Below are 128,066 nucleotides of genomic sequence, written 5' to 3' on the forward strand. Positions count from 1 at the left end.
AGTAGACACCAGGAAACTGTATAGGGGATAGAGGACCACTAAACATCAGGGAATTGTATAGATGAGGGAGGAGGGCCACTAGACAACAGGGAACAGTATAGGGAATGGAGGGGGGCTATTAGACACCAGGGAACTTTCTAAGGAAAAGACATTGAAGTCACTAGACATTGAGGTCGGCCTGCGACTTGGTCCCAGAGCTCAATTTCGGCCCACTTTATATCGGAGTTTGACACCTCTGCTCTAGCATGTGCCTACTGCGCCTATCTCTGAACCCGGCCATGGTGCTAGAAGATTGAAAAGTATAAATCCACTCCTAGCTGTACTTAAATGCATATGTAAAGCATTTGCCTCATGCACAGGCAATACAGGCAGCCCTTAAAAGGACCACTATTGCAAAAAGATTTAAAATTTAAAACACATGTAAATACATCCATATTAAGGTGGCCACACACGATACAATAAAATGATCCGATTTTATGTTAATTTCATAAATATAATCAGATCTCCCGAAAAAATCTAAAGCTTGTTTTTCATTCGACTAAAAAATCCGATCGGATTTCCCGTTTTGTTTTTTTTCGATTTTTATCGAAGCCGGAATGCTGGAAATTTTTCTTCAATTTTTCTACAGATTGTATGGTGTGAGTTAGATTGTCAATGTATTAATATACACACCCTAGCAATTTTCTCAGAGTTTCCAATCATTTTTATCATAATTGGGGGGAATTTGAACATAGGTGTGTGGTACATTGGTCATATTTTTGAAATGTTACAATCAGTCAGAAAAATTGTGTGCAATTCTTGATTTGAACAGATATTTAAAAAATTGTATGGTGTGTGGCCACCTTAAGATGCGCGTTTCTCCTGGAGAAAAATGCAGTATAAATTACTTTTTTCATATGTTGCTGTCGCTTACAGCAAGTACTAAAAATCTGACAGATCTGACAAGTTTTGGACTAGTCCATCTCCTCATGGGGTTCTCAATATTTCCATTATTTTTTACAAAAGCACTCCCTATAAAGGATATATACAGAGATGCCGGCTTGCATCCCTACTTATTTGCACAATATTTTGTCAGTTGGATTGAACCAGAGCAAGAAAATACTGACGCAATTCGATGCATGGCGGACATGTGAAAGGACCTTTAGAATCCCCTATGAGGAAATGCACTAGTCTAAAATCTGTCATATTTTAATTATTTACTGTAAGGGACAGCAACATAGTAAAAACAAATATAGTGCTAAAACAAATACCGTATACTTTTTTTTAAAATTTTACACATTTTTGTGATAGAGGACCTTTAATTCCTGGCACCTGGGGTCCCTAAGCTGCATGTTATTTCATAGATATATAAAATCTATATAATAGATATGATAATAATATAGCTATTTACAGTTAGATTATACATTTAAATGAACTTTTGGTTTTACACATAGCGCCCAACTGTCAATTTTTTGGAGGGACAATCCCTCTTTGGAAACCACATCCAGAAGCTCCCTCCCTTTCTCTTACTAATTTGTCCTTACAGGATGACTGATATAAAGATCTATTTGAATATATGTATTTTCTACTACAAAAATGTAACTCTAAACTTTATTTCCATTCTTTACATTGATAATCAATGCAGGTGGAGGAGCACTCTCAAAATAAGGAGACATTTTTGTGTGCCTCAGCCTTAGATCCCAGTATCCTCAGGATCCATATATCATTCAACAAGAAAGGCTGGCACCACAACAAAAATATTGAAAGTAAAAATAGCTCTTTATTAATCAATCATTAAAATGACAGCATTGTCAATAAAAAATATTTTAGGCTCTGGCGGCGACAGCCCACTGTTTCAAGCTGCCCTAGCTCTTTTTCAAGCCACTCAGCCCACAGATTTATATAATATCATATCAAGGATTAACCAATCAGATTCAAATATATCTGCACCAATCAACACCCAGAAAAACATGAGAGGACCTGATGGGGAACTGTAAGAAAAAACATGTGACATACCTGTGTAGCCATGAATCCGAAACGGCCTGCAGCAGCATGGTATGGCGTGTACTTCCGTATGGCGAGGAAATTAAACGTTCTAAATATCATCGTGATCAGTCTGATTGCACAACAGGTTATGTCTATGCATGGAAAAGAACCTATAATGTACCCAAGGGCAGGAAGATTCCCAAGCCGGGACGTCCAAAGCGAAGGGAACATAGACCTGTTACCACTGAGCCATTAACATCCTCCAGTGATTTTTTACCATCCTCCCGGGACACCTCCCCGAATGGTCAAGGAGGTGACGAAGGAGGGGGGGGGGGGGGTAGAAGGTATAAACAAAGCAGGCAGCAAAGGCCAGATGACACTCAGACAAAGAAAAGACCAGAGATTCAATCGTTAGTGGTAAATATTTCTAGCCAACCACTTACTGCAATTGAAGAACGTGTACTTAATTACGGACTTTCATTTTGCCCAACTAACAAGCCTGATTTTTTCATTTTGGATCAAGAACTTTTTCGTTTTTTCGTAATATTAAATTAAAGCATTTCTTTGGAACTAAACAACAGTTTGTCGTGGACACTGGAGAAAGGAGTGACAGCTTATCTCTTAAGGACACTGGACTAAGGAATAGGAGTCGTTTTTCACCTCCCAGCCATCCCATAATAGATGTGTCTATGGAAAAAGTTAAAGAGGACATTAGCGAGATAGAAACAAGGGTTGGTAGTTTTAAGACCAAGTTCAATCTAACGAGGGAGGAGCATTCTGCATTAGTAGGTCTGGGACAGCGGACTGAAATTACGATCCGCCCTGCGGACAAGGGGGGAGCAGTTGTAGTGTTAGATACCGTTTATTATGAGCAGGAGATATTGGAACAGTTAGCCCAACAGGAAGTTTATTCCAAAGTGGAAGGTGATCCCACTTAGATGGTTCAAGCTTGTATAAAAACTATTTTGGATGATGCTAACGTTGGACGTTGAAAGCCTCTACACCTCCATCCCTCATGATGGGGGTGTGGAGGCTGTAGAATGGTATTTGATGCAATTTGCAGACATGTCAGAACCTCAGAGACAGTTTGTGATTAGATTATTGAATGTCATCTTGAGACGCAATTATTTCTCTTTCCAGGATTCGTTTTATGTTCAGCAGCGTGGGACAGCGATAGGGTCGAATGTGGCCCAGTCCTATGCGGGGCTATTTATGGGTCAGTAAGAAGATAGTTTTGTGTATACTCACCCGCTCTTCCACCAGCACGCAATGTGCTGATGGAGATATATTTACGACATTTTTTGTCTGTGGGCGGGGCCACATTCGACCCTAATTGAGTTTATTTCTTTTCTCCATTTGACATGTCCGGTTATTAAGTTTACAATACATGCTGATGTTCAGGAGGCGGTTTTCTTGGACACCCGCATTGTTAGAAACCAGGGTCAACTATTTACCACTTTCTATGTGAAACCCACTGACAGAAATTCATTATTACATTATTCAAGTTTTCACCCTCCCTGTGTTAAAAATGCCATTGCAACCGGCCAACTTAAACGCGTTGACAGAATTGTTTCTGACAGCGCGGATGCAGAAATTCAAAGTGATATGCTAAAACAAACATTTTTGAATAGGGTTATCCTGAAAGGACTTTTTTTCCTAGTCAACATAAAACACGACGTGAAGGTAACCGATTCCGTATGCCGTTTGTTTCCACTTATAATAGCTGCAGTGAACTGGTTGGACGGGCTATCCGCAATCATTGGCATCTGCTACAGGATGCTACAGGATGCCTTCCCTACTATACCTGAATTTAGGTATCCACCTATGTCTTTTAAAAAAGCCCCCACGATTAGGGACAAGGGCCTCGATTCATCATTCTCTTTGAGATAACTTTTTCCAGTTTGTTAAATTACCGAATTCGAAGTTTAGCGATTTCTAGTTGTATTCATCAAGGTTTTTCCTCATTCGGTGTGAATTCGATAACAATTCGGTAACCATTAGGTAACGTGTCGATATTTCCATTTTACATCGGTAATTTAACACAAGGCCATAAGATTCCCATGGAATTGTGGGTAAAAGGCAGTCCTTTGAACACTACGTAGCAACATTCTGAATAGGGCTTAACACCTGGACCAGGATTCTGTAAGTGGCTTGGGACAATCCCACAATTTGATTGGAGCCTTTTCTAAAAAAAAATATAGTGCAGCTAGCAAATTAGTTAACCCTGGCACTGCTTGTGTTCTCTTACAAGATGATTCAAGAGAAATGCAGATGTCCTGTTATAGCAAATAAATCTATTCTCTTGCAAATTGATATGGTTGTAGACCTTATTCTTGCCCTTCTGCGCCTCTCAATCACTCTCAGCTGCTACATAACCACTTCAAATGGCTCCATCTTCTCTGTCAGCAATGATCTGACAGGAATAACGACAGAGCAGTGAAGGAGATAACTAATCCTAAATTTAACGATAAACCACACCCACTTTCATTTTCATGAATTGCACTTTCTTCCGTTTTAACGCATCACTAACGAATTATTACCGAATTATTACCGAATGCTCGCTAACAGCTGTAGATAAATTTGATGAATCCTGAAATCAACTTAACGAATTCGGTATTTTACCAAACTGTCGTTAACCAATTCGATAAGTCTTGATGAATCGAGGCCACTGTCTATAATCTATATAAATTATGTTGGGCGATAGTAAAGTGAGTAGAGACTGCTTGGGTCATGTCCTTATTACGTATTGCAGTCTTATGCCCAGACATCCTAATTTTAAGGGCTTTTGGCCTCGATTCATCAACACTTAGCAAATTTGTTAACAACAGTTTGGTAAAATACCGAATTTGTTAACTTCATTTCAGGATTCATCAAAGTTATCTACAGCTGTTAGCGAACATTCGTTAACGATTCGGTAACGATTCGCTAAAACGGAAGAAAGTGCAATTCATGAAAAAGAAAGTGGGCGTGGTTTAGCGTTACATTTAGGATTAGTTATCTCCTTCACTGCTCTGTCGTTATTCCTGTCAGATCATTGCTGACAGAGAAGATGGAGCCATTTGAAGTGGTTATGTATCAGCTGAGAGTGATTCAAAGGCGCAGAAGGGCAAGAATAAGGTCTGCAACCATATAAATTTGTAAGAGAATAGATTTATTTGCTATAACAGGACATCTGCATTTCTCTTGAATCATCTTGTAAGAGAACACAGGCAGTGCCAGGGTTAACTAATTTTGCTAGCTGCACTATAATTTTTTAGAAAAGGCTCCTATCAAATTGTGGGATTGTCCCAACCACTTCCAGAATCCTGGTCCAGGTGTTAAGCCCTATTCAGAATGTTGCTACGTAGTGCTCAAAGGACTGCCTTTTACCCACAATTCCATGGGAATCTTATGGCCATGTGTTAAATTACCGCTGTAAAGTGGAAATATCGACACGTTACCGAATGGTTACCGAATTGTTATCGAATTCACACCGAATGCCGAAAAACCTTGATGAATACAACTAGAAATCGCTAAACTTCGAATTCGGTAATTTAACAAACTGGAAAAAGTTATCTCAAAGACAATGATGAATCGAGGCCAGGGCCTCGATTCATCAACGCTTAGCAAATTTGTTAACAACAGTTTGGTAAAATACCGAATTTGTTAACTTCATTTCAGGATTCATCAAAGTTATCTACAGCTGTTAGCGAACATTCGGTAACGATTCGGTAACGATTCGCTAAAACGGAATAAAGTGCAATTCATGAAAAAGAAAGTGGGCGTGGTTTAGCGTTACATTTAGGATTAGTTATCTCCTTCACTGCTCTGTCGTTATTCCTGTCAGATCATTGCTGACAGAGAAGATGGAGCCATTTGAAGTGGTTATGTATCAGCTGAGAGTGATTCAAAGGCGCAGAAGGGCAAGAATAAGGTCTGCAACCATATAAATTTGTAAGAGAGTAGATTTATTTGCTATAACACGACATCTGCATTTCTCTTGAATCATCTTGTAAGAGAACACAGGCAGTGTCAGGGTTAACTAATTTGCTAGCTGCACTATAATTTTTTAGAAAAGGCTCCTATCAAATTGTGGGATTGTCCCAACCACTTTCAGAATCCTGGTCCAGGTGTAAAGCCCTATTCAGAATGTTGCTACGTAGTGCTCAAAGGACTGCCTTTTACCCACAATTCCATGGGAATCTTATGGCCTTGTGTTAAAGTACCACTGTAAAATGGAAATATCGACACGTTACGGAATGGTTACCGAATTGTTATCGAATTGTTATCGAATTCACACCGAATGAGGAAAAACCTTGATGAATACAACTAGAAATCGCTAAACTTCGAATTCGGTAATTTAACAAACTGGAAAAAGTTATCTCAAAGAGAATGATGAATCGAGGCCATGGTAGGCCTATTTATTCCTTTTTAATGTATTTTGCAGGTGGTTGATCTTTTAATACTCATATGTAAGCCACCTGTCTTTTCTGATCGACTATGAAAAATAGTATTTGCTTATGAGTGTTGCTATGGCGTTAGGGGTGGAGCCTTCTTTATGTGGCCACACAATGGCTTTATTTTGTTATATGTTACGGCGGTGAGCACGGCCCCTGATAGGCGCATGTGGTTTCTTTTGATGTCCGCGTCATGCGGAAGTATACGCTATAGCGTTACCATGACGCAGGGGACGGAGCTTTAATGCGTATAGCCGCGTCATACTTAGCGACCTTGTGGTCGGATAGGTATACAAGGCACTTTTGATTGGAGGGCGGCTTTCGCCGCTTCCGATTGGCCCACATGATCGCTGACGTCAGCCCTTCACTAGCGTGATACGGAAGTACACGCCATACCATGCCGCTGCGGGCGGTTTCGGATTCATGGCTACACAGGTATGTCACGTGGTTTTTCTTACAGTTCCCCATCAGGTTCTCTCATGTTTTTCTGGGTGCTGATTGGTGCAGATATATTTGAATCTCATTGGTTAATCCTTGATATGATACTATATAAATCTGTGATGAGCATTTGATATGTGATGGGCTGAGTGGCTTGAAAAAGAGCTAGAGCAGCTTGAAACAGCGGGCTGTCGCCGCCAGAGCCTAAAATATTTTTTATTGACAATGCTGTCATTGTAATGATGGATTAATAAAGAGCTATTTTTACTTTCCATATTTTTGTTGTGGTGCCAGCCTTTCTTGTTGAACATTCTTTACATTGATAAATGTTTTTATTTTCAGATGTAAATATGCCTGCACCCTTATAGATACAGTAGGGTATTTTACCATGTTAGCCATCAGTAAAAGAAGAAGTTTTAAATCAGGATGATACCATTTATTGGCTACCGTATATACTCGCATATAAGCCGACCCGCATATAAGCCGACCCCCCAACTTTTACCTGAAAAAACAGGGGAAAATGATTGACCCCCATATAAGCCGGGGGTAGGAAATGCTGGCCGCCTTATTCCCCTAGTGTGTCCCAGTATAGCTAGTAAAGTGCCCAGTATGGGTAGGTAGTGCCCCAGTATAGCTAGTGTAGTGCCCAGTATAGCTAGTATAGTGCTCAGTTTAGCTAGTATAGTGCTCAGTTTAGCTAGTATAGTGCTCAGTATAGCTAGTATAGTGCCCCAGTTTAGCTAGTATAGTGCTCAGTATAGCTAGTATAGTGCTCAGTATAGCTAGTATAGTGCCCCAGTTTAGCTAGTATAGTGCTCAGTATAGCTAGTATAGTGCTCAGTATAGCTAGTATAGTGCCCCAGTTTAGCTAGTATAGTGCTCAGTATAGCTAGTATAGTGCCCCAGTTTAGCTAGTATAGTGCTCACTATAGCTAGTATAGTGCCCCAGTTTAGCTAGTATAGTGCTCAGTATAGCTAGTATAGTGCTCAGTATAGCTAGTATAGTGCTCAATATAGCTAGTATAGTGCCCCAGTTTAGCTAGTATAGTGCTCAGTATAGCTAGTATAGTGCCCCAGTTTAGCTAGTATAGTGCTCAGTATAGCTAGTAAAGTGCTCAGTATAGCTAGTATAGTGCTCAGTATAGCTAGTATAGTGCCCAGTATAGCTAGTATAGTGCCCCAGTTTAGCTAGTATAGTGCTCAGTGCTCACCAGCCTGCAAACTAACAGGATGTAAGCCCGACGAAGGCTGCAAGGCCGAAAGCTTGCTAATTCTTATTCTTTTTAGTTAGCCAATAAATGGTATCATCCTGATTTAAAACTTCTTCCCTTATAGATACGCCACTGTTTGTGATAGGCATGACAAAGGTTGGGGTGGGGACATGTTTAGAGGTGTGGCAGGGGTGTGGCACAACTATCATTAAATTTACAAAATTGAAAAATATCAAATACATATAAAACATAGCTTCTCCCTGAGTAAAATTCACTATAAATTATTTTTTCCCTGTGTCACTGTCACTTATTACACTAACTAGTTAAAATCGGACAAATTTTTAAACCCGCAGCGATCCCCTACCTTTCATGTCCCCACCTCTCCCTCTAGATTGTAAGCCTTTGGGCAGGGTCCTCCTCCTTGTGTGTCCTACCTGTTCATGCACCTACATTACTGTGCACTCCTCCTATGGATCTGAGTGAACCTAACTTGCCTAATCCCCATGCTCCCATCCAGTGACTAAACATTACCTTGTACTCATACTGTGCTGCGTGATCTGGTTTGCTTGTATTCCTGTATTGTCTTATCGCTCTATGTCACCCCTAAATATCGTCTGTAATCTTAACTAATGTACAGCGCTACATAATATGTTGGCGCTTTATAAATACAATAAATAATTAAATCTGTCAGGTTTTGGACTAATCCATATTTTCATGGGGGATTCTCAAGTATTACTGACTTAACAAAAGCAATACTAAATAGCAGTTGCTTAGTCGAACTGCTAACATACAGTAGTGTACAAACAAGTAGGGAGGCCGACCAGCATTTTTCTAAAGATCATTTCCAGGGAGTGCTTTTTGAAAGACTAAAGTAATACTTGAGTATCCCCATGAGGAGATAGACCAGTCTAAAACCTGTCCTATCTGTCAGCTTTTCACTAGCTACTGTAATAAGTGACAGGGACATAGAAAATAACTAATTTATAGTGCATTTTATTCTGGGAGAAATCTACATTTTATTTGTATCTAGTTTAAATGTTATCATTTTTTACAATAGCGATCCTTTACAATTGTCCCTCTTTTTATCTCAAAATGTTGGGAGGTATGTTTACACGAAAGCGTCTCCGGGGTTTTGAAAGGTGACATTTAAACTCTGCAAGATTGTCTGTGTAAAAGATACTGTGTACAATTTTCTTGCTGAAAATTAAATGACACACTACTCCTAAAGGACATAAGATCATACCTACCAACTTCTTGATATAAGAAAGAGGGACATTTTAAGACACGCCCCTGCCACACCTCTATATCCATGCCCCCACCAAGCCCCTTACCAGGCATATCACAAAGTATTCAGAATCATGTATGTAGTTTTATCATTCAAACCATGCTGCTCCTTTCTATAATCATTCGTTTTTCTTTATTTTAACATTTGAAAGTAAAAATAACAAAATACAGTATATCAATTTGATTGATGGGAATAAAGTTTAGAGTCAAACACATTTTTCAGTAGAAAAATATATATATTGATACAGATCTGTACATCAGTCTTGAAAGAGGGACACATGAGGGAGAAAGTGGGACAAAGAGGGAAAGTTGGGAGCTATGTAAGATATATGTGAAATTTTAACATATGCAATAATAACTAAGGGACAGTATCCCCACTTCCAGAGACTCTCTGCCCACATCCCGGATTTCACTTCCACAGATGAGGAGAGGAAACTCTACATCCTACTGGGGGAAGAGGCAAACAAGCATGCAAATAGCAGCAAGATATGTCACGGTCGGCCACCAACTGAGAGGAACATAATACCCCATGGACTGTATACCCCTTGTACCATTCCCCACCCCTATGTCACCTTTACCTACCCACCTATATTCCAACAACCACCCCCTCCCATGCTAACACTAATGTTTTGCTTTGCTTTGCTAATGCTAAATGTATTTGGTCCAGTCAATAAAGCTTTTTTGGATTTGGAATCTATCTGACATTGGCCTCAATTCTAGTAGCTATGTGAGGTAAATATTTTTTTTGTGGGTAAAATACCTCATGTGGTATTTTCCTCTTTTTTAGCAATTCTGAAAGATTTTTCTCCATTTCTGAACATGAGGTAAAACATGAGGTAAATGCATAAAGTGTGGTAAAACATGAAGTATTTCAGCGGTAAGCATGCAGTAAATAAATAATAGTAGTCTTTAATTGTCTTCCATAAGTTAGGATAGTCTTTGGAAGAGGGTTTTTTTTCTTTGAGGGGGGAAGGTGTATTTGATTATGTAGCAACCTATGGAAAGTATATTTATAGGCATCCCTTATAAAAAAAAAATCCAGTAAATATTTGGAGTTTTATTTCTACTATTCTTTTCTATTACACAGCCTGAATAGGAACGACACTAAAACAGCAATAGGAACGACACTAAAAACTGCAAACTGCATACACATTGACTTTACCTCCAGGTACAGGCAGGTCTTAGGCTCCCTGCACACTGCAAATCCGTTTTGCGATTCCGTTTCCGATTCCGATTTGCAATACCAATTTTCCCTGAATGCAATCAACAGAAAAACGGAGAAAAAAACACGGCATGCAGTAACGAGTAAAAATCGGAATCGGATGTAAAAACCAATTAAAAATCGGAATCGCATGCAGTGTGCAGGGAGCCTTAAGGTGGCTATACATGGTAACATTTTTCATTTTTTTTCAATTAGATAATGTAGTTCAATTATGCCCTGCAGTGCATAGCAAAATCGCAAACTCTATCGCCGGGAAAAAAAAAGGATTTTGCTGAATCGCAATCACTAGATTGCAAGTGGAAAACGGCCCTAAGGCTTCGTTCAGACTATACGCGCTGCCGTGTGCATTTTGGCAGCGCGTATAGTGTGCGACACGCAAGAACGGTAGAAGGGCATAGACAGCCCTTCTACCGTTCCCATCATATGCGCTGCGTGGCAGCGCGATTGCGCTATCGCGTGCTGCACGCATTTTTGGGAATCGCAGCGCAGATCCCATTCATTGTAATGAATGGGATCTGCAGCGCAGCGCATAGGAGCGCAGATGGCGTGCGATTGGACGCGTTGCGTTCCGATCGCACAGTCATCTGCGCTAAATGATGTGAACGAGGCCTAAAACTGATTTGTAACATGCCCCCTAATTTCCATGAGAATAGCTGTTTTCAGTAAATTTAATGCAAATTACTTTATAATTTACCTCATGAGGTAAAACATAACTAAAATATACCAGAATTGCTTAATGGCCAATTTTGTATGGAATTGCTCTCCAAGGAGAATCAGAAGTTTGCGGATTATCGAAGCATTTGTTTGTATTGGATTGCCATCCATGTGAAGCAGCATGCCTGCGTGCAGGCCCCCCATCACTGCAGTGGAAGCTGGGCCTTATCTCCTGTAAATCACAAAGTGTCAGTGTGTTTCCAGTCTCAGGCACAGACAGGCAGCAGATTACAGTGCATGGAGGCAGGCCCAGCCTTTGCTGGCAGCTCACACAGCCTGTGTGTGTGTGACGTACTACTGAATGGGGTGGGACACACTGAGGATGTGGACTGGAGGCTTTTAAGCAACAAGACTGCCAGGAGAAGCTGGGAATGTGAGCTGGGTGCTGGATTACTGCAGGGAGAAACAGCCTGGGAAACAGGAGGGACAAGCTGTCTATAGAGGAGGCACAGACGCCTCCAGATCTCTATTCTCTATACTGGATCTGGCTGCGGATCAGTCCCTGCATACTGAGGCACACAATATGGGGAGTACAGACCTGGATGCTGCCTGGGAATATGTGAAAATGCACAGAAAACGCTGCCCTGTGCTGCCTGTGGACAGGTAATCACTGCCTATATGCTGATTACATCGTAACGCAGCTGCCTAGGTACCAGCTGTCCCCCACTTTCAAGGGACAGTACCAGATTTTTATGTTTTGAGGTTTGTTCCTGATTTTCTTCACTGATGTACTTGCACCATTAAGCCACTTTTGTTCTCAGAGTTGAAGTGCCCCTTAGATGTGTCACAGGCAATGACAAGTAGCGAGGGATAACACACCCACCCTACTGTAACTTTTCTTCTCGACTAGGCGAGGGTTCGGACGTGCTGAAGGGGACGATTAATCCCTTTGGAGAGAAATGAGGCAAGAGCGATCACTTGATTGGTGGCGGAGATATCTCAATCGATTGGAACATTTCAACAAACCCTTCTGACGCTGGAAGGTGATCGCTTTAGCTTGTCATCGAAACAGAGCCAGCCTTAATCGTAAGATCGCTCGATCCAAATAATTCGAGCGGATTCGGGAGACCGTGCGCCTACAAGTAGAGCGCAAAGAGTCGCAGATGTTTCGAAAGGTTTAAGCCACTCTCCTGTCATTCTAATTCATTAGAGATAAGTTGGTGTGAAGGGTCAGGAACCTTTCAGGAGTTTGTTCAGCGAGCCAGCCAGGGGTAAAGGGATCTGGCAAGCCTAGCTTGGCATTTTCATTTAAAGACTGACTGAAAATGACAAGTACTTTCTTAGTCCGGCTTGGTGACCTCGGCACGGTGGAATGTCGTGTTCCTCCGTTGTTCGTTGTGATGCACGGCAGCCAAGTGTCATAGCAAATTACATTCGCCGTGCTGGAAAATAGGGAAGCCATGCACAGAAAAAAAGGCAGCAGGGCTGTGTGCTACGGAAAACCTAACCATGCATTAATGCACGACGTGCTGCTTTCATGCATGGCATTATGCTCAATAACCCCTCATCTGCCAGGCACTGCTTCCTACCCCAGCTCCTCTTCAACTGCTTATAGGCTGAAAAGAGAAAGAGGTGTCCATCAGGTCCAACCACTCGAGCCTCTCTGGACCTTAATCCAGAGGAAGGAGATGGCTACCAGGGAGTAATTTTCTCCCTGACTGAGAGTAAGCTTTCTCCAGCTCCATTTATGGAGAGGACCTGCCTTCCTACGGCAATCTGTGCATTGTGTCTAGCAAGGCACGGATGGCGTTGTATAGTCGGAGATTGTCATGATGTTGTTGATTCAGAGGTGGGTTGGATAGGGGGCACAGTTAAACCAATATATGTTCTATGGCTCTGCTGTCACTTGGAGGTTGTGTTTGGAGTTCAGTCAAGAGGGGGTATCCTGTGGCTGACACACTAGAGTTTCAGGAGTCTGCCAGTTTCTTGTCCGTACACTTCTATATGCTGCGTGCGCGCCAGGCACCTGTCATAAGCTGGCTCCAAGCGGTCAGGTGTCCACCATAACTATAACACCCTTTCATGATGCTAGTAGTGGCCATGTGCTTGGTACTGGCACGGTGGTGTTTCTCAGCTTGCATGTCATTTTATTGCAAGCTTCTCCAAAATATAGACTAATTGTTCCTCATGGAAAATCTGACACACTGCCCATGACGGTTAGTTTGGATCAGGCTTCGGAATAGTTAAGATAGGGCTCTAAACTTCATTTGTAAGCATGCTGTAAAATAGCTTTGATGGGCTCTAAACTTTAATGAAATCAACTTCTTAAAAGCAAGAACTTCAAACTGTTGCTTCTACAGATTCTACAGATTTAGCATTGAGATTGGCTATCCAACGACAAATATGGCACGCCATAGGATGTTTGTTTGCTAACTTAACACCTTATTATGGAATGACTCCAGTGGTGTCACAAGGGCGTAGCGATAGTCATAGGAGCCGCTATGGGGACCTGGAGCAGAGGGGGTCCAGCAGGTACTTGATGTATTCACCATTAACTTTCTTGCGTTCCTCCACCCTACGAATGTGTCTAAGTGCCCATGGACTACATGCAGTGTAGATCGCATGAGACTTCAAATTGCCCAGTTACTCATATAGATAGGGTAGGGCATGTGGCATTGCTCAAGAATGCCTAGAATTTGCTATGGGGCCCCATAATCTTTAGCTACTGACTCATGGCTCAAAGTCTTCCTACTTCATTTTCTGAGATGTTATTATTATTTAGTATTTATATATTGGCAACATCTTCCGCAGCGCTGTACAGAGTATATATTGTCTTGTCACTATCTGTCCCTCAGAGGGGCTCACAATCTAATCCCTACCACAGTCATATGGCTATGTCTGTATCGTGTAGTGTATGTATCGTAGTCTAGGGCCAATTTAGGGGGAAGCCAATTAACTTATCTATATGTTTTTGGGATGTGGGAGGAAATCAGAGGGCCTGGAGTAAACCCACACAGACACAGGGAGAACATACAGACTCTCTGCAGATGTTGACCTGGCTGGGATTTGAACCGGGGACCAGCTGGGATTCGATCCAGCGTTGCAAGGCGAGAGCGCTAACCACTACTCCACCGTGCTGCCCAAATAGATCTATCTGTAAACCAAACTCCCTTGTCTCCAAGACTACCCCTAATTTAGTTATTCCCTCACAAGTGACAGTTAGGTAGTGTGGGGACACTAAATTAATCACTCAAGACTCTCTAATGAGTCTGAGTCATTCCTGAAACTAAGCACTCCCAAGCCAAAGTCTTCCTGTTCCACTTTCTGTGTTATTACTGTATAGCAGGGTTGAGAAACCACATTTTACCTCCTCCTGCGGAGAATTCTTATTCAATCTCATATTACCTAGATTAACCCTCTCTGTGTTATTGAATTGCTAATAACTGGTACGAAGTGTGCACTCGCTAGCATAAGTCAGAATTCAGTGAGTCATCACTGGATCTCGGTCTATGGTAACCCAAAGTCTTCCTGTTCCAGTTTTCAAGTTATTAGAGATGACTTTATTGAATTCTATGTTCCCTGTGTCAAACTGCTAATGACAGCTGTGTAGTGTGATGTCACTAACTTATCTTAAGTTATGAGTCCTTACTGAGTCTCAGTACTCAGTGGTGGCTGGATAGTGTACTGGTTAAGGGCTCTGCCTTTGACATGGGAAACCAGAGTTTGAATGCTGGCTAGGGTTAGTACCTATTCAGTAAGAAGTCCTTGGGCACAACTCCGTTACACTGCAGGGAGGCCTCTTGAGCGCCCCCTTAGTGGCTGCAGCTCTTCAGTGCTTTGAGTCCAACAGGAGAAAAGCTCTATACAAATGTTGTTATTATTATTATTATTCTCAAAAACCAAAGTTTTCCTTCTCCAGACTCCAAGTTCATTTTGACGCTGATTATTATTATAGCGCACTGGTATCCAAAGCAGTCTACAGGATACAAAGTCATTGTGCAAATCTATTAGCTGATCAAATAAATCGCATGCTTCTCCATGAGTTCTCCAAGAAATGATCATCACTGATTCTCTCAGAGGAGTTTACAGTCTAATCCTTGCCATATGTCTTGTGTCCCTGCCATAGTCTTAAGCTTAATACTGCCCTAACGACGCAGGAACATTGATCCCAGCAACATCCCCCGACAGCGAAGGGTCCCGGATCCATTTTGCGGGAACACGCAACGGCGAACAGGCGCGAACGAGGATTCAAGCGGTCGCGGTACTTTGTTCAGGAGTCGTTAGGGATCTCAAAGATCTGATCCGCTAAACATCAGTCTCACAATCGAGCGCCCGTAATCCTCTCACGGTACCTGCATTCCAGCGCTGGCTCTCCCAGCAGTTGGCCAATTGGCCAAATACTGCTTTCTACCGCCGAAGAAGGCTTCGGAAGTCTTCGGGATTCTGAGTGCTCCCAAAGACGGGCGGCTCCGTACTGCGCCTGCGCTAGCATGCTCTCTCGCAGTATGGAGCTGCCCCTCTTTGGGAGCGCTCGGGAGACCTTGAGAGAAGCGGGAAGACTCTATAGGACCCAGAGCCTTCTTTCTCCTTGGGTAAGTATCTAGTTGATTTTTTTTTCAATTCCCATTAGCTTTAAGTCCAACTTTAACCACTTTCGGACCAGCGGTCTCCGGGCACCTAAGGACCAGAGACCGCTGGTCCAATCCCGAAGGATTCCCGACGAATCGCCGCAACCGCCCTCATGGCCGCTCGCCGGGACCCCCAGGATACAGACTCTTCCGTCTCTATGACGGAAGAGTCATGTGAGCGGGTCAGGAGCCGCTCTCATTGGCTCCTGACCCTGTTTTCCCATGTAAGCCAATTGGAGCGGCTCCCATGAAAGACAGGGCCAGGAGCCAATGAAAAAGGCTCCTGCCCAGCTCACAGTGCTCTGCCGTCATAGAGGCGGCAGAGCATGCGAATTTCGGCGGGTTGAACGCGACGGGAATGGTGGGGGCGTGCGGTCAATGGGACGTAGAAGATACGTCCGGTCAGGACCGCAGCGCCCCCTGCCCGCCGTAGATTTGTACTGCGTCGGGCCGGAATCGGTTAAAGAGCCAGTTAACTTGTCTGTATGTTTTTGAGGTGTTGGAGGAAAGCAAAGCATACAAACCCCCTGCAGATATTGCACATGTTTTCATCAGGCTTGGTAGTGTTCCTGTGGAATTCCATTTCCTAGAGTCCCCCTTAGGGCCTGTTTCCACTATAGCGGTGCTGAATCGCCGGAAAATCACCGCGGACGAAATCGCATGCGGGTGCAATTTCACATGCGTTTTTTACCGCGATTTCGCATGCGATTTTAACCATGTCACTGCCTGTGTGAATTAACATTGGTTCCTATGCAAAATCGCATGCGGAATTGCGGGGAAAAACACATGCCAAAAACGCACGTGATTTCCCTATTAAATACATTGCGTGCAATTCGCATGCATTCCACATGCAAGCGAATTCTGAGAGCTCCGCCGTGCAGAAAATTCCTGCACAGAAAAACGCTCAGGAAAACTGACAATTGGATACAGTTCCATCCACCTCTATTGGCTATGCAAATCTGCATGCAGACAACGCATGCGGATTCGCGATAGTGGAAACGGGCCCTTAAGTGTCTCACGTCTAATGACGGTTGTGCAGCATTTGGATGTTTTTTCTTGTGTCTCACTGTAGGTATTTCTCTGGTGTTACATAGTTACATAGTTACATAGTTACTTTGGTTGAAAAAAGACATACGTCCATCGAGTTCAACCAGTACAAAGTACAACTCCACCCTGCTCCCTCACATATCCCTGTTGATCCAGAGGAAGGCGAAAAAACCCTTACAAGGTAAAAATTCCTTCCCGACTCCAGATGGCAATCAGATAAAATCCCTGGATCAACATCATTGGCATTACCTAGTAATTGTAGCCATGGATGTCATTCAACGCAAGGATGACATCCATGGCTACAATTACTAGGTATCTCAGGATAGCTGGATTTACTGCTTTGTTGGCTTCCACATTCTTGTTTAATAAGGCAAAGCGCAACAACAACCCGCAGCAACCAATCAGCTGTCACGCGTTACAGATGTATAGTTACAGGGAATTCTGGTTGCCGTGAGTTACCTTCCTGTACACCATCAAACCTCGTGACGTAAACATGTAAATGTTGGCGTGATGTCAGCGTGGACTAGCAGTGTATGTGTCTTGCCGATCTTTAAGTAATTATTTATATCTCTATTTTGGGATGATTGTAACCCACACCCTTTAATCAAAGGTGTCCTGCCCAAATGTTCTCCATGCAATGATTAATGTGCTAGCTGCAAGAGACACTCTGATGCATGGAGGCTGAAATGTACTGAGGAGTCATGTGATGTTTATCCTATGTGTTCATTAAAGGAATATTTAAGTCTGGAAAAAAAAATGATTTTAACCTACCTGGGACTTCTTGCAGCCCCCTGGAGTCCTCCTGTGCCCACGATGTCGGTCCTAGTCTCTCCGGCCAGCAGCTTCGACTCCCGCTGCTGGGAACCCTCTTTGCATGCACAGTAGCAATTTTCACGTACTGTGCATGCGCAGAATGCTCCCATCAGCGGGAGCGCATGGCTCAAGGCCGCGCAGTATGGGGGGGGGGGGGGGGGGGGGTCAAGACGATGTCGTGGGTACAGGAAGGCTGCAAGAACCCCCAGGTACGTTAAAATCATTTTTTTTCTTAGACTTTAATATTCCCTTAAGTGGCTATAGTGAAATCTCCCCTCTGCTAAAAAAGGGTCTGGAACTGGGTGGAATAAATTGATTCATAAGGATAAACCCAGCTCAGTCTGAGGGAAGATAGGCAACTGATTTGCATGTGCGTTTTTGTGTCACTGATTTGTCATTCTATGTCCTGTGCCACTCCTTCTCACCCACTGTAGACCTACAGTATATGCATACATTCCACTGTAACCATGGCTTGTATGGGCAGAAAATATGTAACCACAGACATCTGTGCGACAGACAGATAGGCAGCTGATCCTGTCTTTGTAGGTTCATCAAAGTATTAGATCCTTCCCTGGCTATCATAGTAGCTTTCCCTACTTCAGGCAGATAGGAGACCAGAAGAGGTAGGAAAGACAGCGTTTTTTGCTTTAGTGTCTGCTAGTTCCTGGTCAGTGACGTGCTTAGTAGTAAAGCCATAGGCTAAATATGACATGTACATAAATAACACCTTTACTACTATCGTCTTACTGCATCAATATATCTACTACCAGCCCCTGCATGCTGGGAATGTTAGTACTGCCAGCTGCTGCATGCTGGGAGTGTTAGTACTGCCAGCCCCTGCATGCTGGGAATGTTAGTACTGCCAGCTGCTGCATGCTATGATTGTTAGTACTGCCAGCTACTGCATGCTGAGACTGTTAGTATTACCAGCTACTGCATGCTGCTGGTACTGTTAGTACTGCCAGCTGCTGCATGCTGGGACTATTAGTATTACCAAGCATAGCATTCTTGGACTGTCAGTACTGCCAGCTGTTGCATGAAAGGACTGTCAACACCACCAGCTGATGCATGCTGGGACTGTTAGTACTGCCAGCTTCTGCATGCTGAGACTGTTAGTACTGCCAGCTGCTGCATACTGGGACTGTTAGTACTGCCAGCTACTGCATGCAGGCACTGTTAGTATTACCAGCTACTGCATGCTGGTACTGTTAGTACTACCAGCTGCTGCATGCTGGCACTATTAGTACTGCCAGCTACTGCATGCTGGGACTATTAGTACTACCAAGCATAGCATTCTTGGACTGTCAGCACTGCCAGCTGTTGCGTGAAAGGACTGTCAACACCACCAGCTGATGCATGCTAGGACTGTCAGTACTGCCATCTGTTGTGTGCGGGGAATGTCAATACTGCCAGCTGTTGTGTGTGGGGACTGTCAGAACTGCCAGCTGTTGTGTGCGGGGACTGTCAGTACGGCCAGCTGTGGTGTGCGGGGACTGTCAGTACTGCCAGCTGTTGCGTGCAGGGACTGTCAGTACTGCCAGCTGTTGTGTGCGGGGACTGTCAGTACTGCCAGCTGTTGCGTGCGGGGACTGTCAGTACTGCCAGCTGTTGCGTGCAGGGACTGTCAGTACTGCCAGCTGTTGCGTGCAGGGACTGTCAGTACCGCCAGCTGTTGCGTGCAGGGGCTGTCAGTACCGCCAGCTGTTGCGTGCGGGGACTGTCAGTACCGCCAGCTGTTGCGTGCGGGGACTGTCAGTACCGCCAGCTGTTGCGTGCGGGGACTGTCAGTACTGCCAGCTGTTGTGTGCAGGGACTGTCAGTACCGCCAGCTGTTGCGTGCAGGGACTGTCAATACCGCCAACTGTTGCGTGCAGAGACTGTCAGTACCGCCAGCTGTTGCGTGCAGGGACTGTCAGTACTGACAGCTGTTGTGTGCAGGGTCTGTCAGCACTGACAGCTGTTGCGTGCAGGGACTGTCAGTACTGACAGCTGTTGTGTGCAGGGTCTGTCAGCACTGACATCTGTTGCGTGCAGGGTTTGTTAGTACTGCCAGCTGTTGTATGAAGGGACTGTCAGTTCTACTAGCTATGACATTCTTGGACTTTCAGCTCTGCTAGCTGTTGCGTTCTGGGACTCTCAGTACTGCCAGCTGTTGCGTGCAGGGATTTTCAACACCGCCTGCTGCTGCATGCTGAGACTGCTAGTACTGCCAGCTGTTGTATGCATGGACTCCCAGAACCACCGTTGTATGCTGGGACTGTCAATATCGCAAGCTATAATATTCAGGGACTGGTAGTACTGCCAGTGTTTGAATGTCCAGACTGTCAGTACTGCCAGCTATGATACAGTATTCTTGGACTGTTAATTCAGCCAGATGCTGCATGCTGGGACTGTTAGTACTGAAAGCTGCTACGTGCTGGGACTGTTAGTACTGCTAGCTATTAGTTGGTGGGACTGTTAGTATTGCCAGCTACTGCATGCTGGGACTGCTAGTACTGCCATAAGCTACATGCTGGGACTGTTAGTACTGCTGGCTTATCCATTCTGAGACTGTTAGTACTGCCAGCGTTTGCATTCTGGGACTATTAGTAATACCAGCTGATGTATGCTGGAACTGTCAGATTATTTTGGGACAGTCAGTCCTGCCTGCTGCTGCATGCTGGGACTTGTTAGTACTGCCGGCTATTGGATGCTTGGACTTTTAGTACCAGGCACCTGTGGAGTCGATACAAAAATCATCCGACTACTCAGTTTATGAAACCTCCGACTCCAGGTACCCCACATTTTTTCAATTTTGACCCCACAGCCCTGGTTAGTACCACCAGCTGCTGCATTCTGGGACTTTTATTACTGCCAGCTTGTGAATGCTAAGTACTGCCAGCTGCTGCATGCTGCGACTGTTAGTACTGCCAGCTGCTGCATGCTGGGACTTTTAGTACTGCCAGCTGCTGCATGCTGGGACTGTTAGTACTGCCAGCTGCTGCATACTGGGACGTTTATTACTGCCAGCTTGTGGATGCTGGGACTGTTAGTACTTCCAGCTTGTGGGTGCTGGGACTGTTAGTACTGCCTGCTATTGCATGCTGGGACTTAGTACTGCCTGCTATTGCATGCTGGGACTGTTAGTACTGCCAGCTGCTGCATGCTGGGACTGTTAGTACTGCCAGCTGCTGCATGTTGGGACTGTTAGTACTGCCAGCTGCTGCATGCTGAGACTGTTAGTACTGCCAGCTGCTGCATGCTGGGACTGTTAGTACTGTCAGCTGCTGCATGCCGCGACTGTTAGTTCTGCCAGCTGCTGCATGCCGCGACTGTTAGTACTGCCAGCTGCTGCATGCCGCGACTGTTAGTACTGCTAGCTGCTGCATGCCGCGACTGTTAGTACTGCTAGCTGCTGCATGCTGGGACTGTTAGTTCTGCCAGCTGCTGCATGCCGCGACTGTTAGTACTGCTAGCTGCTGCATGCTGGGACTGTTAGTTCTGCCAGCTGCTGCATGCCGCGACTGTTAGTACTGCTAGCTGCTGCATGCTGGGACTGTTAGTACTGCCAGCTGCTGCATGCTAGGACTGTTAGTTCTGCCAGCTGCTGCATGCCGTGACTGTTAGTTCTGCCAGCTGCTGCATGCCGCGACTGTTAGTACTGCCAGCTGCTGCATGCCGCGACTGTTAGTACTGCTAGCTGCTGCATGCTGGGACTGTTAGTTCTGCCAGCTGCTGCATGCCGCGACTGTTAGTACTGCTAGCTGCTGCATGCTGGGACTGTTAGTTCTGCCAGCTGCTGCATGCCGCGACTGTTAGTTCTGCCAGCTGCTGCATGCCGCGACTGTTAGTTCTGCCAGCTGCTGCATGCCGTGACTGTTAGTTCTGCCAGCTGCTGCATGCTGGGACTGTTAGTACTGCCAGCTGCTGCATGTTGGGACTGTTAGTACTGCTAGCTGCTGCATGCTGGGACTGTTAGTTCTGCCAGCTGCTGCATGCCGCGACTGTTAGTACTGCTAGCTGCTGCATGCCGCGACTGTTAGTTCTGCCAGCTGCTGCATGCCGTGACTGTTAGTTCTGCCAGCTGCTGCATGCTGGGACTGTTAGTTCTGCCAGCTGCTGCATGCCGCGACTGTTAGTACTGCTAGCTGCTGCATGCTAGGACTGTTAGTACTGCCAGCTGCTGCATGCTGGGACTGTTAGTACTGCCAGCTGCTGCATGCTGGGACTGTTAGTACTGCCAGCTGCTGCATGCTGGGACTGTTAGTACTGCCAGCTAATGCATGCTGGGACTGTTAGTACTGCCAGCTGCTGCATGCCACAACTGTTAGTACTGCCAGCTGCTGCATGCTGGGACTGTTAGTACTGCCAGCTGCTGCATGCTGGGACTGTTAGTGCTGCCAGCTGCTGCATGCCGCGACTGTTAGTACTGCTAGCTGCTGCATGCCGCGACTGTTAGTTCTGCCAGCTGCTGCATGCCGCGACTGTTAGTACTGCCAGCTGCTGCATACTGGGACTGTTAGTACTGCCAGCTGCTGCATGCCGCGACTGTTAGTTCTGCCAGCTGCTGCATGCTAGGACTGTTAGTACTGCCAGCTGCTGCATGCTGGGACTGTTAGTACTGCCAGCTGCTGCATGCTGGGACTGTTAGTACTGCCAGCTGCTGCATGCTGGGACTGTTAGTGCTGCCAGCTAATGCATGCTGGGACTGTTAGTACTGCCAGCTGCTGCATGCTATGATTGTTAGTACTGCCAGCTGCTGCATGCTGGGACTGTTAGTACTGCCAGCTGCTGCATGCCACAACTGTTAGTACTGCCTGCTACTGCATGCCGGGACTGTTAGTACTGCCAGCTGCTGCATGCTGGGACTGTTAGTACTGCCAGCTGCTGCATGCTGGGACTGTTAGTGCTGCCATCTGTTGTGTGCGGGGAATGTCAATACTGCCAGCTGTTGTGTGTGGGGACTGTCAGAACTGCCAGCTGTTGTGTGCGGGGACTGTCAGTACGGCCAGCTGTGGTGTGCGGGGACTGTCAGTACTGCCAGCTGTTGCGTGCAGGGACTGTCAGTACTGCCAGCTGTTGTGTGCGGGGACTGTCAGTACTGCCAGCTGTTGCGTGAAAGGACTGTCAACACCACCAGCTGATGCATGCTAGGACTGTCAGTACTGCCATCTGTTGTGTGCGGGGAATGTCAATACTGCCAGCTGTTGTGTGTGGGGACTGTCAGAACTGCCAGCTGTTGTGTGCGGGGACTGTCAGTACGGCCAGCTGTGGTGTGCGGGGACTGTCAGTACTGCCAGCTGTTGCGTGCAGGGACTGTCAGTACTGCCAGCTGTTGTGTGCGGGGACTGTCAGTACTGCCAGCTGTTGCGTGCGGGGACTGTCAGTACTGCCAGCTGTTGCGTGCAGGGACTGTCAGTACTGCCAGCTGTTGCGTGCAGGGACTGTCAGTACCGCCAGCTGTTGCGTGCAGGGGCTGTCAGTACCGCCAGCTGTTGCGTGCGGGGACTGTCAGTACCGCCAGCTGTTGCGTGCGGGGACTGTCAGTACCGCCAGCTGTTGCGTGCGGGGACTGTCAGTACTGCCAGCTGTTGTGTGCAGGGACTGTCAGTACCGCCAGCTGTTGCGTGCAGGGACTGTCAATACCGCCAACTGTTGCGTGCAGAGACTGTCAGTACCGCCAGCTGTTGCGTGCAGGGACTGTCAGTACTGACAGCTGTTGTGTGCAGGGTCTGTCAGCACTGACAGCTGTTGCGTGCAGGGACTGTCAGTACTGACAGCTGTTGTGTGCAGGGTCTGTCAGCACTGACATCTGTTGCGTGCAGGGTTTGTTAGTACTGCCAGCTGTTGTATGAAGGGACTGTCAGTTCTACTAGCTATGACATTCTTGGACTTTCAGCTCTGCTAGCTGTTGCGTTCTGGGACTCTCAGTACTGCCAGCTGTTGCGTGCAGGGATTTTCAACACCGCCTGCTGCTGCATGCTGAGACTGCTAGTACTGCCAGCTGTTGTATGCATGGACTCCCAGAACCACCGTTGTATGCTGGGACTGTCAATATCGCAAGCTATAATATTCAGGGACTGGTAGTACTGCCAGTGTTTGAATGTCCAGACTGTCAGTACTGCCAGCTATGATACAGTATTCTTGGACTGTTAATTCAGCCAGATGCTGCATGCTGGGACTGTTAGTACTGAAAGCTGCTACGTGCTGGGACTGTTAGTACTGCTAGCTATTAGTTGGTGGGACTGTTAGTATTGCCAGCTACTGCATGCTGGGACTGCTAGTACTGCCATAAGCTACATGCTGGGACTGTTAGTACTGCTGGCTTATCCATTCTGAGACTGTTAGTACTGCCAGCGTTTGCATTCTGGGACTATTAGTAATACCAGCTGATGTATGCTGGAACTGTCAGATTATTTTGGGACAGTCAGTCCTGCCTGCTGCTGCATGCTGGGACTTGTTAGTACTGCCGGCTATTGGATGCTTGGACTTTTAGTACCAGGCACCTGTGGAGTCGATACAAAAATCATCCGACTACTCAGTTTATGAAACCTCCGACTCCAGGTACCCCACATTTTTTCAATTTTGACCCCACAGCCCTGGTTAGTACCACCAGCTGCTGCATTCTGGGACTTTTATTACTGCCAGCTTGTGAATGCTAAGTACTGCCAGCTGCTGCATGCTGCGACTGTTAGTACTGCCAGCTGCTGCATGCTGGGACTTTTAGTACTGCCAGCTGCTGCATGCTGGGACTGTTAGTACTGCCAGCTGCTGCATACTGGGACGTTTATTACTGCCAGCTTGTGGATGCTGGGACTGTTAGTACTTCCAGCTTGTGGGTGCTGGGACTGTTAGTACTGCCTGCTATTGCATGCTGGGACTTAGTACTGCCTGCTATTGCATGCTGGGACTGTTAGTACTGCCAGCTGCTGCATGCTGGGACTGTTAGTACTGCCAGCTGCTGCATGTTGGGACTGTTAGTACTGCCAGCTGCTGCATGCTGAGACTGTTAGTACTGCCAGCTGCTGCATGCTGGGACTGTTAGTACTGTCAGCTGCTGCATGCCGCGACTGTTAGTTCTGCCAGCTGCTGCATGCCGCGACTGTTAGTACTGCCAGCTGCTGCATGCCGCGACTGTTAGTACTGCTAGCTGCTGCATGCCGCGACTGTTAGTACTGCTAGCTGCTGCATGCTGGGACTGTTAGTTCTGCCAGCTGCTGCATGCCGCGACTGTTAGTACTGCTAGCTGCTGCATGCTGGGACTGTTAGTTCTGCCAGCTGCTGCATGCCGCGACTGTTAGTACTGCTAGCTGCTGCATGCTGGGACTGTTAGTACTGCCAGCTGCTGCATGCTAGGACTGTTAGTTCTGCCAGCTGCTGCATGCCGTGACTGTTAGTTCTGCCAGCTGCTGCATGCCGCGACTGTTAGTACTGCCAGCTGCTGCATGCCGCGACTGTTAGTACTGCTAGCTGCTGCATGCTGGGACTGTTAGTTCTGCCAGCTGCTGCATGCCGCGACTGTTAGTACTGCTAGCTGCTGCATGCTGGGACTGTTAGTTCTGCCAGCTGCTGCATGCCGCGACTGTTAGTTCTGCCAGCTGCTGCATGCCGCGACTGTTAGTTCTGCCAGCTGCTGCATGCCGTGACTGTTAGTTCTGCCAGCTGCTGCATGCTGGGACTGTTAGTACTGCCAGCTGCTGCATGTTGGGACTGTTAGTACTGCTAGCTGCTGCATGCTGGGACTGTTAGTTCTGCCAGCTGCTGCATGCCGCGACTGTTAGTACTGCTAGCTGCTGCATGCCGCGACTGTTAGTTCTGCCAGCTGCTGCATGCCGTGACTGTTAGTTCTGCCAGCTGCTGCATGCTGGGACTGTTAGTTCTGCCAGCTGCTGCATGCCGCGACTGTTAGTACTGCTAGCTGCTGCATGCTAGGACTGTTAGTACTGCCAGCTGCTGCATGCTGGGACTGTTAGTACTGCCAGCTGCTGCATGCTGGGACTGTTAGTACTGCCAGCTGCTGCATGCTGGGACTGTTAGTACTGCCAGCTAATGCATGCTGGGACTGTTAGTACTGCCAGCTGCTGCATGCCACAACTGTTAGTACTGCCAGCTGCTGCATGCTGGGACTGTTAGTACTGCCAGCTGCTGCATGCTGGGACTGTTAGTGCTGCCAGCTGCTGCATGCCGCGACTGTTAGTACTGCTAGCTGCTGCATGCCGCGACTGTTAGTTCTGCCAGCTGCTGCATGCCGCGACTGTTAGTACTGCCAGCTGCTGCATACTGGGACTGTTAGTACTGCCAGCTGCTGCATGCCGCGACTGTTAGTTCTGCCAGCTGCTGCATGCTAGGACTGTTAGTACTGCCAGCTGCTGCATGCTGGGACTGTTAGTACTGCCAGCTGCTGCATGCTGGGACTGTTAGTACTGCCAGCTGCTGCATGCTGGGACTGTTAGTGCTGCCAGCTAATGCATGCTGGGACTGTTAGTACTGCCAGCTGCTGCATGCTATGATTGTTAGTACTGCCAGCTGCTGCATGCTGGGACTGTTAGTACTGCCAGCTGCTGCATGCCACAACTGTTAGTACTGCCTGCTACTGCATGCCGGGACTGTTAGTACTGCCAGCTGCTGCATGCTGGGACTGTTAGTACTGCCAGCTGCTGCATGCTGGGACTGTTAGTGCTGCCAGCTGCTGCATGCCGCGACTGTTAGTACTGCCAGCTGCTGCATGCCGCGACTGTTAGTACTGCCAGCTGCTGCATGCCGGGACTGTTAGTACTGCCAGCTGCTGTACGCTGGGACTGATTTTATTAGCTCAATGGCGCTACTGCATACTCTGACTTTTACTACGATCAGCTATTGTATGCTGGGACTTTTAGTCTGGCCCCCGCTGAGCGTCACATAATGTGCACATATGGACATACAGCATTTATAAGCTGCTCTTCGGGTCATTATTGCTCAGTTCAGCCTGACTTTACATCATTTAATTGCAAGCAGCTGGAAGTGAGCAGAGCACAAGTTTTCTGTCAGAGGATGCCATTTATCACAGCACCTAGGAAGAGCATAGAGAGAGTTAACAGGTCCTGCTGCTGCCAAGTCTGTCACGGCAATGCCACTTGCGCCACCCAGAGGCTTTCCTAGTCTGTGTCACCCAGGTTTGATCCTACAAGTGTCAGAGTGAAGGCAGCTCTCTCCCTTCTCTCAACTGTGGCTTGTGGTTTTAGTCCAGTCAGGTGACCAGCAGGCAGCCCTCAGGATAGAAGGGGGTGAGACCTCTTTGTGGTGCCCCATTTGTTGAGGGGCTTTCGCCTCCTTCCCAGACAGGCTGCTTCATGTGTTTCCACCCCCCATCCATCATAACGCTATGAGCGCTCTACTGTATACCATAGATGTAACATGTCAGAGGCTGGAGATAGTTTTGTCAGTGTGCCAAGTGTCTTAAACAAACCCTCCTTTATTTATACATCGCTGGGCTCTGGCTCGACGCCCTACGAAAAAAAAATGAACTTAACGTGAGCTGAAAGTCGCGCTATTATTCAACGGCGGCCTTGTCATCTGAAAAAGGCAGGATTCCGACTTTGAAATTAGGAGCTGTCAAAATAACTGATCGTAACAAAATAATATTTACTTCACTTCCTGGTTACCAGAAGTGAGCTAACAGAGAGGCAAGGAGCTGATACCCTCACAAGCATACATCAAATAGGGGCGCCAGGAAAAAAGGGCGCGGGGTATAGCAGAGATTTTATAAGATTGTTTGTAACAATGTCTAATAAAATCACAAGATATCGTCTATAATGATGAAAGCAAAAATATATGTAGAATCATAATAAGCATAGTAAAACATTGGTAAATATTACCGATATTTTAACCATACTCTTCCACAGAACCTTACCTCTACTGATGTCTAACCCTAAGACACTCCTGGTGGTGCCTAACCCTAAGCCCCCCCCCCCCCCGTGATGCCTAACCTTGAGACCCCTCCCCTGGTGGTGCCTAACCCTAAACCCCCCTTCTTTACGCCTAATCCCAAAACACCTTTTATCCGCTGCTAATAACGTTAATACAAAAAGCTATAATTTATGAAATTATAACTCTTAAAACGAATTTTTAAAATTATATAAAAAGATAAAACAATAATTTACAAATGATCAAAACGAAAAATTTAGGTTGGACGGGCCGGCGTTCAAATTTCTTCTGTGGCGCCCAAATTTCCTTATTCCCCCTCAAAGACTGTGTTTCTCATTCTGAAGCATATAGGCCGGCAACAATCTGGTTCAGAGCCAGATCCATCTTTTAGGCCTTGTTCACATTGCGTTCGGCTCGCATGTCCGTCCGCAGTGGGTGGTTTTTTCTGTGTTCTTTAAAAACGTTTTCTGGCGATTTTCTGTGCGTTCGCTCGTTTTTGTGCGTGTTTTTGTAAGCGCTTTTGCAGGGCGCTTCCGTTTTTTTTTATTTGGAAACAATCCGGAGAAAATAAATACAATGTAATTTTAAAAAAAAACGTTCACGCAATCGCTTGCCAAACCGATTTTGGGATCGTTTTGCGTTTTTCCCATACCTTCCATTGAGGCAAAACGCCTCAAAAATGGCTCAAGCACCGCTTTTCAAAGCGGATCGCAAACGAACCGCTCTGATATGAACTCTCTCATAGAGAATCATTGCACAAGCGCTTTCAACATTTTACAAAAACCGGTATAATGTGAACAGGGCCTTAGGGCCCATTTACACTTAGTCAGTTGGTGTGCGTTAGTGTGAGTTAGTACGCATTTTTTCCATAGCAGTGCATTGTGAAAAAGATTTCAGTTAAAACACATTAAGTGTGAAAGGTGCCATAGGTAAACATGGGCATTACTTTGAAAATCAGTTTTCTTTCGTTATAACTGAGAGCAACTGATTAAGTGTAAACAGGGCCTTACTGTGGGTGCTTCTCTGAATGGGGGGGGCGGGGAGTTTACAGAACAGCAACTCCAAAACAACCTTGGCTCCAAAGTCGCAGTCACAAAGATTAGGCGGTCATGGAATCTCGGCCCTGATCATTCCGGCACCAAGAGGTTTTGGCACACGCTTTCCTGGCACTGCAGCATTTCAGCACTGCACTTTATCACAGTTATTTTGATTTTGGGGTGGGGGGGATAGGATTAGATGCCCCAACAGTAATTCCTTCCTAAGGCCTAACCCTAATGTTCCTCTAAAGTTAATTTCTTTTTGATGCTTAATTTTGATGCTTAATTCTGGGCAGCACGGTGGCGTAGTGGTTAGCTCTCTCGCCTTGCAGCGCTGGGTCCCTGTTCGAATCCCAGCCAGGGCACTATCTGCAAAGAGTTTGTATGTTCTCTCCGTGTCTGCGTGGGTTTCCTCCGGGCACTCCGGTTTCCTCCCACATAAAAAAAAAACAACATACAGATAAGTTAATTGGCTCCCCTTAAATTGGCCCTAGACTACAGTACTTACACTACATAATATAGACATATGGCAATGGTAGGGATTAGATTGTGAGCTCCTTTGAGGGACAGTGACAAGACAATATACACTGTACAGCGCTGCGTAATATGTCAGCGCTATATAAATGCTAAATAATAATAATAATAATTCTAACCGTCACCCAACATACAGCAAAGACCCCGGTTTCCAGAACTCAGACAACTGGAAGTCTCATCTAACCGGCATGCCTGAGGGGATAACTGAGACTGTGCTTGCGGGAAGGGGGGTGGTTTGCAGTGATTAATATACTCACCAAGTGCCCAGCGCTGTCTTCTAGCATTCTTGTCACTCCTACTGGCTTTCCGGTGTCCGTGCATGACTTTCGGCGTTTCACATGCCCCGACATGAGTCAGGAGACTTACCAGGAACCGTGCACGAAGGACCTCAGAAAGCCACTACGAGAGCGTTAGAAGACGGCGCTGGACACTTGCTAGACACTCGGTGAGTATTTTATTTAGCACAGGGATTAGGGTTAAAGGGGCACTACAGCGAAAAACTGTAAAATTGAAAATAGGTGCAAACATATATACAAATAAGAAGTACATTTTTTCCAGAGTAAAATGAGCCATAAATTACTTTTCTCCTATGTTGCTGTCACTTACAGTAGGTAGTAGAAATCTGACAGAAGTGACAGGTTTTGAACTAGTCCATCTCTTCATAGGGGATTCTCAGCAAGGCTTTTATTCTTTGTAAAGTTATTCCCTGAAAAGGATTTAAACAATGATGCTGGCCAGCTTCCCTGCTCGCTACACAGTTTTTTAGCAGTTGGACAGAGTAACTGCCATTCACTAAGGGCTTTTGAAAACAAATATATCCCTGAAAATCCCCTATAAAGAGATGGACTAGTCCAAAACCTGTCACTTCTGTCAGATTTCTACTACCTACTGTAAGTGACAGCAACATAGGAGAAAAGTAATTTATGGCTCATTTTACTCTGGAAAAAAACGTACATTTTATTTGTATATGTTTGCACACATTTTAAATTTTACAGTTTTTCGATATAGTGCCCCTTTAAGTCTTTTCTTACACATAACTCCTAACTTCCTAATTTGTTATATAAACATTTCCTCCAGACCTGTCCTGTAACATTCCTCACATAGGGCTTGATTGATTCACAAAGCAGTGATAAATTATCACGCTGTGAAAAGTGCTTTGCTCGAAATCTAGTGTGAAACGGGTTATCGCACGCAAAAGATTGTTTGCGCAATAACGCAAATGTTTCACGCGTTAATGTTCTGCGTTCACGTGACACATTTGCGTTATCATGCGAATGCAGAATGTTAACGTGCGGAGAATTTGCGTTATCACACAAACGCGAATTTTTGCAAGCGTAAACCGGTTTTCTGCAAAGCTTTTTTTCACAGCCGTGATATGTGAATGAAGTCCATAGTGTGCAACACCATCCTCTAACCCTAACCTATACCCTCCTTTCATCATCTTCTTTGGGCTGGGTGCACACATAGCAGAAACGCTGCGTTTTATGCAGCAAGGTTACGCAGAAGAAGCTGCATTTCACTGCGTTTGTACAGTATGCGTTCCGCAAACGCTTGTGGTGTTGCATAATATGCAGGCTGGCTGCCAAAACACATAATGAAAGTCTATGGTAACACCTATGCATTGCGTTTTACATGCGTTTTTTAATTAAAAAGTAAAGATATCTGATGTGTTTCCGCTTCCTGTTGTCCTCCTTGTGATTTGCATAAATGTAATAATAAAAAAACACATACAAAACGCATATGCGTTTTACATTAGCGAACCGCAAACAAATTAAAACGTACGCAGAATGCATAAAAAACGCACCTGCGTAAAAAACCGCAAACGCAAAACGCTGTAAAAACGCAATAGCAAATCGCAAATGCACCATCCTAAAACGCTACTTTTTCACGCTATGTCATATGGGAATCCAGCCTCAGGTGTTTACATTTGGCTACCCACAGCCAACACCTGTTGCCCAAAGAAGAGCCTAGTGGCTAGCCCAGGCATGGGCAAACATGGCCCTCAGCTGTTACGGAACTACAATTCCCACAATGCATTTGCCTTTATGAGTCATGACTGTGGCTATGAGACTCCTGCAATGCATTGTGGGACTTGTAGTTCCGTAACAGCTGGAGGGCCAAGTTTGCCCATGCCTGGCCTAGCCACTAAATTCCATAAGGCGACAAGCAGTACCCTATTTACAGCAAACCTGAAGCGAAAATAAATGTATGAGATAATTAATTGTATGTGTAGTACAGCTAAGAAATAGAACATGGATAGGAATTTACCGCCACCCCAGATCATGCTGCAATAACCTTCCTGTCTAAAGTCAATCAGATGTGAATCGGTCAGTGGAAAGATAGCTTGATCACTTCACACCGGCTAAAATATGTAGTTGTTTCCCCATAGTTCCCGATCCTGAGGATTTGCTGGGAATAAGGAAGACAATGAATTTCTAGGACGACGGTCCCATGACACACGTGGTTCATGGTTGCTCTGCATTGCTTCTGGTGGGCGCTACATGTGATCCCTATCAGCTATTTTTTGATCCTTCTTTTTGGGCAGCTTGATCATTTCCCCAGAGCTGATCTTATGATTGATGTGTTGAGCAAATAGTAATGTTAATACAGTATTCTTTGTTTTTTTTTCTGGCACTTTTTCTACCCGTATTGAGTGAATGATCATATTTTCAATCAGATATTTCAGACTGCGTTGTATGAAAACAGAGAATCTGTTGGACCCAATTGGTTCAGAATGACTACATTATTGTTTTCCTTTTAAGGACAACTGAAGTGAGAGGCATATGGAGGCTGCCATATTTATGTCCTTTTAAATAATACCAGTTGCCTGGCAGTCCTGCTGGTCTATATGGCAGTGGTGTCTGCATCACACCAGAAACAAGCATGCAGCTAATCTTGTGAGATCTGACAATAATGTCAGAAACACCTGGGGCTTGATTTACAAAACGGTGCTAACTTTAGCACTGGCCCTTAGCACGTCTAAACTCAGTTGAAATGTGAGAAGTAGTGATCGTGCGCAAAGTACCGAGCGCAAAGTTTTGCGCGCGCACTGCACAGAGCGCAGGGCGCTCCGCGCGAAGTGCCCACTAAAGCCTATGGGACTTACCGCGCGCATAGGACTTTGCGCGCGCACAACTTTGCGCGCGATACTTAGCGCACGATCTGATTGAGAAAACCGGTGCTAACCTACTTAGCACCCTGGTTAGCACGTCTAAAGATTTTAGACGTGCTAAGTAGGTTAGCACCTCTTAGTAAATCAAGCCCCTGATGTGCTGCATGCTTGTTCAAAGTCTATGGCTAAAAGTATTAGAGCTCTTTCGCATCTGAGCTGATTCTGGGCGTTTTGACGCAATGGCGAAAGAGTGTGTTTTCCAAGGTAAAGTCCATAGACTTTCGTTTTACCTTTCACATCTAACGCTTCTTTTTTGTGCAATGCGGTTCGACGCTCCCGGGAGTTTTTAATCGTGCAACGCTTGCGTTATGCATTGCAATGAATGTCCATGTAAAACCCAAGCTACACGAAGAGCATGCATCTTTACAATGTTTCAACGCACGCAGTTACAGTTGTAGATAAAAAATAAATAAAACCACCTGCGTTTTCCTATGTGCTGAGACCGATTGATAAATACATTGAAAATGCATACTCATTGCGGTAAGATGCAACGCACTACAATGTATATAAAAGAGTGCATGAGAACGTATACATCAAAATCAATTAGCAGGACAGCCTGGCAACTGGTATTGCTTAAAGGACAACTGAAGAGAGAAGTATATGGAGGCTGCCATGTTTATTTCCTTTTAAGCAATACCAGTTGCCTGGCAGCCTTGCTGACCCTCTGCCTCTAATACTTTTAGCCCTAGACCCTGAACAAGCATGCAGCAGATCAGGTGTTTCTGACATTATTGTCAGATCTGAGAAGATTAGCTGCATGCTTGTTGCTGGTGTGATGCAGACACTACTGTGGCCAAACAGACCAGCAGGGCTGCCAGGCAACTGGTATTGTTTAAAAGGAAATGAACATGGCAGCCTCCATAGTCTTCCCACTTCAGTTGTCCTTATATTTCCATATCCCTCTTGGTACAGTTGTCTTTTAAAGAATTGGTTTATTGCCGTGGCAGATTTTTTTTCATAGATTTGTAACTGGTTAAGATACAATCGCAAGTTGAATTCTTAAATCAATTAAATATATTTTTTTCTTTTAATTTGAATGATCTAGTCAAAAACACGATCATTCACTAAAAATTGAACTGCTTATGGATATCTTTAGCCTAATCCAAACCATTTACATGATCCCTAAGTGCTGGTTCACCCTAGTGGGGCATTTGGGGCACTTGCTAATTCTGGCTGGTTAGAGCTGCAGATAAATACTGAACTTTTACTTGATTTACCGAATGCTTTAATCTTTGTGAATTGCAATTTCATGACATTCCTTGAGGTATTTAGCACACAAGTCGGTCATTTACCTCACTAGTGCAGTAATAGGTTTTTGTTTTTTTTTCAACAGAGAATTTTTTATTAAATTTTACCAAAAACAGTACAGAAAGACAGAAGTAAAAATAAAATAAACAAAGGAAAGAGTAATTCCAGCAAAACAATGCGACTGTGTAGATCCAGAACATAAAATGAAATCTCATTACATTAGAACAAAGGTGTTGATAATCTTGCTATCCAGCATACCCATCTTATATATGTAACAGTGAGATATTCATACAGAACACCCATCACGTTACAAGTTTATTATTCTCCATATCTTTAAACCCATTGTAGGTCTTGGACTGCGACATTGATATCGAGGTTGGGAATTGTGGTTTCTGAGGCATTAACTCATCTATACCAAATTTTATCAAATTTTTTAAATTGTTTTCGTGATTGGTATGTGATTTTGTATAGTAGAAGAGCTAGGTTTACTAGCTTTATCCATTCCCTTGTGGATGGAGCTCGAGGCAGCTTCCATTTTAAGGTTATGGCTTTTCTGGCATAGTGTAGTAGGATTCTAATCAGAATTGATTGATTTTTGCTACAGGGTATTTCTCCTATAATTTCCAATAAGCATAATTGTAAATCCAGAACTACCAGTAATTGTAAGGTGTCTCGTAAAAAATGTATCACAGATTTCCAATAATTGTTCACTAAGGGGCAACTCCACACACAGTGAAGAAAATCTGCATGGGGAGCTTTACATTTAAAACAGGAGTCATTATAAGATGGGCTTATTTTAGCTAACTTTAAAGGTGTGAAATATATTTGATGAAACCATTTAATGTTTATGAGCTTGTCCTGAGAGGCAATAATATCTTTATTAAAGGACTCAGCGTGTTCTGTCCATTTTTCTTGCGTTAAATTTGGGTCAAGTGTTAGCCAGCGTTCTCTGGAAGACTGAGTTTTCCCCGTATTACCATGGGTGCTTAGAAAGTTATACATAGTGGATATTTGTTTTGTGTGGTCCTTCCTGAGTAGCATTTTCTCAAGTCCTACAGGGTCTAGGGAAACCTCCGTTAGTCCAATTTGAGCCCGAATTGCATGGCGCAGTTGGAAAAAACGGAAAAGAGCGTGCTTGGGCAAACCAAATTCCAAACGAAGTGTAGCAAATTCTTTAAAAGACCCATTATCATATCATTGAGATACGTATTTGATATTATGCGTGTGCCAAAAAGTGATGTCAGGTATTGATTGGAGTTCAGGTAAGTTGGGGTTTCCCCATAGGGGAGAGTTATGGGATACTTGGCTTAACGGCTCACCGAGATACCTCCGAGCTCTTTTATAAGTTTTAATGGTGTTGTGTATGAGGGTTGTTCCCTCACATCCACCAGACACCGTATATCTGTAGACCGCCCCACATAGGGATTCGTATGAGCCTGCGATGTCTGCCTCTGTTGCTAGGCTGGAATTGGATCTATCATCACTAAGCCAACTTTGAATGGGGATTAATTGAGCTGCCATGTGGTATAGAAAGAAATTGGGCAGAGCCATACCACCAAAACTAGTTGGGAGTTGAAGGGTGGCTAATGAGATGCGTGGTTTAGAGCCTGACCAAATGAAGGAGAGTATCATGGAGTTTATACATTTAAAAAAGGATTGTTGAATCCATACTGGGGACATTTGCATAATATATAAAAGCTTGGGAGCAATAACCATTTTGATGACACATACTCTGCCACATAAATTTAGGGGTAGGGAAGACCACTTTCGTAGCCTCGCCTCCACTTGCATCAATGTGGGAACAAGATTTACCTGAAGAAAGGATGTTACATGACGTGTTTCCTATATACCTAAATATTTAAATTCCTCTACAATCTGTAGTTGTGAAGATTTGGAATTTTTTTTGGGGTCAAATATGTCCAGAGGGAATAGGGATGATTTGGACCAATTAATGGAAAGCCCTGAGATCTTGTAGAAAGCCTCATATATGTTTAGAGTTGCATCCAAAGAGGGACCTGGATCTGCCAAGTATACCAACGTGTCGTAGTGCAGTAATAGGTTTAGTGAATTGGCATTTAGCAAGGTGGTTGGTAAAATCAGGGGGGGGGGGGGGGTTTGCAGTTTTCTGCATTACCGAATGCGTTAATGTTTAGGGAATTGAGGCCATTGTGTTTCCAGTGATCATTTTAGATGATAGTCATGTAGGGCCTGTAGAAGGCTTTCAGATCACTGGAGAATGCCTGTGTGTTTCTGCTCACAAAGCCAAGCTAAGCAAGTTGAAATGAAGTTTGTCATTAACAATAGTAATGTGTAGCGCTGTACTGAAGGGATTACTTGTTCCTGAACAAAGGTGGAGTTTCTGATGAACTGATTTGTGTCTGCCAGTTCCTGTACCCACCTGACCCTTCACTTAGCCTATGGGGACAGCATACGGCAATAAACACGTTTCCCCAGTAAGACCGGAAACAAATCATGTGACAATCATTTGTGTCTGGAAACCATTGTCTCCGCAATGCTACGCTGCCCTTGTGTCATCACAAGAAATGCTCAGATTGTTTTAAGAAGTTGCCGTTGACTTTCCTGTCTGTTCTTCGCCTCTGTATATTCTACAGTATGTCTGTACCAATTTTGCAGTGTCAAGATACTTACCTATGGGAAAGTGCACACAATACAGTGAACTTCAATAATCTGTTTTAAAGGACAACTGAAGCGAGAGGGATATGGAGGCTGTCATATTTATTTCCATTCAAGCAATACCAGTTGCCTGGCTCTCCTGCTGATCCTCTGCCTCTAATACTTTTAGCCATAGACCCTGAACAAGCATGCAGCAGATCAGGTGTTCCTGACATTATTGTCAGATCTGCCAAGACTACGGTGGCTGTATGCTTATTTTTGGTGTTATTCAGACACTACTGTAGTGAAATAGATCATCAGGGCTGCCGGGAAACTGGTATTGCGTAAAAGGAAATAAATATGGCAGCCTCCATATACATCTCACTTCAGTTCCCCTTTAAGGACTTAAAGGGAATCTGAAGTGAAAATCAATGTATGAAATAATGCATTGTATGTGTAGTGCAGCTAAGAAATTGAATATTAATAGCAAAGACACTAATCTCATGTTGTTTCCAGTACAGGAAGAGTTAAAGTAAACCTGAACTGAAAATAAAAAGTCAAAACAAACATACACAGGTCATACTTGCCTCCCATGTAGTCTGCTCATCAATCTCTTTCTCCTCTCCCGCGTCCTGTTTGTCCACTGTGATCAAAGGAATTCTCTGTCCTTTATTTTGAAAATAGCTCTTACCCCATTACAGCTTCCTGGTCAGCACACTGTTAAACTGTTACATCGCCCACTTGAGCCATAGGGAAACATGGACATTAACTGGCACATCAGTTGTAACTCACAGCAGCTGATATATGACTGACAGCAACTGGTATATTTCAGTTCTGACAAAATCTTGTCAGAAGTGGAAGGAATAGTTGTAAGAAGAAAATGGTGAGCTTCTGAGAGGAACTGATGACGAGGGAAGTATGTAATATTTATTTGCAGTTACATCATGTGTTTAGTTTAAATAGTTTTACCCAGTTCAGGTTCCCTTTAAAGGGGCACTACAATGAAAAACTGTAACATTTAAAATATGTGCAAACATATACAAATAAGAAGTACCGTACATTTATTCCAGAGTAAAATGAGCCATAAATTACTTTTTTCCTATGTTGCTGTCACTGACAGTAGGTTGTAAAAATCTGACCGAAGTGACAGGTTTTGGACTAGTCCATCTCTTTATAGGGGATTCTCAGGGATATATTTATTTTTAAAACTTAGTGAATGGCAGTTGCTCTGTCCAACTGCCAAAAAACTGTGTAGCGAGCAGGGAAGCTGTCCAGCATCTTTGTATCAATCCCTTTCAGGGATTATCTTTATGAAGAATAAAAGCCTTGCTGAGAATCCCCTATTAAGAGATGGATTAGTCCAAAACCTGTCACTTATGTCAGATTTCTACTACCTACTGTGAGTGACAGCAACATAGGAGAGAAGTAATCTATGGCTCATTTTACTCTGGAAAAACGTACTTCTTAATTGTATATGTTTGCACATATTTAAAATTTTACAGTTTTTCGCTGTAGTGCCCCTTTAAGAAACGTCAGTTGTTATCTATGCAAAAGAGCTTCTCTGAGCTCTCTCACCCAACTTGGGTCAGAAAAGGTCCTATTTCCTGAAGCACTTATACATCAAAGAAACAGTCAGAGACAGATTTAGATAAGGTTTTACTGCAGGGGGAGTTCAAAGGGTCATTAGCTCTGCTCTGCTCTGTTTCATAGCTTAAAATAGAGAGCGTGCTTTGTAATTACAAATATTAGAGAATGATGCAATGTTGTAAAAAAAAGGTGCATAACTGAAAATAGAAATATAACTCTTTTCTTTGCTACTATGGTTCTATTAATTATCTGTACTACACACACAATTCATTATATCATAAGGTGTTTTTTATTTTTATTTTTGTTTTTGTTTTTTTGCTTCAGTGTCATTTTAACCTTTTTGGGACCGGCCACCTGCCCCCCCCCCCCTTAAGGACCAAGGCATTTTGCGCGGGAGGGGGGTGCGCGCGTTTGGGGGGGGTCAGGCGGCCGGATCCCGTGTGTGGCTGGCTGGATTGGTGTCCCCCCATGGTGGCCTGTGCCCCCCCCCTTCTGCCAGCAGCCTTCACTTACCTTCCAGGCTCCAGCAATGAGCCGCACGGGACCCTCTTCTCCAGCCGGCATCTCCGTTCTGTCTGACGTTCAGTTCCGGGTCGCGGCTTGATGACGTCATCAAGCCGGGACCCGGCGCTGATGTCAGATGGAGCGGAGATGCCGGCCAGAGCGGAGGGGAGCGCCGATCGTCGCGGGAACGGCAGGGAGGTGAGTGGATCCTCTTCTTTTCCCCCCTGCCGCCGCAGCTGTTAAACTGATCACTACGATCCGACGGCGATCGTAGTGATCACGTGATCAGCAGCCATACGCGATGGCTGCTGATCACTCGGGGGAGATGTCTGCTGTCATATGACAGCTTAATCTCCGCCTCCGGGTGCGCACGATCGCGTCGGGAGCGGAAATTGCGGGCCGGCGTAGATTCTACGCCGTATCAGGCTAGAACAGCCACAAGTGCGGCGTAGAATCTACTGCACGCGGTCCCGAAAAGGTTAAAGTAAAGCCAAAGAGGCAGAAAAAAAACGTTATTCCCATCCAATATATGTCTTACTTTAAAATGTTATTATGAAATTAAACTAATGATGATGATAGAAATGACCAGTGGGGTTTGAATGATAATACTGCATCTTTTTCTTCTGAATTCTTTGTGATATGTGTGGCTAGGGGTGTGCCTGGGCATGATTAGAGGTGTGGTAGGGGTGTGCCTGGGCATGATTAGAGGTGTGGTAGGGGTGTGTCTAAAGTTGGCCCTCTTTCTTAACTTAAAAAGTTGGAAGGTATGACATTGGGGGTGTAGGATGTGGTTGGGGTGGTAAGGAAGAGGTTTGAATTGGTTCAGCAGGTAAATGCATATTCAAAAAATTGGGTAGGGATGATCAATGACATGGAAATAATTTCTCCTTGCATTCAAATTGAATGTAAATTATGTGCAGCTTGCAACTGGACCAATCAGAATAACTTCCTGTCCGTTTTTATTAGTCTAAGTTCAAGCTGCATATCGTTTTCATGAAATTTGAATGCAAGGAGACATTATTTGCAGCTCATTCATCCATACTTGAGACTTCAAGTTTACTTCAGAATTGAAGGAAACCTGAGACCAAACAGGTCTCAGGTTTTATACTTACCTGGGGCTTCATCCAGGCCCCTTGAGGTCGCTCAGTCCCTTGCCGTCTCCCTGGGCCTCTCCTGTCTCCCTCTGGGCGGCCTGGTACTGTGGCTGAGTCGCACATGCACGGCCCGGCCGCCGTGCTTCCCGTTTACACACTGTCTGCCGGGAGCCTGCACATGTATGACGAGCCGCGACTTGGCCAGAATACCGGACCATCCAGCGGGAGACAGGAGCAGCAGCTGGAAACGGCGAGGGACTGAGCGGCCTCGAGGGCTCGAGGAAGCCCCAGATACGTATAAATCCAGAGACCTTTTTGGACTCAGGTACACTTAAAAATAAAAATATTTGAATAAGCATTCTGAGAATAAGAATTGTCATGTGACCACTTCCTGTGCTGCTACTGATGGCTGTTGAGAGGCGTGGTGTTGCAGCCATGTGACCTAGCACACTATTAGCTCCTGCACAGCTGGCAGAGGAAGGCGTGTCCCAGACCGCTGCGCCTGTGCACTGTTCCACTGAGGTCTGGGACTGGGAGTAAGCAGGCAAAAACTTTCCCATAACCCCCAGCTAAAGTGGCATTTTCTTAAAAGTAGGTTACTGATGGCCACTTCCATTTTCTTTTTTTAAAAATAAGCAAATCTCATCAATATAATGGCAATGTTTGCTATCAAGATTCTGGAGTGTTGCCAGAATAGCCGAGGCACATCACAATTGGATCTAAAGGGGAGTGCTCCACTACTCTACTAGCTATAATGGCAATGTTTGCATATTTTATACCTTTAACCATTTGGCCTATTAGGAAGATAGTATTTCTGATAACCTACCAAAGTTATGTTTTAATAAAAACATGTTTCAATCCTTGTTGGTCAGAGAAGGATTAACTTGAAATAGGGTCCTAGGCAAGATGCCAAATTTGTGTCCCACTGTTGGTCATCTGGCTTCTTTGGTAAGGTAAAATGAGGAAGGTTAGTCAGTAAAGGTGCCGGCCAGGCCCCTAGTCCCCCATTAGGCCCCAGGTACCTGCCTATTTGCCTTGTGAATGATCTGGCTCTGTTGTTGGTTCAAGTGAATGTAGTGGAGCCTCTAAACCTGACAGCACTGGGTTAAATTAGGAAATAATGAATAATCCTATGCTGAAAATTATACACGCTTGCGAAACAACGGATATACACAGAACTGCGAATGGGTGACTAACATTACAAACTTTTACTGCTCTGCCTGTTTAGCATTTAAGTAAAATTATGGCCACAAAAATATAAACTCCATAAAAAATACTATTGCTTTTCAAATGTGTTTAACATCTGCACTATAAAAAGAGCAGTCCGTCTCACAGGATTGCTGCAATTTTGCATAACTGGTCATATTCTGGAACTGCTTGTTAGCGGTTTCCCTGTCTGTCAGGAGACTGCTGTTATTGCCACAGCTGATAAGAGCCTCAAGCAGGTCCCAGACACGCCCCTTGTAGGCTTTTGAAGCTGAGCAGAGTGAGATGATGTCACCAAATTACCCCTCCCTCTCACCTGCTTCACTGAAGGCTGACTTTGTAGCAGGCAACAGCAACACTCATTGATTTACCTATTCAACCAATTCCCGACAGAATTTATCACATTGATCAAATCTGCCAGAAATCTGTTGCACATGCCAGATCAATCTTAATTTGGATTGATTTTTACCAAAAAACTGGATTGGATGGAAAATCTCAGTCGATTGGGGGTGGAGTAGCAGCAGCAGTAAATCAATGGCTTATAGTGTTGCATTGCATTGAACAGTACAATGCTGCTGTTTGATTTTCAATAGATTTCATGCTGATTGAAAATCCATGTGCTGTGTGTGTGGTAGAATCAATCACATTCCGATCAGAAATGGATCGATAGTTTTGCTACATTGGATGGCAACATGTTTGTATAGCCACTTTAAAGAGGTACTGTAGTGAAAATAACAATAATATTGCTTATTGTTTACAATATTCACAAAGAAACGAGTTTAGCTCCCCTGAAAAAAAAAATCCAGTTCCTGTGGAATCCACATTTGCATATTCGTTCAATTCTTTGATAATCCTTAGCAATCAGGTAACCATTAGCTCAGCTTTTTACTCTTAAAAGACCACTCCAGCGAAAAAAGTAAGCAGCAAAAATCTGAATAAAACTCAAAATAGTAAGATATCAGCCAGCCTCCCTACTCACTTGCACACTATTTTGAAAGGTATAGACTAACCAGCAAGCTCATGGTAAACCGGAACTCATTGGAGTGTGTGAGGCGCTACAATGGTCCTAAAAGCCCCCTTACTAAAATGCTATGAAAAACAAATGTTTGCTTTCTTAGAACAGAAAGAATTTGCAATAATTCAGGTTGAAGTGAGCTAGAGCTTTTAGGACCATTGTAGCCTCTCACACACTCCAATGAGTTCTGGTTCACCATGAGCTTGCTGGTTAGTCTGTACCGCTCGGTGTTACAAGCCCTACTGCATAGAGCCAAATTAATCCATGCCATGCACTGATGAGGATCAAACAATCCGAAACAGTCTGTATGCATGTTGGATTATTATGACTCTGTACAAATTAACAAGCTGACACATCATTGCATTCCAGCGGTTCTGGAGGTGTGTTTAGCTTCTAAGGGCAACAATGGACTATTTTGAAAGATAGACTTAGCAACTGCCGTTCAGGAAATACTTTTGACACCAAAGAAAACCCTGAGAAGCCCCATGAGGAGATGGACTAGTCCAAAACCTGTCGGTTCTGTCAGATTTTAATTGCTTACTTTTTTAAGTAAGTAAGGAGTGATCCTTTAAGGTGGCTATACAGCGATTATGGGCAGATTCGACCAAGAGATGGATCTCTCTCTGATTGAATCTGATCTGAGAGTGATCTGTGGGCTACCCATACACCGCAAGCCAATTCCCAATCAATTTCAGCATTAAATCTTGTGGGAATCAGCCTAGTGATAGTGCATCCACCGCCTTGTTGCCCGGCACTGTCCCCTCAGTGTAAAATGTGCACCCCCGCCCAGTGCCCTATGCATGGATACTTTACTGGTGTCCACCTCTGGCTCCATCTTCACAATCTACTTCACATATATGCCTCTAACCATAACATGGGCGCGTAAGTGACGTCACATGCGTGCTCACGTTATGGCGGCAACCACGTCGGGCACGTGTATGCGGAGACAGAGTCAGCGACAGACACCGACAGGTAAAGTATTCATGCACTAATTCGCAGATTCATTATTTACTCAACAACAGGTCTGTTTGTATATGTAGAAGGAACTGAGTATTTATTTGTGTTGGGAGGAAGAAGTTATCTGGCAAGCACTAAAACATGTTTGTCTGGCCTGGCCAATTTATGGTCCAAGATTCACTGATGAGCAGATCTCTTGTTTCCTGTGCCATGGAACGCCCATGATCATAAGAGTGTATTTCACGATAATGTGTCCATTCTGGTTTTGTTGTGATGTGAGTGTGGTGGACATGATGGCAAAACGCTCTGTGGTTGGTCAATTGGGCAAAACTTCTCACATCAAAGTTGGGGAAAACTTCTAACATCAAAGGAAAAGCTTGATTTTTTTTCGATAAGGGTTAAAGTGAACGATGACAGTTGACCTTCGAACGTACAAATCAAGTCTTGGCTAAGCAAGTCTTGGCTATCTCCCAGGCTCGTTTACCTGGTCGTTGCAGGTTAAGGAGAAGTCACGGGGTGTTACCCACGGATTAGTCATAAGAACATTTCTGCACTAGAACATTGTGTACAGCTTTCTTTAAAGATAGTTATTAACCATGATTAATTAAAGCTGCAAATATGCTGTCTCATTCATTTAACCAAAACAATGAGACTGGTTTCATACACTGCTCAAGTGTTTCTATATCAAATCAAAGATAGCTTTATTGGCATGACCAAGATTCATACAGGCATTGCCAAAGCAAGGGGGAAAGGGGTGCATGGAAGGGGGTGGAGTAGGGGGACAATGGCTAAGCACTCTGTGGACATTTTTAGACAGTTCCGTTATTTTCCTCTCAGTCTGTGGTATGCTGTGACAGTGCGCAGCGATTGTCACTGTGGATTCCTCTTCTCCCAGTAGGATATATGTTTTTCTCTCATCTTCTAATGTGAGAAAGTCTGGGAATAGTTCCATCAATTTCTTAAAGTAAGTGTCCCTGGTTGCAGTATATTTTGGGTAGTGCAGCAGGAAGTGGTTTTTCATCCTCAATGGTCTTCTGCTCACAGTGTTGGCATAGTCTCTCCTCCCTGGGTTTGTACGTCTTTCTGTGTCTCCCAGACTCTGTTTCGAGGTTGTGAGCACTCAGTCTGTAGATGCTCAGGATTTTTCTCTCTTGAGAGTTTTGGAGCTTTTCCAGGTATGGGGCCATTTTATATTCTCTCTGTAGAGACTGGCCCATGTAGATTCGTTGCAGGATCCATTGCATTGGAGTCTAGGCATGCTATGCTAAAAGGCAATCCATAGTCTAGAAAAATGCCTGTAGTTGGGTTGTTCTGCTGCGGAATGCAATGGACAAAATCTTAACAGAGAAATATGATCTGGTCCACAAAATTGAAGTCCTTCCTCCAGCTTGGTGGTATAGCCCATTTGGTGACAAGGATGGGGTTGCCAGCGTTTTGGGAATGACTGATAGGTCATGTGACCCACATTGGCTCATATGCACGCCTCAGGAGCTGTACAGAGTGGATGCAATGGAGGACTTGCACCCAGAGTTCTAGCGGGTGGTGTTTTTTTCTTCTGCCTATGCATGGGCTCTGCGGGGGGGATTAGTGTTATGTTGAGGTTTCCAGTTGCTTGGACTCTTAGCAACTGGAAATTACACATATCAGGCAATCCCTGCCTTTGCCGGCTAACCGAGACCCTAATGCATTAACCTAAGCAGTGGGAAGCCTCAGGAATGTCTGGATGCTTCGCAGATCCTCCTCCAAGCCCACTGTAATTCCTGGCCAGGACCCTCATCCTCTTGTGGCTGCTCTCTCCGCTGTGTACGTGGGCAGCATGGTGATTAGAATGATGGTGTTGTGGTTAGCACTCTCACCTTGCAGCTCTGGGTCATAGGTTCGAATTCCAGCCAAGGCACTATCTCCACAAAGTTTGTATATTCTCCCCATGGGTTGCCTCTGGACACTCCTGTTTCCTCCCACATCCCAAAAACATAGATATAAGTTAGTTGGCTTCCCCCAAAATTGGCCCTGGATTATAATACATACACTACACTATAACATAGACATATGACTATGGCAGGGATTAGACCTGACCTGACAGAGAGCCATTGAAATAAACTTTTATTTGCTTGCTGGTCTGGTAGCAATGCCATTGTGATATATTTTCTTTCTCGTACACTGATGGTTAAAGGACACCTGTGGTGACATGTGACATGATGAGATAGACATGTATTTACAGTGCCAAGCACACAAATAACTAGGCTGTGTTCTTTTTTTTATATCTCTGCCTGAAAGAGTTAAACATCAGGTATGCAAGTGACAGTTTCTGTGCAGTGGAAGCTCATGTAACCCTCACTGATAAGGAATGACAGCCATAAAACCCTCTCCCAGAAGAAAAAATATGGCTTCTGAGAGCAGGAAAGAGAAGAAACTGTAAAAAGCATAAAAAGCAGATTATATTAAATAAAACTGGGATATCTAAAAAAGGAGAAGGAGGATAGATTCAATTGTTTATGTTTATTTTCACCTCGGTATCCTTTAACTATAACCTATATTTATATAGGTCAGTAACCAATTTAATCAATTGTAATTTTTAATTAACTTTGAATCATTACTTAATTATGAATTAATGAATTAGTCAGTTTCAAATTAAAGAAAACGTGATCTCATATTTCCTTCTCTTGATGTCATCTGCCATATCGAACATTTTTTAAATGTCATATCACAAATGCATGATGACATGTGACCTAGTTGGTCTGCAGAGTGGGTTGTCTTGCTTAGATATGTGAGGGTGCAGGCTAGTTTGCACCTTACATTCTGGTTGAATTTGAATGTGCGGATGTCTTTTTTTTTTTCAACCCAACTACCTATGTAACCAACCCTAAACACAAGGTTTTCCTACCCAACCCACCCATTGGAAGCCACGCCCACTTGTTCACTGCACATCGTCCCTTCTCCCCTCTCCATAGTATCAGACGCATAATTGTCCTCTAGCATACAATGAAAAGTATTTATTCCACATATAGTTATTGAAGAAATTCACTGCTCTGTGTTTCTGTGTTTGATTACCCAGAACAAAGTGTCTTATTAGTTCTTATCAGCGGCTGTGAATAGGCTGCAGGAGCACTGCCACGGTTCTCTACCCTTACAGTAAAAGCTGAGGCTGAAAGTAAGCCCGAGGTGACCATAACTTAATGAGATAAACAATTATGTGTATCCTCATACTCCTAAAAATTACTTTTTTTTTAGATATCTCAGGGTTTTATTTTATAGTTATAGTATATATATATATATATATATATATATATATATATATATATATATATATATATATATGCAAAGTTAAATGTTTCACTGTCTCTAATCAGTGACAGCCTATTAAGTGTCCCAGAGTTAGATAAAGGTCAATAGTTCATGTATCTTATCTCTCCCTGCCCCCCAAACTTGTATTCTGCCAGGAAAACTTTCATTGCTGTAATTTGCTTATCAGCGATGTTTACTATATTACCAACAAGGTACCGACAGGACAGAAGCTGTCACTTGCATGCCTAGAAATTCATTATTTCAGGCAGCAAAATAAAACAAGTAAAACAGCCTGGTTATTAATATGTTTTGTACTGTACAGTCATACACATGTTTATCTCATGTCAAACACACCTTATCCCTATTTAGTGCTCCCCGCAAAGTCAAGCCAAGTTCTAAACTTCAGTGTTTTTTTTCCATAAGTAGCAAAGAAGAAATGTTTTTTGTCCATAAAGCTTATCATGCTCTGGCTAATCTTTTAGAGCAGAGAGGAAATTTTGAGTTCAGCTCCACTTCAAGAATCAGCATCAAAGATGCAAACATAAAGAGGAAGTCTAGTGAGAATAACATAATGCATAAAATAGCTTATTGTTTACAATATTAATTTATAGATTATTAAATGCATCCTGTTCCTTACTGAGAGTTCTGTGCAGAGAGGGAGATATTGTTTGCTTGGCAGTTGGTTACAGCTGTTATTTCACACAATGCAAGGAGGTTCACAGACAAACTGTCAGGACCATGGTCATGACATCACACTGTGGGAGGGGTTTCACCACAATATCAGCCATACAGAGCTCCCTGATGATCTATTCAAGAAAAGGGAAAGATTTCTTGGGGGAAAGGAGGTATTGGCTAGTGATTAAGATTAAGTTCAACCCCTAGGTTAAAGTTCCTCTATAAGATGCGTGCATACGACCAATTACTGTTGTCTCCAGGGATTGTGACTGAGCTATGGAGGGGAAGGGATAATGGCTGGTAGAGGGAGGGGTAAGGAGGAGAACAATGCACTCAGCCGAGGCAATCTGGCACTACTCCAGTTCCTTCAGCCGCCCATAAAAGCAGCTGTACACACACTAGACTGGCGTGCGCACGCACCTTAAAGCTTGTTATATAATCCTGAGATGAGGGCACAGAAATAGCTTTTATTTAATGATTTTACGCAATTCTGTGTAATCAAAGTATAAACCTTACAAAGACTGCGGTTCTTACATCTGCGAATTAGAAGCTCTCCAAGTTATACTGTTGCTGTTGGTTTTGGAGTCTGTTTGTTTTTCTTTAGTAACAACATAAAGCACACCGCAGAAAGGATAGCACAGTGAGAAAATATTGACATTAAAGAACTCAGCAAGGCAGAATGAGAGGAGGCAGTGCAAGACTATTCCCAGCTGGCAACATACTAGTCAATGGGGTGCTGTTGCAGTAATTGTGGGGATCGGGGCTAGCAGCACTGCATGGCTATAATGGAATGCATGTATCTCAGGTGAGACTCTGGATATGAGCAGACAGAACAGAAGCACAACACAGCTGGGGGGTGAACTAGATCCTCCTCACTGCAGTCCATACTAGATGAGAAACTGCAGGAGCAGATAGGAGCACAGCATGGCAGGGAAATCCTATAGAATCTGTGGAGGAAGTTAATGTTACAGAAAGTTAAAGTTAATGTTAAAGAGAATCTGTATTGTTAAAATCCTACAAAAGTAAACATACCAGTGCGTTAGGGGACATCTCCTATTAACCTCTGTCACAATTTCGCCGCTCCTCGCCGCATTAAAAGTGGTTAAAACCAGTTTTTAAAAGTTTGTTTATAAACAAACAAAATGGCCACCAAAACAGGAAGTCGGTTGATGTACAGTATGTCCACACATAGAAAATACATCCACACACAAGCAGGCTGTATACAGCCATCCTTTTGAATCTCAAGAGATCATTTGTGTGTTTCTTTCCCCCTGCAGCTATCTTCCACTGAAGTGTCAGGCTGTTTCTTCCTGCAGAGTGCAGACAGCTCTGCCTGTATGTAATTCCTCAGTATGTGAAAGCCCAGCCAGCTCAGAGGAGGATTTATCCAGCTTGTAAAAGATAAGAGAGAAGCTGCCCTACTCTAAATAACACACAGGCAGTGTGCAGAGAGGGCCTGGAGGAGGGAGATGCATCACAGAACCACAACACTGAAGAACTTGGCAGCCTTCCAGACACAGGCTGACAAGTCTGACAAGAGAGAGATACGTTGATTTATTACAGAGATGGTGATAGTAGAACGTGCTGTAGTAAGCCAGAACACATTAGAATAGCTTTTGGAAGTTGTAGGATGATAAAAAACAGGATGCAATTTTTGTTACGGGGTCTCTTTAAAGAACAGGTTTGAAACTTTTAGTGATACCTGCAATTATGTCGTCTCTCTCTTTTATCCTATCCCCAACCATTAAAAGGACATACTGTAAAATAACTAGGTTTTGAGGTGGGCTCCATTTATGGGAACAATCTTACTTGTTATAATTTTGAATGTATATACAGCCAATCTTCTGTGGTGCTGTATAATGGAATACATGGTATATGTGGTTACAAAAACTTATAAATACAAAAATATATATCCTACACAGTTGAACAGGTCAGCTAATTAATTGTACATAGAGGTGGGAAATATTTACCCATCGTACATAGTATCAATAAAAATACACTAGGAAACAGATTCTTGCCCTTTCTTTCTTAATTTTTAAAGGGAACCAAGCACCACTTTGTTTTCCTGGTTTCTAATAGCTATAGGAGTTGCCATGTTTTCTCCTCCCCTTCTAGCTGCTGGTTATTTATCCAGGGGAAGCTGTGAAGATTGTACCTGTGACTTCTCTAAACTCTTTGAAGCACATTTTCCTATCTCTCCACCCCCCTGCTGATGAAAGCTTTTATTTGTTCTCTGCTAATGTATGCATTAAAATAATTACGAGTGCTTATCTGCCTGAAATGTCTGCAGTTGGGCTGGCAGTGGAAGTCCGGAGATAAACGCCTCTGCTAAACTTTCAAATGTAAAAAGAAGATGTTTTTGCCTATTAATGAGCTACATTGTTGGCAATCATATTTATTGTGCTATTGAGATGGCCTGGAGGCTAAAAAATGGTGCTTGGTTCACTTTAAGGGGTTAGAGGTTAGAATCATTAAGTAAAGGGGAGATGTGAATGAGGTGGTAGTGTTGCATTCCATGACCGATTACAGTACTGTAGTTAAGATTATTTAGAAGAGATTAGTTTATAGGTTGCCCTTAAAGAAGATAAGGGTGGGTGAGTGCTGAACAGATTGTGGGAGGGAGTTCCAGAGGCAAGTGAAAATTTTAAGAAAATCCTGTATGTAAGAATGAGAAGCAGTTATGAGAGAGGATGAATGGATAACACTTTTAGCACAGCCAAGGTTGTGTGTAGGGTGGTGTCTGGAAACATTTGCAGTTATATAAGGTATGCCTTTTATGTTCTTACTATAACTTTTCCAAGTTTTAAATGGCCATTGAAAACATTGGTGCTGTGTAATATATAAAGGGTGCTCATCACTTTTATAATGTCAAATTAATAAAAGGGCAATCACATTTATTGTGGTGATCGGTGTACCGATATCCATACTGTAATTATCGTAAGTCAAGCGTGCTATTCAGCAACCGCTGCTATTAAGTGTCCCAGCAGGGTAAGTAGCAGTTATGCCACCCATTGACTTGCACTACTTCTTTAAGTGGTGATCACAGCAAGAATCTATAAAGCATATATTAGTCTGATCACCCCTATTAATGGATATGCCAATCGCAGTTCATGATGCTATGGGCAGTACGGTGGCGTAGTGGTTAGCTCTCTCGCCTTGCAGCGCTGGGTCCCTGGTTCGAATCCCAGCCAGGGCACTATCTGCAAAGAGTTTGTATGTTCTCTCCGTGTCTGCGTGGGTTTCCTCCGGGCACTCCGGTTTCCTCCCACATTCCAAAAACATACGGATAAGTTAATTGGCTCCCCCTAAAATTGGCCCTAGACTACAGTACTTACACTAAATAATATAGACATATGGCAATGGTAGGGATTAGATTGTGAGCTCCTTTGAGGGACAGTTAGTGACAAGATATATATATATATATATATATATACTGTACAGCGCTGCGTAATATGTCGGCGCTATATAAATACTAAATAATAATGATCAGACCTCTGGCGAAACCGGTCGGGCGATTATAGGTGACCTTTTCAGCTGACTGGCACTTATATAATTGCAGCAATCCACAAAGCTTCATTATTACGAAGAAGTAACGTCGATTTCGGGCAGTCAGCATGCCCCCACTGTTTACAGATGAGCCCCATTGTGTTACTATCCCATTACTTAGTGCTTATGCTCATTTAGGGCACACCTGGGCACATTCTATGCTCTTTCCTGTAAGGGGGTCTCTATGCAATTTGTAGCAGTTGTGGCTTTTTCCCTGGTGAATGTCAGTCCTTGCAGAAGAATCATAATTGCCTGGTAATTCTGTAGGACACAGTGGGTATAATTACCCCGCACTCCGGAAGGGAGGGGAAACATTCTGTTTTTTTTACTGGCTTTAAGATAAAAGGGAAAGTAATGATAATAGATAACCCTGAGAATCACATAGTAAAAGTGGCAAATTACCACTATACAAGACTCAATCATCAATGTTTTAGATGGTTTCTAAGAATTTATGCACATCTTCTACTGCAGCCACCCACACAACTTTAAGGAGGAACTCCAGAGAAAATGATGTAATAAAAGTGCTTAATTTTTACAATAATTATGTATAAATGATTTAGTCAGTGTTTGCTCATTGTAAAATCTTTCCTCTCCCTGATTTACATTCAGACATTTATCACATGGTGACATTTTTACTGCTGGCAGGTGATGTCACTGGAAGGAGAGGTTGCTTGCTTTTTGGGGAATTGGAAACAGCTGTTATTTCCCACAATGCAACAAGGCTCCCACAGTGTGATGTCAGGACCTCAGAGCTGTGAGACGCTGACATCACACTGTGGGAGGGGTTCACCACAATATCAGCCATACAGCGCCCCCTGATGATCCGTTTGAGAAAAGGAATAGATTTCTCATGGCAAAGGGGGTATTAGTTACCAATTGGATTGAAGTTCAATTCTTGGTTATGGTTTCTCTTTAAGTCTAACAGCTACTGGCTTCCGCTTCCACTTTCGCTGGTAATGGGCAATTTTGTTGTTGTGATTACTTAGTGATGGGATGTTTTCACAACATGAATAAAACTGCCCACCTTCCGTTCTATGGCAGGGTGAGATCCTGGCTTGCTGAGGATGATGTTTATTTTAAATATGTTGGAAACAGAGCAGAGAAGACTGACCCACAGCACAGGCCTCCGATGAAGCAGTTTTAAACTGTGAAAAGCACATCAGGCTTTCATCTATTTGAATTTAGTGGTGTTCTTTTGACAGCTTATTTGACTGTATATATATATATATATATATGTGTGTGTGTGTGTGTGTCTGTGTTTATACAGTGTATGTGAAGAGCATTGTCTTTTAGTGATACAGTTAAAACTTAAGGTGTCCATACTCCTAGCAATATATGGGAAGATCGACCAAGAGACCGATCTCTCTGACCAAATCTGATTAGCTACCCACACCCCGTAGGCCAATTCCCAATCGATTTTAGTATGAAATCTCTTGAATCAGCTTTATAACGTTTTCCTTCCAATGTCGCAGCAGCTGTAAAGGTGAGAGATTTCGTTGCGAATTGCACGCAGGTACTAACTTGCACTCAATCAACCATGCTGGCCCGAGATTTTCCAGATTTAGTTTTTTGTTTGAACGATACATTCTACTGATTTCAGTCATATTGTCGATTGGGCATGCTTGTTGCAACACTGATTATCATCTGATTCGATACGTGGAAAGAATCGGATGGTCGATCAGGCCGCAAAACCAATAGATGTATGGCCACCTTTACAGCAGGACTAGAGTTAAAATACTACGGGCTTCATTCACTAAAGCGTGCGGTGAAAAGCCCCTTAGCATGTGCAAAGTGCCTTTGCATGCGCTAATAAAAGTTTGCGTGTGCAAAGTTTTGCAGTGCGCGCGAGAAACATCACACCGTCCGCTTGCAAAATAGTCTGATAAGCGTACTTTGCACGCAGACGGTGCGACGTTTCGCACGTACCATGTGACGTTTTGCGTGCACCAAATAGCGCGCGATCAGTAACAGCTTTGTCCGTGCAAACTACTTAGCACCCTAGTTTGCACATGCAAAGCTTTATTGAATCAAGCCCTACATCTTTTCCAATAGGTCAGCCACACCATAATGCATTGCCTAGCACACACCATGCAATATCTCGTCAGATAGACCAGACCAATCAATTATTTCCGACAGGTCTGATATGATTTCCGATCATTTTTCTGATCTTTTTTACGATATCTTTTATACAAAATTGATCAGAAAAACAATCGGAAATCAGATGGGACCTGTCGGAAATAATCGTATCGATCCGTCTATCTGACAAGAGATTGCAGGCATTAAGCACCATACACACGCTCAACAAAAGTCTTTTAAATGCACAATTATCAAACAACTTTTGTTGTTGAAACAACCAAAAAAAGTTGTTTGCGATTGTTCAAACAACTGATAACACACAGCTCAAATCAATCCAACTGTTGGGCTGCGTCTTATCAGTGAACAATAACAAACAACTTTTTTTGGTTGTTTTAACTTGTTTCAACAACAAAAGTTGTTTGATAATTGTGCATTTAAAAGACTTTTGTTGAGCATGTGTATTAAGGCCCATACACACGTCGGATTTTTGCGAACGACCCGTCGTTTGAACGTTCCGTCGTTCAGTCGTTCGCACGTCAAATCCGACGTGTGTACAGACTATCGTTCGGGTGATAAGAGTGGTTTCCAGTCTTATCACGCGAACGATAGTCCGTACACACGTCTGATTCCGCGTGCGAACGACTGAACGACGGGACGTTCAAACGACCCGTCGTTCAGAAAAATCTGACGTGTGTATGGGGCTTTAGCCTTTAGAACTTCTGTAAACAAACAATTAGGTGCTAGAGACTTGCTGAAAAGATTAATAGACTTTGTTTGACTTTCCTCAGGAGCTTATCAGTTACATGTCTGCACTGCCACAGTTTCCTTGTTTGTCATTTCATAACTAATTGTAATTGATAAGGATGAACTAACCTAGCAGAAAGGGTTTTTTTCAGGATTCAGTCTGACTGTAAGTAGATTTTCCTCAGTGTAATGCAAGGTACACACGATACACACAATTTTCTGACAGATTTACTGTCAGATCGACTATTTCCAACTTCTCCAATCTGATTTCCAATCGATTTTCCATAGAAGTGAATGGAAAATTGATCGTAATTCAGATCGGACATGTTGGAAAAAGTCGATCTGACAGTAAATCTGTCAGAAAATTACATCATGCGTACCTAGCATAAGGGTTTTCAGATTGAATTTGCTACAATACATCCATTCCAATTGCAGTTCCCAGATTTTCTGTTTTCCATGCTGGGGGGACTTGTGATTTTTTACATAGATGACATTATTTTGAGACAAAACCAAGTGGGATAACTGCATAGGCAATACAGAGCAGAGAAAGTAGGTTTTGTTTGTTTGTTTGTTTGTTTTTGATGCTATGACAGACTGTAACTCTGCTATAAGTTTTATATCTCCTATAAACCCCATTTGTGGAAATCTATTGGACATAATGAATTTAAAAAAGACTGGTTTCTCCTAGCAGCTGCAAGTGATAAATATAAAATGTTATTGCAGAATACCATGAAATGTCATGGGGTTGAAAGTGAAATAGGTATTATACTTGAAGTTTGTACTTTTTAAGTATTCGTCTTTTAAAGGTTATCACTCAGCTCCAAATGCTTTAACAACCTGCAGACATCCTCAGTAGCTAGAGACCTGATTTGTGCTCTCCGAATGAGTAAGAGGATTGCAATGTGCCAGTGGCAAACTTCCATCTCATAATGCCCATTATATCTTCTGACCTGAAGTCAGCTGGCCAGTAGGGATGGAGCTTGCCACGGCCACATCAATGGCCCACCGACATTAGGCCAGAGGTCACACTAAGCATTATGAGATGAGAAGTTTGCCACGATAAACCCATGCCGTTCCGAATTCTAACCCTGTTCGCCATCCAAGGCCGGTTTAAGCAGCACGGGGGCTACTGGGCCAAGGTAACCAGGGGTCCCCAACCCTCCCCCCCCCCCCCCCCCCTCCAGAAAGTCAGGCCCTGAGGGCCCAGAGCCTGCTACTGCCCCTTCCCCAGTGGTCTCCCCACAATTGCATGGCGAGGCGCTTGCATGAAATGTGGTTGCGTTGTAGTAATTCACCTGTCCCGCAGCTACTCCGTCCGTGCTCTGTCTTCAGCTACGCCGTCTGCCTCTTCTCCATCCAGCGCAAGTTAGGTGTAAATAACCTGCGCCATTATCATGGAGATGAGGCAGGCAGCAGAGATGAAGACAAAGCATGGGCAGAGTGGCGTGCCGGGACAGGTGAGTTATTACAATGCAGCCACGCATCATGCAGGGGCCCCGGGGACTCAGGACCAATTGTGGGGAGACCACCTGGGGATGGCCGGCAGCGCAGGGGACCCGGCCGGCAGCAGTCAGGACCCCTGGGGTAATTGCCCCTTTGCCTTAATGGCAGTACCGTCCCTGTCGCCATCCTCGCAGTATGTACAGCTGAACAGAATGAACTGCGTTCCTAAAGCAATGTGGAATTTCTCTGCCCGTGATTCGCAAGGCCAGACTTGTTTCTGCCGTTCTGCCAATGCTTTTGTCCCCATGTAACCTTTTTTGGCTTGAAAACGATGGGTTATTCCAAACTGGACTTTTGCCACGACGGTTTGTGTTTTTTAATGATAATTTTTTTATTTTGGCGATAAGGAAAGGGTTGTACTCCAGTTCCTGATCCCCTGTAATCTTTGGCTGACCTTGCTTGTTGCATTTACTACTAAAACTTTACTTTTAATAAACAAATGAATAAACCAGCTCCTAAGAAAGGGCTAAAGCTGTACAATACTGGTGACTATTGACTACGTGACAAAGGGGAAGCAGTAGAATTGTCAGATGAAAGGCCTAGCAGCTCTCACTCTATTGCTCATATGCATATGATTATCAGCTGCATCCAAACCACGCCCCTCTGTACAGGGGCGTAACTCCATCATGGTGCCCCAACAAAATTTTGATGGGGGCCTTTAATGTTCACAACCCTTCCCTTGCCTCCCCCCTGGTGACCCTCACAGTCTGGGGTCCCATCTTACCAAGGGTTATAAAACAAGTGTGGCCATCAGGATCTTCACACCCGTAACCAGTGTAGACACAAAAACACCTGATCTGAAGTTTAGATAAAGGGAAGGTTCGTAGTTGAGGCCTCCCCACACCTCTGGGCCTCCCTCCAGTCACAGGTGCTGCTCCACCCTAATTACACCCCTGCCTCTTTACCCCCCATCAGCTGTATTACCACCCAAAACCCAACGTGATTTCTGGCCGCATTGTTTTCCCATTTGCGATTCTGAATTTTTTGTTTTTAGATTATGAATCTTCTTTTGTTTGTTTGTGGTTTTTGTGAATTTGTTTGTGTGTTTGTGAATTTTTTTTTTGAATTTGTTTGTTTGTTTGTGAATTTTTGCACTGCAATGTTTCTGTGCATGCCAATAAACTTCATTTGCATGAAATTGTATGTAATTAAATTCATATTTGCATGCAAATTTTCGCATTTTTAGATTGAGAAAATTCACATTTCCCATTGACTTTCCGTTGTAAAAAAAACCTTACATGACTGCTGATTTTTTTCTGCAGAAAATTGGCATACAAAAATTCACAATAAAACGTACAACAAATGCGATCCCATTGACTTGCATTAGAATGCGGCAAAGGCGAATTGGCACACAAATTGGGTTATGTGTGAAAGGGGCCTCAGCTTAGGACAGTGATGGCTAACCTTGGCACTCCAGCTGTGGTGGAACTACAAGTCCCATGAGGCATTGCAATACTCTGACAGCTCTAAGCATAACTCGGGGAGGCAGAGGCATGATGGAATTTGTAGTTTTGTCACAGCTGGAGTGCCCAGGTTAGCCATCACTGGCTTAGGACATCCAGCACAGCTCCACACCTCTCTCTTTCCTCCTTGCCCCACTGATCCCATAGTCTGTATCAGTAACAGAAGCACAGTCTGCTGTGCCTGTATACAGGGCCAGTTTAAGTCAGTAGCCCTGGTAAAATTAACCTAAGGGTCCCCCCTGACAGACCCACCCCCTTCAGGGGCCTTTAGTTGCTGCTCAATTCACCCCCAGGGCCCTGAGCCAGCTGCGTTGTCACCCCCCTAACAGTCATTCAGTGATAGTAAAGGCAGTGTATGCTGATGTCAGTCATATAGTGATAGTAATACTATCACTTAGTAAAAGCAGAGTGTGCTGATGTCAATCATATAGTGATAGTAAAAGCAGAGTGTGCTGATGTCAATCATATAGTGATAGTAAAAGCAGAGTGTGCTGATGTCAGTCATATAGTGATAGTAATACTATCACTTTAGTAAAAGCAGAGTGTGCTGATGTCAATCATATAGTGATAGTAAAAGCAGAGTGTGCTGATGTCAGTCATATAGTGATAGTAATACTATCACTTTAGTAAAAGCAGAGTGTGCTGATGTCAATCATATAGTGATAGTTAAAGCAGTGTGTGCTGATGTCAGTCATATAGTGATAGTAATACTATCACTTTAGTAAAAGCAGAGTGTGCTGATGTCAATCATATAGTAATAGTTAAAGCAGAGTGTGCCGAGTCTTCCACACTCACACATAGGCCATTCTAGCATGTGTTTCAGCTTATGAAACCTTATACCTTCTGTGGATGAATATCAGCTGTGATCCCTTCCACTCATTTGCATAGCTAAGCTTTATGTATAGAAAGCCTATCTGGGAGTCTCTCAAGCTGTACCATAGCTCAACAGTGCCCTCTGGTGTCCATTCTGTGAAGCACAAAAGTCTCTGATTTTGCAACCTTATGCAACAATTACTGGTTGTAAAATATTCAAATACGCTTTATTGTTTGCTTTACTGCTTGTTCAAATGGATGTGCCCATTACATTTTTAATTTTTTTGATCCCATTATTTAAATGGGCGGTATTATAAATATTTAACGGGTGTATATGAAAGTTTAATTACATTTCCAAGATGAATATGGAGAAGCTTGAAGAACTAATTATTAGACTCGAGCAGTGATCGGAATTAGGAAGAGATTTGCTCTGAAACTCATCCAGGCACGGAGAAACTTCTCAAATATTCAGAGCTCTCGATGACAGTGTTAGTTAACATTTATAGGGCTTGATTCACAAAACGGCGCTAACTGTTAGCACAGCTGTTAGCACGGCTTTGCGCGCGTTTTCACGTGATAACCGTTATCAAGCGCAAAAATCTGCGCCCGTGCGGTAACGCAAATTTTTCGCGCGTCAACGCTCGTGTTTGCGCAATAGAACACTAACATGTTAGTGCTAAGTTGCATTACCGCGCCAACGTGAATTTTTGTGCACGATAACCGTTTTTTCAGTGCGAAACATGTTTTTTCACATAAAAACCGGTTATCACGTGCAAAAATTTGCGTTCGTGCATTAACTTTCATGATAATGCAAATTTATCAAGCAAGCGTTATAGCGCGAAAAATTAGCATTAACGTGCGAACGCGAATGTTTGCGCGCGACAACCGTTATCATGCGAAATTTCACGCAAGCACTTTTCACAGCATGCTAACAGTTAGCACCGTTTTGTGTCAAGCCCATAGTGTGTTCTCTCTTTCTCTCTCTCTTCCTCTATGTATGTATGTATATGTATATGTGTATATATATATATATATATATATATATATATATATATATATATATATATATATATATATATATATATATATATATATATAAAAGCATACAATTTTTTTAGGTAAACAAATAATAACTAGACCCCCATGAAGTGGGGGGGGGGGTAGACCAAGCCATATGGGAGGGTCAGTTGTAAAGGATATTATTATTATTGATTTATATAATCCCTCTGTCCCTACATCCTCCTATGTCCGTACCAGCTGCGGGGGGGCATCGGGTAGTGGTCGTAGATGGGTGTCTACACATCACGCAGCTGTAGACCATTGCCTAGCGCCCTTTATTTAATGGGTGGGCTTCATCACTAGTTGATTTATAAAGCACCAACATATTCTGTGGCACTGTACAAAGTAAGAAACAAACATAGGGGACATAATATTACAGACAGAAATGTAACATGATAAATACAATTCCAAGACACAAATGGGTGAGAAAGCCCGGCTCTTGCGAGCTTACAATCAAAAGGATAAAGCATAGGGGTACGCTGTGTATGTGTAAGGGATGTGGAGGGAGGGGTGTAAATGCCATGAGGATTTATGTAAGACAGGGGTCACCAAACTTTTTCGGTCAAGGGCCGAGGTCAACATACTTCAGACTGCTGGGGGGCCGGAACATACATAAAATGATGTAGAAAAACATTACATTGAGTCTAGGTATTGATTCCCCCCAATCATGCCTGGAGGAGAACTCCCATCAGCCGCCATTCAGTCATGCGGCGCCCGAAGAACGTCTTTGTGCACCAGACAGTGAACCATATCCAGGTGACAGGCTGTCTTCCAGCTGGACAGCAGTGTCACCTGATGCAGAATTAGATTGGAAGCCAGCGAATGACTGCTCAATGGCTTCTACAGTATGTGGATGGGTGGGGCCAGCACTGCTATTCTATATGCAGGTCGCCAATATTTAAAGGTACAGTGAGCTGCATCTATAAGTTATACATTTTGTGTTTGGGGGGCCAGTGAAAAAGCCTCGGCGGGCCACATTCAGCCCAGGGGCTGTAGTTTGAGGACCACTGGTGTTAGGGATGTAATTATTGTTGTTTTTAACTTACGTGGGGTGAGGGGGATGAAAGTGTATTAGGGGGGAACATTAGTGTGGAGTAACATTTCAGCTGTGTAAGGGGAGGAGTGTGTAGTTTAGTGGCCACTCCCACAGGGTGGGCACCACTGGATGTGAGCAGGGCCGGATTTGTACTTTTTACCGCCCAAGGCCAACTATACGTATGTTTGTTATCTCTATGTGCCCGAGAATTCGTCTTACTTTCCATCATTGGAAGTCACAGGCAATAACCATTTCAGTAATACGCGTATAGATTATAAGTTATGTTTTCCTTAAGAACTTTTATGTTTGCCATCTCGAGTCGTTAATGATGGACCCATTGAGTCACCATGAGAGTTAGGCTGAAGTATACCTGCAGGATAGAGCTTACAGGTCTTGCAGGGACGACACAAGTACAGGACAGAGAGTTCAAAGGTTAAAGCTGTCCTTGTAGATAAGGATGGCTGCATAGAACAGCTTTACTGCCCCTCACTGAGCCACCCCCAAACTTCTGGTGCCCTAGGCCATGGCCTATGTGGCCTTGCCAGAAATCCGGCCCTGGATGTGAGCACCCAAAGGAAGAGGATATGAAATCCCATGAAGTCAACCTTCAAGCCTGTATTCTTGGATTCAATACTTTCTGCTTGATCAGATTTAATATCAGGCCATGGCCATAGCAGCTGGTAAGGAGCCCAATACTAAGGGAGGTCCAGTGCTTTGTTCCTGCTCAATACACTGATTACATATTATGTGCTGTTGTAATAATGGATTTATATACGGCCCTAGGCAAGGTAGTTGCTTTAGCTCCCCATTGTGGTCCTTTTGGTAGTAATCTAAGGTGGGAGAGAGGTCAGAGAAGGTTGCTCTGTGCCCCTTGACACCCACTAGACCTCAGGCACCTGCCTATGTTGCCTTGTGGATGATCCTGTCACAGTGATGGTTTTTAGACCCGAGTAATGGGCGGCACTGTGGACTTCTTAAAGGACCTCTGAGCTGACATGTGAAATGATGAGATAGACATGTGTATGTACAGTTGTGCTCTTTTTCTTTCTCTGCCTGAAAGAGTTAAACATCAGGAAATGCAAGTTTCTGTGCAGTCAGGACCTGGCTGACTATAGCGTAACCTTCACTGATAAGGAAAATGGCTTCTGAGAGCAGAAAAGAGATAAAAAGGGTCAACAGTAAGGTCTGACTGTGTCATTCAGCAGAGACAATGAAACAGTAAAAAGTTAAAAAGTGGAATTAAATATAAAATAAAACTGTGGGATGTCTAAAAAAAAGTCATTTTTAGGAGGATAGATTTGACAATTGTTTATCTCATAAGTTTATTTTCACCTCAGGTGTGTCCTTTAAGGCTGCTTTTACATTTGTGCGGTCATCCTTTGGCATGGCACCCTGCCATGGGATCACCACACTGCACAAATCAGTATTTTAAAAGATCCCTGCGGCTGAGTGCGCCGTCAGAGTCATATACATAGCCCCGCCCCTGTTCAGTGATGTACTTCCTGCTGGACAGGAATTATGTTACTTGGATTCCCGTCAGTCCACGCTCTGTCGTTTACACTTGAATGCATTGCCAAAGACTTGCATTACTGCATAATCCGTGTGGTAGGCAAGGATCATGCTGTAACGCACTGTTGACTTTGTGACAGGACTGCGGCGATTGGAATACTTCTGTTGCACCGCATCGCCACACATGAAAGTCTCCATAGACTTTTATTGACTTGACTCTTGTGGTAAAAAAGCTTACTGCAACACCTTAGCTTAAAAGGGCCCTGAGAAACTTTCAATCCTGTTGTGGGGAGTGGAGGTCTCCATCTTTCTGTCCTGACAAAACATTCAAGAAAAAAATAGTTTGTGAAAATGTTGCTAATGCAACATTTTCTTGTGAGAATCCGTTTTGCCTCTGAACCTCTGAACTGAAGTTACTTTGAAACAGAGCTTTAGGAATAAAGTTGTTGTCAACAGCTATTTACAAAGGTCTACTTTAGCTGACTGTGTTAAATAATGCTGAAAAACAGCCTCATAGCAGCAATGTAACCATGGCAAGGACTTTCCTGGAATCCCTGACCCAGATTTGCAGAATGAAGCAGAAATATGAGGGTCCTTGGCTCTCCTCCCTCCCCCTTCATGCCAAAAGAGACCCCCCCTTTGCTCTGAAGGTCCTTCTGCTTGTCAGTTTGTATTACTCTCCAAGTTCAGCCAAAGGCAGTTCTCTAGTGTGCAAAAAAGTCTGATGCCTCTGTACAGAACTCCGCCCAGAGATTGAGTTCTGCCCCCTGCAAGCAACAGTAATTGTGTGAGTGAGTGCATGCACCTTCAGGGAAGGAAGCCACTAGAGGGATTTTTTGAGCATTTAGGGAGCGTGAGAAATCGCTAATCCCTAAATGCTCCGCCAATGTAAATGGATGCTGCAAATTCCACAGAAGCGATTGCGATTAGCAAAATCGCAAACGCAGGACATGCAGCATTTTGTTAGCGTTTGCGCTTCAATGTAAAGTATATAATCGCTGGAGTAATCGCTCATCAAAACTTACACGGAGCGATTTTGCTAACGTTTTAAAGTTAAAAATGTACATTGTAACAAAATTAAAAATAATTGAAAGGACCAATCAGACTTTAAAACGCTAATCGCTACACAACCGTTGGCTAATTGATTACACTTTCTAAAATCGCTCCCTAAAACGCTCATGAACTCGCTTACAAACTGCTCATACAAAACGCTAGCGATTGCGATTAGCGATATCGATTTGTAGTGGGTTCCAGGCCTAAACGCTGGATAGCTCTTGTGTAAAAAAGAGGTGGCTCTAAGTTGTCAATAGCTACTCACCTATGTATGCACACACAGCTCTTATATTATTATTTACTTCTAAGTAGTCTTTTGTTTTTTGTTTGTGTGAGTGTTGGGGGGGGGGGGGGTATGAAGTCTCTGTTATACACGTTATTCATTAAAGAGGAACTGCAGTGAACAAAATGAATAAAATTGCTTATTGTTTTACAATATTCATTTATAGATTATTTAGTCAGTGCTTACCCATTGTAAAATCTTACGTCTCCCTGATTTACATTCTGAAATGTATCACTGGTGGTGGCGGCATCTTTAGTTCTGGCAGGTGATCTGTATGGAATGTTCGTTACTGAGAGTTCTATGCACAGAGGGATATACTGGTCGCTTGGCAGTTGGAAAAAGTCTTTAGGACCATGGTCATTACATCACACTGTGGGAGGGGTGTCACCACAATATCAGCCATACAGAGTCCCCCTGATGATCTGTTTGAGGAAAGGTAAAGATTTCTCCTGGGAAAGGGGGTATTCGCTATTGATTGGGATGAAGTAAAATTTTTGGTTTAGGCTACTTTCACAGTGGGACGTTGCGTTTTGATGCGACGTTAAAGTCGCAACGCAAACTAACAATGCAACGTCCCAAAAATGTTACAACGCAACTTTATGCCCTGTTATCGTTGCATACAGTAGGCCTACAGGCAATGAAAAGTGTGCTTCCAGGTCATTACTGAGCATGTGCAAACAGTCTACCGCAGTTAATAACGTGTATAACGCACAGCATGCAGCACTTTGTAATAATGCTACACGTTACACACTAACGCAACGTGTGCACTGTGAATGTTGCACAGACTTAGTATTGCTTTGCGTTAGTCCACGTTAAAACATTTTCTAACGTTGCACTGCGAAAGAGGCCTTAAGTTCCTCTTTAAGGGCTGTTTTCCACTACCAGTGATTCGGGGTGCGCAATTTTTACACAATTTGGCTATTTTTTTTCCATTGGAAATTATGAATCCACCACAGTCGCACCATTCACCGAACAGTTTGGATATAAATTCAGTATTGGAAATGGAATAAACGCAATCTAATTGCAGTATGATTGCGATCACGTTTCTTAGTGGAGAACAGTCCTTACAGTGAGAGACTGGCAGGACTGGAGAAGGAAGACTTGTATACTCAGTAATCACAGCCCGTGGTTTGCAGTTTGTTTTTCTTCTATGAATTGCTGGCGTATTTAGCATGCTTTTATGGGCGGGTGGAAAGCAAACAGCATGTCTGTATAAACACAGCCGGAGTGTGCGAATCCCTGCTACCTGCGCTGTATACCCCAGTCCGGCCTCCACTGACAGCAACCTGCTCCCTCGCCTCATTCATCAACTTATAGACCTACAGAAAGTCTGCACTGAGTTTGTTATTAACCACTTCTAGACCACGGTAATTGAAATCTACACCATGTTTGGGACCTGTTACCCCTGCCAGGGCGTAGATTCCAATTACCGCGCTGCATTCTCCCACCACTACCGCCGATCTCACTGCTCTCCCATCTCGCGTGAGCCAGTCAAGAGCCTATTTTATTGGCTCCTGACCCTGTGATTGGCTCTTAGTGATCACAGGGTCAGGAGCCAATGAAATTGGCTCCTGATCGGCTCACGGAGCTCTGGTGCCATACTGACAGCAGAACAAGTGGGCTGCAACGACAGGAGAGTGGCACGAACGACAAGGTCTGTGCTGTATGACATTGGTGAGCACCGTTTTTTTTGCCGGAAAGTCTCTGGTCCTTCAGGGGTCAGAGACTTCAGGTACTTAAGTGGTTGGACTTCACATTACAGACAAATAAACAATATTAGGTATTAGGCATGTCCCGACAGTAGTGTTGCTCTTTTGGAGTTGAGGTCAGCGACTCAGCATAGCTTATGCGAGACAAGATGCCGACACTTGTAATTATTACACAACGCCATACAGAGTATATATTGTCTTGTCACTAACTGTCCCTCAGAGGGGCTCAAAATCTAATCCCTGCCATAGTCCTATGTCTATGTATGTATCATGTAGTGTATGTATTGTAGTCAAGGGCCAATTTTAGGGGAAGCCAATTAACTTATCTGTATGTTTTTGGGAAACCCACACAGACATGGGGAGAACATATAAACTGCTTGCAGATGTTGACCTGGCTTGGATTTGAACCGGGGACCCAGCGCTGCAAGGCGAGAGAGCTAACCACTATGCCACCGTGGTGCCCAATGCAGGGGAACACATCCCAATGCACGGGAACACATCCTAATGCACGGGAACACATCCCAATGCACGAGAACACATCCCAATGCACGGGAACACATCCCAATGCACGGGAACACATCCCAATGCACGGGAACACATCCAAATGCACGGGAACACATCCCAATGCACGGGAACACATCCCAATGCACGGGAACACATCCCAATGCACGGGAACACATCCCAATGCACAGAAACACATCCCAATGCACGGGAACACATCCCAATGCACAGAAACACATCCCAATGCACGGGAACACATCCCAATGCACGGGAACACATCCCAATGCTCGGGAACACATCCCAATGCACGGGACCACATCCCAATGCACGGGAACACATCCCAATGCACGGGAACACATCCCAATGCTCGGGAACACATCCCAATGCACGGGACCACATCCCAATGCACGGGAACACATCCCAATGCACGGGAACACATCCCAATGCACGGGAACACATCCCAATGCACGGGAACACATCCCAATGCACGAGAACACATCCCAATGCACGAGAACACATCCCAATGCACGGGAACACATCCCAATGCACGGGAACACATCCCAATGCACAAAAACACATCCCAATGCACGGGAACACATCCCAATGCACGGGAACACATCCCAATGCTCGGGAACACATCCCAATGCACGGGACCACATCCCAATGCACGGAACACATCCCAATGCACGGGAACACATCCCAATGCTCGGGAACACATCCCAATGCACGGGACCACATCCCAATGCACGGGAACACATCCCAATGCTCGGGAACACATCCCAATGCTCGGGAACACATCCCAATGCACGGGACCACATCCCAATGCACGGGACCACATCCCAATGCACGGGACCACATCCCAATGCACGGGAACACATCCCAATGCACGGGAACACATCCCAATGCACGGGAACACATCCCAATGCACAGAAACACATCCCAATGCACAGAAACACATCCCAATGCACGGAACACATCCCAATGCACGAAACACATCCCAATGCACAGAAACACATCCCAATGCACGGTAACACATCCCAATGCACGGGAACACATCCCAATGCACGGGAACACATCCCAATGCACAGAAACACATCCCAATGCACGGGACCACATCCCAATGCACGGAACACATCCCAATGCACGGGAACACATCCCAATGCTCGGGAACACATCCCAATGCACGGGAACACATCCCAATGCACGGGAACACATCCCAATGCTCGGGAACACATCCCAATGCACAGAAACACATCCCAATGCACGGGAACACATCCCAATGCACGGGACCACATCCCAATGCACGGGAACACATCCCAATGCACGGAACACATCCCAATGCACGGGAACACATCCCAATGCTCGGGAACACATCCCAATGCACGGGACCACATCCCAATGCACGGGAACACATCCCAATGCACAGAAACACATCCCAATGCACGGGAACACATCCCAATGCACGGGAACACATCCCAATGCACGGGAACACATCCAAATGCCTCTAGCTGTGCTATGCATGCCTATAGGGATTTGCATGCGTGATGTGATCTTATGCTGCCATCTTTTTTTTTTTTGCCCTCATGCCAATTCAGAGGCAGCCTATTGATTTGATTTCAATAGGCTGCGTTTCCCCATTCAAATACACTTGTGGGGAAATGGATGGGAATCGCAGTCCCCTAAAACGCAACGTCTTGGTGGGAAAGCCTTAATCATTACCTCTATTCAAAGCACATTTAAAGGACAACTGAAGTGAGAGGGATATGGAGGCTGCCATATTTATTTCCTTATAAGCAATACCAGTTGCCTGGCTGACCTGCTGATCCTCTGCCTCTAATACTTTTAGCAATAGATCCTGAACAAGCATTCAGCAGATCAGGGGTTTCTGACATTATTGTCAGATCTGACAAGATTAGCTGCATGCTTGTTTCTGGTGTTATTCAGACACGACTGCAGCCAAATACATAAGCAGGGCTGCCAGGCAACTGGTATGGCTTAAAAGGAAACTAATATTACTGCCTCAATAGCTGAGACAGCAGTTGAGGGAGTTAAGTATGCATGTTTGTAGTGATCCACAGAGACATCAGGGGAAATGTCTTTATTTCAGATTGTCGTTAGATGATGAAATTAAACAATCATTTCATATGAGGAAAATGTAAAGCATGTATGTAGCTATGCGTCTCCTGCCTGAGCGTATGTACGCTATACCATGTAATGGAATGTTTTCAGGCCCGGCGTGGAATTTTCCCCGCATCTGGTTTGACTATAGGAGACAGCTGTGAACATTCCAAGGATTAAAGAGCCTGGGGGGGAGGGGGAGGGGGAGGGTAGGGGGTCCCTCCGCTCGCAATCTGCATATTTCACCTACATTTTCACTGAGACTCTACAGTAATAAGTACATTCCAACGCTGTGTTTACCCATCTCTCCATCTTGTGGAATTCAAGGATCTGACTTTAAAGGACGGCACTTCAGAATCCGCAGTGTGGCTGAGGCTTCTGATATACGCCGCTAGTACGGCAGTGCTGTATTTCACAGGCTGTTATCAACCCATCACTGTCATCCCAAATTCACCAAACATCATGTTTATGCCACATGTAACGATGACAGAGGATGAGCATCGCATTCATCTATTCCCCAGCGGTCGGTTGGCTTATCACATTATTCATAACTAGCTGATGACCCGGCGTTGCCCGGGTATGTATTTGGCTGGTGTTGGCTCCGCCCATTTTTTCTAACCCTAACACACAATTACTCGATGACCTACTTTGTGAGCTTTGCGGTCTTTGGCATCAATAACTTGCATTGAAATGAAACAATTCTGAACCCCGGTCACCCAATGACCAACTGTACCAGGTTTGAGGCTTGTGCCATTAAACAGCGCAAGAATGGCAGCAATTAAATATTCCCCCTTGAAAATAAATAGGTGAATTTTGATTGGCTTTTGTAGGCTCCACCCACTTTTCTGAATATAAGGGCCCATTTCCACTAGTGCCGTGCGCCGCTGCGAGAAGCGCGGCGGCAGTTCCTGGTCTGCGGGAACGCTGACGAATCCCATAAGCCGTGCCTATGCTGGGGGCACCTATACCTGGCTGCTAATACTGGGGGCACCTATTTCTGGCTACTTAGCTATACTGAGGGTGTTTTTGGGGGGGCTCACTGCAGCTATAAGGTGCGGTGCAAATTCTCGGGTACTGGGCTATCATTCCAATTCGGGGAAGGGGGGAGGCGCATCCTTACAAGTTTGCCTCAGGCAGCAGAAAGTGTGAAGCTGGCCCTGTGTAGGTAGTTATAGGTTGTAACTCATTTGGCCTTTTCAGGGGCGTATCTGGGTAATATAGAGCCTATGGCAAACACTGACATTGCGCCCCCACCCCTGGTTGGAGCCCCTTTTCCCTCCAAAAGCTGCATCCTCTCTTGTGTCCATGTGTTATGGTTGCCTTTGTTTTTTGGCTCGGATATTGCTGAAGTTACTTTTTTAGTAATATCTTGTATTTCCTCTCTGTCCTCTTTACACTAAGCCAAGTGAGCCCTACATACACAAATTAAGTAGCCATGTTCTCCAGATAACAGAATTGATCTTAGTTCTGAGTGACAGGGAGACATGGGGCGTAGCACAGCGGCAGGCATGAGGTGCAGCACAGGGGCAGGCATGAGGCACAGCACAGGGGCAGACATGGCAACCATGGTGCTGTGGCGCCCATGGCATGAGCCATGCCTGCACCCCTCTAGATACGCCTCTGGGCCTTTTCATTGGTTTCCTTCATATCTTTTATTGGCATGAAATGTTTATAGATAAACGTGCATCTGATTCTAATCTTCTATTACATATTTGTCTTGCAGAGAATCCATGACTGTCCATTACTGAGCACGCCTGGAGCCTGCCAATCAGGATGCCCCCAGCACTGGCCCCCGGCTTGCCTCTACCCCTGGCGCTGCTGATTGTGATCAGCATCATACCTCTGCATGGTAAGCACTGCTATACAATTATATCAATACAGGCGGTCCCCTACTTACAAACAGGTTCCGTATCAGGAGATTGTTTGTAAGTTGAGTTAATGCGTATCTTAACACAAAACTTCCTCTTTGCTCTGAAAGATAAGCACCAGCATACTAACGCTTAAAAAAGTCTTTGTTACAGCTGATAACAAATCCTGCAATAAATCTGCCGTGTGTCTAGTTCCTGCTTTCATGGAAGCAGACATATTGTTAACATCCTGTGTTTACCAATTAGCTGCTCTGCTGTGGCAGTTAGCTGACACAGCTGAGATCAAATTACAACTTGTGATCAGTCACAGATGAGGGTGATTTAGACAGAGTAAACTCTCTACATACGCACATGGTGCATTTCTCTATGCTTTCCTTCCGTCCTGTGCAAGAATTCAGGTCCACTTTAAATATGGTGAAACTTAGAGAAGTGATTTACTTTTCAGACAACTCTGGATCTGGACATATAGTATAAACAACGTATTTTGGTTGTTTTCAGGTGTTTTAAACTACTTACAACAGTTTATACACCACTTGTAACATTTAGCAACAAAAATATGTAATAAAATAACAGTATTGTATATTTTATACATGAAGACAGCTTTGTTTGTATCTTTGAAACATTGTAATTCATTTTGGGGCTTATTGGACCATGCCTTGTAAAAGTGGCCATACACTGGTCGATTTGCCATCAGATCGACCAACAGATAGATCCCTGTCTGATGGAATCTGATCAGAGAGGGATCGTATGGCTGCCTTTACTGCAAACAGATTGTGAATCGATTTCAGCATGAAACCGTTCACCATCTGTGGAGCTGAAGCTGCTGCCGTCCTCCCCCCCCCCTCCCCCGCATACATTACCTGATCCGGTTGGCGCAAGGCCTATTTTCAAAGGGGAATATTTAATTGCTGTCTTCTTCTCCGCTCTGGGCTCTAGGGCTGCAGCTTCACTGTACTTCCTGTCCGGGGAAGTTTAAACAGTAGAGGGCGCTCTACTGTTTGAACCTCCTGTCCGGACAGGAAGAAGTTAAGCCTGCCGAGGCCCAGCGGCGAAGGAACAGCGGGGATACGCGCCCGCCAGATCAGGTAATGTATTGCCGCTAGCGTCGGTCGTCGGACATTCGAATGCTGCTATCGACGCACTCACGACCCGCCGGCGATCGAGCGAAATCTTCCACATGGACGGATCGACGGGAACGATCGATTTCAGACGGAGCGTTTGCGCAACGATTTCACAGCAGATGTGATAACAGTGATCGAATCTGCTGTATATCAGCGGGAAAATCGTTAGGTGTATGGGCCCCTTAAGGGTTTTTGCCTTCCTCTGGATCAGCAGGGATATGTGAGGGAGCGGGCTGGTGTTGGTGTTGTACTTTGTTTTCCGGTTGAACTGGATGGACGTATGTCTTCTTTCAACCCAAATAACTATGTAACTATGTAGGGGACTGCCTGTAATTACTTATATATGTAATTTATAAAGAAGTATTTACTGTATGCATAATATATATATATATATATATATATATATATATATATATATATATTCTGTAAAGCTCTGCGGAAGATGTCAGTACTATATAAATACTAAATAATAATAAGTTTGCCAGGTGAGACCAATTAAAGGGAAAACAAATCTAGAGAAGCAGGAGTGACCAGTGTCGGACTGGGAGCTGGAAAAGCTGAGGAAATCCCCCTGCTGGCCAAGCAGCAGTAATCAGGTGCTGCTACTCACAGTGAAGACTTGCTGCAGGTTTCTGTTGGGAGAGATAACACAGGGTTACTGCTGCTTGGCCAGCAGGTGGATTTCCTGAGCTTTTCCACCTCCCAGTCCGACACTGGGAGTGACATTTTTACTGTAGTTCAGCTTTAAAGTGTACCTGAGATGGCAGAAATGAAAGAAACATACATACCTGGGGCTTTCTCCAGCCCCCTTCAGGCTAATTGGACCCTCACCATCTTCCCACGCTGCCTGTAGCCTCCACAATCTGTCCCGGTAATCCGGGCAGTCGGCGCGTGTGCGACAGGGAAACCGTAGCCGGACTGCACACGCGCCGACTGGCCGGGACAGATTGTGGAGGCTACAGGCAGCGTGGGAAGATGGTGAGGGTCCAATTAGCCTGAAGGGGGCTGGAGGAAGCCCCAGGTATGTATGTTTTTTTGGTACTTATCCGTTAGCCGCGTGCATCCGGCAGGTGGTGCTAATTACTATTCCCCCTCCAGGCCGACATGGATAGTAGGTAAAGATGTAACTCTGGTGGAGTTTTGTCGCCACCTAGAGGATGCGCCCAGCTAACGGATAAGTACCGTTTTTTTTTTTATTTCTGCCATCTTAGGTTTCCATATGTGAGCAGATCTATTAAGTCTGTGGAATAATCTTACAGCTGCTCTAGAAGAATCTTACCTCCATGTATGTCAGGGAGATATGAACGAAGAGAACATGAATAGGTCAGAGGAGGAGCGCAGAGACACAGCAGCGAGGTGTATTTGTGTATGAGGAGGATAGAAATATACCCATAAGTAGGACATTGGTTATGAAGTGATCTGAAGGGACAAAATAGGAGCTGTAAATACAACTGATCTAAATAAAGATAGCAGCGCAAAGATCTCCTTCCCCAAGGGATAATGTAAATTATAAGGTATATTATGTAAGATGGCGAAATCTGTTATGCAATTCTCTTCATATCAGAATGCTCTGAAGTTATATAAGAATGCTCGGAAGCAAGATTACATAAAGGCTGCAGATTATGGAGGATGCATACCTCCCAACTTTTTGAGATGAGAAAGAGGGACACTTAAGCTACACCCCTGATTACGCCCCCGTCACACCCCTAGTCACTCATACCATAGAGATTTCATAAGAAAAATATGTTGTTTTATAATTCATACCACACTGGTCCTTTCTATCCTGGTGCATTTTCCTTCACATTAACATTTTAAAATTAGTAATCTATCAATTTAAAGGGTGGGGATAAAGTTTAGAGTCAATCAAACACATTTTTAGTGGACAAATATATATTTACATAGAAAGAGGCACAAAGATCTGAAAGACAGGGACAGATCAAGACCAAGTTGCGCCTGGGGCAAGGTCAGGTTTTGGCGCATAAAGGTCAGGTTTTGGCGCCTAAACTGCCATTAATTTTGCAGCCTTTTTAAGAATTCAACAAACTGCGTGAAAGAGGGACAAATGAGGAGGAAAGAGGGACAGCGGCACAGGGCTCCCAAAGAGGGACTGTCCCTCCGGAAGTGGGACAGTTGGGAGCTATGAGGATGCTATACATAACATGGAGATACTATACACAGTATAAGCAAAGGACCTGCCCATCTCATGGCCTGCCATATGCCTGACTGGCTGAAGACAATGGGCCTGACCCAATTCACTTTTCTCCTAAGTTTTCTCCCAGGAGATCATTTTTTTTTACTTCTGCTTAAAGAAAATCTGTAACACAAATCCCCCCCCCCCCCCATGGGTAGATACTCACCTGGGGAGGGGGAAGCCTCCGGTTCCTAATAAGGTCTCTGCCGCCCTCTTCAGCCTCCGGGATCCAGCGCTGGCAGCCCCCAAGCGACGGCGAGGTAAATATTTACCATACTGCACAACCTCAATAGCAGCTTTCCAGTTGGGCTCAGGTGGAAATAGCCGAGCCTTATTGGGTCTGCTCTACTGTGTAGATGCAGGCGACTCGCTCCTCCGCAGTAGAGGGGACCCGATCAGGCTCGGCTATCCAATCGGAAAGCCGCTTCTGCTCCTGCTCAGGATTGCAGTAGGTAACTATTGCAGGCGCTACTGTGCCCCAACATCCTTGTCGCTCCCCAGAGACAAGAGGACTCCCGCGCTGGAATATTGCAGCTCTGCAATATAACTGGAGATCGGCAGCGTGGCTTCGGGGGGCATAAAGGGGACAAGCTAAGGATTTGCTTCATTATCGCACTTGGGACCTGTGTGGCAGAGCCACGGGCCCCAGACTTAGTTCCCTTTTACACTCAATCAGTGTAAAAAATGATGGTACTTTTCCATTAGCCGGGCGCATCCACTAGGTGGCGATAAAACTCCACCAGAATCACACCTTTCCCTACTATCCATGGCGGCCTGGAGGGGGAATAGTAATTAACGCCACCTAGTGGATGCGCCCGGCTAACGGAAAAGTACCAAAATGATTTTCAAAGTAATGTCCATGTTTTCATATGGCACAGTTCACACTTAACGTGTTTTAGCTGAAATCTTTTTCACAATGCACTGCTATGGAAAAAGCGCGTACCAACACGTACTAATGCGTACCAACTGATGATTACGTGCAAACGGGGCCTTAGCGCGAGCACCATATGACCGTGCTGACTGCCATTCTGCAAATATTTACAGCTGATCCTGAAGTTAAATACGGTAGGCTGCTTTGGGCAAGAGATGTGCTTTATGCAAGGCAACGTTGTAGGTGATTTTTTTTCATTGAATTGCGGTTGCAGGTTTACTATCGCCTAGTAAAATCTTCCCTTTGGCTCACAGCTCAGTCCCCACCAGGAAAACCAAAAGTGTCCAGCTGCCGCTCGTATGAGAAGGAAACGGTCACCTGCTGGTGGGAGCCGGGATCTGATGGAGGACTTCCCACTAACTACAGCCTCCACTACTGGACAGAAAAGTAAAACCAGTGACCACACCTTCTTCCTTGTATTTGTACTGAAGTGAAAATAACACTATAAACAAATATATTTGTACATATATATATATATATATATATATATATATATATATATATATTTGCAATATTCATTTATAAATGAAATTAGTCAGTGTTTGCCCATTGTAAAATCTTTCCTCTCCCTGATTTACTTTCTGACATTTATCATTAGTGGTGACAACTTTAGTCCTGCCAGGTGATCTGTACGGAATTTTTGTTACTGAGAGTTCTATACACAGAGGTAGATACTGCTTGCTTGGCAGTTGGAAGAAGCCGTTATTCCGCACAATGCAATGAAGTTCACAAACTGCCAGGACCATGACAACACACTGTGGGAGGGATTTTACCACAACATCAGCCAAGCAGACCCCCCTGATCATCTATTTGAGAAAAGGAAAACATTTCTTGTTGGAAAGGGGGTATCAGCTACTGATTGGGAGGAAATTCAATCCTTGTGTTAAAGTTCCCTTTTAAATATTTGTTTTCCCTGCAGAGAATGCTGCATAAATCCCACTCAACAGCTCTGCTGCTAGGAGAGTGCAGCGTCAGGTCTGCAAATTGCTTTACAGCTTCCTTGCATAACTAATAAGGTGCCCATCAAACTTACAATCGTGATTGTACAATTTTGTCCAGTTTTCCAAATCTAGAGAAATGTAAACTGACTTTGAACGGATACTTTAGGTAGTCCCTCGTACTACATAGATGTGGTAAGATTGGGTGACATTGGACAGTCAAGATTGGCTTCAATTCACTAAGCAGTTTAGACTAGTCTACTGATGGTTTTCAGTCTACTGATGGTTTGGTGCAATGTTTTAGGGCCCGTTTCCACTATCGTGAATCCGCATGCGTTGCCCGCATGCGGATTCGCACAGCCAATACTAGTGGATGGGCCTGTTTCCACTTGTCAGTTTTGCTGTGCGTTTTTCTGTGCAGAATTTTTCTGCATGGCACAGCCCTCAGAATTCGCTTACGTGTGGAATGCAGGCGAATCGCACACAATGTATTTAATAGGGAAATCGCATGCGTTTTCCCCATGCGTTTTTTGCCGCGAATTCGCATAGGTACCAATGTAAATTCACACAGGCAGTGACATGGTTAAAATCGCATATACCCTCACGTGAATTTGTGGCAAAAAACGCATGCGGAATCGCACCCGCATGCGATTTCACCTGCAGTGATTCGCCGGCGATCCGGCAACGCAATAGTGGAAACGGGCCCTCAGACTTGGTCTAAAACATTCGGTAATTATGTCAGAAAGCGGGGGAAATGATCAAAAGATGCAATTCACAAAGGCAAACAAGGAGTAATCACGCCCACTGTTTCTGACAGAGATTAGACCAGCTGATTTCTGTGAGTCATAGCTACTCGTTAGTGAATTGCATCTTTTGATCATTTCCCCTACTTTTCCGACCTCATTATTGAATGTTTTAGACCAGGTCTAAAAACAGGTCTAAGGCCTGGAACCCACTACAAAACGCTATCGCTAATCGCAATCGCTAGCGTTTTGTATGAGCAGTTTGTAAGCAATTTCCTGAGCGTTTTAGGGAGCGATTTTAAAAAGTGTATCAATTTGTCAGCGGTTGTGTAGCGATTAGCGTTTTAAAGTCTGATTGGCCCTTTCAATTAATTTTAATTTTGAAACAGTGTGCAGTTACTTACAGTGTACAGTAACTTCAAAACGCTAGCAAAATCGCTCTGTGCAGGTTTTGATGAGCGATTACGCCAGCGATTATATACTTTACATTGAAGCCCAAATGCTAAAAAAATGCTGCATGTCCTGCATTTGTGATTTTGCTAATCACAATTGCTTTTGTGGAATTTGCACCATCCACTTACGTGGAGAGCATTTAGGGAAATCGCTAGTGATTTATCACGCTCCCTAAACGCTCAAAAAATCGCTCCAGTGGGTTCCAGCCCTAAAACATTTGGTAATTATTAGTGAATTCCCTTTTGATGCAACTGATTTACACCAAACCAACAGTAAGCTAATAACCATCAGTAGACTAGTCTAAACTGCTAAGTGAATTGAGGCCATTACGTTATTTTCACTACAGTTCCTGTTTAAGGGATTTTTTTACTTTTATAAATTGAAAGGAGGGGGTTAAAGCGGAACCGTAAATAGAAAATAAACACATTGTTTCACTTACCTTGGGCTTCCCCAAGCCCCCAGCAGCTGTCCTGTCCCGCGCCGGTCCTGCCCTAGCCTCCGTTCTACCGCCGCCGATCCATCCCGTACCTCGACTTGTAAGTCGAGGCCAGTGCAGCCCTGGAAAGCGTATCCTTTCTTCGCGTTCCCCTCTGCAATAGCGGGGAACGCGAAGAAAGGATACGCGTGGCCAGAGCCGCGCAGGCGCAGTGGCCCGGCAGCGAAACAGAAAGTAGCTGGGGTGGGAGAACGGAGGCTCGTCCAGAAGCGGCGCGGGACAGGACGGCTGCTGGGGGCTTGTGGAAGCCCCAGGTAAGTGAAACAATGTGTTTATTTTCTATCTACAGTTCCGCTTTAAAGTTTGTTTTTAATATTTAACTCCTTTAACATTTTCTATCAGCTGATTGCTAATGTATTTGTTTAAAACTGACTCAATATTTGTGTTTCAGAAACAAATCAGAACAAGAGTGCCCAGACTATCGCAGTTCAGGGGCCAATTCCTGCTTCTTTGATAAGTCACATTCCTCCCTGTGGATGTTCTACTTTGTCTATGTGAAAGCAGCGAATGTTCTGGGATCCAGTGTGTCCGACGTGTATAACTTTGAGCTGGATAAGATCGGTAAGAGGGCACTAAACTTTCAAACCAATCGATGTTCTTATTGTTCTACACTACACAGCACACTGTCATCTTCATCCTATCCGATGGATATTTCATATCATTCTGTCAGGACTAGTTTTGAGCCGAAATTTTCGTAATTTCGTGCTTCCTTAATTATGGATGCGAATTTTGCAACTACGACACAAATTTGTGATTGCCATACAAACCGTAAATCAGAATTCCGTAAGCGAAATTTCGGTTTCATAATTTCTCGTTTCGGCGCAAATTCGCGTTTAACATGAATTTCGTAAGTTACAGTATTTTAATTATGAAATGGATGTCATTTTGTTTCTAATAGTAACTATGCACATTTAGGTAATGACTAAACTCAGGAAAGTCACTCATTGATTGCAATTACTGATAATGCAAAGGTCACTTAATAATAATGTCGCTTTGACAAGTGCTCTTTGTCAAGGTGCACTTAGCGCTCATGCATGCTGAGACACTTGGTTTTTGGCCTTGCAATATCTGATAATGCAAAGGTCCCTGCAAGTGCTGTCACTTTAAATGTATCAGGAGGCTCTGGACTGGAACACAATTTTGAGAATGGACGAATTTCCGAAATTCTGATTTGTTTGTTACATAGTTACATAGTTATTTTGGTTGAAAAAAGACATACGTCCATCGAGTTCAACCAGTACAAAGTACAACACCAGCCTGCTCCCTCACATATCCCTGTTGATCCAGAGGAAGGCGAAAAAACCCTTACAAGGCATGGTCCAATTAGCCCCTAAAGGGAAAAATTCCTTCCCGACTCCAGATGGCAATCAGATAAAATCCCTGGATCAACATCATTAGGCATTACCTAGTAATTGTAGCCATGGATGTCTTTCAACGCAAGGAAAGCATCTAAGCCCCCTTTAAATGCAGGTATAGAGTTTGCCATAACGACTTCCTGTGGCAATGCATTCCACATCTTAATCACTCTTACTGTAAAGAACCCTTTCCTAAATAAATGGCTAAAACGTTTTTCCTCCATGCGCAGATCATGTCCTCTAGTCCTTTGAGAAGGCCTAGGGACAAAAAGCTCATCCGCCAAGGTATTATATTGCCCTCTGATGTATTTATACATGTTAATTAGATCCCCTCTAAGGCGTCTTTTCTCTAGACTAAATAAACCCAGTTTATCTAACCTTTCTTGATAAGTGAGACCTTCCATCCCACGCATCAATTTTGTTGCTCGTCTCTGCACCTGCTCTAAAACTGCAATATCTTTTTTGTAATGTGGTGCCCAGAACTGAATTCCATATTCCAGATGTGGCCTTACTAGAGAGTTAAACAGGGGCAATATTATGCTAGCATCTCGAGTTTTTATTTCCCTTTTAATGCATCCCAAAATTTTGTTAGCTTTAGCTGCAGCTGCTTGGCATTGAGTACGATTATTTAACTTGTTGTCAATGAGTACTCCTAAGTCCTTCTCCAAGTTGATGTCCCCAACTGTATCCCATTTATTTTGTATGGTGCTAGACCATTCGTACGTCCAAAATGCATGACCTTACATTTGTCAACATTGAATTTCATCTGCCATGTATGTGCCCATATAGCCATCCTATCCAGATCCTGTTGCAATATGACACTATCTTCCTGAGAGTTAATGATTCTGCACAATTTTGTATCATCTGCAAAAATAGCAACATTGCTCACTACTGCATCTACTAGGTCATTAATAAATAAATTGAAGAGCACTGGACCCAGAACAGACCCCTGTAGGACCCCACTGCTAACAGTCTCCCATTTTGAGTATGATCCATTGACCACAACTCTTTGTTTTCTGTCCATTAGCCAGTTCCCTATCCATGAACACAGACTCTTCCCCAGTCCTTGCATTCTCAACTTTTGCACCAGACTTTTGTGGGGAACAGTGTCGAAGGCCTTTGCAAAGTCCAAGTATATCACATCTACAGCATTCCCAATATCCATATTAGCATTCACTACCTCATAAAAGCTGAGCATGTTAGTCAAACAGGACCTGTCTTTAGTAAACCCATGTTGATGCTGAGAAATAAGATTATTTTCTACTATGAAGTCATGTATAGTATCTCTTAGTAACCCCTCAAATAGTTTGCATACAACTGATGTTAAACTTACAGGTCTATAATTTCCTGGATCAGATTTTTTGCCCTTCTTAAATAATGGGAAAACGTGGGCTGTACGCCAATCCACTGGGACTCTGCCAGTTGCAAGAGAGTCACAAAAGATAAGATAAAGGGGTTTATCTATAACTGAACTTAATTCCCTTAGGACCCGAGGATGCATGCCATCCGGGCCAGGTGCCTTGTCTATTTTTAATTTATTTAGTCTTGCCTTCACTTCTTCCTGCGTTAAGTATTTAATATTACAGTTAGAAGATTGAGACTCTTCCGCCTCTGTAGTTTGCAACAGTGCTGTTTCTTTTGTGAAGACAGAAGCAAAGAAAGCATTTAATAACTCTGCCTTACCTTGGTCATCCACCATTGAGTTCCCATCCTCATCCTTTAGGAGTCCTATACAGTCAACCTTTCTTTTTTTAGAGTTAATGTACTTGTAAAACTTTTTTGGGTTAGATTTGATATCCTTAGCGATTTGTTTTTCAGCTTCAATCTTTGCCTGCCTAATTTCTTTTTTACAATTTTTTTTTGTGTTACATAAATGATTGTATTTCCGAAAAATGATCGTAATTACAAAATTCCCTATAAATACATAATTTCACGAAATTCACGAAATTACAATTACAACCGTATTAGAAATTTTGCAAATTACACAAAATTTCGCATAATCGTAATTAGGTCATTACACTCATCACTAGTAAGGTCGGAACTTCTGCCACATAGTTTCCTCTTCCTGCAGGTGTAATTAGCTGTTGAATATGACTCCACTTAACCCCAACATTTTTATTCTTGTGTTGCGAATGAAAACCGAAAAAAAAAATGACCGAAAGCAAAAAAATGATGAATCTATCATGAATTGTATATGTATTCATCATTTTACCTTTTTCAGTGGGGGCTGGGGGGGGGGGGGGGCAGGGGGAACCTCAAGGCAGTGGGAACCTCAGTGCTGTAGTAAGCAGAGGGTGAGATAGTTACAATCCTGTTAGGTCCCTTCAAGCGCTCTCCACCTACATACTTTAACATTGTAATGATTGTGGAATTATTTCCGTGGTCAGCGCACAGGATGCGCGCTGATAATGCGGAAATCCTCCACAAGCGTGTAATTTGTCAGAACACAGCTTGGGTGCTGTGCACCTGTAGAGGGCAATTCCCACCGGCAGATGGAGCTGTGGAGTGCAGATGAACATGGCCACAGATGCCAGATGGGAATTGTACGAGTTGAAGCAATGCAGGGCAAGATAGCCCTTAAAGAGAGAGAGAGCACAGAGACAGAATGTATGTGTGTCCACCAATCTAGTCGCCACCCGGCAACGGTGAACACACAACAACGGAAACCAAGTGGGAACGCAATCGCAAGAGTTGCGATTGCCAACAGCGACACAAGACTGAAAGAGCACAGATATAGAATGTATGTGTGTCTACCAATTTAGTCGCCACCCAGCGACGGTGAACACACAACAACGGAAACGAAGTGGGAACGCAATCGCAAGTGTAGCGATTGCCAATAGTGACACAAGACTGAATCAGACAGCGCACAAATGCAACAAGAAAGACATAGCACAAAACAACGATCAGAACAACAAGGAAAATAACAAACGCTAGCTAAACACCGCACTCATTCGCAACAGCAAACGCGTTTAAGACACGATCACCGCGCCTTAGGCGCCCAGTGATAAGCGTGCCACCCTAACTAACCAATGAAACACAAACATGAAAAGAGAACGAGAATGCTTGCTAAGCGGTACCTCAGCGAGACTTCAGCAAGCGTTCGTAACAGTCAAGACAAAGAGAAGGAGTAGCCAGCAGCATCCGCAGCTCTGGCCTACACTCCCAGACAAAGCACAGAAGGAACCACCGCTGCTAACGCTAGAGCGGATGCGATCCAGACAGACAGACAGATGGAGCAGCCAGTAGCAACCGCAGCTCTGGCCTACACTCCCAGACAGACAGAATGATTTCCTGTCGACTACCGCTAGTGACAAGACAATCGCAACAGAGAGACAGTAGAAGGCAAAACAGATAATACAATCTGACTGCACTAGAAGGGATGACTAGTGCAGTCCCAAGGAATTACTCTAAAATAATCTTAGCAAAGAATAGCAAGGCTGATACTCCAGGAGAGTTTAGCAGGAACAAACCATCATGACCAGCAAGGAATTCTGGGAGCACAAGGTATTTATACTGCAAGCCATCAAAGGAGGCAGCTAGGCAATTTGCATGACTAGTGTATGCAAATTCCTGACCAGCAGAACAACTCTGAAACTTGCAAAGGGAAGAGAGGTCTCTTTTCCAGAGACCTGTAGCACTCAGACCTAAAGAATGGTCAAACAGCTGAGCAGATCATTACAAACATCCAAAAATATAAGTTGTTTTTTTTTTGTACAAAACATACACGAATTGCACATCACACATGAAAAAAATCTGCTGTCCAAATTCAAAACGAACGCAGAAAAATCACAATTGCAGATTCGCAAATGATTGCAGATGGAATGTGATGCCATTGAAATGCACTATTTGTGCAGCGATCGCGTTTTTGAAAAATCGCAAATCGGACTTGATTTTTAAGTGAGTGTGCACAGTGATACGGTTCTGTATCTTCCATCATCATCTAAACTAAAGGCCTGTACCCACCACACAATTTTCCCAACGATTTTTCTAACAACAGGCGATTTTTTTTTTGAGTGACACGCGATCATTTCTGCGATCTTGTAACGTAGGTACAGGCACACGATCACGCGAACAACGTTTAGCGATAATGACCGTCACAGAGGAACGGATCTTTAGGATCCATGATGACTTTGTGCAACGTACCGTGATCGCTTGACCTCACATTCGCGCCCGTCATGTGAAGTAGTGTGATGTCGCGTATACCCGCCGGCAGGAAGATGGATCCTGAAATGTTCCTCATCAGAGGGGATGTCGCTGGATCCATCTTCCTCTGTCGGGGGGTGGTATTTTAGCTTAATTGATCCAGTTTAGCAGTGATCAGCTGGAGAGGGTTCTCCCCAGCCGGCCCCAGGCGCTCATGGGAAGGATTTGTATTCTTCTAGGATGTAAAGCTGGGGTTTCCAGATCACTTTCAGGGCTAAATGCCACCTCCTGAAACCCCAGGCTCAGCGTATGGGTAAAGTATCCATCCTGCAGCCGCCAGCATCTCACATCTATACGCCGTGCAAACAGGCTTAGCTGTGCAATCCTATAGCCTGTGTGTATTTATAGCCCCCGCTCTATAAATACAAGCACATTATTTGCTGCTGTCAGAGCTCTATAGTGGCTTACATATGCTTTGTAAGAGGATAAAATATCCTCGCTTAAGCCGATAAAAATTGCAGCATGTGCACGCATATATCTGGGTAGCTGAATGTCGGGGGAGGGGGGGGGGAGAGAGCTGCTTATAGCTGTGACTAGTATTTATATCTGATTGGCCTAGAGACCAGAATTCAGGAACCCTTAAAGTGAACCCAAGGTGAGAGTGATATGGAGGCTGCATATGTATTTCCTTGTAAACAATACTGGTTGCCTGGCAGTCATGTTGATCTTCTGGCATAAGCAGTGTCTGAGTCAAAACCCTGGAACAAGCATATGGCTAATCCAATAAAAGCCTGAGTCAGAGTACCTGATCTGCTGCATGCTTGTTCAGGGTTTATGGCTACAAGTATTAGAGACACAGGAGGACTACCAGGCAAATGGTATTGTTTAACCTCCTTAGCGGTAACCCCGTGCTGGACACGGGGTAACCCGCGCAGGAGGATTGCTCAGGCCCCGCTGGGCCGATCTGCATAATTTTTTTTAATATACACGCAGCTAGCACTTTGCTAGCTGCGTGTTACTTACGATCGCCGCCGCATCAGAGGGTGCCCCCCCGAGACCCGTGCGCTGCCTGGCCAATCAGTGCCAGGCAGCGCTGAGGGGTGGATCGGGACTCCCTCTGACATCACGACGTCGATGACGTCATCGCGCGCGTCATCATGGCGACGGAGGAAGCCCTCATGGAAATTCCGTTCAGAAAGGGAATTCCGGATGGGCATACGCGCCGGCGGCGATCGGCGCGTACGGGGGGACGCCGCAGGGAGGGGGGGAAGCATGTAGCTAGCGCTTGGCTAGCTACGTGTTAAAAAAAAAAAAAAAAGTTGAAAAAACCCGCCGCGGGAATCATACCGCCAGGGAGGTTAAAAAGAAATAAATATGGCGGCCTCCATATAGCTCTCACTTCGGGTTCCCTTTAAGCAATACCAGTGCCTGGCTATCCTGTTAATCCTCTGCCTCTAATACTTTTAGCCATAGCCCCTGAACAAGCATGCAGTAGATCAGGCAGCTCTGATCCCCATACTAGTTTTGGGTCTTGGCAGGGCCGGATTTGTACTCTTCACCGCCGGCCACAGTCAGTAGCCACCCCCCTTCAGTATAGGTAGCCAGATGACTCTTCCCCCTCCCTCCACTGTAGGTAGCCTGTTGACCCTTCCCTCTAGTATAGGTAGCCAGATAACCCTTCCCCCACGCCTTCAGTTTAGATTGATGACCCCACCTTCCCTCCAGTATAGGTAGCCTGATGACCCCTCCCCCTTCCCTCTAGTATAAGAAGACAGATGACCCTCTCCCCTTCCACATAGATAACATAATTACCCCCTCCCCCCAGTACAGGTAGCCAGGTAACACCCCCTCAGTATAGCCTGCCCCCCCCCCCACCTGCCCTTGATCCTGTGGTGCCCTAGGCCATGGCCTGTGGGGCCTTGGCTTAAATCCGGGCCTGAGTCTTGGACTTACAGCAATGGGGGGGGGGGGGGAGAGGTTTGGTAGGACAGCCGGGCAATTGGCATTGTTTGAAAAAAAAAGCATGGTAGCCTCCATACCACTCTTACTACAAGTTCCTTAAATTAAAGGTATAGGGCAAAAGGTGAAGGGAAGCTGTGTATGAGATGGTTAAATGGTGGTCAGTTAGGTGCATACTGTCATTTTTATTTGTGATTAATAAAACAAATAAAAAAACACACAAAGAAATCAGATTGAGATGTATGCAGTGGAAAACACTGAATGATCCTCTTCATGTATTCCCTGCAGTGCGGACCTATCCACCCAGAAACCTGACCCTCATCTATGAGGCCAACGAGACCAGCTTGTCCTATTTGCTGGTGACATGGATGCCTCCGGAGAAGGCCGATGTGAAGATGGGCTGGGTGACGCTGCAGTACGAGGTCCGGCTGAAGGAGGAGAAGAACGACAAATGGCAGGTGAGGGAAAGCAGGTCACTGATCAGTGTCTGTGGATGTATACACAGCCTGGCAAGTAAGTAGGATGCTACAGCGGACCTGAACTCCGAACTTCCTCTCTGCTCTAAAAGATAAGCAACAGTTTAATAACCTTTCACGAAAAACATTTATTTGTTACAGCTGTTATGAATCCTGCAATAAATCTGCAGTGTTTCTACTTCCTGCTTTCATGGCAGCAAACATAGGGTTAACATCTTGTGTTTACAAATCAGTTGCTCTGCTGAGGCAGCCAGCGATACAACTGAGAGATCAAATCACCACTTGTGATTGTTCACTAATAAGGGGGAAATAGACAGGATAACACCTCTATATACATACAGAGTGCATTGTAATGCTGTAAGTATAAGCACCCCCCTAAGCATTCCACTATTGCAGCACTTTGCCAATCGCTGGCACCGTACAGTTATACAGGAGAAGTGGGATAGTGGCTGCTTTTTGTATGTGCTTACAATGCCTGAAAAAGGCCTTCTCTGATCAACTATGCAAACTGCATTTCTGTGGATTTAGTGTTAGCGCTCAGTATTGATATTTTATGAGGATGATGCTTAGGTCTGGATTTACATCACAGGAGCCTATAGGCACAGATGTCCTGGCATCCTAGACCTCGCCCTCCATGAACCTACAAACCTCCGCCGAATCGCACCGCAAGTTTGCTGGCTGTCCCTTCTCCCTTACTTCCCTTGCCCGTCATAGCTACTGTATAGGTGCCCCTTAGTATTAGGTACCCTCAATCAAAGTAGCTAGTTGTGCCCCTGACTGAAGGGAGATCTGGTCAGCGGAATGCCAAGAGCCGGATGAGTAACCTCTCATTTACGCTCTGCTCGGACCCTGCATAGGGAAGTAAGGTGGGAGGCACTATGGGAGTGAGCCGCCTTTCCAATATTAGACGCCTGTAGACACGTGCCTGCTGTGCCTTATGGTAAATCCATCACTAATGATGCTAATCTTCATGCATTTCCTTTTCAGGAGCATAAAGTTGACAAACACACCGAGCTGAAGTTTTTTAGCTTGACTCCTGGAGAGGACTATGTGGTGCAGGTCCGATGTAAAGCTGATGGTGGGCTCTGGAGTGAATGGAGCGAGGAGAGCTATATTCAGATCCCCACAGGTAAGGATGTATGACACAATACTCAGCTCAGAGCATTACACCAACTTCCCTGTTGATGATATACCCAGCTTAGCTGGCCTGGCACTTTCACATCAGCACACCAACATTAAATGCAGTGATACAACTGGGAAATGCTGACAGTTTTTTTTTCTTTCCTTTTTGAAATTCAAAGAGAATTTTTCATCACTGCGCAATTGTTATTATCCTAATCCCTACTCTTAATTTGTTAAAAAAGGTGTACTGTTACTAGGGCTGAAGTAGCTTTCTTATTTAGCCTTTAAGTACCTCATGAAAAAGGGGCACGCATTAATATATACCGATATTTTTCCTTTTTCAAGTGTAAATAGTGTAAATTATCATAATAAAATATCAGTATATATTAATGCTAATTTACTACAACTTAACCTAACCCTACCCCCCCCCTTCTTGACGCCTAACCCCAATACCCCCTTCCTGAAGCCTTACCCTAATACCATCCTTCTTGATGCCTAACCCTAAAACCCCCCTTCTTGACACCAAAACCCTAAAACTCCCCTTCTTGACGCGACGCCTAACCCTAATACCCCCTTTCCTGATGCCTAACCCTTAAACCCCCCTTCTTGACACATAACCCTTAAACCCCCCATAAAAATCCCCTTTCTGACGCCTAACCCTACAACTCCCCCTTCTTGACACCTAACCCTTAAACCCCCCCTTTTCAATGCCTAACCCTAAAACCCCCCTTCTTGATGCCTAACCCTAAAACCCCCCTTCTTGATGCCTAACCCTAAAACCCCCCTTCTTGACACCTAACCTTAAAACCCCCCTTCTTGATGCCTATCCCTAAAACCCCCTTTCTAACCCTATATTCAAAAAAGGATAAATTTCAAAACGATAACTTTCAAAATGAATACTTTTTAAATAGTAACATTAAAAATGTCAAAAACAATAACATCCTAATTTTAAAAACAATAAATAATTTAAAAAACTATAACGTACTTTTCAAAGCATTTTCTGCTTTTGGCGCCTCATAGCCGATATTTGCATTAGCGCCTATAGGACACCCAAATGTTCCATTAGCCAAGCGCGCCCAAATTTCATGCTCTGCTCCAGACGCCTTACTGAAAGAATGCATTGCACAGAAATCTTGGTTTTAGGGTTGCTGGCATTGCCTCAGACAAGAGTAAGAAGCGATATCACAATTTCTTATTGTCCTCTCTAGTACGCATTCTTTAGAAATGATGAAGCCTCTTTATTTAGCTGTAACTTATGACCATGGGTTCTGACCTGGTGCCAATATGTTCTGTTTATTTGAGGTCCGAGGAGAAGAGATCTCACATTGTGGATTTCAATTGCTGTCTTGTCCGTCAGCATCTGCCTGACGATGATTTGGATGATGGCACTAAAAGGCTGCAGGTAAGTCCATTCCCTGGATCAGTGTTGGGGTTCTATGAAAAATGGGTAGCAGGATATTGAAAGCTTTGTACCATTAAGACTAGACTAGTCAGCTAGGTTCCTGAAGCTTAACCTAGACAAAACTGAGCTCCTGATCTTTCCACCCCATGCTGCTGCACCCCTCCCAGATTTCCACCTCACAATCGACAACACAACCATTCACCCTACCTCCCAGGCCTGCTGTCTGGGTATCACCTTGGACTCTGACCTCTCCTTCATCCCCCACATCCAAAACCTCACCAAAGCCTGAAATTTTCACCTCCGTAATATCTCCAAGATTCACCCCTTCTTAACCCCGGACACAACCAAACTGCTCATCCATGCCCTCATCATCTCCCGCCTTGATTACTGTAGCTCCCTCCTTTCTGGCCTCCCCTTGAAACACACTGCCCCCCTTGAATCAGTGATGAACGCGGCTGCAAGACTCATCCATTCTTCACACCGCTCAGCATCCACATCTCCCCTCTGTAAATCCCTGCACTGGCTCCCTATCCGTTCCAGGATAAGTTTCAAGATTCTATGCCTGGCGTATAAATCTGTGCACAAAACCTGCCCTACCTACATCTTGGAGCTTGTTCACAGGTATACACCAGGTCGCCTCCTCAGATCCTCCAATGACCTTCGCCTCACCACCCCACGCATTTCACACTCCCATGCCCGCCTGCAGGATTTCTCAAGAGCTGCCCCCACCCTCTGGAACGCCCTTCCTCCGCCCACCAGACTTTGATCCTCCTTCAACACACTCAAGCAAGCCCTCAAAACCCACCTCTTTATGATGGCCTACCCACCCCCTACCACACAGTAACTCTCTACTGAATATTTATTTCACAGCCCCACCTAGTGTTTCCACCCCATCCTTTAGATTGTAAGCCTCTGGCAGGGTCCTCCCTTCCCTAGTGTAATCTACATGATCGTGTGCTCCTGTCCTATGACAGCCTATACTTGTATTACTGGGCCTACCTAACCAGCCCATTTTGCATGATCATGTCTTTTGTACAATATGCATGTATAACTTTGCTCTATATTGTATAACCTTGTTATGTCTGTCATCCAGCACTGCGTAATATGTTGGCGCTTTATAAATACAATAAATAATAATAATTTCACATATTGAGCTGCTGCTGGACAGGAAGTGCATAAATGTTTCATCACTCTGTAGTTAAAATCTGATGGAGCTGGCAGGTTTTGGACTAGTCTATATCTTCATGGGGAATTCTCTGGGTTTTCTTTATTTTTAAAAGCATTTCCTGAACGGCAGTTGCTAAGTCTAACTGCCAAAATAATGTGCAAGTGAGTAGGGAGGCTGTTTTTTACCATTTTGGCAGTTAAACTGCCATTTAGGAAATGCTTTTGAGAACAAAGAAAATCCAGAGAATCCCCCATGAGGGGATCGACTCGTCTAAAGCTGGCCACTAACGGTCCAATTTCTAGCGAAAAATCGTTCAAGCGATCAGAAATTCTGATCGGATTGGTTGTAAATAATCTCCATTGGTGGACACAATCGATTATGAACGAGTGAAAAAAATGTCGCCCGAATGAATTTTCGTCGAACGAAAATTTGGATTTTCTTGGTGGTCGTGATAGATAGGAAGCAAAGATTGGTTAGTTGATGGTGTAGTGAACGATTTTTCGTCCGATCAGAATTTCTGATCTCTCGAATGATTTTTCGCTAGAAATTGGACAGTTAGTGGCCACCTTAAAACCTGTCCGTTCCGTCAGATTCTAACTGCTTACTTTTTTTGCTGCAGTGGTCCTTTAAAAAATAGTGCTATTTAGGTATGAGAGATTAGATCAGGCAACAAAAAGTTGATTTATGTTATCTGTGCATACTGTGCTTTGAGTTGGCCAGGCTGATTTCATAAACTTATACAATTTATATATTTTTTTGTTTCTGCTATATTTTCTCCAGCTGGATGTCCTGTATATGTCCTCCTGTTCCTGGTCCAAAAATTATGGGATTTGATACTCAACTACTCAAGGTAACTTGTTTTTTTTTTAATCTTTCCTTATTTAGGACTAAAAGATTGTATTGTTAAGTTGTTGTAGAAGTATTCTTTTATTTTATAGAAAAAAAAGATATTGAGTACAAAAGAAATAGTACTTCAGCTTGCTGTGATGTTGTTCTTGCTCTATTCCTGCTCATCTATTTTGTGTTCTTGCAACTGTCTGGCCTTTGCTTCCTTCTGATCCTCACTAACATCTGGCAGTTACTTTCTTCTCAACTCTGCTCAGTTTTCGCTATCACTGTAAAACATCCCCTTCTTCATTATCTCAATTAGTTCCTTCATCCTTGCTTCCTTCTAGCCATCATTTCCCTCCACTATCTTCTGATCATCATTTCCCTACATGCCTAGCCCTCTTCTGGCCATCATTTCCCTCCACTATCTTCTGATCATCATTTCCCTTTATGCCTAGCCCTCTTCTGGCCATCGTTTCCATCTGGGGCCAGCTGTCTTCTGGCCATCATTTCCCTCTAGGCCCAGCCCTCTCCCGATCATCACTTCATTAGAACCTTTGTTTCTGAAATGTACTCTCTGGTAGCTATCACTTTTTAAAGCTGTAATTCTCTGATGGTTCTTTCTTTTTATATGACTCCTTGTCCCCTATTAATGTTTTAACCAGGACTCTGTTGTCATTAGGTCATTGCTCTTATCCAGTGCCTCTTCTCTTCTGACATTTGAGTTTTTCTATTACTTACTGATCTATGATCATCATTTTTGTCCGAAACTTCTCTCTTCATCCAATTGCTGTGTTCCTGGTCCCTGCTTTCTTTGTTTCGACCCTGCTTTCTTCTGAAACTTGCCCTCATCTGCTCACATCCTACTGGCCACAGCTCTATCTAAGCTTATCTATTTCTTATCCTGCTTGCACTTTTTTGCCCACAACTTGCTCTTTCCTGACCTCAAGTTTCTTGTGGACCTCACTTATTCCTGGCCAAAGCTGTCTTCTGGCTCCTGCACTTTTCTGGCTATCAAGCTTATTTTGCTTTGGCATTGGCTTTCACTGCTTCTCAGAATTACTCTACTCTGAACTTGGTATTGAGAATATGTAAGAAGTGACTCTGACCATTCATTTGTGACATAGTAGACCAGGAAACTTACCAATTTCAGATTGTTTGTCATTGTATTTTATTATCTATATATTTTTTCTATTGTTTTTTTGTATATCGATACAACTGAGTCTAACAAACAAAAAAGAAACCTAGTTTGGTTATAAAAAAATATTCAAAAGGGTTCTCCATACCAGTTTAAAATGACTCTACTATCTACTATACTGCAGTACTATATTTTATATATATCAGAACTAATTGCTTCTAGAGTAGAGCAGGGGACTGTGTAAGGTCTTGGTTTGTCCCCACACCTCTGAGATTCAGTTCCTCGAGCCCCATTTAATAAATGAGTACAGAGGGCAGTGACATATACTGTACAAGGTGCTATAAATTCAAATTTGAATGGTTACTATGGTTAACGGTATCAATAATAATCCCAACATTTGTATAGCGCTTTTCTCCTGTTGGACTCAAAGCGCTCAAGTGCTTCAGTCACTAAGGGTGTGCTCAAGAGGCCTCCCTGCAGTGTTAGGAATTCTTGCCCAAGGACTTCTTACTGAATAGGTACTGACCCTAGCCAGGATTCGTACCCTGGTCTGCCATGTAAAAAGCAGAGCCCTTAACCAGTACACTATCCAGCCACTGCATAGCCTCCTAGTTCTTCATAATTTCCTGAAAAGGCATCTTCTTGAGGTTTCTATCTAAGGACCCTACAAGTATTTCCCTGGTCACCCAGTATAGGCGTCAGGCCTATGTGACGCAACTTTAAGGGGCATTCCAGAACTCTGTTTACACACTCTACAGAGGAACCACATCATCCATTCTACAATATACATATTGTTGAAGCACAAGTGTTACGCATTCCTCTGCCTCAGTACTAGAATGTGGGTTTAACAATGGGGTCTTCTATTGGGCATTTCTATAGCATGCTCATGCATTCAGTTTCATTTACTGAAGTTGTAGCAAATCACAAATTGCCACACGCAGCACCAGGGAACCATTATCAGTGGCCCCTATTTCTGATTGGCTTATTTACTAGTTCTAATGCTTTAACAATGATACATTCCAAAAAAACTGCAAAAATGACTAGCGCAATCTGTGTTTTTTCAGTCTTCATCTGTTAGGGCCCAATCACTCTGGAAATCGCAAAAACGCTAGCAATTAGCGCTAGCGATTTGTCGCTGTGAGTCTTTTTGCGTTAAACGCATATTTTTCACTGTATATTTTCACAATTAGCGGGGGTTTTTACATTGCAAGCAGTATCGCTCAAAAATCGTAAAGAAGTGATGCATACACCGCATTTGCATTCATCGCATATTGACGGTGATCACTACTATATAGTTTACATTACACTGGAGCTTTAAAAATCGCTAGTGATCGCCGGTGATTATTAGCAGTAAATGCCCTCTAATCGCCCTAATGTGAATGGGCCCTAGTTCACTTATACATAAAGAGGACCTGTAATGTCTTATCATTGAACATAAAACAATATTCAGGATACCCGTTTTATGTTATTGTTACAATATATATTTACGGTAGATTAAAGTTGCCTGAGGCAGCTGATAATGACTGCCTCTGCAAGTAATCTGACATGTGTACAGCAGCCCCTGACCACTGCAGGCCAGTGATCCCCCAGCCGGGTCAGTTCGGTTGCCTGAGGCAGCTGATAATGACTGCCTCTGCAAGTAATCTGACATGTACAGCAGCCCCTGACCACTGCAGGCCAGTGATCCCTCAGCCGGGTCAGTTCGGTTGCCTGAGGCAGCTGATAATGACTGCCTCTGCAAGTAATCTGACATGTGTACAGCAGCCCCTGACCCCTGCAGGCCAGTGATCCCCCAGCCGGGTCAGTTCGGTTGCCTGAGGCAGCTGATAATGACTGCCTCTGCAAGTAATCTGACATGTGTACAGCAGCCCCTGACCCCTGCAGGCCAGTGATCCCCCAGCCGGGTCAGTTCGGTTGCCTGAGGCAGCTGATAATGACTGCCTCTGCAAGTAATCTGACATGTGTACAGCAGCCCCTGACCACTGCAGGCCAGTGATCCCCCAGCCGGGTCAGTTCGGTTGCCTGAGGCAGCTGATAATGACTGCCTCTGCAAGTAATCTGACATGTGTACAGCAGCCCCTGACCACTGCAGGCCAGTGACCCCTCAGCCGGGTCAGTTTAGTGGGTTGAAGGCTAATAGTTTTGTTCTCCCCGCCCCGACACATCTGCACCGTTCAGTCTCCGCCCCCCCCTCCCCCCTTCCCGAATTGCAACAGAACACGTCAGCCTATAGATGTTGTACGAGGGATTGGATCATGATCCACGTCAGGTGACATTATACCACTTCGCATCCAGACCTTGTTTACCACTTATGGACCAGAGCAGTTTTGACAGTTTAGCCATGTCCTTATTTAATCAGAAATAACTTTATCCCTACTCATGACACAGAAATGAAATATATATTGTTTTTTTCAAGACAAATTAGGATTTCGTTGTAAGCCATTTTTTTTTCCTCAAACAATTTTGTTTTCTATGAATTTTAATGGGAAAAAAATAGAAAAAAACACATTATTTCTAAGTTTTACCAATTCCAGTTTAAAAATAAAAAGTGCTACTGTAGATAAAAAACACAAATTTTGTTTGGCTATTCTTACTGCTTATCACAAAACTTAGATTATGTTTCTGTCACAATTTATGGTGAAGATATTTGATTCTGAAATAATGCTACAGTGTGTATTTTTCACTATAAACTGAGAAAAAAAGTATTTTTAATGGTAAAAATCAATCTCATTAGCTCAGGAAACATATATTCCCGTTCACCAATTAGTGCTGCATCATATAGTGCCAGAAATGTACACAGGAGCAAGCCCAATCCTGCACAGCACTGCTTCTACTACAAGACGTATATCTACTGACTCGTGGCTAAGATGAAGTCACAGAGGACGTAGATATACTGTAGTGGTGGATGAAGTGGTTAATCTATCATGTGTACTTCAGGCTATGATGTCACGGAACCAGGGGGCTGGTGGAAGGGTGAACTTAAACTTGCCTGGAGAACCTCTTTATTTATTTTTGTTAAATATCAGTTGTGCTTTTAGCTTATACTTTAAGATTTAGCTTTTATCTTATTCTTGGTGGAGCTGAGGGCTGCAGCAAACAAAAGTTAAATAAAAAAGATAAAACCCCCACTGGCCTTGAGGACGACCTGTCCAGCCAGTGATTAACCCATGAAAACTGTCAGCAACCTGTGCTAGGCCCTATATCTCTGATTTCCTCCTTTTTAAACCAATCACAAAGCAGCAATGGAAATCCAGAGCAGAACATTTCCATGATAAGGGAATTTTGTTTGCTCTCTGCATACACAGCGCCGATCGGGCCACTATGAAAGATATAATCATGGCAGCTGCAAGGATGCCGATGTAGAATTAATGTGTAAGTATGTGTTAACTGCTTATTACTTCCCAAGGTACTGTGTGATTATACGTCTCCCTGGGCCTGTGTGCATGGGCATCTTGTGTTCTAGAATGACTTATTAGTCTCTTTATATGCCGTAGATTGCTGAATTACAGAGGATCTTTAGTATTAAGCCCATGGTGGGGTTAAATAACTTACTCCAGAAATTCTTCATGCTGCACATTGTCTTCAGGTTTACTCCCACTCTTCCCAACCTCCTTAGTATTTTCCTGGCACGTCATTTGAAGCGTCTTCGATGAAGTTCCCTTGGCCTAGCAGTAGCGTGTTTGAACTGAGCATGCACGAGTTCTGACCGCACAGGCCCAGTAAAACACTTTCTTTCACTGGGCATGTGCGGTTTAGGACTCGAGCATGCTCAGTTCAAAATCACTTGTTCCCTGCCCAGTGAACTTCTAGGAGCCAGCAGTGGGGTAAAAACTTTTAAGAGTGTGAAACAAGAGGAACCCTGAAGACAACAAGCTGCAGGAAGATGGTAAGAAGTACGTGCTGTGGCCCATTAGTCTTTTAAATGTTTCGCTCCTCGGTCTCTGTTCAATCAACTTTTCTCTGGAGATAAATTTCCATCTTAACTACAAAACAATTTTTCAGCACCTGGCAACTGAAAAAAAAGTACTAAAAAGTTGGTAAACTCATTTTGAGAATTTTCTTGCTTGCTAGAGGATTAAAAGATGTTTTATTGTTAATGATAAAATATATATAATTTCATGAAAAGTTATCTCTCCTTATCTGTTTATCTCATAAATTATCCCGCCTACATCTTCAGATTTTTTTTGGGCCGATCGACCATGCGATCTGATAATGTTTATCGATTTGCATGAAAATCAGTGCTGCATTGAGCAAGCTCGACTGATGATTGTATCAATCCCATGCTGGGAAATCTCGGGCCACCATGATCAATCGCACAATACGGCACAGTAACAGCGTGCGATATCGGAACCAGCAAGAAACATGATTGAACCCCCAGCCGCCACCCTCCAAATGTTAATGTGCCCTCCGTGTCCGTGCATTCAAATAATTTACCTTTCCGGCCGATGCTTCCCCTTTCGCACCCCATGTGACTATCGGACAATAACACATGTGCCAGCAGCCACGTGGGACGTCAATGGGGAAGCTGGAGAGCTGAATACTTGTGGCAGCAGTGGACAGGTAAATTATTTTAATACATGGGCACCATGGGGCACTTTACGGGGGAAAGCGATGGAGGTAGCAGATGCGGTGTCACAAGGCTGATTCCCGAAAGATTCATGCTGAAATCAATCAGGAATCAGCCTGCGGTGTATAGGCAGCCAAGAGATCTCTCTCTGATTCGCTCAGAGGGATCTGTCTCTTGGTCGATCTGCTCATAAATTGCTAGATGTATGGTGAAAAGTAAGGTGAGATAATTAACAGTGAACTAAACTCAGAACTTGCTCTCTGCTCTAAAAGATTAGTCACAGCATGACAACCTTTATAGACAAAGAAATCTTCAAAACAATTTATGGAGATCTTAAAACAACCTGAAGTTTGCCATGGTTTTACTTTTGCAGAGGCCAACGAAAGGGTTAAGCCTCTGTGTTTACTGTATGAGAGCTGCCTCTACAGAGCTCTCCTCCAGTCTATTCACAGTTGCTGATAAGACAGTTTGATCTAGCTAAACAAACACAGAACACAGAGCAGTGAATTTCTTCAGCAACTGTATGTGGAATAAAGATTTTTCATCGTGTGCTGTGCAAGAGTTTGGGCATGCTTAAAGGACACCCGAAGCGAAAATAAAATAATTAAATAAACAATGATCTATCTTCCTTCTCCTAAAAATGACTTTTTAAGATATTCCACAGCTTTATTTTATGTTTAAATCTGCTTTTTAAGTTTTAACAGTTTTATTGTTTTTGCTCAATGACACATTCATTGAAGTATGCCAGAGCTAAAATCTATGAACTATTGACCCTTTTTATCTCTTTCCTGCTCTCAGAAGCAATTTTTTGCTAGGAAAGTGTTTTATAATTGGAATTTATCAGTGAGGGTCACACTGTAGTCACTTCCTGTCTGAGTCAGGACTGAGTCAGCCACTAACATACATGATATGTAACTCTTTCAGGCAGAGAAAGATAAAAAGGAACACAGCATAGTTATTAGTGTGCTAGACACTGAACATACACATGTCTATCTCATCATGTCACATGTCACTTCTGGTATCCTTTAAAAGAAAAAAACCTTTGTGAATCTACCCCAATGTGTCTGTGTCAAATGCCTGTTAAACGGGCAGCTATATATATACAAATCTGGGAATGGTGCAAAGATGAGACTCTGGGAATCACGCTGTAAATTGCTCCAGTTTTTCCTAAACTGATACATTAAAGAAGTGCTATGCTATTATACTTGAATAAGTCCAAAGATGATTCCTTATTAGGACTTCCTGTAATGCTAGTTAGAGGTAACAGCAATAAGAGCATTGTCACTTGTACCCCGAAGCAAGAAAAAAGGGGACAGAAGCCCTTTAGAAAAAAACGGAGCCACCGTAGGCACCTATGATAAAATTTCTTTGCCACAAATCGTAGCTTTTAGGTAAATTTCAGCAACCGGAGGCACCCGATTAGCGGCAAGAGGGGACAATTTTGCAGGACAGGCTTGAAGAAAACCAAACTGTCATATTGCATAGCTCCACACTCACCATGCAGTGCCGTGATTTGGCTAATCGGGTGCCTCTGGGCGCCAAAATTCACCTTCATAGAGGCTTTGCAAAAGAGGGGCGATAAGCCTTTAGGAGGGAGATTTAGGGTTAGGCACCACCAGAGGAAGTTAGTTTCAGGAACCACCATGGGGGCTAGACTTAGGCACCATCGTAGGAGGTCTTAGGGTTAGGCACCACCCAAGTCTTAGGGTTAGGCACCAATAGGGAGGGGGGTTCTTAGACCCCGTTCACACTGCACGCGTTTCCAGCCGCGTTTTGGAAACGCGTGCAGGTGGCCGACACGCACGACATCAGACAGTGCATAGAGTGCACTGTCTGATGTTCACACTGCATGCGTTCCGGACCTGTGCGGTCCGGGAACGCATATTTTGCAAGAAACGCGTGGCTGTCCCATTCACTTTTCAGTGATGGGATCAGCCACGCAATGCACACAAACACGGATGGCGTGCGCTTGCATGCGTTGCGTTCCGCACGCATGGCCATCCGCGTTTGTGATGTGAACAGGTCCTTAAGGTTAGACACCACCAGGAAAGGGTTCTGTGTGAGAGTAGGGTTAAGTTTAGCCATATTAATATAGTAATATATAGGTAAATATTACCAATATTTTACTATCAAAATCCAGTAGTAAAATATTGCTAATTTTAGCAATATTTTACTAGCGGCAATTCCCTGCGCCCTTTTTTCCAGGCGCCTTTTTTCATGTATGCCTTGTATCCTGCTGTTTTGTCTTGAATGATATATTGAGTAGAGAAGTTGAAGACAAGCAATCTTGTCTTGATAGTGATCATGGATAAACTGTCCCTTGAAATGATTATGAAAGATTGTTTCGAGTGACAAATATAGATGCTGTGTTCCAAGCTTAAGATTGAGAAAGTTAATTTTATAGTGTTTATCTTTTTTGACCTTCTGAGAAGTGCAAACGAAATGTAGGAGCTTGAGAAACTTATGCTTAATATTTATGTCTCCCATATCGTAAAATATAAATGCCGTATTTATATACTGATGACATTATAATGAGATATAAGACATATTCCTCCCTAGAGGCCCATATGCTATTCTTATCAGCTATCCCAGGTTCCTGCTGGCTCTGCCTCCTCATTTAAGGTTCTGAAGCTGTCCAGCCACTCCTCAGTGATTAATTACGGATCTGTGAGAGACTACAGGCCAGCGCTTGGCATTAGCAATGCATAAAGCAGCCATTGTGTAGAAAAGTACCTACGGGGTTCACTTTCAAAGTTAATTAAAGTGTATCTAAACTCAAAACTTCCTCTCTGCTTAAAAAGATTAGCCACAGCATGATAACCTTTAGGGGAAAAAAATCTTCATTACAAATTATGAAAAGCTTAAAAAAACGGAACTTTAAATTGGTTTCACGTTCCTGGGAGCTTCCTGGGAGCACAGAAAGGGTTACGCTTTACTGCTTAGTTCCAGCAAAGAGCCAGGGCTCTCAAAGAGCAGGCAGGTCACAGCTCTGATTCACATCTGCAGATAAGACTGAATTGGACACTCTGCTGTGGCTTAACATGGACAGAACAGAGTTGTGAATTTATTAAGCAACTATGGCCCATATCCAGTTAACTTTTCTCCTGAGTTTTCTCCTAGGTGTTATTTTCACACCTTGTCAACACAGTGCCTTTTAAACCACCAGGAAGCAAAAAATACTCAAAATAATTTTTAGAGTACTACACCTACTTTCATCTACTTTTTGATACTTTTTCGATTGCAAAATGTTGAAAAGTTATTTTAACCATTTAAGCCTTCTGGATGTAGAAGCTACGCCCAGAAGGCCATGTGCGCTTCCGCGCGCTCCCGGGCACGGATCGTTAGCCCAGGAATCAAGCAATGGGGACATGGTGCCCGATGATTAATTTCTCTCCCCTGCAGAAAAAGCGACCGCTTCTCTCGGAAGCCTCGCTTTTTCTGCCTCTTCCGCCCCCCTACGTCCCTCTAAACATACATGTTACGCTTAGAGTGACGTCATGTAAATAAACTCATGGCTGTCATCTTGTGGCCAAAAGGTAAAACTACATATACAGGTAAAAAAATATAAAAATACAGTAAATATATATTTACATTAAAAAAATACTATTTACATCCCACCCTCCCAAAAATACCCAAATAAAATGTTTTTTATAATCAATGTAAAGATGAAATATTTCTATTTTTTTTATTATAAGCTTGTAAATAGTGATGGATTGAAAACGGAAAAAATGCACTTTTTATTTCCAAATAAAATATTGTCACCATACATTATGATAGGGACAAAATTTAAACGGTGTAATACCCGGGACTATTAGGCAAATACAATATGTGGGTTTTAATTATGGAGGCATGTATTATTTTAAAACTCTAATGGCCGAAAACTGAGGAATAATGATTTTTTTTCCGTTTTCTTCTTATTCTTCCTGTTAAAATACATTTACAGTAAAGTGTCTCTTAGCAAAATGTACCACCCAAAGAAAGCCTAATTGGTGGCGGAAAAAACAAGATATAGATCAGTTCATTGTGATATAGTTATAGGCTGATGAATGGGAGGTGAACATTGCTTGGATGCATAAAGTGAAAACGACTAAAGGCTGAAGTGGTTAAAGAGATGAAAAATTATCTCCTAGGAGAAAACTCCAGAGAAAAAGTTAATTGCATATGGGCCTATGTGTTGAATAATAAAGTTTAGATGCAGGGTATGCTCTCCCATGGAATGAACTGAAAACTTCAGTAAGGAATTTTTGTTTTGTTTGGTTTTTTTTTATTGACTGGCTAAACATGTGAAATATTTGACATCATCAAAGAATTCATTAAATATAACTTTAGCACTGAAATGCTAAGGTGCTATAAACCTATGAAGACTATATTTGATAAAGCTTTGGCTGTACGCACAAAAGCTATACCAATATTTTGGAGATAAAAAAAAAAAGTTAAATATAAAAGACTCCCATGCACACAGGCCTTACATGGAGGGCACGTCTGTGTTCTTTGTTGTCTTTGGTTATTTTCACTGCTAATATTCATATTTCTTCTTGGCAGAGTGGAAAATCAGAAGACCTTCTCAGTGCTTTTGGCTGCCAAGGATTCCCCCCAACCTCTGACTGTGAAGACCTTCTGGTAGAATTTTTAGAGGTGGATGACAGCAAGGAACAGCTCATGTCCACTCCTGAGAAAGACATGCAGAGCCACCATATTAAAGTTTCTGCTGTGGACACAGACAATGACTCTGGACGAGGAAGTTGTGATAGTCCATTTGCTCCTTCTGAAGGAAGCAAGGACCAAAAAGTCCCTTTGCAGGCATTCGAGAGCATCGAAAGTGGTGTTCATCAGCCTTCTACAACTAAAAGTCCTTGGCCGCTACAAACTAATGCAAAGGACGGCTCATTCTCAAACTTAAATGATAACAAGTCTTATATTTGGCCCGATGGCAGGTCACCTGGTAATCCGTCTCCAAGGTCGTCTTACCATAACATCACGGATGTGTGCAAGCTGGCCCTTGGGAATATAAACATGTCAGCATTTTTGATGGCCAATGAGGATAAAAGCCAGCAGAGATACTTTAGAACAGTAGAGACCATGGGGAAGGAAGGCTTAAATAAGCAGAATGACTTACATGAAGATTTGCATTCCAAGGGTGTGGACCCTGAAATGTTACTTTTATTGACAAAGGAGAAGACTTCTTTCATGCTTCCTCGAGCCATGGATTATGTGGAAGTTCATAAAGTCAACCAAAATGATGCGCTGGCATTAATACCAAAACACAAAGAAAACAACATAAAAATGGACCAATATTCTATACTAGCTGCAAATAGGGAATATTCAAAAGTGGAAAGGGTGGAGGGCGGCAATGTTTTAGTGTTAATGCCAAATTCGGAGGTTAAGGCCAGCCCTTCAGTTAGTGATGCTATGAAGGAGTTTGCTCAGAAGGCTCAACAAAGCCAAGCTGAAAAACTTGTGGGCTTCATCAGACCACCTCAACATGAAGCTGGCTTTAACAGTGCTGGAATGGGGTACATGGATCCCTCAAGCTTTTTGCCTTGATCTTGTTTAGGGGGCAACTTCAGCATAATCTATTATGTAGGGATCAGTAGTGCCAGGTGGGAGTGAGTATTCTGCGTAAATTACAACCACCTCTGTTGGCTGTAAATTCTGATATGTTGCATAAAAATCCTGGTATTGTTATTTCGAGGACTTAAGGCCTACTACTCATCAAGCTTCTCATTGCCACCTTTTTCTTAGTAAGGACTGAGATGCAGGCAGTGGCACAATCCATGCCTACTGGATGCACTTTGGACCATCATTTCAACCTGCATCAAAAGATAAGCCTAATTCAAACATTTGCATTGTATCTCCCATATTTTCTACTGATCCCTGCCTAACAGATTATTATGGATTTGGCCTCTGAGGTGTATTTGGAATCTCCTCACAACTGGGCTGATTAATGAACACTGGCGTGTATAAAGTTGTTCTTTTCACCCAGTTTAATTTGAGCTTTCAAATGATTCAGCGTATTTGGTTGTGGTTGCTACAGGCAACAGATACTTCACGTCTCAGAAATTGGCCACAGTGATGGCAGCCATTTTGTGCAATGAGCCAGTACCCCTGTCCTTTTATTGCTAGCTAATGGTGTCACTGAGGGATTTGGCACTTGAAGACTCCAATACTCTTTCCTGTTGTTAGCAAATTGCTGGGATCCACATTTACAGCCACTGTTTGTGATTACAAAATGGCCACACTTCTATGAGGAGGAGACAGTTCCCCACATTTATTTCTCATGGTTGCATTATCAGGTAAAGTTGCACAGTAAATTAAATCCAAGATTGGATGTGTAGAGCTATTTGTTACAATTTTTTAATTTTGTTGTTTTCTTTTCTTTTTTGTTTTATTTTTGGCTAAGGCCATCAGTTGATAAGCTACAGGGGTGATTACTGACAGTGCAACACAACCTAAGCTCACCTTCAGTCTGACAAGTTTGCCGATGACCTTCACTCGCTGTCTTACTAAGTAAAGTGATCAGTAATTCATAGCAACCAATCAGAATGTGTGTTATACGGATCTGCCCTTAGTAAACTTAACTCTAAATGGTTGCTATAGCTTGCTGCCCTTTGCACGTTATCACTTTTCTCTGCATAGCTTTATATAATAAGCCCCTTTGCATAGAGGAATTGAAGCTTATGGATTAGGCTGCATAGCAGGGCAAGCATGTGATTAAGGGATTAGTGTAGTTTAGCTGTAGTCTCCATCCTTGATACAGGCCAAAGATGTACTGCCAAACAGTACAAAAAGCCCAGTACAAAAAAAAAATGTAGTTAGCGAGGCACTTGGGTAGGTTGAAAAGCCTAAGCACAGCAAAACCACTGCACAACTTCTACAACAGCACAAGGGCCAGTAAAGACACAGGCAACTCAGATATACAAAAATATTACAGTAGTTGTTTTTTTAATCTTAAAGTGAATTCCTGGTATTACACACAAAAAAAACTGTAGGGAGAAGACCTAATACTATCTGCATGGAGTTTGTATGCTCTTCTCATGTTTGCCTGGGTTTCTTCAAGGAGCCCTGAACTATGTACCCTCTGGAAGATGCATGTCAGTGCTATGCATAAAAATACTCACCTATTCTCTAAAGTCTCCATTGGTACCCGATCTGTATGCTTCGATGGTCTCTATCTGCCCAGTGCTGTGGTGACAGTGGTAAAGCCCTCCTCTTCTTATTGAATAGGATACTGGAGGAGGACCTTAGAGGTAGCGCTACGGTGTTCCCCCATCCATTTTTTTCTGCCTGGAGAACTGCTTTAACTCTATTATAATATTAATCAAAATGACCATATCACACAATAGTGAGCATAAACTAGAAATCACACAAAAAATAGCATTAAAAAAAAAAAATCTTGTTACTGCTAAAAATTGTGTGTGCTTCAGGCTTTATGTGTAAGGCTGTTTTTAGCATATTTGTTTTATATATAGGCTTGCAAGCTATACATTTAAAAACATTTTTTGAATTATTAGAAAAATAGAAATAGAAAATTTATTAGAGTTCCATCTAGTGGTCTTATTGGTAAAGTTTTCTAAGCGGAAAAAAGCCTTGTCTTTCTACTGCAGCAACTTTCCAAAAGCCAATCTCTAGCTAGAGTGGCTAATGTGCAATTAACTTTTTCTCCTGAGATAATTTTTCATTTTCTCTTTTAAGTTACTTTTCAGCACTTTACAATAAAAAAAAAAGAACCAAGAAGCAGGTGAAAAAGTACTATCAAAATTATTGTTAGTATTTTCTTGCTTGATGGTGGTTTAAAATGCATTTTATTGACAAGGTTTTAAAATAGCACCTAGACGAAAACTAAGGAGAAAGAGGTTTATGCATTTGGGGCAGTGACTGATTTTACTAAGCTCTACTGTTTTCTGTGGAGCTATCTCATCGTTGTTACACTGCAAGAAAACAGGTCCTCTCTTAAATTTACAAAGATTGCCTGTCAAACCAGTAGGTGGAGCTACTAACAAATATCACATTTTCATTTGTGATATCTTATGTTTTCCTAACGTAAAAGAAAAATATGTTTAAAGCAATTTGTTTTTTTCAACACTAAGGGCTTGATTCACAAAGCGGTGCTAACTTACTTAGCACGTCTAAAGTCTTTAGACGCGCTAACCAGGGTGCTAAGTAGGTTAGCACCGATTTCTCAATCAGATCGCGCGCTAACTTTGCGCGCGCAAAGTTTTACGCGCGCAAAATTTTATGCGAGCTAAGTCCCATAGGATTTAATGGGCACTTCGCGCAGTGCGCCCTGTGCTCTGTGCAGTACGCGCGTAAAGTTTTACGCGCATAAAGTTTTGCGCGCGTAAAGTTTTATGCGCGAAAAGCTTGTTTAGACGTGCTAAGGGGGTTTTCACAGGCGTGCTAACAGTTAGCACCGCTTTGTGAATCAAGCCCTTAGCCTGATAAATAAAACAAAAAAATAAAATAAAATCCCTTTAATCAATCTTTCTGCTGCCATTTTAGCTTCCATCATAAGCTTCAGTTTCTTAGCACAAAGCAGTCAATCTGCCGTATCCAATGCAAAGCTGGGATACAGTGAGATGAAAATCGCCTGTGTAGCTTAGCCCAAAATCTCTCTTTATGACGCCCAGGCAGAACAAATCTATTTTTATGAGGTAATTTTTTTTTCTGCCTCCTATTTCTACTACTTTGTACTCTTGTCACTTTACGTACATCTGTGTACACGCTAAAAAGCTTATCTTGTTGTAATATGGCGCACGCAGCACAACTGTGGTGTCTCGATTATACCAGTTAGATTATTTGGTTCATTTGGTTAAGAAGGCTACTAGCTCTTTTTCGATTGGTTGCTGCAGTCCACAATCCTTTGCCGACATGGAATGCTATTGTGAGGTAAATTTGTGGCGCTTGAAAGGGAGAGTTTCAGTAACCGAAAACTGACTTCAGATGAAGGCAGTAGGTCTTTGTGTAAAGTGATGATCTGTATTCAGGAGCATGTGCCATGGCCACACACGGCTGCCGGTAACAGCCATTCTGTCAGTCTAGGCATCTATTAATGGCATGTCATGGCATCTTGGTGATATCACTGCCCTGGCCTTGTGAACTTGTAGGCTTGTTTTCACATAAATAACAATTTAGGTCGCAGTTTGTGTGCTTCGCTTAAATACAGAGAGCAAGTATGTGACATTGTGCTACCTGATAGTTATCCATGCCTTTGAAGCAGAATTAAATAATCTATATTAAAGGAAAATGTTGCCCTTGTTAAAAAAATCAAACCAGTTTAGTTGTATATATTGCAATGATTAATTTCAAAGATTATTTCAGATTATTTTACACAATCATTCCACAAAAAAACTGGCCAAAAGGAAAGATAGTTTCCTGCCTTTTAATTATATGTGAGCAGGTGTGATTAGTAATAGATCCTGCTTTGTGCAGCTAAGTTGTGTAGCAAGATTAAAGTTTGTATGCATGTATATTCCAAACAGAATGATGTTGCCATGGCTGCAAAGTACTACAATTTGATGTCACAGTCAGTTCTGAAAAATTCCTAGCTGGATTTGAAATAACATGGAAAGATCATGCTTAATAGCATATTATTATGCTGATAATCGGATATGATTACAAGAAGGGTTATATGGCAAATTTATTACAAAAGTACATTTTTCCTTTAAGGATTTGATTCTGCTGTTACTACATAAATGACTATAAGGGTAGCAAAATTGAAATATTTTCACAATAGTGTGTTATCTTTTTTTTTAGAACACTACAGTCTAAACGCCAGCAGGTGGCGATATTATTCAAAGATTTAGCTTTTTGAGCTTCTGCTTATATTGTGATTAAAAAAATCAGGTACATTTCTCCAGTTAGGGAAGGTGAGGGTTTGGCTCGTGGCTGTAATTTTGTCAGTAATGGAGAAAAGAGAGAATTTTAGCATAGACAGGCCACCAGACCTGGGCACAAAAATATCACTTTCTCCTACCCCAATGATATGAGTGGGTAAGGATAGGAAATGCACACTCACCTGTTATGTGCAGTACAGAGATATACAGTGAAAGCAGGGGCAAATAAAAAGGGAATAGTGGCCCCCTCAGCCAATCTCTGTTCCTGGGCCCCAGAGTAGTCAATATGACTGCTATTGCGGTTGCTTTGCCCTGGTCTCTAGGGGTGGAGCTTATAACCATTGGCTAAACAACTAAAGGATTTAGTCCCACCTTCTTTATTCAGGTTTAAATAGAATCAGGAGAGTTCAGATCATAAAAATATCTATTTATGGCAAGTTTGTAGCTACTTCAGATGGCACAATTAATGGCAGTGCCGCCGGTAAGAATGTTGGATAGCAATTTCATAAAGAAGGGTCACCCAGTGATAATAGTTTTATCATAAAGTAGACAAGCCTTGAGACTCATTTTCTAGATTAGAAATCCCAGTTATAGCCAGTCGCTAGAACAGTGGGCGGCCTGTTTAATTCTAGGTGCCAAGGTCTGTGCCAGGGTTGCCACCCCATCCCTTTAAAAACAGACACATCTAAGTTATACAGGTTCTGGGGCTACTGACACAGAATCAGTGCTGCATCTAACTAGGCACAAGACATGTATAATTCATATGTGCCGGTATTAAAAGGGATTAGGTGGCAACCCTGGTCTGTGCCCTCACAATATGCCTGTATCGTGTGACATGATAGTTTGCCTCCAGATTCACAGTGTGGGAACACTTCAATTGAGCTGTCATTCGCAGATGGTGGGTGGAGTTAACACTAGAGAATGGGCAGTGTCCCCTCCCATCACCTATGTGACTGCCAGTCCACTAGTTATGTGGGTACTAAGAGAGAGAGAGAGAGGCAGGAGATTGGACATTGGACAGACCATTTCTGTCAGCAGAATATGCTGGGTCTTTTTTAAATGGACTTGTCGTTGCAAACTTAGATAGCCAAGTAGGAAAATATTTAATATTTCAAGAGACGCATGTGCATTGTACTTTAGACCTTATTACACACTATAAGCATAAAAAATAGCATTGGCTAGGTCTTTAAAACCAACAACGTGAATGTCAAGTGTGGATCTACTGTCAGTAGCTCTGTTAGGCATTCTCATAGTCCTCCGGTGACACCTACTGGCTGCAAAAGTTTCAGCATGCTCTTTCTGCAAATGGGGCAATGAAAGCAAAGATCATTTCACTTCAGAAGTGACTCCTCATTGATTATTTTGCCATTGCCCTAGCCTGCCAAAAACTCTAGTTCAGCAGTTCCAATCCTGTCAGTGAACTACCTTAATGGGGGCACTTTTCCTGCTGACCATTGCTTACACAAAGTCTACTGATATTGCTGGCGGGTGTATGCCGTTGCGTTGATGAATGGTGGCTGTTACCGATAGCTGTGAGCAAAGGGTTAATATGAGTATGTCCTGTATGATTGGATCATACCCCTTTAGCACCTCCCTCAGCTGTGAGCAAAGGGTTAATATGAGTATGTCCTGTATGATTGAATCGTGCCACTTTAACACCTCCCTCAGTTTAGCCCATTTTAAGTAGCTCGGGGGAAAGATGTTTGCGATTGTTAGTGAAGTCTTGCAGCCTTGATCTAGACTACTGTTCCTCTTGTCCGTTCCAGTAAATGATGTGAGTCAGAATAGTGATTGCTCCCAGAATATTGATTCAGGTGAAAGTTATAGCCGTTCTATTGGCAAAATGCTCCCAATAGGGTGTGATGCACATGTCTGCTTAGGGCCCATTTCCATTTGTGAATGGGACCCGAAGGGATGTGATGCGGCAATGCGCTCCCATTCGCGTCACTTCCACATCCCCCGAATGGAGGAGATGGGGGCATTATTCTTCTCTTCCCTCCTGTAATCAAGCTTCCAACATTAAACTTTCAACAACCTCATGGTGTAATTTTTACCAGGCAGGTGGTGACAACCTGAATATAATCTGTAGGGGAAATCAGGTACTTATATCAGCAATGTGAAAATGCATTTAATATTTTTAATGCATTCTATCCTAAATGGTGGTTTATTTTTATTCTATTCTTTGTTTTATATTTGACTGAAGCTTAATTTTAAACAGATGAGACAAGACATAAAGACTTACATTGCTCTGTGGTAGAGGAGCTGTTTTTCTCACCTATAGCGTGCTAGGGAAGACCATACACAGTCATTTCCCGCCAAAAGGTTGCAAAGGATGTCATGTGATCATTGCAGGAACTAGCAGTCCGTACTGAAAGGTAACGGACATTGGAAGTCCTCATTTCAGGGTACTGGTTTGCAGCAGTGACCTATCTTTCTTGTACACTGGTGTGTTCGCCTGCCGTTTGTGCCTATACATCATATGCTTTTTATTTCAGAAAATACTTTTATTATAGAAAGTTATATTAGCATGAATATCTATATTTTGTATACCATCTGCTGTTAAACAGAAAATATGTAGAGAATTATATCCAGTCAGCCAGGTGAAACAAATAGCACTTAAATGAGAACTCTACCCAAAATGGGTATGTGAGTTTTGGCTGGAGTGATGGCAGGAATCATTCTCTCTCCAAGTTGTTACCACTTTCCATTGACCAGAAGAGAGGTCACTGTATCCTGACGAGTCTAGTGTCCATCTTCACCAGGCCAAGAAAATATTTCATCTATTCCTTCGACATCGAGTTGTGTATTGGGATGTTGAGTGAGATGCAAATAGTGCCCAGCAGGTGCAGGATTATGCAAATATGTGCAACTTGAAAATGGACCAATCATATTTTCACCTCCATGGGACTCGACTAGTCCATTTTCAAGTTGTATACATTTGCATAATCCAGAATAATTTGTCTCATTGTCCATTCCTAGTTGTATCCTGCAAGGTTATCACACAGTTCCTTTTTTTATTCTGGTTTATACAATATTGTTTATAGATAAAGTAGTTATGAAGACTTTTTGGTACATATGCCAATGTTTTAACTTCACGGTTTAGGCACATGATTCCATATGCATTTGAAAAACATAACAGTTAATCATTAGGCCATTAGATCTTTTATACTATCAAAAAAGTTGGATATAAGGTGTTGTGTGTGCAGCCTACCTTAGTAGTTACTTCACAAGGTTATATGGACAATTACCACACGATAATCCAATCACAGCCTGAAGGCTGGGGCTCTCTTACCAGCTCAAGCAGAGCGGTAACACTTGGTACCCTGCGCCACTCTGTCCAGAACCAAATGTCCCATCTTGGGTAGTGTTCTAATGTAAAGATAACCTGTCCCAAAATTATGGTATTTAGAGGATGTTTCTTGTTTGGTTTGCTCTGGCTCTATCGTGACATCAAGTTATGCTTCGCAGAAAGAGGCAGAGAACGCATCTGTTCCTGTGTTAAGGCTAAAAAGTCACATGCTACAGGAAGTTCTTAACTTATGCTAAAGTTCTGTTCTAGTAATATGTGTATAATTCAGATTTCGTAGACTTTTAAGTACAGCTGAAATGAATCAAAGATACACTGTGATAAAGCACTTACTGCACAAACTATTCCTTCAGCTCGTTGCCTTCAGAGTGCCTCCCATTCCCCGTTCTGGTTCTTTTTAAGTTTTGACTGGCCCATCAGTCGAATCCCCTCTACAGGAAGCACCCATAGCCGTGTATTTAATCTGGACATGTGCAAGTTCCGAACCGCACATGATCATTAAAGGAACACTATCAAACTAAGTGTTCTAAATGACAATATACAAATAATGTCTAAGTCAGAGGCAAAAACTTTAATTCATTGTGTGTAGATTTTGTAAAGTTTAAATCAAATGTTTATGTTGCACATAAGATACATTTACTCTGCTCTCTACAGACAGCTCATTCAGAGACACAGGCAACTGCAGTTAAGCTACCGAGAGCTTTCTCACACACAGGGTTAACAGATGTAGTGTGAGGAAATCAACTCTCCCCTCATGATTAAGTAGCCATCAGATTTGGCGTCAGTGAAGTGTGAAAGGACTTTGATAACATTAAACAAACAGATAAGCAGTGAAATGTATACACGAGTACTTAGCAGCACTTCCCAAACAATTCATATCTCAATTGAAAAAAACATGTTAATCGATAGTGTTCCTTTAAAAAGGAAACACTAGTCGTACACAAAAGAAAGGGGATGAGAACAAGCATTTTTTTTTCTGGGCATGTGCAGGCCAGAACTTGAGCATGCCCAGTTCAGATGCGCTTGTTTAGTGCTCGGTGAACGTCTGGGATGCTGTGAACAAGCAACCTTGCAGGAAACTAGGGAATGAGATGGACCTTGAAGACATGAAGAGTTTCTGGAGTAAGTGCTTCTGGTCCACCAGGCTTTTAACTTTAATGTTTCGGCACACTTCAGCTGTGTTCTAAAGTGGAAATAGATTATAAATAAAGTTCTGTAGAAGACAAACCATCAGGAATTTCATCCTTAGAACACTTGCCACAAAAAATGACTGGTCTGACAAAGTTGTGTAATTGCAACAAACCAAAAGGATGTACAGGGAATTTAACTTGCAGTACGTGAGTCAACAGTACTGTAAGTTGTGTAATTGGTGGACTTTAAAATAAGAACTCCCTTCATCCAACAGATAAGTTCTTATGATAATAACAGGGATGTGAGTCTTGGTAGGGCAGTGTGACTTACTAATAACTACTAGCTATGCTCTTTACATGCTGTACATTTAAGTACATGGACAAACATGACAAGTTCTCTTTAAGGCACGTACACACGCCATACTTCCGCAAACGACGGGTCCGCCAGACCCTCCTGCTGGGCGGATGTTCAGCCGACAGTAGCACGTGTGTACGCACTGTCGGCAGACTGATGGCTGTTTCTGAACGATCCGCTCAGCATCTGCCGACAGCGTGTACACATGTGCTACTGTCGGCAGAACATCTGCCCAGCGGGAGGGTCTGGCGGACCCGTCGTTTGCGGAAGTATGGCGTGTGTACGCGCCTTTAAAGGCCTGTCACGAATTGGTATTAGCTGAGCATTCGTGATCATCTTTAATTACCGCAAGGATTATGTTCCTGAGGAAAGGCTGTTTGTGCATTCAGTCGCTTTGCATTGCTGTAAAATGTCAGGTTCTTTGATGTATGGAGAGAGTGCCTTATCTCCTGCCTGGGATCATTACTGGTAGAAAACAAAAAAAAAAAAACAACCATAAAACATTGTACATGATAATGGCTAAAGAATATAAGAACAACTGATTTTTAAAGTGGCTACAGAATAAGGCAATGAGGACAGAATGTGTCAGCAGCATAGAGCTCAGGCAGCACTTTGGAGAGCCTCACATTGAGATTACACACTGATCTTAAAGTGACACTGAAGCAAAAAAAAAAGTATGATATAATAAATTGTATGTGTGTTACGGATAATCCATAGAACATTTTATTCACTTACAGTATATAGCTTTTTTTTTTTTTTTTTTTTTTTTTAAATGTTGCATCATTCTCTAATATTTGCAGTTTATAAATTATACTCTGTATTTTAAACTATGAAACAGAGCAGAGCTAATGACCCTTTGAACTTCCTGGCAGTAAAACCTGAAACAAACAAGAAACAATGAGAGCCAGGTTGAGATAAGTGCTTCAGAAAACAGCACTGTAGCTGACCAAGCTTGGTCGTAGAGTTTAGAGAAGTGCATTTGCATAGATAACAACTGAAATTTCTTAACTCTTCCTGTACTGGAAACAATATGAGACTTCTATCTGTGTTACTGATGTGCTATTTATTAGCTGTACTACACATACAAATCATTATATCATAAGTTTATTTTCACTTCAGAGAGTTCTGCAATTGCAATACGATTAAATAGCAGAACAAACAGTTATCGTTGACTTCAGCGTACAAACACTTTCTAGATTTACATTATGACAAATGCCTATCGGTGACAGGTTTATTTGCACATGCACAATGTTGCCACTAATCAGGTTTCAGAAATGAACGATTCAGGTAAATGATGCTGGTATTGTTTTCCAACTGTATTAGGTCTATTACTTTTATTTTCCTCCAATAACTATATCAGGAACTGAGTTGCAGTATTTCCCCAGGGTACTTGACACCAGTCCGCCTGTATACAGAGGCTGCACACTGGTTATACGACTGAGCTGTATACGGTGGCTGCATGCTGGTGATACAGCTGTTCTGTATACAGAGGCTGCACACTGGTTATATGGCTGTTCTGTATACAGAGGCTGCACACTGGTTATATGGCTGTGCTGTATACATAAGCTGCATGCTGGTGATACAGCTGTTCTGTATACAGAGGCTGCACACTGGTTATATGGCTGTTCTGTATACAGAGGCTGCACACTGGTTATATGGCTGTGCTGTATACATAAGCTGCATGCTGGTGATACAGCTGTCCTGTATACAGTGGCTGCACACTGGTTAAATGGCTGTTCTGTATACAGAGGCTGCACACTGGTTATATGGCTGTGCTGTATACAGAGGCTGCACACTGGTTATATGGCTGTGCTGTATACAGAGGCTGGACACTGGTTATATGACAGTGCTGTATACATAAGCTGCATGCTGGTGATACAGCTGTTCTGTATACATAAGCTGCATGCTGGTGATACAGCTGTCCTGTATCCAGTGCCTGGACACTGACCATTTGGAGTGTGGGTATCTGTACAATGCAGAAGCCTGGAGGAATGGTAAACTCACTTTGTATATAAGATTGTGTAATAGTCTGCTGATATATTTCTATTCAGGTTAAAAAATACATCTTTTGCATATTAAACGGGGTCCCGAAGAAGAAGAGCCCCTCTATCTAGTGAACAGCTGTTGGTTCAATTGCCTGGGAGACTTAAAGTGCACCAGTGATTAGAGAACTATGTAAGCTGCCATTTTGAACTCTTTTCTGAAAACAAAATAGCTGTAGCATAACAGGCAGTAAGTAGGTCCAATTGCCACCTTCCATAGCTCTTTAATGACAGGTGAAACTTAAGTCTACCCATAAAATATAAAAACTGGTACTTTACAGTCCTACAGCAGTACCATATTTCACCAGGAGGTGGTGAGATCTCAAATTACTGACTCTAGTTCCAGGAAATTCTGGGACCTGCAGGAGGCGGGACCAGTCTGTGACATCACACCCATTCTTTGCCATATAGCTGCCTCTGACGTATGATTGGTTGCAGGATATTTGCACATGCTGAACTCTATTTTTATCGGCCCACTCACCTTTGAATGTCGTATTTTTATTTTTTTATTTTTTTTGGCTTCTGCCATGTCTCACTTTTTTTCTTAGAATGTCTTAATAAAGCCAGCTTCAGCTGAAATCTCTTTGTTAACGGTCTCTGTACAGAAAAACACAGCTATTTAATTAAAAATGTATAGTATGAATTTATATAAATGAATCTCACTTATTGTATTGTCTCGTCCCTGTCCAATTTTGATTATATATATATATATATATATATATATATATATATATATATATACTGACACTTTAATGCATTACTATGAATGTCAACCCTTTAAATTTATAAAATGAAAAGGTATGTTTTATTTGTAATATAGTATACATATATATATATAAATATACATTATAAATATTTTTTTTCAAAATGCTGCCAAAGTTTTAATATAGTGGTAGTAGCACTTTGTTATAAGAGATCAATCCCGTCCCAAATGGGCGTCACAGTTTCAGGTGGAAAGGGGCGGGGTTTAATCTTCCTCTGGGTCATTCCTTCATTCTTTGCACAACTGTGATTAGTTTAAGTTGAGCTACCGCTGTCACCGTTCTGAGCTGTCCATCTACTCTATGGAAAACCCGCAACATGACAAATGATGCAAGCGATGCATTCTCCGCCATCTAGTGGTGCTCCAAGGGAATAGATAAAGACTTATACTGGTGACAGAAGTAACTTACCTCCAAAGCCAAGTTCAGTCTGTCACATCTATGTCAAGAGGCCTATGGCCACATGTTAGGTGACACTGTAAATTGTAGGTCAGCTCCACCCAAACTAATATTAGTTCTGAGCTGTCAGGGGTCACAAGTAGGGATGATCAATAATATGCACATTTTTCCGAGTTGATTCAAATTTATGTCAATTTTTATGCAGATATATGCAGCTTGAAAATGGACCAATCAATTTAAAACCTGGGTTTAAATTGATTGGTCCATTTTCAAACAGCATATATTTGCATAAAAATGTGCATACATTTGGAAGTATCTGCACATCATTGATCATCCCCAGTCGTAAGACAGCTGTTGATGTATTATTGACAAACCAGTGGCAAACACTTCTACTGTTGGCAAACTATCCTAGGTCAAAAAAATGCTGGTGTCTTTTAACCCCAACTGGATCCTGCTTGAATAAACAGGAAACTGCGAGACCCATAACACAATTTTGTTTTTTTGGGTTGGAACACAAATTTACTGCAAAAAAGTAAGAGTCCTCGGGCAATCACAAGAAGCCAGTGGGTGTTTATAGGTCTCTTACATCCACCGAAATCTGAACGATCAGTTTGAAATGGGATTGACCTCTTAAGTATGTGAGTTGTTTTTAGATACGTGTCTAATGGTTGGACGATTAAAATGAATTCAGCTTTCGGTTCTTTGCCTTACTGCATGCATCATGATGAGGATTAAATGGATGAACCGCTTGGACATTGGGTGAATGGGTTTTTTTGCGCTCTTGTTTTACAGAGAGGACTACAAAATTATTCTTGATTTGTACAAAATAAAACAAGGCTCTAAAATAAACCTGCTGTCTCGACTGTTTTCTTATCTCCTAAGTTAAGTGAATGCCAGTGAAACTATATATACAGGATCTTCTCAAAAAATTAGCATATTGTGATAAAGTTCATTATCTTCTGTAATGTACTGATAAACATTAGACTTTCATATATTTTAGATTCAAATACACCCAACTGAAGTAGTTCAAGCCTTTTATTGTTTTAATATTGATGATTTTGGCATACAGCTCATGAAAACCCAAAATTCCTATCTCAAAAAATTAGCATATTTCATCCGACCAATAAAAGAAAAGTGTTTTTAAAACAAAAAAAAAAAGTCAACCTTCAAATAATTGTTTAGTTATGCACTCAATACTTGGTCGGGAATCCTTTTGCAGAAATGACTGCTTCAATGCAGCGTGGCATGGAGGCAATCTGCCCGTGGCACTGCTCAGGTGTTATGGAGGCCCAGGATGCTTCGATAGCGGCCTTAAGCTCATCCAGAGTGTTGGGTCTTGCGTTTCTCAACTTTCTCTTCACAATATCCCACAGATTCTCTGTGGGGTTCAGGTCAGGAGAGTTGGCAGGCCAATTGAGCACAGTAATACCATGGTCAGTAAACCATTTACCAGTGGTTTTGGCACTGTGAGCAGGTGCTAGGTCGTGCTGAAAAATGAAATCTTCATCTCAATAAAGCTTTTCAGCAGATGGAAGCATGAACCCACTTTTGAACCAGAAACAGCGGCAGAAGAGCCTGACCTGGGCTACAGAGAAGCAGCACTGGACTGTTGCTCAGTGGTCCAAAGTACTTTTTTCGGATGAAAGCAACTTTTACACGTCATTCGGAAATCAAGGTGACAGAGTCTGGAGGAAGACTGGGGGCAGGGAAATGCCAAAATGCCTGAAGTCCATTGTGAAGTACCCACATTTAGTGATGTTCTGGGGTGCCATGTCAGCTGCTGGTGTTGGTCCACTGTGTTCTATCAAGGGCAGGGTCAATGCATATAGCTATCAGTAGATTTTGGAGCACTTCATGCTTCCATCTGCTGAAAAGCTTTATGGAGATGAAGATTTCATTTTTCAGCACGATGTGGCACCTGCTCACAGTGCCATAACCACTGGTAAATGGTTTACTGACCATGGTATTACATTATACGTCGGTCCGGATTTGGTTAAAAACAATTATATTTTTTTTAAAATAAACCACAACACAAACTCATACATGGGGCCATATGCAATTCACTTTTTCACCTTAGTTTTCTCCTAGGTGATATTTTTAAACTTGTCAATAAAATGCCTTTTAAGCCACCAGCAAGCAAGGAAATACTCAATATCATTTTGATAATACTATTTTACCTACTTTTTGACACTTTTTTAGTTGAAAAGTGCTGAAAAGTTATTTTAAATCAAAGATGAAAAAATATCTCCTGAGAGAAAACTCAGGTGAAAAAGTGAATTGCATATGGCCCATAGTCTTTACATCGCACTAACTTAATCTGGCCCATAACCATTCAAATCTTTGGCCGTGCAAATGTTTGTGTTCCGAGGGCAGCAGCACATGTGTCATTGGCCAAAGAGATGACCTGTCACACCATTCCTAAACACAGCAAGATTGTCAAACTCATACTCAGTAATGTTTAACTTTGTTCAACCAGCTCAGGAAAAATACGGACTCAAAGGTTTAATCTGTAACAGACCAGTGGGAGTGTTGTACTTGTAAGCCAGTTACAGTCTACCTTAAAGGACCTCTGTCAGGAAAATCTTAAAATGTAAAATACACGTTAACATATACATATAAGAAGTGAGTTTCTTCCAGAGTAAAATGAGCCATAAATTACTTTTCTCCTATGTTGCTGTCACTTACAGTAAGTAGAACAAAGCTGACATTACCGACAGATTTTGGACTAGCCCATCTTCTCATGGGGGGTTCTTAGGGTTTTCTTTATTTTTAAAAGCACTTAGTGAATGCCAGTTGCTCCGTCAAACTGCCAAAAAACTGTACGGTGAGTAGGGAGACTGTCCAGCATCATTGTATAAATCTTTTTCAGGGAATGTCTTTATAAAGAATATAGGCCTGAGAATCCCCCATGAAAAGATGGACTAACCCAAAACCTGTCGGTAATGTCAGATTTCTAATACCTACTGTAAGTGACAGCAACATGGGAGAAAAGTCATTTATGCCTCATTTTTTATGCTGGAAGAAATGTACTTCTTATTTGTATGTGTTTTACATTTTAAGATTTTCGCGACAGTTCCTCTTTAAGAAAATAACATTTGATTGGTTGTTATGATCAGCCTGGATGCTTTTTTGTTTTCTTTCAGGTTTCAAACTTCAATTCTTTACTCATTTTTTTATTTGTATGGAAAATAAGTGGGGGATAGGGATGAAAGGATAAGTATGGTTCTTACACAAATATATTGAATTTCATCAGCTCAAATTACTGAAAATTACTGCAAACTCCCAACAGGGCCGACTCTCTCATGAAGTAAGGTGAAACATTTGCATCAGGCGCAGAGATTACAGGGGCAGCATGTTTGTACTGTGTTTTCACTTACAGCATGCAGTCAGAGTAGGAGGAACAGCGAGAGGAGAGCGAAGTGAAAAGGTCATCTCTGGAGAAAAGCAGCGGGTTGCGCTGTGTGAGGAGTCTAACAGTGAGTGAGGAGGGGGGAGGCAGGAGAGCAGCAGTGTTTCATTTGACTTGCACAGCAGAAGGGAGTAGGTGGCACTGCCGTCCTGACTGAGGAGGATTGGAGGTTGGCTGACCCGCTGAGGGTGAGCAGTTTGTTTGCCCCAGACTCGCAGCCAGTGTGCTGTTGTGTTGAGCTGCAGCATGTCATGTGAGAACATTAAATGATGCAGAGTAAATTGTGGGGTGCTGCGCGATCATTCAAAATTGGGGGGGGGGGGGGGGGTGAGGGAGCCTGCATCCTCACTAGTTTGCCTCTGGCAGCAAATAGTCTAGAACCGGCCCTGACTCCCAAGTCCTCACATATCTGGATCCGTAATGCAGTCTGATCAATGTTCACTGAGGTAGCGGGTGTTTCCGGCGACACTCCTCAGACCCGAAGGTCAGGATGCTTGGTTCTTGTTCAGCATACATATTCCCGGTATAAGTACTGTCTGTGTCTTTCTTTTATAGCTATTCACTGCCACGGTCAGACTTGGTTACAAACCAAGAATAACAAAAAAGTTTATTCACAACTTCCTTTACAGATAAAGGATGTAATAAGAAATCTTTGCTGCTTTCATACTGCCACCCTGTGGGTATAGCTGGCAACGCATAGATATACACAATAGACTGTTGTTGCTAATTACACATTCCAGCACCTTTCTATTTTTGTCTTTCACCATTTCCATGTTTGCATGGAAGGTTCCCTTGATGTTGCCAAAAGAAAGATCTCTGGTCTTTCCCAATACATTGGCCTCAATTCACTAAGCTTATCTCCTGTCTTTAATAATGTTTCTAGAGGGATCACCATGGTGATGAGGCATGTCGTATTCAGGAAACCTTTTACCTCAGGCAAACCTAAACTTAACTCTTCTGTCTTTAAGTTAACTCTTCAATCCTTAAAATAACTCCACAGTTAAAGACAGGCTGTTTATTAACTGCGTGTAAAAATAACTACAGAGGAGGTAAATTAACTACAGAGGAGGTAAATTAACTACAGAGGAGGTAACTTAAGGAATGAAGAGATAAGATAACTCTCTTACTGTGTGGAGGTACGTTTTCTCTTGCCTTATTATCTCCAGCATGATCTTAGTGAATTACAAGTATCCAACTGTAATGCTGGGGGGGGGGGGGATACTTTCTGAGTCAGCATGTGTGCTCCAGACTATGTAGCTGGGTAATGGAAGAGGCTACACAGATGGACACAGGAGTAATGAACAAGGGAGCAAGATTGTCCAGAGCAACTGCAGCTCTGGGCCGCCTATCACGCTAGATGCTATGTGATACAATACACAACAGACGTAGTCGGTAACAGGCTAGGGATCATAAACTAATATCAGATGACTGCAGTACAGGAAGGACGAGACAGAATCAAAGTGAGGGACAAGCCGGGTTATACACAGGATAGATATCAGGAGAGCAAGGCAGAGAACCAGAGAATATACAATATACAATACTGATCTAACTAGAGCACATATATATTGGCAGTGTCTGTATATATATATATATATATATATATATATATATATGTGTATATATATATATATATATATATATATATATATATATATAGCTCTGAAAACTAGCTAAAGCACAAGTAATAACAATTAACCAGACAACAACAGACAGACAGACAGAATGCTTTGCCAATCTAGTAGCTGCCCCAGCGACGGCAACATTCACACTAACATAGACAAGACTAACAGGTAGGAGCATAACTAATGGCAACCGCTGCTTTAGTTACGTCCTCAAGAACAAGGCAAGAAGGAATACTACCAGTCACCCACGTGGTGCTGGCAGAATCCAAGCCATCAGGATCAGAAGGACTTTACTGTATCCCCGTGGATACAGCAAACATCCAAGCAAGAAACAAGATTAAACAATGCAATATACAATTTACATGAATGACCCAGCGACAACTCAGGGAGCTGAACGCTATGTCGGGCGGGGTCTGAAATGGGAGGCAGACTTTTATGTCGGCATCAGCCAATGGATGCAGGCATGCAAATTCCCACACAGCTGAATGGCAATTACTCAATCCTGAGCCAGCTTGATTACAAGCTGCCAGCTGAAAGACTCTCATAACAGATACATGCAATATTATGCAACAACGTGCATGTAGGAAATCCAGGGCTATCTGGCTGCAGTTCAACTGCAGCAAGCAAAAGGAGGAGTTATGACAGCAACCTGAGCTGCTCTGAACTGCAGAATGATTGCAAATGACAATGAGACTTATTGCGAATGCGCAACCGAGTGCAAGCAGATAAGTCAGAACTGCCTGGTTGCAGTTCCACTGCAAACGACAGAACATGCTACAGGAGAGATCCTGACACCAACAGTCAAGAGGGGTAGTCTTATAGGGCGAGTATATGCCAAAATGTATATTTTAACTGGAAAAGTTGGGGGTCGTCCTATACGCCCAGTTGTCTTATTCGCTGGAATATACAGTAGTTATCTATTAAGAGATTGTTTATATTGTTATGTCCGTGTCACATTTTTTTTTCCAGAAATAGTAATATCAAATGAAAGTAGCAATGACAGAAAATCCCAATAAGATTTGTTTGAGTTAGGCTGCATTTTCACTTGTGCAGTGCGAATCGCCGCGGTAAAAATTTGCATGCGGATGCGAATTTCGCATGCGTATCTATGCAAATTTTCATGCAAATTCGCATGCGAATTTGCATGGATGACGATGTATGCGAATTTAACCATGGCAGTGCTGGTGTGCTTTTCCATTGTTTCTATGCGAATTCGCATAACCAAACCTCATGCGAATTTCCTATTACATACATTGTATGCGATTCGCATAGCGGTATGCGGTATGCGAATTCTGATGGCTCTGCCATGCGAATTTTTTCTGCACAGAAAAACGCAAAGGAATCCTGACAAGTGGAACCAGTCCCATTCACTTGTATTGCTATGCGAATTTGCATGCGAAAAACGCATGCGAATTCGCTATAGTGGAAACGTACCCTAAGAGCTTATGACTGTCAGCAGGTTTGTGTTTTATCCACTTATGTTTGCTCTAAAGTTTGTCATTCCAGGAAACCAGTGCTTACATATCTTATATAATGCTACTTACATATCTGTGGAGTCCTGTATCTGTTAATTACACATCAAGTCTGAACTGATCGTTGCTTTCTGTAGACTATAGATGGTCAATGTAAGGCAAGAACTTCCAGTTTGCATTCAGATTTTATGCAAATTGTTTGCAGCTTGAGATTGACCCAATAGGATTCCACAGGAAGTTACTTTGATGATAGGTCCATTTTCAAGCCACACACATTTGCATCTTATTGACCATCCCTGATGGAGATCTTTCAATGCCTGTTTTGGTCCCATATATAGGGATCCAAAAATACAGCAAATATGCCAATCCTAGTCTGACAGAAGCCTGAAACTGACCGCAGTGTTCAGCAGTGCCCAGATCTGATTAGCCTGTGCTAATTTCCAGATCCTTTGCTAGTTCTGGTTCAATCAATATGGAATTTGCATATTAGTCCAGTTTTATGAACACATCACCAATCAGACCGGATATGCAAAGTGCAGATGATGAATATGTGATTGATGGTGGCAATGGGCAATCATGCACAGAAGTGGGAAGCCTACAGCTTCCTTCTCTCATGAGCAGCCTTTTTTCTTCATTTATAACCAGGTCTCCTATGTGCAGCTGCCTGCCCTCTGTACGTCCAAAATCCCCCATTGAGCAACAGCAGCCCTAGAACAAATCCTACCCTACCAGTGGCTGCGCTACACTGGGGCACTGGTCCCCCCTGGAAATCACTGTGCCCCCATGAGTGCCACCACTCTCCCTCCTGCCTCTTCCCCCATCCTGTTGCTTGTAGAGTTGTGAGACACAGGCTGGGGGTTGGAATGATTTGTTTGTGATCTGTCCACACAGGAGCAGCTTGTTAGCAAGTAACGATTAAAGCAGCAAACTAGCCAAGTACATCTGTTGGTAACTTTTCTTCAATCATAGCACCATCATTTGGACAATCTGCTCTGCTCAAAAGCCTCTGAGTTCTGTTTGTGAAGTTTACATTTGGTTCCTATCATTGCTGAGCTAGTTAGCCTTAATTTTATCACTTGATTTATGCAAAAAAATATCTAAAGCTTGCCATACAAACATCGATCTTGATCACCCAAATGGGCCCCACCAGCCAGCCATCATGCCTCCTTTGTGCCCCCCAAAAATGTAAAGCTGGAACCGCCACTGAATCCTACACAGCCTTTCCAGAAGCCTGGCACTCAGGCTGTCAGAGCAGCAAACTGTACAGCAGCCATGATGGACATTGTAGACACTGCACAGACTACAGGTAAAAATGAAGCCCATGTAAACAATAGGCACTCGGGGGGGGGGGGGTAAAATTTCCTTTTTGGGATCCCACACACTAGAGTTCTATGCCCAGCACTGGAAAGTGCTGACAACATGCAAATGAGTCCATGGGCTGGCACAGCTAATACCAGTTATGTTATTCTTTGCTTTTCAGAAATTGTTAACCTTCCCTCGAGTGCTGTCCAAGGTCCACTGCAGAACCTGTTTTCTCCCAGTTAACTGTTTGACATGCAATGAAATATGTTTATTTTAAAGCAGAACTATTGTTTTCCAACTAGCTAGAACTGTAGAAAGGCGACCTACAGTCAGTGTTAAAAATGCTGGTATAATATTTAATTACAGCATTAGGGCCTGTTCCCACTACACGTGGATTCTGGATGCAGAAAAACTGACTCCAATGAATGCCTATGGGACTGATTCCACTAAGCGCGATTATTCTGATGCAGATTTACCATAGGAATTCATTGGAGTCAGTTTTCCGCATCCAGAATCCGCCTGTAGTGTTTTTCAGTGAAATAATGGCAAAAGCTGTGATCACACTCTGAGTGAAAGTGGCCACACACAATAAAATTCATTATATTTCTTTTTAATTTTGAGAATTACAATCAATTTTTCTGACTGATTGTTGAACATTTGAAAAATACCATAGACAGGGGCGTAACTAGAGGGGAGCAACCCCAGCAACCGCATTAGGGCCCAAAGAAGTGAGGGGGCCCCAACTACAAACCTTCCCTTCCTCTTATAAAGTGTTCCACCCATTAGATGAGGTATTTTTCTGGCTACACTGTTATGGGTGTGAAGATTATGACGGCCACACTTGTTTTATAACCCTTGTTAGATGGGCCCCCAGGCTGTGAGGGGCACCAAGAGGAGGTAAGGGAAGGGGTGTGACCATTGGGGAGGGCACGATCAAAGTTTTGCTGGGGGGCCCCGACCCCATGATTTGTAGTTAAAGAGAGTCTGAAGCGAGAATAGATCTCGCTTCAGACCTCATAGCTAGCAGGGGCATGCGTGCCCCTGCTAAAACGCCGCTATAGCGCGGCTTAACGGGGGTCCCTGTCCCCCCAAACCCCCTCCGAGCAGCGGGGGAGCGCTTCCTGGTTGGGGCAGGGCTAACCGCCGCAGCCCTGCCCCATGCGCGTCTGTCAGCACGTATCTCCGCCTCTCCCCCGCCCCTCTGTCTTCCTTCACTGAGAGGGGCGGGGGAGAGGCGGCGATGCGCGTCTGATAGACGAGACTAGAGGCAGGGCTGCAGCCGTTAGCCCTGCCTCCAGGAAGATCAGCTCCAGCGACCTTTTTCCGACCCAGGTTTGCGGGGGGTGGGTTGGGGGTGAAGGGACCCCCGTTAAGCCGCGGGATAGCGGCGTTTTAGCAGGGGCACACGTGCCCCTGCTATATATAAGACCTGAAGCGAGATTTAGTCTCGCTTCAGTGTCTCTTTAAGTTACGCCCCTAATCACAGACATGTTCAATGTTTCCCCTGTTGACAATTGACAATCTATCATACCCCATTCAATTTTCATGAAAATTCATCAGAGATACTGTATCTGCCACTCCCGATCGACTTATACCGGTAAAATTGGGAAAAATCAAATTTTTTATTGTAAGTTTGTCACATGCGATATAAAATAGAAATATTTAATTATTCAATTTTGCTACAGAAAAAGTGAACGTTTTATTTATTGTTTAAGTGAAAAATGTGATCAAATTTTCAGTTTTTTTCAATATAAGTTGATCAGGAGTGGCAGAAAATTCTGAATCAATTTTTCTAAAAATTGAATGGTGTAGTAAAGATTGCCAATTTCTGTTCGGATTCAAATCAAGGCCTCCTGTAAGTCCACTTCAGAATAGTCTAGTGTTTTGTTGTTAGCCTGTAATGAGCAACGGGGCAGCTGCGGCGAACAGCACCGCCGCCGCAGCTGACTCCGTGCCTCTGCCCGTCCTCCCGGCGTCTAGGATGCCGAGGACGGAACGTTCTTTGTATCAAAGGGTCACCGTCTCGTGCGGGCGCGCGCACAGACGGGACCTTTATGCTGGGAGGAGGCTCGTCAGCTGACCTGCTGGTCGGCTGACGTCAGAGGAGTCTCACGGCGCCCAGGATTGGCTGATTGCAGGGGGCGTGCCAGTGAGGTCTCCTCTGCTTCTTAAGCCTCCGGGCTTCATTCGGAAACTGTCTGCTGTTGTGAATACTTTTGTGTTAGCGCTCAGACCTTAGACTAGATCCCAGGTGTTGAAACCAAGGACTTCACACCTAGACTAGGATATTGATTATTGTTATTGATTATCTGTGTATGATTCTGGCTAAACTCTGACCTCGCTTCTGCTCACTGATTCTGTACTTCTGCCTATCTGACTTGTTTCTGAACCTCTGCCTGTTTACCTGTTATCCTTAGCCTCACGATTCTGTACTGATACTTACCTCTTTGTTGCTGAACTTAGCCTGTCTGACCACTCTGTCCTCACCAGTGGGCCTAGCCTCTGGTGAGGGATTTCTAGTATAGAATCACCTGCTCCTCAGGTGATCAAGAGTTGCAGTACTGTCGGTAACTCCTGCTCCTCAGGTGTTCACCAGCCTGCAGTACAGTCTTAATCACCTGCTCCTCAGGTGACCATTAGTTACAGTATTGCTTGTATCATCTGCTCCTCAGGTGTTCTCTAAGCTGCAGTACAGTCTGAATCACCCGCTCCTCGGGAGATTCTATCTCTTCAGTATCAGTATCTCCAGCTTGCTGGGGCTTGTACGCTATTATACAGTCAGTGTACTGATTGTACCTCACCAGCCCCTCTGATGAGGTCTCGCCAAACTATTACATTACGGTTGCATCAAGCACTACACTTTTAGCACACTTTTAGCTATACTAGTATTATTGGTGATTCTGCAGATCACCACATAATCAGGTATAGCGTCTGCATTATTGGTGATTCTGCAGATCACCATATAATCAGACATCTGAGTTGCTACACCCAACCGTTACAGAACAGCAGACCAGAAAAATATGGAGACACTCTGCAACCGGGTCGATGTGTTAGCCACTACTGTTAATGAACTCATAAGCAACTGACTGAGTCAGTTAACCGCTTACTAGACCCTAATGCTCGAGTGTCACCCCCTTCTGTGATTGAACCGAGGGTGCCCCCACCTGAGAAATTCTCGGGGCATCGCTCGGATTTTCGTAACTTTAAGCATAGATGTTTATCATATTTTGAACTATGACCCGTCTCCTCTGGTACAGAAGGTCAGAGGGTCACCTTCTTTAAGACATTGTTGTCTGGAGATTCGCAGTCCTGGGCTTATAGTCTCCCTACTGGACATGAGGCCTTGGTTTTAGTGACAGAATTCTTTAAGGCTATGGCCGTGATTTACGATGATCCCGATTTGGCAGTAACTTCTGAGAGGAAGTTAAAGACCCTCAGGCAGGGACACAGTCCAGTTGAAGTTTATGCTGCTGAGTTCAGGAGATGGGCAGTGTCAGCCAGGTGGGGGCAGTACGCACTCTTGGACTGCTTTTTAACAGGATTATCTGATGCTGTGGCTGATCTCATGTTGGGTCATCCAGAGCCCAAGACCCTGGATGAGGCCATATCCTTGGCCATCAAAATTGATAGGCGAGTTCGCTAGCAAAAGCAAACTCGGGCTAAGGCCCCAGGAAGGTTGTCTTCTTGTACTATCTCAGCTCCTACGCCTTCCTCTCCACCCGCGGACGAGCCAATGCAGATTGGACATGCCAAGCTTTCAGAGGTCGAGAAAAATAGAAGGCGTGTAGAGAAACTATGTTTATATTGTGCTGACAAAGGGCACATGGTTTCCGTTTGTCCCAAGAAGGCGGAAAACTCTATCGCCTAGGAGTAGCTGGAGGTACTACCCTAGGCGATCCAGCCTTACCTCTAAATAATAAATGTGTGTTGCTTCCATGCACTATCACCTGGGAGGGTCAGGTTCAAACTACCCAGGCTTTTATAGATTCAGGTTCCGCTGTTAATGTCATGTCTAAAAAATTCGCTGATCAGTTTGGGTTTCCTTTGACTCCTGTGGGGGAACAGATTAAGATTACAGCTGTGGACGATTCTCCACTCCCCATCACTCAGACTCCTGTATTGTTATGCCAGATTGGGGCCCTGCATAGGGAGCAAATGCAATTTTTGGTGTTAGAGATGTCCACATCCACGGTCATCCTGGGGATGCCGTGGTTAAAGAAGCACTCCCCAGACATTGATTGGTGTACCAGACAGTTAATAAGCTGGTCACCATACTGCCATATCCACTGTCTAGAGCAGGTTCCCCTCGCAGCTACTGAAGCACAAGTAGTTGAAACCGTTGAGCAGGATTTGGAACCCTCCGGGGAAGAGGTTGAGTTGGATTGGGCATCGGAATTGGCCCCTTTTTAACAGGAAATCCCTGAAGGCAAACCAGAGGGGGTTCTTTTTGTTCCCCTCCAGTTCAGATTCAAGGTCTTGCAGACATTTCATGCCCATAAAAGTGCTGGTCACCCTGGGGTGGCTCGTACCCAGGAATTATTAAGTCGGAGTGTGTGGTGGCCCTCAATCAGTTCTGATTGTAGAGAGTTTGTGGGAAGCTGTGCCGTTTGTGCCAGGAGCGAGACTTCTAGGCGAGCTCCTGCAGGCACCTTGCAGGCTCTTCCAGTACCCGAGGAACCTTGGACCCATGTGTCCATGGATTTCGTGGGCGAACTGCCTCTCTCAGAGGGTAAAACGGTCATATGGGTGGTGGTCGACAGGTTTAGTAAGATGGCACACTTCATCCCCTTGAACGGACTCCCCTCTGCACAGGAACTGGCAGAACTGTCCATACTCCACATCTTCAGACTGCATGGGATTCCCCAGGATGTGGTGTCAGATAGGGGAGTCCAGTTCACTTCTCGCTTCTGGAAAGCCTTCTGTCATCAAATGGGGATGAAGTTATCGTTTTCCTCCGGCTACCACCCACAGACCAACGGTCAGACCGAGAGGGTAAATCAGGCCCTTGAGAAGTTCCTCAGGTGTTACGTGGCTGATGCCCAGACCGATTGGATTAAGTTTTTACACTACGCCGAGTTCGCGCACAATAACTTGAGGTCTGCATCATCAGGGTTTTCTCCGTTCCAGATTGTTACTAGGAAATCACCCAAATTCTCACCACTGCCAGTGGGGACGTCACCATTTCCAGCTCTGGAACAATGGTCAGAGACCATGAGAAACATCTGGAAAAGGGTGAAGGAAAATTTAAGAAAAGCTTTTTCGGTTCAGAAAAGGCAAGCTGACAAAAGACATTCTGTGGAATGGAAATTTGCACCGGGAGATTTGGTGTGGATTTCCACTCGGCATCTATCCTTAAAGGGATACTGTAGGGGGGTCGGGGGAAAATGAGCTGAACTTACCGGGGGCTTCTAATGGTCCCCCGCAGACATCCTGTGCCCGCGCAGCCACTCCCCAATGCTCCGGCCCCGCCTCCGGTTCACTTGTGGATTTTCAGACTTTAAAGTCTAAAAACCACTGCGCCTACATTGCCGTGTTCTCGCTCCCGCTGATGTCAGCAGGAGCGTACTGCACAGTCGCAGACCATACTGGGCCTGCACAGTACGCTCCTGGTGCCATCAGCAGGAGCGAGAACACGGCAATGCAGGTGCAGTGGTTTTCAGACTTTAAAGTCTGAAATTCCAGAAGTGAACCGGAGGCGGGGCCAGAGAATCGGGGAGTGGCTGCGCGGGCACAGGATGTCTGTCGGGGAACACTAGAAGCCCTGGGTAAGTTCAGCTCATTTTCCCCCGACCCCCCTACAGTATCCCTTTAAGGCAGCCCTCTGTTAAATTGGGTCCCAAATTTATAGGGCCCTATCCTGTTTCTAAGAAAGTGAATAATGTTACCTACATGGTGTCACTCCCACCCAGTTTCAGGGGTAGTAGGATGTTTTACGTGTCACTTTTAAAACCTGCTGTGTATGTGGATTCCACTCCCCCCCCCCCCGTGGTAGTCAATGGAGAGCCCGAGTACGAAATAGAACAGATCTTGGATTCCCGGCGAGTGCATAATTCTTTGCAGTATCTGGTCCACTGGCGAGGGTATAGTACAGAAGAAAGATCTTGGGTACCAGTCTCTCGCATGCATGCGGAGGAACTCAGGGAGGAGTTTCATAGGTTGCATCCAGATAGGCCGGGTGGTGCGTGTTCGGAGTCCACGCCTAGAGGGGGGTACTGTAATGAGCAACGAGGCAGCTGAGGCGAACAGCACCGCCGCTGCAGCTGCCTCCGTGCCTCTGCCCATCCTCCTGGCGTCTAGGACGTCGAGGACGGAACGTTCTTTGTATCAAAGGGTCACCGTCTCGTGCGGGCGCGCGCACAGACGGGACCTTTATGCTGGGAGGAGGCTCGTCAGCTGACCTGCTGGTCGGCTGACGTCAGAGGAGTCTCACGGCGCCCAGGATTGGCTGATTGCAGGGGGCGTGCCAGTGAGGTCTCCTCTGCTTTTTAAGCCTCCGGGCTTCATTCGGAAACTGTCTGCTGTCGTGAATACTTTTGTGTTAGCGCTCAGACCTTAGACTAGATCCCAGGTGTTGAAACCAGGGACTTCACACCTAGACTAGGATATTGATTATTGTTATTGATTATCTGTATGATTCTGGCTAAACTCTGACCTCGCTTCTGCTCACTGATTCTGTACTTCTGCCTATCTGACTTGTTGCTGAACCTCTGCCTGTTTACCCGTTAACCTTTACCTCACGATTCTGTACTGATACTTACCTCTCTGTTGCCGAACTTAGCCTGTCTGACCACTCTGTCCTCACCAGTGGGCCTAGCCTCTGGTGAGGGATTTCTAGTATAGAATCACCTGCTCCTCAGGTGATCAAGAGTTGCAGTACTGTCGGTAACTCCTGCTCCTCAGGTGTTCACCAGCCTGCAGTACAGTCTTAATCACCTGCTCCTCAGGTGATCATTAGTTACAGTATTGTTTGTATCATCTGCTCCTCAGGTGTTCTCTAGGCTGCAGTACAGTCTGAATCACCCGCACCTCGGGAGATCCTATTTCTTCAGTATCAGTATCTCCAGCTTGCTGGCGCTTGTACGCTATTATACAGTCAGTGTACTGATTGTACCTCACCAGCCCCTCTGATGAGGTCTCGCCAAACTATTACATTACGGTTGCGCCAAGCACTACACTTTTAGCACCCTTTTGGCTATACTAGTATTATTGGTGATTCTGCAGATCACCACATAATCAGGTATAGCGTCTGCATTATTGGTGATTCTGCAGATCACCATATAATCAGACATCTGAGTTGCTACACCCAACCGTTACATAGCCATTTTGACTCTGTTTTGGGTAATTGTGCTGTAGGAGTAACTGTGAGCTGTGACTGCAGCAAGGTGTCAGTTTCTGGATGGTCCACTCTCATGGCCACAGAGTACACATGATACTGTCGCCAACATTGCAAAGAAGTGCAGTTTGAACTTACAGTCAGTTTTGTAAATTCTTACCAGGCTCCAGACTAAAATGGAAAGATCATTTTTAATAACAATGACAACAGTGAAACATTCGTTAAAGTGCTTTTTTCCTGCAAGACCCAAAGCGCATAAGCTTGTCTCATGCCAGACTTAACAGGTGGCTTTTCATTTTTCCGTTTTGATTTAAACACGTTCAGGGTTGGGGCTGTCTTGATTGGGTGTGGCAAGGTGTTCCAAAGGTTAGGAGCAGCATGACAGAAGGCTCTGGCTCCAAAGATTTTGATTTGGACTCTGTGGGTGGTCAAGTTATTAGATCCCTTTGATCTGAGGTTGTTGGAGTTGTGACTCAGATGCAACAAATCCTTCAGGTATCCGTGTGTTAAGTTAATGTATAGTGTTAGTGGGTTTTTACAATTCCATAACATTAAAAGTGAAAGTGAAAAAAGTAATGTGTTAATAGGACATTAGTAGCAAAGAGTCTAATATTTTACTTTTCAGTTATATAGCTTTTTTTAATAACATTTTTATTTAGTATTTAGATAGCGCCAATATCTTCCGCAGCGCTGTACATTGTCAGTATATTGATTTGTCACTAACTGTCCCTCAGAGGAGCTCACAATATAATCCCTACCACAGTCATATGTCTATGTATGTATCATGTATCCTGTAGTGTATGTAGTCTAGGGCTAATTTAGGGGGAAGCCAATTAAATTATCTGTACGTTTTTTGGGAGGTGAGAGGAAACCGAAGGAAACCCACCTAGACACGGGGAGAACATACAAACTCTATGCAGATAGTGCCCTGGCTGGGATTTGAACCAGGGACCCAGCGCTGCAAGGCACGAGTGCTAACCACTATGCCACCGTGCTGCCCCGCTACGCCACCGTATTATTCTCTAATATTTTCAGTTTACAAACTACGCTCTGCATTTTAAACTATGAAACTGAGCAGAGCTAATGACCCTTTGAACTTCCCTGCGGTGAAATTTTACTTGAAGACGTCTTTCACTGTTTCTTTGATGTAGAAGTGCTTCAGAAAATAGTAATGCACTTTTGCATAGATAACAAGTGAAGTTTCTAAACTCTTCCTGTACTGGAAACAATCAGACTCATCAGACTGGAAATCAGACTTATATCTTTGCTACTAATGTTCTATTTCATAGCCAGACCTGGATTTACCTGACAGGAGCCTATAGGCACAGATGTCCTGACACCCTAGACTTCACTCTCCATGAACCTACAACCAAATTGCACCTCAAGTGTATTGGCTGGGCCAGCTGTCACTTCTCTCTTACTTCCCTTGCCTGTCATGAGTAGCTACAGGTGCCTCTTAGTATTAGATAGCCAAAAGTACACTCAATTTTAAATAGCTAGAAGTGCCCCCAAGTAGTAGGTATGTAGAGGAACCTCAGAATTAAGTACCAGGTTCTTGTAGAAAACAAAAAGACACAGGGAGACCGGGAGCCCGATCTGGTGTATTATCACTAAAGCACCAGAAAATATGGTAGAGAGTTTATACTCACAAAATTGGGTCGCTGTAACAGCAACCACTCTGTGAGGAAGTACCATCCTCACTCGGCCTTGTATCCAATATGATGGTTTTTGGTTGAAGCTGCTGGTAGAAAAAAAGTGGTCTACTTCGAAGATTCCAAGTTTGCACTCCCCTAAACTGGGGTAATGGTAACTGGGAGAAGGTAGGAGGTGCCCGTTAGTATAGTAATGCTTTTTTGAGAGATAAAATATTGGTGTTCCCACCTTAAAGAGACACTGAAGCGAAAAAAAAATATATGATATAATGAATTGGTTGTGTACTATGAATAATTACTAGAAGATTAGCAGCAAAGAAAATATTCTCATATTTTTATTTTCAGGTATATAGTGTTTTTTCTAACATTGCATCACTCTATAATATGTGCAGATTACACAACACTCAGCATTCAAAATGAGTCTTTCAGAGCAGTCTGTGAAGTAATGACCTCTCCTCTGGCAGAGGAAAAGTAAACAGTTCAATTACAGTTGAGATAATAAAAGTCAGATAACAGCCCTCTCCACGACTAAGTTAGTCGGAGAGCTTAATAGCTTTTTTGCATAGAGATAACAACTGGAGTTTCTCAACTCTTCCTGTACTGGAAACAATTAGACTGATGTATCTGATC

At 43.6% G+C, this 128,066-nt stretch overlaps 1 protein-coding gene across 1 annotated transcript; it reads left to right on the forward strand.

Annotated features, from left to right (window-relative positions):
• The first annotated feature begins 11,630 nt into the window (after positions 1–11,630).
• PRLR (prolactin receptor) lies at positions 11,631–107,500 on the forward strand. Its single transcript, XM_068250279.1, has 9 exons — positions 11,631–11,873; positions 67,644–67,769; positions 72,286–72,418; positions 75,053–75,222; positions 82,407–82,576; positions 83,582–83,723; positions 85,019–85,118; positions 87,067–87,136; positions 97,362–107,500. The coding sequence occupies exons 2-9, from the start codon at positions 67,694–67,696 to the stop codon at positions 98,361–98,363; spliced, it is 1,863 nt and encodes a 620-aa protein (XP_068106380.1). The 5' UTR covers positions 11,631–11,873; positions 67,644–67,693; the 3' UTR covers positions 98,364–107,500.
• The last annotated feature ends 20,566 nt before the right edge of the window (positions 107,501–128,066 follow it).

This window comes from Hyperolius riggenbachi, chromosome 1 (genome assembly GCF_040937935.1).
Source record: "Hyperolius riggenbachi isolate aHypRig1 chromosome 1, aHypRig1.pri, whole genome shotgun sequence".
NCBI lineage: Eukaryota > Metazoa > Chordata > Amphibia > Anura > Hyperoliidae > Hyperolius > Hyperolius riggenbachi.

Excerpts from the sequence above, each read along its gene's own strand:
- PRLR (XM_068250279.1), top strand. The coding sequence starts at position 67,694 with ATGCCCCCAGCACTGGCCCCCGGCTTGCCTCTACCCCTGGCGCTGCTG. Across the intron at positions 82,577-83,581 it reads AGAAGAACGACAAATGGCAG|GAGCATAAAGTTGACAAACA; the intron begins GTGAGGGAAAGC and ends TTTCCTTTTCAG. Across the intron at positions 85,119-87,066 it reads ATGGCACTAAAAGGCTGCAG|CTGGATGTCCTGTATATGTC; the intron begins GTAAGTCCATTC and ends TATTTTCTCCAG.